The sequence below is a fragment of the Colletes gigas genome, unplaced genomic scaffold (genome assembly GCF_013123115.1).
Source record: "Colletes gigas isolate AHSC1104 unplaced genomic scaffold, ASM1312311v1 Colletes_gigas_Sc00037, whole genome shotgun sequence".
Classification (NCBI taxonomy): domain Eukaryota; kingdom Metazoa; phylum Arthropoda; class Insecta; order Hymenoptera; family Colletidae; genus Colletes; species Colletes gigas.
Window position 1 is genome coordinate 186,686 of NW_025106666.1, and position 119,205 is coordinate 305,890.

Genomic DNA, 119,205 nt, shown 5'->3' on the forward strand with positions numbered 1-119,205 from the left:
AAATAATTAAGTTTAGAAAAGAATTTCAAATTACAATTTTAAAAGGTGCGTTTTGACACCTTTAATAGAAATAGTGTTAAGCTGGACAATCTATAATGACGTTTCGATGTAGCATGGTTACTGTAGATGTACTATACAGTGATGACTTGATGGCTAGGCACGCCGATTGGCCGTAGCGTAATAGCGATGCCTGTTCTCACACGCATTGCCATTATTGGCTGAGTCGTTCACAACTACAATTTCATCGAGTGTCAAAGGACGCGAACGAAACGTATGGGGACAGAGTAGGATAGAACAAGACTGAGAGGCATTGACGTAACCGTATGCTCAAAATACTAGCCATGAATAGAATAAAAGTGTATCTCTCGTGGTTATGGAGACCCTACTACTATGTAGCGTGACGTCAGAGCGGGCCTCTATGGTGGGAATTAGGCGGCGCGTAGACCTTCTCTCCTTGCCCTTGCCCCGTTTAGTTTCTTGGTGCCTAGCCAACAAGTCATCTCTGGATAGTACTTAGTTACTGTACGTTGCTGAGAATATGTTAGTCGAAAGGAATGCGTTTCAGATTTCGCGACAATTTTTATTTCCCGAGAAACGTAGAATTCAAATTTAATTTCTCGGGGATTCGTTTGCTGGTTGAAAATTAATTTTGTACTATTTAACAATATCTCGGAAAAAGAGAAATAAGATTTGCGAACAAATAGCCTCTTATTGAGAAGAAATATTGAACCCGACCGAGTCGAAACGGAAAATGCAAATGCGTGTAAAATATTTGTAAAATATGCCCTCATTGTTTTTGCGATCCCGTTCTGTTACGTAAAATAGTCTTTAGAAACGCCCACCCGGTATTGTATGGAGATCGTTTTGTATATACCTTGTATATTTGTATGGTAATATTTAATTCATTAAATATATGTGTACGTGGCAACAGGTGGATCCCAATTAATCTCTTATAGCTGTGGAATAATAAAGAAGAGTGTGTTAATAGGTCAGAAAATTAGATTTTTCTACAAAAGAAGAAGCAGGTAATCATTTTAATAACGAACGTACTATTTTTGAGGTCACCAAAACTCGTTTTTGGTCCTCAAAATTTTGTGTCCTAAATGCTACTATTGCAAAGTTGTAAAAAAAGATGGCAAAAAATTGTGCCAATTATTATGAAAGTGATCAAAGTTAGATGTATATTTTAGATGCGTATGTTAAATTAGCTTTTGCCCGCGGCTTCGCTCGCACAGGAAACCGTTTAGTTCTCTCGGAAATAGATATTGTTTCTCCATTAAACCTTTTAAGCTCCCATTCACCTCTATGTATAGAGTTTTAATTTTATGTTATGTCGCCATCTTACATTTTAAAATTGATACCATTTTCGTAATTAACGTCCCAAAAGACCTTCATAACGACACCCATACTGATATTTAGGCGTATTTACACCATTGCAACGGTTTAGTGATAAGATAATAATTACGTACTCACATGTCAAATTTGAAGTTTTTAGATCCATTTACGGAAATAAGGCAACTTTAATGCGAAATAAGTGTATCAATGAGCATTCAGACCAAGTATCAGGTAAATCCGGTCACGAACAAAATATGTCCCATACAAACATTGCAACCCCTTCAGAGGTTGAATTTTTTAAAATGCCGAAATAGGTGTTTCATTAATTATATCAAAGAGCATTAAGACCAAGTTTGAAGTAAATTCTATCACAAATAAAGTATTCCTCAAACAAACGTTACAACCCCTTTTCACCCCTTCAGAGGTTGAATTTAAAAAAAAAACCGGAATAAGTGTTTGATTAATTATATTAAAGAGTATTAAGACCAAGTATGAAGCAAATCCGACAACGAACAAAATATGTCCCATACAAACGTTGCAACCCCCTTTCACCCCTCTAGGGGTAGAATTTTTTAAAATGCCGAAACAGGTGTTTGGTTAATTATGTCAAAGAGCATTAAGACGAAGTTTCAAGTAAATCCGACCCCAAATAAAATATTCCTTATACAAACGTTGCAATCCCTTTCCACCCCCTTAGGGGTTGAATTTCGGAATATTTCTTGTATACATCATAAAGGAAACCTCTGTGCAAAACTTCAGCTTTTTATGTCCGAGGGCTTAGCCTGGGCGTTGATGAGTCAGTGAGTCAGGCCTTTTATTTTATATACAAATATATAATATATAAATATATATACATATATACATATATAGAAGATAATATTTTTTCTATCAAGTTGCAATGCAATGGACTTAAATAATACATCAAACGAAAAAGTTACTTACTTATTTACATGCCAAACAGTTTTCAAGTGATTTATTTTTGTTTCCATCCTTTTATCAAACGTTTTATCAACTTTTTAAAAATTTTATTGACGATAGGCTACGAAAGTTAGGTTTTCATTGACCACGTATCGGTGCAAATGTATCTATCGAAATTTTTGTTCGGTTTACATGTAATAAATGCAAAAACAGTATACTGCAAAACTTTTTTTTAATAAAAAATAATACAATCTACTTGTTGCGTGCAAAAAACTTAGAATAACATAAATTTTATGCATAGTATTTATAATATAACGACCTGCTGTCTCAACCTGGCCAGTTATTATTGGTACATTTACCTTAGTAAATTGTTGCATATATTATGTATCATACAAATTATTATAATTCTGTTACATTGAAGGTTCGATACGTTGATCGAAAATGGATTGCGCTCGTTCGAATTGAATCGGTTATAATAATCGCTTCTTCTTAAAGTAAAAAGTATTCGTCGTAAAAGTAACGAATCTCGATCGGCCTTCGGCGTAGTTAATTATTTTCAGTTAACTAGAATCGCGTTCAATGGCGATCGTAAAACTTCCTCACGCATCCAACGGACTATAATTATTACGTATTACGTGTACAGAGTATCGGTATTCGTTGTTTTTTCCCGACAGACACGAGCTCGAAACATTAATCGACACGAGCTCGATGGAGCAGAGATTACGTGCACGCCCTTCGATAGCCCCTAATCGTCGCTTAATTATCTAATTAAATTGTACACTGCATTTTATTACGCTCGCGTTGACTAGCAATACACGGTTTGGCATCGTTAATCGTATCTCTAATTACGTTCATCAGTGATGTAGAAACGGATCGGTGATAAAAAAGACTTAGAGGTAGCTGTTCGTTGCGCAACGACACTATGAGCGATAGAATGCTTTCGATTCGATAAAAAAAACGCATTAATTGTTGCTGCAACGGATGTTGCAATTGTTCGGTTCACGTCAGTGACAGGCAAAACTTTTTTTGAACAAGCAACAACAATTATTCGTGGATTATATCCGATCGAACGATTCGAGTTTCATTTATTCGTTGTCGATCATTTTGTTCTACAGGGTAGATTTAAATGACCAGAGTCGAGGCACGAATATAGAACTATAAAACAATTATAAGTTATATATTTGTAAATATTATGACTTGAATATATCAGATATTATAATTTTATTAGAATATAAATAATTTTAAAAAGATGTTTTTGTACAATATGTTTTTATTATATTCATTTCAAATTAATAATAATTAATATTTTTAAATTTGCAATTTAAAATATTCCTTAAAATATAAAAATGATTAATGTTAAAGAAACTTTAGTCTTTAGAAACAAAACAATTTATTCTTTTTTAAAATATTTATGAGATCTTGTAATTAAATGACTCCGTTTAGGATATATTGTTTTCTAAAGTTATAAGATTTAAAAGCGGTTGATATCGAAATATCTCTGTTTTCGTACGTATTGTTAGTTTAGAAGCTTATTAATATGTTTATTAATTTGCACTGTAAACGGAGCACCAAAAACAAATTTAATAATGATAACATTCTTCTTCAGCATTAAATTGAGTATAAGTTTGATTATGAAAACAGAAATATTTCGAATTTATTCGTTCCCAAGTCTTGTAATTAGAAGACAATAAATTTTAAATACTTCCAAATGAAAAATTTTGCTTGTTTCATGGTTTTTCGTACCTCAAGCCTGGCCATTCAAATCTGAAACACCCTGTATATCTGAAAATTTTTATTTTAATTTAACCAGCAACGAATTAACGTTCATTTGCATAAAAATGTTGTCTGTCTCTAATTACACTCTACGCCAGAGACGAATAACATACATTTGATTAACTTTTTGCTTTCGTCGTTCATAAATCGTGTGTAGAGCAGCAACAATTCGAATATTTTATAAGTATTTTAATATCATTATTCGAATACCGTGGTCCCTCGATTGTCCGACCTAATGTGTGATTTTAGATTATCTTAGAACAACAAATAAGTAAATAAATAAATTGTAATACTTGTTTAAACGATAATAATAATATTGCTGAGTAAATGTATATAACATATCGTAATAACGTTTCTAGGGCAATATACATAGATTATGTAATACAAGCTTAGATAAAAGATCTCGTGACATAATAAGTTCATTGATACTTTAAAGACATCAGGTCGCATAATCGAGGATTATTATTTAGATGGGGAAATATTTATATACCTGAGACTAGAGTTCGACAAATTTTATTCGTGAATAAAGAATAGATCAGATTCATTTCTGAATTAACAACTGTTTATGTCCCATTTTTAAATCTATTCGTAAATTAGAATTCATTAGGGGATTTTATAAACCATTATCTTTGCAAATATCGAATTTAAAATTTATATTTGTTATTCATGAATAAAATTTGCCTAATTCTGGCTGGGATATTTACTCTATAGTTCACATTACACTGTTTAAATATTATGAATATTCGGATAGTCAATCAGTCCACAATATATTAGATTATAAAATTGTTTAAAATTTTCAATATTTTCAAGACTTTCAAGAAATTCTGATTTGAATATTTCTACCAAATGTGTCATGAGATATCTTTTAAAATGTTAAGTTGAAATTATTTTCTAAGTTTACTCATTTTTGCTGCATTGACCTTTTGACTTTATAAAAATATTTCTTTTAATAATTATTTCCAGAGTTATTTACACCCAAAGGCAATAGGTATTCGTAACAGCGATTCTGGACACATCATTAACTTTAAAAAAGTAAGATGGCGTCATTAATGACCTCAATAATTTCGCAATGCCTTCTAAACCGACTGTGAAATCATTGTTGAAGGTTAATTCATTGTTATAATTATTCGATTAATAATTATTACAATGTATTTAATTAATATATGTTTGTTCTACCTGGAACTTATATTATTAACATTTATATGGCGCTATATTACCCTTCTTGCGAAATATAAACACCCTATCGCCTTACGGTTAATTCCAAGTGGGTATCTCTATTTCGTTCAATTTGTCACTATGATTCAATAATACGCAATATCTATTGAATCGATCGTAGATACTAATTGAATGTTTATGGTCACATGCACCTTCTTAGGTTATGAGTGACGTTTCCAATCTTTTTCTCTGATTAAGACGCAATTACCATCGTGAATTGAAAGTTTCTTTACTTCTTCAGAGGCCTTTCCTCGGAGACTATCGCACGAGAAATACTTTGGTACCATTTAGCCTTGCGTTTCGATTTTCTTCCGCTGCTGCGTGCCAGAACAAACAATCTAATTTAAGAAGACATATTTCCGTCATTGTCTTTCGATAGAAATTTCCTAGCACGGCGTCAATAGTGACTCGAACTTACAATAGTAATTAATACCATTGGTAATTAAATAGTCGAGTCTGACCTAACGTGTTTCCGTCGTTCTCTTTCACAGCGGTGAATAGTTAAATATAAAATAATAGTGAATACCGCTGGGTAATTAAATAATCAATGTTCCTACGTCACTGTACAAATAAGACATTCTGTTAGCTTTGGTAAAGAAAAATTGCATGAATTGTTGATCGTTGAGATCAGTGACTCGCGTAGATGAGGTCGCTGCCGCGAAAGATTGCCTCGATCATCGACTTCCGGTTGAACTTTCCGCCCCTGGTCTCGACGATCGCCACCAGTTGCTGATATCGTTTCCAAGCGGTCACCGAGGCCGCTTCCCCTTCCGGCGTGTTCTTAATCTTCTGATACATGTCCGTACTCCTGACCGCAGCTTCCGAAGTCTGACAAACGCTTTCCGTGTCTGGTATCATCTGTAATTTTACGCGATACATTTTTACAAACAAGTTAAAAATTTCATATACACTGTCCTAGACTGCGGATGTTTATGCATTTATGGGGACCATAGATATCCACTTAACACTAGATTTACGAATTCAGTCCATTTGACTCATAAAATGATTTAATAGTTAATTGTATTAAACACATAAAATGTATGATTTACATGAAGAAAATTTTTATCAGAATTCTAAAAACACCTAATGCGTAAACAGTCATGTTTAATCTCGTCAATTTATTAGTTATCTGAGGTAAAAAACAGGCCTTTCATAATTCCGACTTATACATCGCGCGTAAACAGACCATTTGTAGTGAAATAATATAATTTTATAAAATCAATTTTTTGTCAAATAATTTGGTCCACCAAGGTAATTTTGATATTTATTTGTAAAAGGTATTTCAATTGATATTTATTTTACATTTAATTGCATAGGGTTGCCATCGTTGGAAAAAATTTCTTTTGCTAAATGTAATTTAAAAACAGAGTGTATATGTAAAAAATGTTTTCAATGAAATGTTTAATAATAAATCTTTCATTTAAATTGATTTGAAACTATTTTTTTGCAAACAACTTGAATTTTGTTGTATGTGTCAAATTAGCTCACTTCAGTAAAAATAGGTATATAATCAACATCCGTAAATCTAGTGTTAATATGTAAAAATATAAGAAATACTTAAATAATAATAATCTAATAATTACGAATTATTACATTTAAAGGTTGAGACAACCCTCTACAAAGCTCCCATTTCATTAATTCTATTAATAAAATAGCCATAACTATCTTAAAATTTTCCGTCTTTATATATTTTTGTTAAAATTTAAAGAAACGAAATATGCCATATTTGAGATCACGTTGGGAATCTATGTTTCCTGAAAAATTGTTGAATAACGTTTATCCCAAGCCAATTAACTGCAGAAAATTGATTCGTTACTGTTTGGTAATTATAGAACCAAGCGTTCAAATATTGTTTCCTGTCGATATTTCGTCAATTTTGTTTTGTTTAATATGTCAAAAGTATGGTAGTATTAATTCAATTAATAATGCCAAGTGGAAGTAAAATAACTTAAATATGTGAGGAAGAAAGGGCCAAATTTTAGTCTTCGTAAACTCGTAACACAATTTCCAGCGATTTTTCTGCTACAAGTTTGACTTATGTATATTAAAGATTTCTTTACCATTTTCTTTAAGAGTAAATGAATTTTTCATAAGTTTTACAAATCTCTTACTGATAGACAACAATATACAGGGTGTCTGGCCACCCCTGGGGAAAATTTTAATGGCAGATTCTAGAGGTCAAAATAAGACAAAAATCGAGAATATCAATTTGTTGATTGAGGTCAAAAATTATTATTATATAAATTATAATTACATTATAATATAAACCGAAAAATTATTTTCGATTGCGGGGGTCAATTGCCATCATTATTGGTGAGTAGACATACCCTCGAAATCCAAACCAGTTTCGAGAAAAAAATTCGAGAAGGTGTGCAATTTTCAACAAAATTAAAAAATTTCAAATCGTTCTAAAAAAATTATTTTCAGTTGCAGGGGTCAATTACAATCATTTTTAGTGAATACACATACCACCGAATTCCAACGCACTTTCGAGAAAAAAATTCGTGTAGGTGCGAAATTTTTCAAGAAAGTTAAAAAATTTGAAATTGTTCTTAAAAAAATTATTTTTAATTGTAGAAGTCAATTACAACTATTTTTCGTGAATACACAAATCACAAAGTACACAACCCCCGAAATGCTACGTACTTTCGGGAAAAAAATTCTTTGCCGAAAATCTACTGTGTGGCCGGAAATGTTTCTATAACTTTTTAATGAAGCTTCCATTAACATATTAGTATCCTTGATTTTTGTCTTATTTTGGCCTCTAGAATCTTCCATAAAAAATTTTACCAGGGCCCAATTTGTGGCCGAACACACTGTATAAAAAAAAATGAAGGAGGATGTTAAGAAAGTGCTAAATACCTCGCCAGGCACCTAAAATAACTACAATGCATCATTCTACAGATTCAGGACTTCGAATTGTGTATAATTGTTTATAGCAAATGTGATGGGAAAGTCGTGAAAAATGTGGTTGAAGTTGACGATACTACGAAAGACGAATCATAACTTTCTGACTTCAAATGACTATAACTTTGAAGTGAATGCATAGAACGTAACAATTCCGACGCTATTTTGTAAAAAAAAAGTCAATATTTCTATAATATGCAAGGAAATGTTGCCCAGATTGTTGGTTAGTAACAATAAAACGCAACAGATTAAGATAATGTATTAGGATGCAAATATTCCTCAAAATATGTTTAATGATATACTGTAACTCTTTCCTAGAATGGAATTAAATGCATTCAATATGAAAAACGGTTATTATATTTCATCCCCTTCTTCTTTGGATCATAATTTTTTAATGAATTTAACATGATGACGTTCACAACGTATACGATATTGGTTGCTATCGTGCGCACTTTTTTAACATCCTCTTTTAACTCCCTAACGTACTTCGACCCACTTGCCAATGACTGTACACAACAAGAATTCTATATAGAATGATTCTTACTTTTGTAATTCTCAACGATAAATTTGTTTGAAAGAACTTCAACCTTTCCAAAGCAGAATAACTGTTACTGTTTAACTAGAACCTTTTCCCATTTTCGAAAAAATAAAAATCTTTTGCCTATGTGTATCTACATATATAAAATATAAGTTTCAGTGGATATGAAACAAGTTTTTTAAAACTGTAAAGTTAAAAGTGAAAAAATAATTATTATATCGGAAATAATTGAAAATTTTAACAGTTCCATTCGAGCCCTGCTGCAGAGTAATTCTACTAACTGGACTTGATTATAGACTTGTTTTAATAAGAAAAGATAGAATAAAATTGTAAAGAAAAATTTTGTATGATGTAATTGACTGTTTTAGTGGGATTAAAAAAAAATCATAGTCTCATTAGTTTCTAAGTTCAACAGTTATAATTTACTGAAGAAAAGTTGGCACTATGTTTCAAATACCTATAAAATCAACAATTGTTAACATTTTAAAAGGCTTTTGAGATACGTTTAAACATCACTAAAGGCTACAAAATATCCATGTTTCGTTTTCGAAATGGTATTTGAAAAAGTGTCCAATTTCACGCGATATAACTAGTTCGCTAAACCCCACGAGTGCAAGCTCTTACATAAGCTCTCTAGTCACGCATCGTCGAATCGAAAAGAGAATCTAAATCGCCCCAACTGCTTTCTGTAGCCCCGAGTTCCATTAAAATTCACTTTCACACCAAGTTTTCAAGACGATATTTGCTCTTGGTCAATTACATAAAACGTAAACAATTCTAGCATGTAATGTATCACAATAGAGCTCGTTTCCTAATTAAATCGATCGAAGAGAAGACAATTCCTCTCGTAAAAGTAGGTTAAAAATGCATTCTTCAATTGTTCAATGCTTTTTTTTAAACACGTATCATTTTCCAAATCTTTGATTTTTAATTTGATTTTTATAAGTTATATTTAGTACTATAGTAGTAGCTGCACTTTTAAAATGCAAACTGATTTGTTTACAATATTAACAATTTGTCCAAATTTTTTATGTTAAATGTTTATCAACTTTGAATTGAGTTTAAAAAAAATATATCTCCCTGATTTTCTGAATATTAATTTAGGGTACATTGAACTTCAATTTAACGCCAATTTAAAAAACATTGTTTTTTTAATATATTCAAGAGGTAGGGAATTGTTTTTTTTTTTATATATTTTATAGTTCATTTTTTAAAAATAAAGAAAAAATGTTACCTATACTCAAATCATCCGCTACATTAATAAAAAAACTTTTCGAGCAAAAGTTAGTCGGTAATCAGTTGTCAAAGAATTGTAATAGTTAAAATTAGCAAAAGATTTTTTATTTAATAAAAAGTCAAGGTCACTTCAATTTTTTTGATCGAAAATGTATATACTATATATACTTTTCTATACATCGACATATGTTGTCTTTAAAAAAGTATTAGAGTTTTTAGGTCGAAAATTGATTAGTTTTGAAGTTATGACTTTTATTCCGAATTGCTGAATGAAAGCAACTATTCGCTATCTGCTCAAGTTCAACCAATCTGCCAACTATTGTTATTTCCATTTATCACGGTTGATATTGGTTGAGGCTTTCAGAGTGTAAGTTGTGTCCTTGGAGGAAATTGTTCCACAGATTTGTAAATATTACAGCTTCATTAGGACTCAAATGATAGACTGATATTGACAAATTACAATTAGACAGATCAGGAATCAAATGACATTCTGATAATGATCAATTGCAGTTGGATTCATTAGGAATAAAATGGTGTACTGATGTTCATGAATCGTTTCAATACTTAGATTGATTCTTAATGAAGTTAGCAATAATTGATCACTATCAGTGTGTCATTTGATTCCTGGTCCATCTAGCTGCAATTGATTAACATCAGTATGTAATTTGATTCCTGATTTATCTAGTTGCAATTGATCAATATCAGTGTGTCATTTGATACCGGATGAAGATAGCTGCAATTAATCAATCATATATCAGTGTGTGATTTGATTCTTGATGAAATTAGTTGCAATTTATCTAACGTTTCGTTAACTTTATTAGAAATTAAGTGACACACTAATATGCTAATTGATCAATATTAGTGCCATCATTTAATCCCTGATAAAATTAGCTACAATGTTATCATATAATTCCTAGCATTCTACAATCGAAATACAACAAAATTGTAAAATTCTTAAAACAAATAAAATTGAATTTACAATTGAATATCCTATATGCATATAGGGTGTTCGGCCACCCCTGAGAAAAATTTAAAGGGAGATTCTAGAGGCCAAAATAAGACGAAAATCAAGAATACCAATTTGTTGATGCAGGCTTCCTAAAAAAGTTATTAACGTTGGAAGTTCCGTCGGTACTGAATTTTTTTCTCGAAAATACGTAGGATTTCGGGGGTATGTCTATTGCCCAAAAATGATTGTAATTGACCCCAGCAATCGAAAATAATTTTTCCAGAACGATTTAATATTTTTATATTTCGTCGAAAAATTTCAGTACAATAACTTGGTCAGACATTATATTTTCAGTAATGAATTTTTTTCTCGAAACTGTGTAGGATTTCAGGGGTGTGTCTATTGACCAACAATGATTGTAATTGATCCCCGCAACCAAAAATAATTTTTTCAGAATGATTTGAAATTTTTTAATTTAATTTTTTAATAACTTTTTAACGAAGCCTCAGTCAAGAAAATGATATTCTTGATTTTCGTCTTATTTTGGCCTTTAGAATCTCCCATTAAAATTTTTCCCAGGGGTGGCCGAACACCCTGCATAGCATGTACTATGTAGGGATCAAAAGATATCAAGTACTGTCCGTTGAATTCACCTAATCTTTTCTAGAAAGCCTCCTTTAAATTCACGCTATTGTAAGTGTGATCGACTTAGCCATTAATGACAATTTTTGTGATTTTAGTGGCCCAATTAAGTTTATTCATTGGTAATTTGCAATTTCTATATTTGTTTGTACCTTAAACAAAATAATTGAAGGCAGAGTTAGAGAAATTTTATGATTAACGAATGAAAATAATAGATTTATTTGTACAGTAGCTTTTCTCCTAAACTATTTTGTATTCGTTATATGTACATAAATAAAATGTGCCCAACATTGTTACTTAAAATACCTAAGCAAGACCATGAGTTAGTCAAAGTAATTTAGAAACATACATAATATAAAATATTATATCAATTAGAAGGTTTATTAATGTTTCACAACACAATTTCAATATTACAGTTGATAGTTCTAGTATTTTATGTTTCAATCACTATGATGTGTAACCTTCTTTAGGTTCATGTTGTTTATATATCATATTTCAAATTCACGTTAATCATGTACACTGTAAAGAAAACGTCGGTTCGTGGAAAACACTTACAAAGTTTTAAAGAGAAAACAGATTATTATAGATTTTCATTTTAACATATGGTTAATCAGCGATGTCAGGTTCAAACAGTACCGCTTCAGCCATTTCAAAACATTCATTTTCAGCCCGTTTATCTAGTATTGAATTACTTTTTGTCTTTATTATGATTCCACCGCGTCGTTCGATGCCGTATAATCTGCGCTTGTTACGATATTGAGCCTAATTATACGTTTCCTAGCCAATCGCTAGGTACACGACCATGTTTATTTATAAAGTTGACTCAAATCTTCGTCGAACATGTGAGAAGCCGAAAACGTTACAATTTCAATTATTCCAGAGCCATAAAGCGTACCTTTCAACCCTTTAAAAGTGTACCAATCGTATATTTGTACACACATAATAATTATAAACAGCCGTCATAGTTAATAGAATTGAAATTAAACACCTAAATCCATTTTATAAGATATTCTCCAATTTTCAAGAATAAACTGTATTGAATCGTTAATTTATAAATTCGAAGAGACGTTTTACTTCCTAATTACGATAACTTCTTCAAAGAAGAAGAAACGAGGATGTCATTCTATTAAATACAATTGAAATTCAACCACCGAACATAATGTAATAGAAATTCTTAATTATCACGAACAAACTGTATTGAACCACAGTTTATAAAATAAATGAATCTGCAAGTTTTACTTTCTGAATACAATAACTTCTTCAGAGAAGAAGAAACGAGGATGTCGTTCTATTAAATAAAATTGAAATTCAATCTCCAGACACATTTTATAAGAAATTCTCCAATTTATATAAATATAGTTTGGCCTCTAGAATCTCCCATTAAAATTTTTCCCAGGTGTGGCCGAACACCTTGTATACATATGTAACTTCATTCTTCGGAAAACACTTGTATTATTCTGTAAAATTCTTCGAGCAGATCATACTATTTTAGGTCTTGTTCCACATTGATTATAATTAAAGATTGGATTAAAGATAGATTATATTTATAATTAAAGATTGGATTAAAAGTAGATTGTAATGGATTAAAATTTAGCATGTATACAACGATATTATTCGAAAGTACTTTTATCATTCTACGAAACAAAGTGCGAAGGAATTGTAAAATTCTTCAAAGTGTCCTGTTTCACTTGGATTATATTTGAACGTAGATTGTAATGGATTAAAATTGAACATGGTATTCTACCTTCGAAGTACACGAAAATTGTAAAATTCTCAAACCTTGTCCTACTCGATGCGAAAGTATAGTTAATTACAGAACAAATCACAACGAGCCTTTCTAATTTTTTCACTTATCCGACTAATTGGTAAGCAATCCCTCGCGCGACTGTAATTTGCTCGACATGATGGAGACGCCCGTGGTTTAATCACGGGCCTCGATCTCGAAACGTTTGCTCAGGTTGACCGATGTTTGTAGGACGGCATGTATACACATGTAACACAAGCCTAAAGCCAGTCCCCGAAATCAATACTCGGCATTACACTGTTAGTAAGGATTCCCATCCCTCGTTCGCCAGATTCAACCCCTGTGCCAGCCGCGGTCTCGAGGGTTCAATGGCCAAAATACGGCCTTTGCGTTATACTTTGACGAAACTAACGCCAACACCACTTACTATTACCTTCAGTCGCTAACCAAATACCACATCAATACTGCGAATATCAGATAAGAAAGAACCAAGTACGACTTTAGATCGAATCGTTCGATACACGCAGGCCTGAGCAAACTTTCTTTGAAATGAAAATAAAAAATAATCGGTGGGTTCGTTATTTGAAGTAGAACAAGTTGTTTTGTCTTATTATTTGGTAAAGGGACTTTTAAAATACATTTTTAAATAATAGGTATTTTGTATACTGATACTGCTTTATTTTCTATTTCGAACATCAATCAAAAGATTAGGAATCGTTTGAATCGAATGTTCCCCATAGTTAGAGATATAGATTCTAATATGTAAAAGTGTTATGGTAATATGAATAGAAATGTATGATAAGATTGTGAAGATAGTAAAATGCTTAAGTGTATGTATTGCTAAGGAAATTGAAACATCTCGTAAATTGTTTACTTTACAATGATACTTAAGAAAACTAATATAAATTAATTGCATTAATAATTTTTTCTATTTCTGATAATTTTAAATATATAGCTCTGTTTATTTGTATATTAAATAAAGCTATGTTAAATATTTTCAGTTGCTCGTATATCAATTTCAATCTACTGTTTTGATTGTCACATTTTACAGACAGAAATCGATCGATTAAATTCTTTACAAATAAAAATATAATAGGTACAAATAGGAGTTTCATTGATCTATAGAATAATTCTGATTTATCTTCAAATCATACTGATATTATTATATTAAAACTCTATTATAAAATAAATAAAATTGAATTCTGTCCTCCCTTCAAATTATACTGATTTATAAAAAAAATTGTTAATTAAATCTTCATATTAAAATAAATAAAATTATTCTTGCACCGTAAAGTGAACGATTTCAAAAGACATTCATTTTATTTGAGAAAGAAAATAGAGAATCAATGCAGAAGTATTTTCGGTCGAATCGATTCCAAAACTTTATACTCGAAGATTGTATTTATCAAATGGACGTGTCGTAATTACTTGGAAAAAAGCTAAGTTAAAAGGATGGCAGTTTGGAAGAATTGTATTTCATGGGGAAAGTTTCTTAGATGAATTTTATGTCCTCTGGAATTGCCTGTTTTACACTGGAAATATTGACCGAGTTTCTTTTCGTCGTTCGAGGGAACAATGATTCTGACGATCTCGTACTTTTATGGCTGGAAAAAAGTTCCAGTTACCGTCTTCTATTTATGTTAGGGAAGTTTGAGCACCGGCTGAAAGTTTGAAAGACTCGGGAAGCACTTTAACTTTTTCCGTTTCCGTTCCGTACCGCGATAAACATTTATCTTCTTCGAAAATTCGCGGACACGGACGCGTTAGATTGGCCGGATCAAAAACTTGTATTCGAGAAGTTTAGATGGTTCGAAATATCGCGTAAAAATGGAAATGGAACATCAATTTCATCGGTCTTTCGCTTCCTATACGAACTTATTATACTTCGAGCAACTTTTTTCTTATTTCTTTTTCATTGCACATCGATCACAGAATATTGAAGAGAAAAACAAGGTCGTTTAAAGGTGGTTCTCAAATGATTCTACGAATATCTAGAATTTCATCATAAGTTTCGAAGGTAATCAGGATGGCTAAGTACCTAATCGAATGGTTAAGGAAACGTGAAATGTTATTATTCTTTTCTGTCATTTTGCACGACATTTCATTTATGCATCCAATTTTAAAAGAAAATTAACATAAAAGAGAAATGAGTTTGGTTAGAAAATATTGGAGATGCCGCAATAATCGGACGCAAACAAAAAACTTCAAAATAATTATCTATTTTCTCGTTATAGCCTAACAAATAAATAAAGTTATTGAATGGTAATTAAAAAAGTCAATATTACTTGGTTTTTAGTTTAAATTGTCCCCTTAAAGATGAGAAATCTATTATCATTTTTCATAGAAGCATAGTAAAAAGAGTTAAATGTTGTAACAAAAGTTGTATAAACACAAATTTAATGAGATACATGATGCTGCGAAACTATGTCAATTGTTTCTATCGAATCAACAAGTGTATTTTTCAACAAAGTCCTTCGATTAACATATTTTTTCAATACACTAATAATTCATTATTTCCTGATGAGTGTGTAAATAATTATGCAAATTTTGATAAAACTAATGTTTGAAGAATCAAATGTTTTAGTGCTTTATGTTAGAAGAACTTAATAATAATAAATTACTACACCAAATATTTTTCTTATTCCATCATAGTATGCTTTTTTTTACCAACACATTCGTGGACCTCCAGGAGTCTGCAGACTCCAGTTTGAGAACCACTGAGTTAGAGAATGGTTATTATATAATACACCATATGTCTCATAAACTCCTCCGCAGCCTCCACAGATCAATTTCATTAACATGCATGGGAAGAACTAAAATAATCGCATAATTTTCACTTGTTTACTGTAAAATATTTCGATCTATAATTTAAATAATAATTTTTACTCGACGAACAAATAAGAATTCATTCTCCTCCTATTCGTTATTCGAAATTTTTATGTAGATAAGTATTTTGTCCATCAAAGAATTTAGTTATTATCTTAGACGATTCCAAATCATTATAAATAATATAGGATGTCCGACAAATTATTAATTTTTATTAATGTCGTACATTTATTTGGTAAAAGATTCTATAGAAGTGTTTTCTTCTTATCGATTCTTGTACTTACCCAGAATGTCTGTTTATATATCCTAATGAATAATTAAATCTTTATTAAAGTATGTATCATAGGAAAGTTTGATGTATTGATTGATTGATTGATTTATGAAGACTTGATGTATTCCATTAATAACTTAATATTTCGTATACATATTGGAGTTATTTTATTTTATATAATAGTATATTTTATGAAAGAGTTCGCACAGAAAATAATATTTCAGGACTTTTCCTTCAATCGTTCTTCCTATAATGGCATGTATAGAAGTATAATGCATTGTACATAGTCGCACGCGACATTTGGCTTTTATCTGCTAAAACCGGAAAACTATCGCTAGATCGCACTACGAAGGCACAATCAATCGTAAGCAACATTATTTACAATTCTGCTTTACATAAAGAAATATATGCATATATTTTGATATTCCTCAAAACAGAGTTGGACGAATTTTATTCACGAATAAAGAATGAGAATATCTGATTAATTTATAAACTAGTATCCCTTTATGTCCCGTTAAAGGACTTTTTTAAACCAATATCTTTGAAAAAACTTTTAAGAATCGTTATTCGTGAATAAAACCGAACTCTATCTCGGAAGCTTCACTCCTCTATTATATTATATTTTAATAATCTAGTCTCCACACTTTTAAAAAGATTTCACCTTTCTCGAGCGGCGGAAGTTAGCAAAAGGTTCAGTTTTCTGTTCTATCATATTGTTAATAATTTAATCGCCACACCTTTACAAAGAGTGACCTATCTGTTTAGTGATTAAAAATCGTAACGCGTATGGTCTCCGTCGCTGTAAAAGATATTGTGGGAGCAGAGAACTCACCTTTGCGATCGGCAGCGTCCTCTTCTCCCTCTTCTTACCTCCTTCTTATCGTTCCACGGTCCTGATCCAATTAACCAACGGGTTAAGGCCGTTTCTCACGGTGGTTTGCCGAGGAACGTATCGGGGAAATCGGAGCTGGATCGATGGAACGCCGCGAAAGCGGATTCGAAGCACAGCACGGTCCAAGAGTAACTGAAGAAGGCCAACAAACGCCGACCATCAGCTGGTTTCCCCGATTACACCGCCCCCCAGCCCCCTTCCCTTCCTCTAGGCCAGGAACCCACATGTGTCGACCATATGGGGGGGAAAAACGTTAGTGGAGGGCTCGGTAGACAACCAGGGAACCCACCTCTTTCGTTCCGTACTCTCGTAACCCCCGGGAGACTCCCTCGAACCGAGGGTTCGCTTCCGGCCACTGATCGCGTGCCAACAATTTTTAAAGCTCCAACGACTAACGATTCGCTTCCCTCGCGTGTTACACGACCCCCACGCGCACGTGCTAGATTCGTTTCGCACTGTTTACTCGCAAACGACAATTTCTATTAAAATTTTGATTAGGGGTTGAATTTCAATTTTATTTAATAACTCGACATCCTCGATTTTTCTTCTTTGGCAAAGTTATTCTAATTAGAAAGTAAAACTTACGGATCATTACATTTTATAAATTGTAATACTGTATAATTTAATGGTGTAAATTGAAGAATTTCTTGTAAAATGTGTTTGGTAGTTGAATTTCGATTTTATGTAGTAAATCAATGTCCTTGTTTCTTCTTCGTTGGAGAAATTATCAATACTAGAAAGTAAAAATGTATACATTATTTAATTTTATAAATTGTATTATTGTACAGTATATTGATATAAATTGGAGAATTTCTTATAAAATGTGTTCAGGGGTTGAATTTCAATTTTATTTAATAGAACGACATCCTCGTTTCTTCTTCTTTGAAGAAGTTATGGTAATTAGGAAATAAAACGTCTCTTCCAATTTATAAATTAACAATTCAATAGAGTTTGTTCTTGAACATAGGAGAATATCTTATAAAAAGGATTTAGGTGCTTAATTTCAATTCTATTAACTATGACGGCTGTTTATAATTATTATGTGTGTACAAATATACGATTGGTACACTTTTAAAGGGTTGAAAGGTACGCTTTATGGCTCTGGAATAATTGAAATTGTAACGTTTTCGGCTTCTCACATGTTCGACGAAGATTTGAGTCAACTTTATAAATAAACATGGTCGTGTACCTAGCAATTGGCTAGGAAACGTATAATTAGGCTCAATATAGTAACAAGCGCAGATTATACGGCATCGAACGACGCGGTGGTATCATAATAAAGACAAAAAGTAATTCAATACTAGAGAAATGGGCTGAAAATGAATGTTTTGAAATGGCTGAAGCGGTACTGTTTGAACCTGACATCGCTGATTAACCATATGTTAAAATGAAAATCTATAATAATCTGTTTTCTCTTTAAAACTTTGTAAGTGTTTTCCTCGAACCGACGTTTTCTTTACAGTGTACATGATTAACGTGAAATTGAAATATGATATATAAACAACATGAACCTAAAGAAGGTTACACATCATAGTGATTGAAACATAAAATACTAGAACTATCAACTGTAATATTGAAATTGTGTTGTGAAACATTAATAAACTTTCTAATTGATATAATACTTTATATTATGTATGTTTCTAAATTACCTTGACTAACTCATGGTCTTGCTTAGGTATTTTAAGCAACAATGTTGGGCACATTTTATTTATGTACATATAACGAATACAAAATAGTTTGCGGCAAAAGCTACTGTACAAATAAATCTATTATTTTCATTCGTTAATCATAAAATTTCTCTAACTCTGCCTTCAATTATTTTGTTTAAGGCACAAACAAATATAGAAATTGCAAATTACCAATGAATAAAATTAGTTGGACCACTATAATCACAAAAATTGTCATTAATGGTTAAGTCGATCACAATTACAATAGCGTGAATTTAAAAGAGACTTTCTAGAAAAGATTAGGTGAATTCAACGAACAGTACTTGACATCTTTTGATCCCTACATAGTACATGCTATATGTATAATTGTCTTATATCGTTGCGATAAAGAAATTTTGTGCTTGAATTTTTTTAAAAACAACTGAGTCAATTAACACTGATTCTACCAAGGATGTCAGAAACCACCTTTTCAAATTTTAACTTGAAATTATTTTCTATTTTTTAACATAAATAATCATGGATTCTAAAACTCAAGTTCTGAGTTATAGTAGGTGATTTTGTAACATTACCTATTGAAATAAAACTGTAACAGAACATAGTTTCGTCTAACTACTTAGTTATAAGAATAATACTATATTACGAATAATAAGTAAGGTATTAAAGCAGATAATTTAATTATAATTTTTATATAAATTTTACGAGTAGATGTAAATTTTTATAAATGTGAATCCTCAAATTTACTGCTGGCTTAGTGTTCTTTAAACTTGAGCATCGAATAAAATGTTCTAAGTGGCCTACTTCTGCAAAATTGCATTCCGTAAAGTCTCTTTGAACTTACTCGTTTTCTTATTATCTTATATCTATCAATCATTGTTTATATATGCGCTGTCGTATTCAGGTGAATTAGAATCATGCTAAGAAACATTTAAAGGCCGTAACGTGACAACGAAACATTAGCGTACATTTTTGTATCGCAACAATCAGTACAATATAATACTCTTAAAGTTGGACGAGACCTCAGAAACACCCTGCAATGCTTGTTATGTGCTTGATAATTATACAGCGAGTCCGCTTGCGAATGTAATAGTATACATTAACATGTACACGTTAAGCTTATGGAAATAGGATTATGGAAATTTAAGGTATGGAGTTCGTTAGTTGCTTGTTTAATACATGTCATATTTCTTGCGAGTACATAAAAATAATCGTCGCGAATAATGGTTATAAACGATTTCGACCTTTTGGGTTGAATTTTTAATACGCTAACAAATAATTAGTCTAGAATTCATAAATATACTGTTAAGAAACATTGATATTTATTTCTAGGATAATACTTGCACAGTTCCTAAATTTAGGGTATAATGTATAATAAAAGAGTCGTTAATGTAAATAATATTTTCTTTAGTCTCGATGCAAATAAAAGTGAATTGTTTTCAAAATTAAATTTAATTCATAATAAATGTTCTTAGACAGATAGTTCAATTTTCAATGTGTTTATAATTCATATAGATTACAGAATTTTATATTATTATTTGTTAGCAAGATGACTCAAATTAGAACCGAAAATTTTATATTTAACCTAATTTTATGATCAATTTATGTTTGCTTGTGTTAAAATTAAAGAAAATAATCAAATTGTTTCCCATACTAAATATTTTATAAAGAGTTAGAAAAAGTACCAGACAAATGTATTTCTTAATTCTAGGAAATACGAAGCATTTTTATTTTCGAAAAATATTTCTTGAATTGCACTATAAAAATTCTCTTTCGTGTATTATCTATACCTTTAGCGAGTAACGTGTTGTTAGAAAAAGAATGGAAATCTGAAATATCTGCGAGGAATTATGAGAATTTCTGTTCCCGTTTCCAATCTAGGTTGGTCTGTTTATCTATGGTCTTGATAACGGTACGCGAGCCTGGATCGATGCTTTTCTGGATTCGCTTCTCGCTCAGGTATCTCTAATTTAAATAGAGGACACTTTAGTTAGTATGCCGTACTGAATATCGAAGACTTTAATTAAAGTGTCTGTAGACCTCGTTGTCTCTTCGTCTGCATTGTAGTTGCACGTGAATGCAGTTATGCAACCGAGTTATCGACAAATCGACGTTAATTGCCATCTGGTTTAACCCAGTGACAAGGCGAGAAATACTTGTACGCGATCGCCTAACGTCCTCCTTTCGGTTTTCGAGTATCAAAATACGCTTGCTAATCTTTTAAAAAACAAAACATATTAAATCTCGTTGCCTCGACTATTGAAAAGTCTCGATAAGTGACGTTTGTAAATCTTAACTTCTGCTTTCTTATCATTTCATCTTAACGTTTAAACGCCATAATTCGAGACATTAATTTCGGGATTTGTTATTGTGTCGGAAGCAATATCGATAAATGGCGTAGACCATTAGTTTAGTAGGTATAGAATGAAGATGGCAAATAAAAACTCATTTATTAAAAGAATTTCATTAAAAGGAAAAACATCGATTTCTTTTACGTTAGGGAATTTTGGATCTCAACTCTGTTTTAATAAAGTACTTCTGTCAACATTTGAAATTTAGCTAAGAAACTTTGTAATTTCTCTGTGCAAGACACAATAGTGAGTTCCGAATATTGAATGGAAATTTTTTTTTTACCAATATTGTAATGTCAAAGCTTCGAAAAGATACAGTTGATACTTTTTAAGTATAACGTATCCAATGAAAATAAATATTAAACACTTCGCAAGTTCGCGAACGACAGGTTAAGAACCACTGCTATGGATGATACTGAACACCTTTAACAAGATGCAAGCAACTCATGAGACACGAAAGTTTGAAGGGAACTTGACTATTTCTCTGTACGAAGATCCATCGACTCCGTTTATCTAACCCTAGAAGAAAAGAGGGGCAATTAATTTCCACGATAATCCATGGGTGCAGCTGCAATTCCGGAAGATCCGGGCGTATTGTGCATAGAAATAGCCATGCTGTTCGAACTATCCCATGCTGTAATTCGAGTGATTCTATCTCGCGTCTGCATCGACGTGCCACAATTCTCGGACGTGGCAATTCAGCCAATTTACTCGATTCCTTCGACGCTCCACAATGTGTTGCCAGGAAACCTCACGACGGCGTCGAGGAATGCAGACAATTTCTAGCACGTTTTCGTCCAATGTTCAGACCAATGGTGTCAAACTCGCATACAGTAGCGATCGCTTACTTACGTACAAGTGAGACTTTAATTTATAATACTATATAATATATTATTATACAGCATGAATCTTCTATTACCTATTAAATTATGTATAAATGAAAAATTCAATAAAAGAGTATAATTAATAGTTTAAATATAGACGACTTTGCCAATACTTGCAAATATTGCATTTAAAATCCTTTGCCTAAATTGCAAATAATTTACCCAAAGTATAAAAGAAGTAATTAAATTCTTAGAATAAATAGAACTATTTCTGAAAGTATGTAATATTATTATACAGTATGAATCTTCTATTGCCTATCAAACTATGTACAATTGAAAAATTCAATAAAAGAGCATTATTAATAGCTTAAATATAGACAACGTTGCCAATACTTGCAAATATTGCATTTAAAATCCTTTGCCTAAATTGCAAATAATTTACCCAAAGTATATAAAAATTAATTAAATTCTTGGAATAAATAGAACTATTTCTTAATGTAACATTATTATACAGGGTGTTCGGCCACCCCTGAGAAGAATTTTATTGGGAGATTCTAGAGGGCAAAATAAGACGAAAATTAAGAATATCAATTTGTTGATTGAGGCTTCATAGAAAAGTTATTTAAAAATTAAATTAAAAAGTTTTAAATCCTTCAAGCAAAAATTATTTCCGGTTGCGAGGGTCAATTACAATTATATTTGGTGAATCCATATACCCCTGAAAACCTATCCACTTCCGAGAAAAAATTTCGAGTAGGTACTGACATTTTTAGACGAAATTAAAAAATTTTAAATCATACTTACAAAATTATATTTAGTTACACGGGTCAATTACAAGCATTTTTGGTGAATAGACATACTCCGAAATCCGATACACTTCCGAAAAAAAAATTCTTTACTGAAAATCTAATGTGAGGCCAGAAATGCTTCCCTGAAATTTCATGTGAATCTTTAAAATATCATAACTCCTGAACGGATTGGAGGATTTTAATTTTTCAAAATGCAAACAACGCGTATTTTAGTGGAGAATATGCAGAAATTCTAACAATATTGAAAAAGGTGTTCCTTGATACCGTAATGTGAGAAAAACCCTCTAAAACTGGTCCAATTTTCAAACAGCCATAGCTCCTACAATAGTAAAGGTGTCTCATTGAAATTTTTTTCTGGAGCAGAGCTCGTGGGTATTTTCAAAAAAGTATTAGACAACTTTTCTGTACAGCGTTAAACAAATTTATTAAAAATAAAAAACTAATTTTTAAGACGAATCAACCCTTAAAATTGAAAAATTGAAAATCCCTCTAGAAAAATTATTTTCCGTTACGGGGGCCAATTACAATAATTTTTTGTGAATAGACCTACCCCCAAAATCCTACCCACTTTCTAGAAAAAAATTCAGTATGGTCGGAACTTTAAACGTTAATAACTTTTTAACGAAGCCTCCATTAACAAATTAGTATTCTTGATTTTCGTCTTATTTTGACCTCTAGAATCTCCCATTAAAATTTTTCACAGGGTTGGCCGAACACCCTGTATAGTATGAATCTTCTATTACCTACCAAATAATGTACAAATGAAAAATTCAATTAACGAACATTATTAATAGCTTAAATATAGACGATTTTGCCAACACTTGCAAATATTGCATATACTGCTTTGCCTACATTATAAATATTTTATGCAAAGTATAAAAAAATTAATTAAATCCTTGGAATGAATGGAGAGATTTTGTTAGGCAATAGGAGAACGTAAGTAAAAGATTCAATGATTAAAAACTCTATTTTTTCTTAACCATCCGATTATTTAAACAGTTACCCTATTCCCTCGCAAGTTTTCGTGGTTATTTTACCATACAAATGAAAAATACTATTATATTCTTTCTCCAATTGCTTTTTAGACACAATATTTTCATGTATTGGGAAAATCGTCTTAGGTATTAATAATGCTCTTTTATTGAATTTTTCATTATTCTCTACATAAATGAAAATGTTTCGATCTTTCATTATAGTAAAATTGTGTATTTTGCGTTTTTCTACGTAAAATACCATTCATCATTAAATATATAGTCACTTACCTATGCATTATTATTGTCACATCACAAACTTGTTCTGTTTGATGTTGTTCGGTGATTTCTTTGTGTACGCGTCCGTGGAAAGCTCGGATCGGGAGAAAAGTCCCGTTTTCCTCGCGGTTCGAGGAATAGAGGAAAGTTCGTTGTAGCAAAAACGTTGGGACACAAAGTGCTACGTGTATGTCGACAATAAAAGTTCTCGTGGCCATAACTACGAAAGTGAAAAGTTTCGTGCTGCCGACAGATGGTTCCAACATGTGCAGCGAGTTGCAAGATATTAAAAAGAATTTCGATGTTCCCATTGCCACGATAAAAACAGCACAAATTATTCTGCTGCTGGTGAATACGAATTTCGTACGAATTTTTCAACGATTAATATTTTTATGATCATTTTTCTGGTGCTTTAATTTTCTTGGTAATACATAGAATTACGTAAAAATTCGGTGAATGATATTGCTTTGTATATTTAAATTTTAACGATAATTTTTGTTGAAGTGAGAAACTTATTTTGTTTGAAGTTACAATTCTACGTCTATACATAATTTTGTTAACACTATACTAGGAAACTATACGTTGACCATGAAGATAAATAAAAGTAATGTTTTAAATGGTTAGAAATCATTTTTTTAACACGGAATTATTATCAACTAAATAACACAGGTTTCTACGTTGCAGTCTATTAACGATCAGGGCATAAACGCTGATTATGGGAGTTGGAATTGGTGACAAAAATAAGTAGGAAATACTCTATTATACTATTTCAAGATAGAAACATAGTTTTTATCACTCAAAACGCAAATATATAAATTTGGACAAATTGTATAGAAACTGAATAAAGGGTGAAGTAAAGGTTCAACAATAAGACTGATCTCCGAACGATTGCAGTAAGTACTTATCAAATAAAATAATCAAAACTATTGGATTGAAAACGTTATATAATAAATGTTCCACGATTTGACAAACTATGTTTCAGTTTGTTTTAATATTGCATACCTGTCGAAATACATTCGGTTAACGTGGGATTGTTTTAGAATCATCTGGAGTTAATTGGTTGAGGATGAAAAATTATTTAACATCGTGATTCTGGGCGAAAGAACAGTAAACGATATCGATCGACTAGGTCAGAAAATTGATTTCGCTGGAAATTATCGAATCTCCAGCTGCGCCTATTCTTTAATGGCCAATCGGCGCGTGCAGCATAAAGGCACACGACACCACTCTCACAGCTGCCGGAAGTATACATCTGCCAGCTCCTGCTAACCGCGCCGTGGAGTATGGCCCACCTTTCCTCCACTACAATAGGAATTTATCAGAATTATAGTACAATTAAGCCTGACCACATAAAATTTCTTGTAATTTAAAATAATTAAATGTTCCATTCTCTTTCCGTAAAACAAGACTCACAATGAAGGGGATATTTTAGAAAAATCGTTAAAAACATCAGCTTTATCTGTTATGAGTGGAATTTCTTAGAATTATAACTCGATCAAATGAAATTTGTTGTAATTTCAATCACAGTCGACAATTAAGGAGATGTTGTGAAGTAAACCTTCGAAAAAAACATTTTCATTTTTGTTATATTTTGGTGGAAAATGAATGTCCAAGATCCCTTTATCATTTCCGTATTTTTAGTCTACGAAAATGATAGAAAAACTTTAAATATATTTTTGTTAGAATTATATTGTTCCAGCTTCGACGATATGTATTTTAAAACCGATTGGTACAAAATTTGGCATACTCGTTCAGTATATGTATAATCGATACATTATCCTTTTCATACTTCTTTAGTCCGTGAAAAGGTTGAAAAAAATAATTAGATTTTCAAGCATTCATTTTTTAAATTATCGAGTTTTTCCTCACATTTTAGTACTTTTTATTTTTAATTTTTTGTTTCAAATGTACAGAATGGTTGAAACTATGCAGAATAGCGAATTATTAATACTTTACTTTGAAACAGTTTTTAGATATTTCACGAACATCAATAAATATGCGAGAGAAATTCCAACAAAAATAGGTTGTATAGTTTTTTGTCAAATGATTATTTAAGAAGACCTAAAAATACGCGCATTACAGTAGAATACCTTCTCGAGACAAAGAAAAATATCCGATTTTTTTAGTATAACAATTTATAAAGATAATTCATAAATAAAATGGGATATTTTAACTTTTTATTTCTAATATGTATTTTAAATATTAATATTGAAAATAAGTATTAAGGAAACCGATTAATCAAACAAAATTAATCGCTTTGATCATTTGGTTTCATTTCACGAGGGAAGGGAAAACGGAATGCTGGAAGAAAACTGGTATTGGGATGTCACAAAAAAGAAAAGCAGTCTTCGTTTCGGAAAATCAGAAACATCTGCCAGGAAATACTGATCCTTGATTAGGGACAGGCTCGTGCTGAACACCTTGGCTTCCCAGTCGTCGGACCTTGAAGTGGATCCAAATTTCGAATAAAGAAACGATTTCATCGACGCTTCATATTCTAGAAACAATTTCTTTCAAAGCAGAGAATAGAAAATTAAGCTATACAAACGAAATTTCTTCGTTCTTTTAAACTCCATAATATGTTTTAAAAATAATTTTCAGAATAAAAGTTCTTCAGAACTGTTCCAAGAATTAAAACCCATATTGTAACAGTTTTCAAACTCTGGAATAATTGTCTTTCAGCAAAGGGTATTTCGAACAAAGAACGAAAAGTAGCAAGAAAGTTGGCGGTTGCATCATCGAAACTAACGAACCAGAAAGTCTACTATGAATTCTCGAAGATTTATGAATAATTCGATTAGTCTCTCCTCGAACTGCTCCATTTTCTCAAGCCGTATAAATAGTCCCAATTGATCTTCGCAAACGTATCGGTATTTGCAGCCAATTCTCGATTTAAATCAGCACATTAGGACCGTTTCTCTGGATCGGATGTGAATTTTTCGATTTTACGTTTTTCAACCGCGACCGAACAAAGATTTATTATCTTCGATCGACGACAGGCGTCTTCGTGTTCCGTTGTTTCGCGCTAACCAAGCTTTCATCACCCTTCGGACCAAAGAACCAAGACTTTCGAAGACGAAGAAACCCTTTGAAAGCAGTCGACTGTCTGCAGAAGTTTGTCACAAAGAAACAGGTTCCGCGTCGCACGAATAATCTTCCGAGGAACTGAAAGCTAAATGTCCTTCCAGGTTTAATAGAAAAGGAAGCGAACTGGTCTTTCTCGCCAATTCGCGAAAATCGGGATTCCCCTCTAATGTAAGCTTCGACCCAATGGAAATTCGTTTCTCTTAACAGGAAGACAGAATTTAAATTTTAAGAAGCAAACTGGAATATTTGCTGTTGATTGGTCTGGATAATTGGATTTGAAACGAAAATTATAAATAACTATTCGAAATAATTATTTCAGTTGTTTATTTCTTGTAAATGCAAGGGGCATTGGAATTAATTTTTTAAATAATGGAAATTTCCAATACTGAAACTGTTTTTTAATTTTTTATTTCAAACACCAATGGAAAAATACAGAACCGTTTGAATCGAATTTATTCCTCAGTTAGAATACATATAACGAATTGCATTTAAGCGTTAAGTTTTCTACAAAAATTAATAGAAAAAACGTATATATAATTAATTACTAATATTTTCTTTTTATTTATTTGTCGACTATATTCATGGAATGAAAATAAAAAAGAAGAATGTATAAGAACAGTATTAAACAAGGTGGAAGGCCAATATTCAGTAAATAAGGTTGTTTTATACCTTAAATTGAACACAAAATGAATTTCAAAATTAAGGCAAGAATGTAGTACTATGAAAAATATATAAATAATAGTTGATTGGTTGGAAAATAATAGTAAGTACATGGGAAAAGAAAGCTTGAAAGTTGGTAGTATGGAGAAGAAATGGCTTATCTAAGGGATGCACAGAAACAATTTCAACCCTTCGTGTTACAAACATCCATGTTTTAATCATTGAAATTGGTTTATTCGTAACTAGATAAGAATAATCACAGGCAAGAATAATTCATCGTGTTTACATTAGGTCGTAAGTTCTTTACATTTATGGCGCGCCATTTAAGTGAAAGATCTTTAATTTATTTCCATCTTTGTGTTCTTACGAATAAAATCCTTTGGAGGATTCCACTGGAGTCAGAAAATTAGTTTTCATAATTTGGTTCAATACTTTTCAGTTCATTTCAAATAATTACTTCAAGAACTTTTATTAATCCTTATTAATTTCAATTCTCATTAATCCAATAACTCATATATCAAATTATTTGTTGTTTTATTTGAACGAAGTAATGATAATGAAAAATGATTTGAAAATAATTTATTTAAACTCACTACAAAATAGAAATAGAAATAGCGAAGTATTCGATATCTTAGTTCGTATATAAATATCAATTTTTCTATTAATTTTTCGTTGCACCACCATCGTTGCTAAATTAAATAGGAGAATCTGATCGTCGCTAATTAACTTCGCGAGGCCAATGAATTCGAGAACCGCGCGTTCCGCTTCCTTCGAGCTAAAACTTCATATTTTCGTGTGTGAGACCGTCGTCCAATTTGCACTGGTGGATTCTGGGAACGTATTAAAAAAGCAACGGCGGAATCTTGGTCCCAGGAATATTCATGTCTCGATTTTTTCGATTGACCTGGCTTGGGGAATTCGACCGTCGAAATCGCCTCAACCCTTTTTTCGTATTCTCACCCCCGCAGCTGACGAGCATCGGGATACCACCTGACGGTTGGCCAGGAACAGCTGTTCCCTCCCCTCCCAGCCATCCCCCCTCCTCAATGGCCGAGCCGCGGCCAGCAACGGTGCCCCTCCAAAAAAATCGAAACGATTTCGGGTCGAAAAAGAGGCAGTGAAACGTCCGTGCACCCGGCAGGATGTGCTGGGGATGATTAGAGATCGTCGGAGGAGTTAACACTTTGATGGCTGCACATTTCATGCAATAACTATCGCGTATCGCTGGAAATTTTCACGAAACGCAAGTTCAAACACTGCGAATTATAAAATTATACCAGATCGCATTTAACACATTCACTGCCAGATAAAAACAATATTCTGCAAAACTAAAATTTTCATTTTAGACCATTGTAAACTACATAACCTAAAATTTGTTTCGGTACCTATTTTTGTAACCTTGCCAACATTCATAAATCTTATCCAAATTTATTTCTTTTAACATCTCAACTTGGGTATCAATTTTTCTAGTTCCATAATGGAAAACCAAAAATGTTAATGCGAAGAAAAATTCAGTTAACGTGAAATTCACAAGTTATTTTGACTCGTTCTGACAACAATGATTTAGAAGAAAATGTTTTAGGAGAAATGAAAGATATGGGAAGACCTCGTGGGCTCAAGAACCTACAAAATAACAATATTGAGGAACTTCTCGGTTAACACACGGAATAGTTTGACGATGACATTTTACATCTTAATGAACAATATGCATGTGAAGAATGTGATGATAATAATACAACCGATGAAGAAGAAAAGTTCATACTCAACGAATTGGACGACATATTAGGTTTACAAAAAAGTCCTGGTCATTTAATATAGACTTAAATTATGGGCATGGGAAAGTATCTTATGAAAAATATTCTTTTTTTGCCATCGAGATGGAAAATAGTTGTATTAATGATTGATGATGATAGTGAGAGCTATATTAGTTTTAATAGTTTCCAAAGTGGTCTTTCCATTGGACCTGATATTTTAAGTTGTAGCGGTTCTAAAACAACAAATTACACATGCTGATTCGAGTATGGATTGAAGCATGCAAGTTAACAAAGACTTGGATAAAATACTACATATTTATCATTACTAGACTGCGGATCTTTATGTAAAATATATACAAAATATATGTAAAACATATGCAAAATAATTAAACCGATTATACAATATTTTTATTTTGTTTGTTGTAATTTTTATTCCTGTTTTAAGTATACGTATTTCATTAAATTATTAAGGTATAAACATGTTTATTATTTTTTAAAGTATTTTAACAGTGTCGCTTGTATTTTCTTCTTTTTCTTCGTATATGTAATGATTAGACTACGGACCTTTATGCAAATGTATATTTTTATAGAAAAAAGATACAGTTTTGAAACTTGGACTTAAATGTATTTTATCATAAGAAGATTCTAAAAATATAATTTTTTATTGCATGCTTTGCATATTGCATATTTTTGGTATATTTTGCGTATAATTCTACAGTAGACAACAAATTCATCAGGTCCTACATTTCTTTAGAATATTTAAAAAAACTGCTTTGACTTCTTGCAATAAAATCGTGAATTTGCAACTTTGGTAATCGGATTTCTAATTCATCTACAAACTGTGTTGCTGTTAAAAATGTACATTTGCAATTCAGCTCAACAGAAAAATATAAGAAACATTCGGAATTCTTGCTGGAAAGGCGTGGACTGGCTACAACAATCTGTGGAACACGCAATTTTCACTTATTTACACCAACTAAAGAAGTAACGCATTTAACTGCCCGAATTTATTCAGACAGTGAAAAATCAACAGTTGTAGCTGTTATGAGGTAAGTAATTTTATAACAAACAATTTAATCCGGTAGATGATCATTGGTACAATCCAACCATTATTTCTTAACCAGAACCTAATCCCATCACATCCCATCATATCCTATCCCACTAGAACATTGAACATCCTATCCCATTGAATATTGACAACTTAAATGTGTATAATGCTAAGTGTCATTGGCAAAGAGTGAGTGTCCAATAACTGTTACATTTTCCAGCAGTCCAACACCCTATGTATAACAATAGCAGGTATAGCCGCTTGGCGATTGCAGGCAATTTTTATAAGGCCAATTTTAAAGTGTCCGTATTTTTAAAACTTGGTCCGTGAAGGGGACAAACAGGACTATATGCCCATTTTTTTTCAGATTTTTAAATATTTCCCCGCTATAAAAAAATGACATTTGTTGTAAACAACTGCAAAATAAATAGTTAAAAAAATTTTTTTTTTAATTGAAATAATTTTTATTTGATACTCCCATGGGTCTGTTACAAGTACCTAAAATTTCATTTTTATAACTTCCTTACTTTAGCAGCTATTATTTATTGAAAAAAAGTGAGCTCTATATTTCAAACAGATGTAAAACCAACAATTTTTAAAATTTTTTAAAATCCTTCGAGATACGTTTATATATCACTAAAGACTACAACATATTCAAAGTAGAACAAAATCCGACATGGTACTCCGAAAAGTGTCCGACTTCGCATGGAATGACCCTATCAGATATCCATTACAGCTTTCTATCGCAAACATTAGAACGAAACTGCTTGTGCTACAAGGCACTGTGTTATGATATTGAAACTTCAAATCAGTGTTTACACATCTCAAGGACAATTAACTGCTGTTTTAAGTCACACGATAATGAAATGCTCTTCACAGTTGTAATGTATGTGTTATAATACTGTAGAATTATACGCAAAATATACCAAAAATATGCAATATGCAAAACATGCAATAAAAAATTATATTTTTAGAATCTTCTTATGATAAAATACATTTAAGTCCAAGTTTCAAAACTGTATCTTTTTTCTATAAAAATATACATTTGCATAAAGGTCCGTAGTCTAATCATTACATATACGAAGAAGAAGAAGAAAATACAAGCGACACTGTTAAAATACTTTAAAAAATAATAAACATGTTTATACCTTAATAATTTAATGAAATACGTATACTTAAAACAGGAATGTTCAGAATTGTTTATTGTATACATATTTCTTTTAAATTTGGAAAAATCCCCGTATTTGAGGTATTTGAATAATACGATCAATTTTGGGGATCTATTATTTGCACTAATCGACTCATAATAATTCTATATAATTTTATCATTAAATAAACGTGCAAATGCCAATTTCATTAAAGGGGATTCCCGTGTAATGGCTTTAAAAGTATCTCTTATTTTTACATTTTTTTTTTTTTGAAAAACTATTGTCAATTTGAACTCAACTTTTTTTGAGGATATAAGGAGATATCTTCAAATTACAGAAAATAGTTTTGTTATGTTGATTCTTTTATTATTTATTAATTAAAATCAAATTTTGTTAATCTCTTCGATGATGCAACCCTTGTTTGTGTTTTTTGCAGAAATTAACACACTCATTGGACAGTAAAAGGTAAACAATTTTCTTAAATTTAAACGGTTTACGCTGGTATCGAACCTGTTTTCAAGGCAAGAAAATAGAAAATTAAAAGGTGTATAGCATGTGAAAGAACAATTACCTTTCTTCGTTTGATAAGTTAACTTTATATCGATGAATGCAGTTAGATGTTTCCACTGTATCTTCCCTATTTTAGCAGCACACAATACTGTCATGGTTCATTATCTTCCGAGAACACCTAGCAACAAAGATAGAAATGAGCCAGAAAAAAGGAATCAATTTCGAGATACTATAGTCGTAAGACCTTTGCTTTATCTATTAAGGAATTGTACAATTTGATTGCAACTAAAGAGGCAACTATGAATTTTTTGTAATAATACTATACGCACAATCATAAGAAATTTTTTGCTATCAATGAAACACATAATAAGCTTCAAAATAAAATTGTTTGCATTAGACACGTACAAACATAATGACTTTATGGTCTTCTGGCAACTTTAATTCCGGCACTAACAGTGTCTGAAAATCCAAATTTAAGTAATATTATTATTTCTAAATTTATTCTCGCAAGACTTAATAATTTTTCAAATTATAGAAATTGTAGTATTTCAAAAAAACAAAAGTTAATATATTTTTTTATACTCCGGAAACTGCACTTAAAAATCACTGATCATTTTAAGCGTCATATTTTCCTCGTTAACACGATTATTCGATATAAACAAATTCTATTGGAAATTTTTTCGTAGTTAGTTGCCTCTAAATTAGAGTTTGAATGAAATTGATAGAATTTTCAATTTATAACTATTTAATAAGTCATTTTTTTAATTTTTACTGTTCTGTCCTAAGAAATTTTATATTCCAAATATATATTTACAGAAAACTTTTATTTTTTCGGAAGTGGGAAAATTCCAGTTGCATACAAACATTGACAAGTGAGACCGAGTACGTTGGGAGTTGGTTCATTTAACGAAGGAAATGAAAATAATTCCGAATTGCAAACAGCTTTATGTGAAAGTAAAACATACAATCCTAAAAAAGTCGATTTGAATGTAAACATACTAGAATATTGGATTAAGCGGATATTTAAAAAATCATTTCTCTAAAAGTCAACTAGCAATTCATAATATTCTCTGTTCGCATCTTTGATTCCCGGTGTTCTTAGGACTAGTATCAATGAAAATACTTTAGAAAACATGTTACTTCTAAAACTAAACACTGAATACTGTTAAAGTAAGAGTATAATGAAATAATTACTCATTTATATTTGCTCTGTTTTTAATTCTTTAAATAATGTTAAGTAAAAAATGCTTTAAAGTTTTATATTTTAAAATATCTGTTAAGAAATGAATGTTCCTTCGTAACTTTTATTGATCAAATACAAAATGACTGCTAGAAATGAATTTTTATATCAGAATAAAAATATTAATATAAAAGTTGACTTAAAACAGAAAAGAATTTACAAGTTAGCCTCCTTGACTTATGATTTAATTCCAAATAATTTTTCAAACGTATACTGTTTAATTTTGTTTTTGTTCGTACATGGAATGGGCACGAACAAAATAGATATGTTTTACGAAAACCTCGTGAATGTAAAGATTTGTCGATTTTAATTTATAAGGCTCGATGACGAGTGAGTGGCCTCATAATTGTGAAACTTGACATCAAGAACTTGTCACGAGTCAGACACGTCATTATATGGCAAGGGGTTAAAGGTACATATACTAGATTACTTCTATTCATGAAAGTTTACAGTTTCGTTCGGGCCCTGTACTGTCATGGTTCATTGTTTTTACAGAACACCTAGCCAGTGTCAAATCGACCATCGAAGATTCATCGTTCTCTCGTGAAGAATCCTCCTTGTACGCGATAGGATCTACCTCCTCCGTCCATCCGGAAATATATGTAGATCGATCACTGGCAAAATGTTTCCAACTTGCTGGAGTTTCGTTCGATTCAGTGAGCACTCGGTCCCGAAGAAGAACCGTAGATACAAGGTCGATTAGAATCGTCCCGGTTGTCGTGACGCCGACAAAGTTACCCGATCGCTAATTACGCGGACCGATCAGGCTAGATCTACGCGAGAGATCGTCGTGTATGATCCAGTGGCGGTAAGAAAGCGCATAGATCTCCTTGGTAACAGCGGCCTCGACTTATTTTCGCCGGACGAACGTCGAAGACAACAAAAGTAAGTACCTCGACGGAGCAGATGCATGGCATGTGCTACGAGCCGACACCAGATGCCCCATTGGCGTAGAGATCCCCGAGGCAAGCTGCCGCGATAAAGCTGCCCATGGGATCCTTTTCAAGCCGGTCGCGTGCCAGATAGAGCCTTCCTATGGGCTCTCGTCGGGATTCTTTCCAGATTCTATCCCTCGGATCCCCATCGGATCTCTAACGACAGATCTTGGCTCGATGCGTGCAGTCCAGGACAATAAATACGCTGGAAAATCTTTCTACCGAGGATCAGGACCCAAACAATTTGTTCAGGAGGAATTCGCTAACAAAATGTTTGGAACGACGATTAAACTTTAATGGAATTCAAAGTTGCAAGGTATTCTAATATGTAGGACTGCATTACGATCTTGATTTTAAGTACCATTTTCTTTGAGCGAAGTCAGGTCCAATGTTTCTTTACGCCAATGTTTTCCAAAGTCGCTTGCACGATACCTAAAAGAAAATTGATTATGTAAATAGATGTGATTAACTCGGGAGGGTATTCTAATCTGGGACCTTGGAGAAATCGATTTTTTTAAATTTCATTTTCTGGCGGTACACTTCCTCGAAAATATTTCTATCGATACTTATTGTTGGGTTTATGAAATTAACAAAGTTATAGGTGTGTGTCCACAACATGCAGCTTATTTTTGCAATGGCTGCCAGGATATCTCTAATTCTAGTGGATTTATTGCCTGAATTGCAATTTTCCAAATTTGATATTTTTTATTATTTTTTTTAGCACATTATAGACAAAACTAAAACATAGAAAATAGATTCTTTGAATGTAAACTGTTACCAAATATCTGCCTTGTAACATTTTATTATTATTTTAGTTCTGGCTATAACGACGTCCATATTGAATAACACATCTTTTATCTTTTTTTTTGCATTCTTAATGAGCGGAACGACTGCCTTTTTTGGACCTTTACTAAAAAATATTGAATATTTTTGTATGGAAGAAATTGTAGTATTCTTTAAATTGTTACTTCAGTGATAAAGATTGCTTTGATATTTTTTAATACTTTTCTTTTCTTAAAAAAGTTAAAGTTGCATATTACTGTAATAACGTATAATATTAACATTATAATTAAAACGAAATGAATAATACAAATATACTACAATTTCAAATAATATTGTTACATCAGCATGAATATTAATATTATGTGTTTCATTTATCACATCTGTGAATTCAAATAAATTCAATTTGCTTTTATCATCGCATAAAATTATACGTGCATCCGTAAAATTTCAGACAAATATTAACACCGGAACAGTGTAAATTAAAATAAAAAAAATTTACAAAATTTTCTGAAATACTCAATATCAAGATTAAAAAAGGAACTGTTGAGGATCTTGAGGAATCGGGATTTTCAATGACGAACAAGAGACTTAATTAACTTAGCGCTTGTTTATTTACTGGTCATTGTTATCTACAATGATTTATTGTAAAAGTAACAATAGTCGTGTATAAGTTAAAACGATATATCATACATATGTACAAGGGGTAAATCGATCTCGACGATTCGCGTGGCTGGACGTTTGCCGATCGAACGATCGAAAGAACGCTCTACCTCGAGCATGCAGAGACTCGATTTTGCTCAAAGAGAAGCAAACGCCAGACCAAGTCGATGATCGTGCTGAAAAGTTTCCCTTTCTTTGATTCTTACGGCGAGTGATTCACGATCGAAGTCGATCGTCGATCCAGAGTCACTCGCGACGATCTATTCTCCTCGCTACGATTCCTCGATCGATCCAATGTCGACGCTGAACGCATCTCGTATACCAGGAACGATAGTTCGCGTTGCTTTACAGATCTAAAATCATCTCGTATGCCTACCTAATCGACCAACTATTACTTCGGATTCAACTAACTTATATTTCGCGCCTTTAGAGGCTAAAATAATTGTCGCGTCGTTCTGTCGGCGACACTGGATCTTGTTTTTCGTATACAATTTGCCAGTCGATTGTTCGTTAAACAGTTGCATCGTATTAAAAAGTTCGTCGAATAGAAATAGAAATAGTGTCAATTAAATTTTAGGTATCTGTAAACCAGGAAATTGTTTCGTCTTTAATTATTTGCACTCCACTAGCGACCCTATAATTTGATTGAAGTTTTATTTGTAGGAATATAAATTAACCCTCTATAATTCAACGTGACTCTGAAGTCTACATTCTTCAATTCTGATTTAATTCTACCGTCAAAATGTATTAATTTTAAAGCAATAATATGGTTTAAAAATTGTCAGTGTACAATATCTCACACTAGAGTGGGTTCAGATAGAAACTTGTATTTATTGAACCTTTCAATTTATATTTTACTATTAATGTTTATTAATGATCATATTGCATAATTTTTTCAAAAGCAAAACATAATTTGAGTTATACAGGATTAAATTGTTTCAGTATTTATGAAAGTGGTGCGAGTAAAAAATTTGAAAAACTTGAATTTATTGCTTATTCTGTGCCTGTGCCAAAATATTATAGATTATTGACCGAGACTAGTTTCATAATCACCGGTACGATTAACGAAATAAATGAATAAAATTGGAATCATGAACATTTAATAACTGTAATAAAATTGCTAATCAATTTGGAGACTCGATTATCGTCAGAAAAAAATTTAGGTAAGCAATTAGTGTCTGGCTCTTAAGCTTTCCTGGAATTATTATAAAATTTATAAATTCCAACTTTGTCTATTAACGGCAAATAAATATTTCTTTCATCACCGTTTGATAGCGTTTTCATTTTAAGCTAATGAAAAGACTGAAATTTAATTCGAATAAAACAGTAATTAATTTGATATTGATATTTTATATTTTTTTAACCCTTTGGTGTATAAAAGTATAATTTTACTTATTTTAACCTACAGGGTGTAGAAATAATGTGTCACAGAAACGATCAAATGAAAAATCACTGACAGAAACTATACTTTTAAATTATTTTTTTTAACTAAACTCATTTCTCGGCGAAAGCCTTATTGATGAGTCCGCTAGCAGGCTCGGACTAAATGCGCCCCCTCCTTTTCTTTTCTGTCCTACGATTTTCACGAGTTTATAACCGCAGCAAAGCAGCGCCACAAATTTATAATACTTCTTGCAATGTTTATATTTGCATTTAATAAAAAAATATAACAAGTTCATTCTTTTTCTTTGTACGACGCAAATGAATTAGATCTCATTGCTTAAAAACAGACATGAAATAAATCTGTATCTAATTTATAATAACAGCATTTTCATGTCGTTATGAGTTTGTTTTGAATAAATTTCACAAAACAGTTCCTTTTTATTTTCTCGATCTTCTGATTTATAGAAATTTATGATTTATAACAAAAATAAGAGTTAAATATAAATGTCAAGCCAGACGCTAGATCTTTAACCCTTTACTAGCACCATTATATGTATTTTACAATTTTGAGTTGTAACTGCGTAAAATGAAGATAATTACAGAAACAAGTCCCCAATAAATAGGAGCGTTGAAACGCCCCTGATACTGATTTCATGAATAAAAAATATTAATTAGAGATTAACGCGATGCAACGTTCGAACAGTCGAGGCATTCTTTTTAATTCCAAACTCTTGCACGCTTATGATAAAATAATCTACGAATTTCTCCTAGGGTTAAGTAATTCTGATTTCAGCGTCTCTCTCCAAGGCTCCGGCGCCTTTCAACCCTCTGACTAACTACAAATCGAATGAACACGTCTTTTAGAATGAATTCGAGTTTTCCGGTCGCTCGGAAACGCGTCCAAAACGGTTCGATCGCTTCCGACGGGGACACACGGTCTATAATTACCCTTTTCCGAGCAGAACGACTCGATCAGAGAGTCGAAACACTGGAAATCGAACGATAAAAATCCGCGAGTCTCTCCCTTATTTATCGGGGATGAAAAAACTGATCGCTACGACGCGACGTGAACATCTCGACGCCAATTATGGGATTCATTTACGCGTTTCCGTTCATATCGATCCAGCGTATGAACCTTTCGCATTGACATCGTTTTATTGACATTTCGTTTTCCCGCGGAGGTGAATCTAACGTCCAATGGATCGAAAGCGTCGCGTGAATCTTCGCGAGTCCCTTAGCCTAAACACGATAAGAATAAAATAAATAACGATAATAAGAACGATAATGCTAATGAGAGTAGCGACGACGATTATAATAGCACTAACGACGATACATAAAGGTGATACAAAATTGCGCTACAAATAGGAAAAATAAAAACATCGAGAAGAAGGGCTCGTTTTCGCGAACCAATGAAACGTGTGTGCTGAATCCGTACCCGCCATTGGAAGTTAAGTTCAGTCTGCGTTTACATTTCGCTGCGGCCATTTTCGCGCACGATCCTGAACAATCATGGTTCCGTGAAGCTTTCATAGTCGACAAAACGTCGATGAATAAATTTTTGAGAATGTAAAAATGATCGAGTAGAAAATGAGGGATTATTTCTCGTCACTGGAACCTCGATCGAGGGTGAATTTCAACCCTTCGATCGCTTGAGTATTTCGTGGCTTTTACCCAAGTCCTCAACTCTTATTTCACTCGTTTATCTCTGTAGAAATAATTGACTTCTCTAACAGTAAACGACTTATTTAGAAATTAGTAACTGTGCAATTTGTCGCATCTCATTATTTATTTGTATTTTATTTCATTTCAGACTAGTCCAGACCTTTTAATGATACATTTTTTTAGCGTACCGGAAGTGCTTTCTTAGAAGTAAAATAATAGTGAAATTTTATCCAAGTCGATTGATAGGACTTTTAATTGACGTTGATTGTAAAGTTTTAACCCTCTATTAAATAATATGGTTCAGAACTTACTCGAATGGAAAGCATCAATTAATATATAAATGACGAAGAAATAATTTATTTTTCGAAAGATAAAATGAAATTTATCTAATAAAGACAGATTATAACGTTTCGAGAATCAAATCAGAAAATATAATTAAAAAATTAGCACGGTAGATGATCGTATTAGTATAGAATGAAATAAATAATGCATGTAGATGAAGAGAAGACTCAAATATTAAAAATAATTAAATGGTCGAGCGTTATAAAAATCTCATGTGACAATTAATAAATCTGTGAACTCCAGTAGAGCCAAGCATACGAAGTAACGATCAGGTATTTTTACTATTTTAAATTAACCTACAATACTAGCACAGCTCGAATTTCGTCTCAAATGTGTGAAATCGAGGACCTTGAGAAAGGCAAGTGTACGAAGTAATTATCAAGTACCTTTTCCTATTTTTAATTAACCTATAGTACTAGCGCAGTTTGGATTTTTCTTCGCAAATTTGTGAAACCGAGGATTTCAGCAGTACGAAACAATTAATAGAGATTTTTGTCTATTTTGAACCAGAGTCGAACAGATTTTATTCGATTTTAATCAGTAAAAATGATAGATTCGTTCGTGAACAAACTTCCGTCTATGTTTCTATTCGCAAAGGCATAAACGAACTTTTCAAGACGGTATTTCCATTTGAGGGTGTCGATTTCAGGTGATTTTTAAAAATAAAAAATTATTATACAATTATAAAGCAAAGATTCTTAAATTGTTCTACTGTATTTAGTCATTTTTCAAGATAGCACAGTATAATTTTCATGGAATAATCTTTATTATTACTCGAGTTATTGTATATTTCCAGCTTATTGTTTTTGTGGCACGCATATGGTCACACGATGGCGCTTTACGTTGGAGTACTGGTCAACCGTAGGGGAACCCCCAAGTGAAGCTCGCCACGCGGTCGCGGGAAATTCTCGTGCTTGTATTACTATTCGAAACAATGTTATAAAACATCTCTTCTTCACTATCTCTGTAATTTCGCGCTATGGCGTATTAGACCTGAATAAATTACATTTTATATTCTATGGGACCACAATTTTGAATGGCTACCATGATGAAAAACGATGAATTTTCTTCAAATCTTACATACATTTTAAATAGATCTATCGTATGAATTAATATCATGCATCTACAATAGTTTCTTTTTATCACTTGAAAGAATTAAAAATTGTATAAGTTTCGATTTTATACGACTTTTATTTCGTCAAGAAAATTTGTTGGCTTCATTTTGGGTCAGATTATAGCAACCGGTATATAAATTAAAATTGCCATCGAATTTTTTATATCAGACGAACAAAACACAAATTGTGGCAGCCATTTAAAACACCACACCGCTGGCTACAGGTAATTATTTAAGTATTAAAAAAGATAGTATACTTTAATAGCGTTATTTAAAAACATGACCAAATATGTATGCAAAGTTTCAGTACTATATTAACTCATAATAAACTACATACTTTGTAACAAATATCGCTCTAAAAATGACGACTTCGAATGGGACTGGCATAGCGAAGCTAGTTTAGAACAGATCTAAGATTTTTTCCTTAATCGTGAATAAAATTTCCCCGACTCTGTTTCGAACGAATCTAAATTCCGCATTGCCCGATTCGAAGATGCAGTAGAAACGATCGAAGGGTCGACATTTACTTTCGATCTCCAAGTTCGAAGAAAATCACGACATCGTCGTGATAATTGCCCGGTCAAGCGAAGCTCGTCCTCAAAATGTCGCCTGGAACGAAGCACAGCCACGTCCTTCAGAAAACGAAGAATTTCGAGTTCGCTTCGCGTGAGCACGGTCTCTCACGGCCGGGCGCATGAAAGCGCGACGTTTGCTTTACAAACACACGGTGAATGCATTTTAATCTGAATGAAAAGGGATGCCTCTTTATCGCGACAGGAACTTCAGCTCGCGCGGACGATCACGGTGGTTCACTCAAGATGATTGAAGCGCGAATATGGGACATTCAAGTACCAAGGCATCAGAGATTGATAATCTCCCTCCTCCAGAATCAGAGTATACAGAAGAAACGAGGAAGCCCTTCGACACTGAATTCCAATTTCTTTTTAAAACAGTCAGCGTTCCGTCGACTCTTTTAGGTTGAAAAGTTTATACGAATCTGTAGAATTCAGAGCTCAGAGATAAATATTATTAAACATGATTCTGTTTGCGAAAGTAGCTCAACAATTATATTAAACGTTCCCGAGTAAATTTAACCCCTTGACGTACGATTCGATTAAAAGTTATTTTTCAAATGTACGCTACTTCGTTTTGTTTAAATTTGTTTCGCAAAAAATGAAAGTGTATTGATTTTTATATATTGAACTTTGTTGTACTGCAAGGGGTTAGTAACGTCAAGTTTTGCACTCAAAATTCAACTTTTGCAAATCAAATTTATCCTTTTGTTTCCTAGTACGTGATCGAGACAATGATCACTCTATTTTTTCTACCATATTCTGCAAGGACGTATCTTATTCAGAGTTGGGCAAATATTGTTCACGAATGCAGAGTTTAGATTGATTCGTAAACCAAATTCTACAAACATTTCATTCATAAATTCAGTTGCAAATAAAGTATCTATTAATGAATTTAATGCGTGTTTTCTTTGAAACAAAAATGTGATTCATACTCAGAAATTGTTACACTTATATCAATTGCCATCAGCTGCACAGTTTTCATATTATACATATTCGTACAAAATTATGATCTGGTAATTGCTATTAACCCTCATAACCCAACGAGATTCTACAGTTACATACCCATTGTCTACATTTTTTAAGTCTGATTTAATTCTATTGTCAGTATGTATAAATTAAAGTATTAAAGAGATGGTACAGTATTCTCACATTAGGGTGAGTATATACATTGCTATTAGTAGACTGCAGACGTTTATACATTTATGGGAAATTTCAAATCTCAAAAAACTACAGAATACACTTAATGTGCAAAAATAGAAGAAATAGAAAGATATGAATTATTATATTTAGGGGTTGAGATAACCCTCTACAAAGCTTCCATTTCATGAATTTTATTAATAAAAATATGAATTTACATAAAGATCCGCAGTCTAGTTATTTGTATTTATCAATGGTCATATTATATAATTTTTTTCGAAAACCAAACACAATTTGGGCTACAGAGGGTTATAGATATAAGCGTACAGTACAATTTGGAATATATAAAATTTCCAGTTTAATTCTGTTTCTATTACGAAAGCATAAAAGAACACATTTCTAGAAGAACTTGAATTGCAAAACGTTGAATTTGGTAGTTAAAACAGTGAAAATGGTTGAATCTTAGCTGAAAAAGCAGAGATTTTGGCACCTCTTTAAATCGTCGATCCGTGTTCGCTCCTCGACCTCGACCAGGAAACACCGTCCAATCGATATCGATCGCCCTCGCTGAAAGCATCCTAGGGGAAGCCAGCCAGCCAGGCTTCCTTAAAAAAATACCATCGCGGCCGATAAAATCTGGATTTGTTTACGCGGTATACTGAGCAAAGGTCCGTTCCCTCTGCGTTTCCAGATGGTCCTTCATGGCCAGGACCGTGGGATGATGTGGCGGGAGTCCTTCGTCCTCCACGAGATATCGCAGCGCTTCCGCTGCGCAGGCATCCCAACCGGCGCCCCAGGACATTGGGACTTGTTCCTGGCGACCACCGACGTCCTCCGGCTCCGAGTCCATTCTGAGACGATGGTCTAGACACTCGTAAAACTCCGTGAAGCCATGTTCCTTGGTGAACGAACGGGACGAGTCCTGTCTCTGACATCTTTCTGGGACCGTCTCTTGATAACGGCTCCCCTTCACCTCTTGATCCTGAAGGCAACCATGTTCCGTGTAGCTGGTGTCAGCCAGGTCCATGCGATCCCTATCGAACGAACTCCTCGCCAGAAGTCTGATCGGATTCTGCTTTTGTTGGGACTGCTTCAATTCCTCCGCTAGCGAGGCAGCCAGCTGGTGCAGCAGTCTGGTATTCTCCAACTCCTCTTCTTCCTCGTCCAGCTCGTCAGCGTCCAGGTCCACGCCTTCGTCCTCCGAAGAGGACAACAGGTCCTCGTTCTCGTCCTCCATGCCCAACAACGTTAGCAGTCTCTCCGCCGCTTCTGCGCAAATGGACAAATCGTCTTTCGTGTACATTAATCGTAGCAGATTCAGGGAGAGATGGTCTGGGTTAGAGATTTTTTTACAAAACAAGCAAAAGTTTCTTAATTTCAACGTCTTGCATACATATTCATTTACGTTTTATGGATGTTCACGATTTTTTTCAAGCGAAAATAATCGAAACGGACTGAATTACATGTCATCGAACAAGGTTCCTTTAAAAAAAAAAAGTGTCCTACTGACTGACACGATTTCGATCATTCTATTGTACCTATCTAATATGAAACAATTAAAGGATTCTTGACTGGTATGAAGCAAAATTAACAAAAAGTAATGAAAATTTAAAAAATGGCAGTATTTTAAATTTTGAATACCGATTTTCTTGACTTTTTTTTATGTTTTGTAAGCTAAAATAACAATAAGGAAAATTATTTTTTTTATAATTTTGGTTTAGACCATAATCACAATCATACTAATCAAGAATCCTTTTTTCGAAGTTCGGATAAGCAGAATGATTCGAATCGTGTCAGCCAGTAGGACACTTTTTTTTAAAAGAACTTTGTTCAACGACGTATAATTTAATCAGTTTTGATTATTTTCGCTTGAAAGAAATTGTGAACATTCATAAAACGGAAATAAATATACATATATGCAAAATGTAGAAACCCATACTTAACCTCTTTTTAACTGATTTTGGAAGAATAGACTCATAGCCAAGAAAAGTCTTTACAATTAAAGTAGAGACGTTCAAACACTTGAAAATACAAACTGAGACGAGCTTATCTTTCATTATTTAAATCAAATGAAACATTTGATTGTTTAAGAAGTCTTGATTATCCAAGCATACTTGATCATCCAAACAAACTTGATCATGTATTCTCATTTAATTATATTATTATATTTGAATGACAACGTTTGCTTGGATAAGATTTGAGTTTAGAGAATGATTATTTTGGAACAAGGATAAAAACCTTAATAAGTAATACAAGTATAATTCTTATAATTGAGATTCAAGTTTTTAACTTACTATATTATAGTTCTTCTCACATTTTGTATGAACAATCAAGTTGTTCAAACAATTTGAACAGATTGAATTTTCTGGAGTTTGATCAAATATTCAAGCTACTTAGATAACCAAATACTTAATTTGGCTTAAAAAAATGAGTTTTGTCTTGATTTGAATTTCAAGTACTTCGACAGTTTTAAATCAAAGACAGGTTGAGTCAATAAAAACTACAGTCGAAGTCTACTCTACGTAAAAGTGCTGTGATTTATTTACTTTTTGTAATTAACTTCTTAGTTTTTACTTCTCATCATAGTTTAAATTACAAATTTTGTTAACAGTTTTAGAGAATAATATGGTTTATGTCAACTAGAGATCATTACTAATTAAAGTTCAACGAAACCAAGTGGACAAAATTGAATGGATATTGCTTACCGCTCAAAATCAAGACCATAACTGCTTCTCTACATAAATCATTCTATGCAGAATGAATATCCTCGTGTACTCATAACAACGTATTTTTTTAATTTTTTCGATTAAACTAAAATATGATGAATCGCAGTGAATTCCAAAAATGAATTATTTTCGATCATAGAGAGGGCTTCTGTTATGGAAATGTTGCAAAAAAAATGCAGTATTTTTAAGAGCGCCGTTGCTTAATATTGCAAAAAATACATAAAATTCAATATTAAAGGCATTAGGAATAAACAGCTGTATGCTTTCTTGGCTATCTAGTTTTTCATCAGATAGAGATTAAATAGTTAAATTCAATAATAATTACTCAAGAGAAATTAATGTTACATCTGGTGTTCAACAAGCTTCACATTTGGGACCTTTTCTATTTATAATATAGAGTGTTTGGCCACTCCTGGGAAAAATTGTAACTGGAGATTCTAGAGGCCAAAATAAGACGAAAATCAAGAATACCAAATTGTTGATAGAGGCTTCGTTAAAAAGTTATTAACATTTAAAGTTCCGCCCGTATTGAATTTTTTTCTCGATAATGCGCAGGATTTCGGGGGTATATCTATTCACCAAAAATGATTGTAATTGATCCCCGCAGTCGAAAACAACTTTCCCAGAACGATTTGAAATTTTTTTTTCGTCGAAAAATTTAGGCACGTTGATTTGTCTTAAAAATTCGTTTTTCATTTTTAATCAATTTGGTTGGCGCTGTACAGAAAAGTTGTTTAATACTTTTTTATAGGTATCCGTGAGCTTTAGTTCTCTACTACATTTCAATGAGATACGTTCACTATTGTAAGAGTTATGACTATTTGAATATTGGACCATTTTTATGAGGTTTTTTTCATTTTGCGGAGTCAAGGAATAACTTTACGAAAAATTTTGGAATTCCCACATATTCTTCACCAAAATACGCGTTGTTTGCATTTTGGAACATTAAAATCCTTCGATCCGTTTAGAAGTTATGACGTTTTAAAGATATGCATGACATTTGGGGAGACATTTCCGGCCTCATATTAGATTTTCGGTAAAGAATTTTTTTCTCGAAAATGCGTAGGATTTCGGAGGTATGTGTAATGACAAAAAATGATTGTAATCGATCCCTGTAACCGAATATAATTTTTTCATTCAATTTTTTCACTAAATTTTTATTATATGCCGATAATCTTAAGATATAAATGTATAAATGAGTATAATCAGCAAAATGCTCAATCAATACAAAATGACCTTTACAGGTTTCAGAATTGGTGCTCATTAAATAAATTGTCCCTCAATCTAGATAAGTACTATATTGTTAAGTTTAGTAATAAGAAAAATAATATTGTTTATGATTATACTCTAAACGGTATCGTACTAACCTTGCTTAATCATGTTAAAGATCTTGGTATAACTTTCTCTTCTAACTTATCTTTCAAAGTTCATTATGAAAAAATTATTTCGCATAGTCTTTACTCTCTGGGACTTATTCATAGAGTTTCCAGATACTTTAGTAAAACGAACGCACTCAACACATCACGTTGACAAGACCTATTCTAGAATTTGGCAGCATAATTTGGTCTCCTTATTACAAAACATATATCGACAACATTGAGAGAGTTCAACACACATTTCTTCGTCTTAATCACATAAGTATGACGACTTACTTATTAACACTAATCTTCAAACATTGCATAACAGAAGAAAAATCACAGATATTATGTTTGTACGTAAGCTAATCAAAGGTCATATTTCGTGTTCAACGATTACTCAATTGTTTCCTTTGTACGTACCATCAAGATATTTAAGAAATCACTTTCTATTTTGTTCTGAAAGTTACCGCACAACGTTTGGATCTCAGAATTGTGTAAATAGAATGATTAGTCATGCAAATTTTGTACACACTAAAACTGATTTAATTGAACAATCATTAGAAGGTCTAAAATTATCCTTACAACGTATTGTAAGTTAATTTATTTTAAAATTTTATAAGCGATAATGTTTGACTATATCCACATCTGTAGCTTCTTACATATTACATCTTTGTACTATAGGGTTTATTTCCGTTAATAAATGAATAATAATATTGTGGCGAATATTGAACGGACGAGATCGTTTTTCGAAAATTCACTTATGCAAGACTGTGATCGACATTTTAACTCTCTGGGGCACGCTGGGATTAACAGTGTCCCACCCTTTTGATGCACCGTAATGCATGGTGGGACATTTTTAGTTTATATTTCGTCTTATTTACGTGAAGCAGTTGGTAATATCTTCAACAAATGTTACAAATGTATTCACTTATGTCGGCAACATTCAACATGTCAATACAGGTTCATCAATTGTTGCAAGCGGAAGATTTATTGCGACAACTATTACTATTTGTTGGAAATCCTATAAATACAATACAAAACTGAAACGAGTAATGTAAAATGGAATGTGAAATGAAATATTTCAGAATCTAGATACGTATATGTTTAAAACAATAGACAGCGTCCTAATAACCGCTACAGCGAGGCGCGATCGCTAATGAATGTTTGTCGTTATGAGAATGTCGCTCTGAAAATATCCCATAATATCCAATACTATTTTTACATTATGTGATACCTTTATTAATAAAAATATACCAATTTTGTTTAATTTAAAACGCAACAAAAATTTCTATGCAACATGGGTCTATTTTGTTATCTGAAATCCTGTGCCGCAAAGAGTTAAAGAAGCTCAAAGATATTCTAAAGAACCGTCGAACGAGTATTCTGATGGATGGAAAGAACATGAAAGGAGCCTGAGAAGTCGGGAGAACTCGATTTAGTCGTCGCGACGAGCCCAGTAGCCGCCGATAAAGTAATGCCACGAATCAAAGAGGATCGCCGCGAGGACCGGAATTCGGGTTCGACTCGGTGCCCTGGTTTTGCTCTCTCCTGTGGGAATCCTGTACCATGAGCCTCCCATGGGAACTACCTGTCGCTACCCACCCCATCATCCGTCCTGCGAATCATCGAATTTCGCACGAGCCTCTCTCTCGTCTCGGTATCGTAGCGCGGAACCACGATCTACGGCGTCCACGCGCCCCTTCTGAGAACCCTTGGCTATGGGGTCGTCAGGTAGGGCCAGTCGGGGCTTACCTGTTCCTGGGAACGATGTGGATACCATCTACGCAGGGGGTGTTCAATTAACCCTCGTACGACCAACGGCAGGATCACTTTGACCCGTGAAGGATAACACGGTTCGACACAGACGCGCTCGAAAATTTCAAATAGTAATTTAAAAATAATCGTTTCGAACAATGTGTAAGCAGCCTCTAGCACGAAGTATGCATTTAAAAGTTATTCATTTAGTTAGTCGCTTGTCAATAATAATTTCATTAATTGCGTTCGAGTTAGCCTTCCGTACGAACTATTGTATTCAAATATTAAAGGAAAAATATCTTACAAATGTTGATTGGCGTTTCATAAACGAGACGATTATTACAAGATCTAAGTAACGAAACCAAAAAAATCGGGATTCTAATTTAGTAGGGTAGATCGACGGCGGTTGTAACACTTGAATTATAGAATATGATTACATAAAAACTATTGCACTTACACAACAATGCTTTGTACAAACGTGTTACCTACTTATCTGGGATTATTGAATTACAGATATTTTGTTATATGTTGACGAATATCTGAGTTATTAAATAAAAATGGGGCAGTTGTAACGCACCATAGAGACGATAGTAATGCAAATCTAATTTTAGAAAATTAAGACATTTACGAGAAGAAATTATAGTGAAAAAAGACAAAATTAATGTTTTGATATGTAGAAAGGTGAAATTTTTATTAGGTGTCACAAATGTGACAAATAATTCATTTTGATAAAATTCTGACAATTACAACATTGAACCCATTTTTCATTAGATTTGCTTGTGCTACAGGATTCCTTACACACAATGCAATAATATTTTTTATTTTCTTCCTTATTTCTTATTGATATCTTGACATTTTTATACTCCAACTGCACTTATAAACTTTAATTATAAATTTTCATTAATGATACTCTTATGGATGCTCTGTAACGATCAGCATTTCTTTAGAAGACACCAAATTGAAGATTTAAAATAAGAAAGAAGGATTAAATTTGTTAAAAGAGCATTTAATTACAATTTTAAATTAGTAAGAAAAGTTAACTTTCGAGTGTCGAAAAGTTATTTCCTTCATTATACAATTGTTGAATATCATGCTATCTAAGCATGATAGATGAGCGTGTTCTAAATGTTATTATATACCTGAAACTTGTACTAATATTTATTATATATTTTGAGATATTTACAATCTTACAATCACCCCCGTGTTACAATCGTCATCGATCTACCCTATTATGTCTTATCAACTATATTTCATTTTTATGAAAGAACTTTTGTCAAGTTGACATGAGATAACCAATAAAATGATGTTGTTTTCATTATTATCTCATGTATCTTTATGTTTATTTAGATAATGGCGTAAGTCATTTTTTCCTCCGATGCGTAGCGAGAGAAGAAGTAAAATTGTCATAAAAATATAATTATCTCTACGTAACCGAAGAATACTATAAATTAATGAAGAAATGCTATAAGATAGTATAAATTGTATGATACAATAAATTTTTTTATAGAACTTCAATGGATTTTAAGGATGAATTTCATGCTTTAGATCATTTTCCAAGAAGGAGGAGACCAAAATTATTTTATAACCTACAATTAACACAAATAACACAAATTTAATGGATTTGTTATTTTACGTTCTTCCTATTCATCACAAATATTTTAAAGCTATTCAAGTGTGCAATTCAGAAAATCTTGTAGTTGAAGCAAAAAGTACATAAATATCCATTGAAATAATAATTATTGAGTTGCAATCATAAAATAAAAAATACAATTTTTAAAATAAATTTTTGGTATTATCGTAGGTCAATAACTAGGATATACTATTAATTTTGGAAGTGACATATGCCAAAAATACACATTTTCATACAGTTATTCGTGAAGTTGAATGATCTTAAATAAATCTCACATTAACAAAATATTTAATTTGTTATACAATTTATGTTTAATTACAACATTTAAATATCTCAAAACGGGAAATATATGACTTAAGCCACTTTCATAATAACTGGCACAAATAATGTGTTTTAATTGATCTTGGGTCCTCCGTTCGTTAAATTGAAATATTATTTATTTGAGAAAATAACATTCATTTCTTAAATGAAAAATTTTGTTCCCCAAACGAAATTTAAAAAATACACTGAATAATATATAAGAATAATAATTGTAAGTGTACAATAGTATTACTAACATTAATGTTCTTTACATTAATATGTTAATATCTAAGTGCAATAACACACACATAAGTAAAGAATATAATAAATATACATTATACATATACAATCAGTGATATTCACAGACTTCAATATTATTTATCGAAGGAAATATTTGTTTTAATTTGTAATAGACGTCCACCAAGAAACAACTTCTATTCGTCAAAACCAAGTACAGGTAACCCTCCCATAACACGGTAGATAGGTTCCTAGAAAATGCCGTGTTGTGTGAAACCGTGTTATATGCGACCCAGAGCTAGTACAAAAAGGGGAGTTACGTTCCGAAAATGTATTAAAAACAAATTTTTTTTTCAATTCTACATAAGCAACTTAATTTTTATGAAAAATATAAATGTTTGTATAAAACAAAAAATATTATTTTAATTTAATGCAACCTTAATTTAATAAATTATAATTTGTTTATACTTTTTCATGTAAAACCACTGTAGTTCATTATTCCGTCGTGTCATTATTTTAAGGTAATTTCGTTTTTAAATATGTTAAGCAAAAATCATGTTATCCAGTGCTGTAGAAGTACAGCGTTGTACAAATTTTTTCGTAATTTTCTTATCGTGTTAAAGCGAAACCGTGTTATAAGATGCCGTGTTGTAGGAGGGTTCTCGCAATTTATGAATCGTGTTATAACAAAACCGTGTTATAGGAGGGCTAACTGTATTAAATAAATGATTTATTTCGTGAAGCGACAAATAAATCATTCGGTTGGAAATACATTGATTCATTTTTCATGTAAAATACTTCGTGAAATAATGGTGTTATTTTGAAATAGATTTCTTAAATAATTCTGAAAATTAATTTTAAAACAATATACTTCGAAAACTTTTCAAAACACCCAGGTTTGTATATTACGGAGTGCAGTAGAACTAAAATGAATAAAAAATGTAACAAAGGTTATGGTTCAAGGTCATAATCATTAACATATTATGAAAGGAACCGAATATTAAATCGATTGAAATCCTGCAAAAAATTCTGTACAAATAGTGACGAAAAAAATGGATAAGATTTTTGTATCTTGTAAAGACTCCCTAAAAAAATTAGTATGTAAGAATTATTGCTGGTCTGACGCACCGTGATACTGCAAGGCATGCTATCAGATTAAAGTGAAACATTCTAGTTCAATAACACCAAGTGTCAACATTGAAGAAAACATTGAACGAAACTCTATTATTTGCCGAGGAAGTTTTTGCAGTTTTTAAAATATTTAAAACGTAACATACAGGGTGTTCGGCCACCCCTGGAAAAAACTTTAATGGGGGATTCTAGAGTCCAAAATAAGACGAAAATAAAGAATACCAATTTGTTGATGGAGCTTCGTTAAAAAATTATTAACAATTAAATCCAAAAATTTCAAATCGTTCTGGAAAAATTATTTTCGGTTGCGGGGGGGCAATTACAATCATTTTTGGTGAATACACATACCTCCGAAATTCTATCCATTTTCGAGAAAAAAATTCGAGAAGGTACTGAAATTTTTAGACGAAATTAAAAAATTTCAAATCATACTTAAAAAATTATATTTAGTTACAGTGGTCAATTACAAGCATTTTTGGTGAATAGACATACACCGAAATCCTATACACTTTCGAGAAAAAAATTCTCTTCCGAAAATATAATGTGAGGTTAGAAATGTTGTCCTGCATGTGTATGTTTAAAACATCATAACTTCTAAACGAATTGGAGGATTTTAATGTTTCAAAATGCAAACAACGCGTATTTTAGTGGAGAATATGCAGAAATTCTAACAATGTTGAAAAAGGTATTCTTTGACACCGTATAGTGAGAAAAACCCCCTAAAACTGGTCCAATTTTCAAACGGCCAGAACTCCTACAATAGTAAAGGTATCTCATTGAAATTTTTTTCTGAAGCAGAGCCCATGGATATCTACAAAAAAGTATTAGACAACTTTTCTGACGATTTTTTAAGACAAATCAACATGGGATAGGTGCCTAAATTTTTCGACAAAATTGAAAAATTTCAAACACTCCGGAAAAATTATTTTCCGTTGAGGGGGCCAATTACAATAATTTTTGGTGAGTAGACCTGCCCCCGAAATCCTACCCTCTTTCTAGAAAAAAATTCAGTACGGGCGGAACTTTAAACGTTAATAACTTTTTAACGAAGCCCTCATCAACAAATTGGTATTCTTGATTTTCGTCGTATTTTGGCCTCTAGAATCTCTCATTAAAATTTTTCCCAAGGGTGGCCGAACACCCTGTATAAGTAATTTCGACCATCGTCGTCGTCATCATTTTTCAAGAATAAAAGAAATTCGAATAAGGAGTTGAACTTTTCAAATTAAATAAAATTGCTATCTTTATACTTTATAGTTCGGTAATTGGAGAATCGACGTTCGGACAAGCAGTCGAGATTGAGTAAGAAATTAAGAAGAGGCCAGGGGGAATCTTAAGAAAAGTTTCGGCAAGCTGTTATTTTTTTAGGGTCGAGGTAGAGCCAGGGGGATCGAACAAGGAAAACTGTTCTCGTTATGAATTATGTAACAACGCGATGTTGTTGGGAATATAGTTGGGAAACAGAATTTGCGTCCGCTTATGGAAATAGTGTTTGCACAGATACATCGTATTTACCCGCTGAATATCTCGGATACAGCTTTTGATAAATGAAGGGATGAAGCACGTATCCTCGGAGAAGTTGAATCTTCCATTTGCTCGCGCAATGGTTGCTGTACCATTTCGAATAACACGACATTCTGCTTGAAATATGCACCCGATCCTAACAAACAACACCGATTAAAGTAAAATATTCTTATCGTTCTGAATCCTTTATTGAATGAATTGTGTTTTACCTTTAAAAATTTTTAGAATTTTTTGAAAAATGCGAGTCAATATTAGATAGTTTAAAATTTATTCGTAATTCATAATACTGCAATATAGTCATTTTTAAAACATGAAAAGACATAGAAAAACTATTTAGACAAAAATATTCTGTTCTACCCCACCAGACATGGTTAATTTTTAATTGAAGGTGCTATAGGTATCTGAAGAATTTTATTTTTATTTTCTAGAATGTTCAATTTTTTATGTTAAAGTTCGTTGGAATTTTGAGAAATAAAGTATCAGTACACATCTATCTTAAAACTAATTAGTTTCGAGATATTCAGCTGCTAAGGTATTAAGGCTCCGTTAAATTATGTAATTCTAAATTGGATATTTTATTGAAGAAAATGAAAATGTGTTCTCTCCTTTCTTAAAATGATATATTATATATTGGACCAAACAATTTTTGTACGCTTGATAAATAATTCAATTAATATTTATATATTTTTCTGTGAGTTGAAACATTCTTTTTAGTACTTTCACTCTACAATTATAAAATGAAACTATTTTTTGGTCGCTCATGCATCCATGAATTAATATTCAAACTATAGTACATTACTGTACCTTCAGAAATATCGTGAGAGCTTACTTTATAGAAATTATTTATTTACAAACTTATGAAGGAAAATATTGAAGTCGAGAAAAATATCGATAAATTTTGTTACAGAAAAATATATTTCAACACCCATTGATTACATATTGGCTATTAAAAAAAAGTTTTTTTCCTGATGGGATTTTAATGAAAGTTTATATTTAAGTTTTACATTTTCATCTTAAGATCCAACTAAAATTTCTACAAAATCGGTACATGAATCATAGTAAATCTTCTGACACATATTTCTGATTTGTGAAAATACTAAAAAATGTTTGAAAAAGAATTAAATCTTCTCTATTTTCTCCAAAAGGGACAACTTAAACTAAATCGTTCGTTGCATTCTTAAATCACATTAATAACGTATACCACGAATTTTGTGATTAATATATTTATCAAAATATTAAAATTAATATCTTGAATTTAAGTAGTATTAAAGCGATGTGTCGTAATCTGATCAGTCGAATTTTGCAATAGATGATTAATGTTTGAAGAGAACTAGAAATTCGAATAAATAATTCGTAAAAGTCTTGAAAAATGAATAGTGAATATCTTAATCTTTGTCTTTGACGTTTGATCGGAGACAATCTTTCTGCCAATGGGAGAAACGGGTCTCGATTAAGATCTGAACTGGCATAACTTTGGCGGGAAACCAAGGAACGACGTACCTCTCACGAACCAGACGATTTTTTTCTGGCACAGGGCATTTTTTGAGAAGCAGCACATGCATTAGCGACTCTTTTTTTTCTTTACCCCATCGACACCAAAGGAGAGTGTAGACCAGTCAGAAACGAGTTCATTGTTTTTTTCCCCCCAGAGGACAACCCCCCAGGACGTGGATGCCGGACGTTCCCACAGGGATACCCAGATTTAAATGTCTCCTTTCTATGGTCTCCGAGACGAGCCCAGGCCGGATTGAGTTAGGTTAGTCAACGATTTAAAGAGCTTGAAGGGCATCAAACGCATCCGCGAGTAATTCATCCCACGGCCAGGATCTGGAAACATATTTCCGTGGCGACGGAAACTTTTTCGAAGATCTCAAAAAATAAACGAGAAAAAGTAACGACTTTGCCATTTTCCCGGGTATTGTTCAATATATGTATAGTAATAAAAAACAGTTTAATGCCAACACTTGATGACATGATTCGTATTAACAATTATTTTCACGGTTATTTATATCCAAATTCTGTCAAAAAGACACCTTTTTGTCGAAATAACTATATATAAAATCGCATTAGAGATAGTGGTAATGGAGAAACGATTGTCATATAAGTGTTGCATGTGCGCAAGGTAGGTATACTTACCGGGTGAATACGTGTATTATTGCCAAAATTTTAATTTATATTGCATTTAAAATCTCAGTATATCGAGTCCTGATTCATACACTTAATATGATTCAGTCAAAACGTTCGTATCGATCCTACAATTGGAATCGTGCAGTATCAGACGGTGAATAATCTTCTGCGCACCTACCTTGCGCACATGCGGCGCTAGTGTTCCGAAACCTTGCGACAACTTCGATGATTGTCTACGTTTTAACATAATTATGTGTTAACGATTAAATGGATTTAAATGAAAATTAATATTTAAATTATATATTCTTCTTTATAGTTCTGATTAAATTCTGAACGATATCCGTCCATGAATAATGATGGTTACGTCTTCTGGCTATTCGACTTCTGATAACTTGATAGTTTTAAAAACTCGAATAGAGAGCAGATTATAGAGAATTAAATAATCATTTTCTCTACCTTGTCTGTTAGCGAAATTTTATTACGTACTGAAATCACATTAATATATTCTTTTTAATTAAAATAGTATCGAAGCGCTGTTTTTGATTTTCAGGAACAAGGATATCCGTGAAACGAAATTGAAACAATAATTATTAGGTGTAGAAATGAATAATCCAAATTATCTTAAACAGTTATAAAATCAAGTTTAAAGTCAATAGATTTTTCCGCTCTTTTGCGATCATATAGTGTTGACATATAGCTAGTTAAAACAAAAGATAGTTTAGCGAAAGGCCCAACATAATCTTCAAAAGTATTCAATTCAGTAGAGTCGAAAATGGCAACAGATAAGGTGCATATCCGACACTACATTCTTTACGAATTCCAACAAAGGAAAAATGCTGCAAGAGCATGTGAATCGATTTGTTCCTTTCTCGGTGAAGGTGTTGTATCGTATGATGTGTGCGCATTTTGGCTTAAGCGGTTTAAAAGCGGTGATTTGAGTCTAAACGGAAAACAACGCCCTGGAGGCCCTCGGAAGTGCGACAACGATGATTTGGAACAACTGCTTGCTGAGAATGCAGCACAAACGCAAAAAGAACTTGCAGAACAATTAGGAGTAACCCAGCAAACGATTTTCAAACGCTTAGGTGAAATCTTATGGAAAGATCCAGAAAGAAGGAAAGTGGGTTCCGCATGAACTTACTGCAACCAACAAAAATCACCGAGTGGCAGCGTGTCTTTCTCTTCTCAATAAGCAGCGTCGGAAGTCTTTCTTGTGGAAAATCGTTACGGGCGATGAGAAGTGGATACTCTATGACAATCTGAAATGCAGAAAGTCATGGGTAAATCCCGGCGAAGCATCAACATCGGTTGCAAAACCCAATCGCTTCGGAAAGAAGGTTCTTCTCTGCATTTGATGGGATATCAAGGGCGTGGTTTATTAGGAGTTGTTGGAACCGGATGAAAAAGTTACTGCGGACTATTACCAACGTCAATTAATCTGCTTGAGTCAAGCATTGGAACGAAAACGTCCGTATACTGGCAAAGAAGAACGTCCAGTGAAATAGTTGCATGCCAACGCCAGGCTACATATTGCTTCCTATACAAAAGACACCATAATGAGTCTTGGCTGCGACGTCTTGCAGCACCCGGCGTATTCACCAGACATTGCTCCCTCTGATTATCACCTTGTGCGGTCGATGCAACATGCCTTATCCGATATGCACTTCCAATCAGTGGATGAGATCCGAAAATGGCTTGACGACTTTATCGGGTCCAAAAACGTAAAATTTTCCCGAGATGGAATCCATCAGCTACCTGAAAGATGGCTTGAAGTTATAGAAAGTAACGGCGAATACTTTGATTGAACAATTCAACTTACTTTCTTTTAAAATAAACATTGAATGTGACTGAAAAAATTGGATTATTCATTTGTACACCTAATATGATCTGTGATATTTGTCTCGAAGTTAAGGAAATCGTTTAATTAATATTTTTCAAGGTATAGTTAGCAACGAAAGTCTATCATTCTTAGCGCGCTACGGATGAAATTCTGTTCCACTGTACCGTGCCGCAATTTCCAGCAGAAGATTGAAATTTCTACGATTATAAGCGTAGAAGCGCCACGAATCGGCCGCTATTAGCATATAAAATTCATATTTCAAAAAGGGGCCAGTGTATCCGAACGACCGTAAACGGAAAGTTATTCTCCCCGGTGGACTGGTGAGACGCCAGTGTCGCGGCGCTTTGTGATTAATGATAACGACCTACAAAACTTTTAATGAATCTTATAAATGGGTTTTGGAACGCTCGCGACCGAGAGAGTCGTTATCTCTTGTCTCAATGCAGGATCGCCTTAATTTTCAACCGCGAGCTTTTAACAAGTTCGTAGAAATCCAATCGGCTCCACTGGAGATTTATTTGTTTGCTTGTTTAGGGATAATTAATGAACCACCATGTGTTAAGTTAATGTATTAATATTGGCAACGTTCCATCAATCAAAATTTACGACCAGCCAATCCAATTTCTACGATACAATTTAAACAGTTTTAATCTAATTATCACAGAGCAAATTTTATTCTAGAATAACGAATAAAAGTTTTAGATTCAGTCGTAAACTAGCTTCTGCCAACAATTTCAAGAGTCTAATTGTAAGTGGTAATTTGAAGATTGGATTCTAATTTCCTAATTTACGAATAAAATGTAAACAGAAGTTAGTTTACGAACGAATCTAACATTTTCATTCGTTATTCGTTATTCGTCAAGTAGTAAATTTCCTGTTTTAACCCTAATTGTGAAAATAAAAGTCAATTGAAAATATTAGTTTTTCTGATACAGGGACTAGTTGCATTTAGTTTAATTAACTTTATATAACTTTTGACATCCATGAAATGGAAACTGGACGTTCCGGTCGCAAGTTCTGAATAGTTTTGACTCCCATTGAAACTGCTGAGACCTGGAAACCAATCGAGTGACGGTGATCGACATTTCGATCGATAAACAGTTGATACATTGAGAGGAATAGAGTAGCTTAATTCACAACAAACCAAGCGTTGAATATTTTTTATCTAACGACTTTATGCACCGAGCAAGCACGAACAAAGAAAATATACTAAACAGGATGAAAAGACAAAGTTTAACGAAGAAAACTGTTGCACAATCTACCTTAAATTAGGATTATCAATCTTAACGGAGGAAAATGTTAACAGCTATAAAAGACTTTATCTTTTTCAATCAATGGAATTTTCAACGAGGAAGATTACTTCGAAAATTGCGTCCACAGAAAGAAACTCGATATCTCGAAAAGAGTTTAACTTAATTTTCGATGGCGCAAGCGAGAAGGAAACTCAAACAGCACTCTTCTTGCAAGCGCCCGACTATTCGGACTTTTATTGAAGCACGGAGAGAGTCTGAAATGAAACTTTTACGCGACTTCCGGTGGGAATTGTTGAGAGAGATTACGTCGCTTTTTGACAAGTTAGAGATAACATTTCTACAAGCTTCTCTTTGAAATTCTCCAATTGCTTTACCTTCGAGAGTATGAGTCTGAAGAGTCTGTCTGGAATTTCATTTCCGAGGAATTGAAATTTCACTGACCGTTACTCCAACTTTTACTTTTCTCTTCCTTCTTCTCCTTCAGAAATCTACAGAAATTGTTTGTAATAGTGTATATTCCTGTAAAAAATGTAATCTATCGATTTGCCAGAAACCTTTGTTTCATCATATAATGTAAACATTAATGTAAATTCGCGGAATAATCTCCATTGGAGGTTGAAACTGCGTTAAAAAAAAAAGTATATACTTTTCAATTTATATTTCGAACCTGACACGAGTCCTTTTCAAAATATAAAAGATTAAATTGCATTTATTAGAACAGATGACTTAATAATAGGAATACATTCCACTCGACATATTATTATTTATATGTTTGTATAGATACGACTAAAAATTATACGATGTATACAGGGTGTTCGGCTATCTCTGGGAAAAATTTTAATGCAAGATTCTAGAGGACAAAATAAGACGACAATCAAGAATATCAATTTCTTGATTGACGCTTCGTTAAAAAGTTATTAAAAAATAAAATTCAAAAATTACAACTCATTCTACAAAAATTATCTTTGGTTGCAAGGGTCAATTACAATCATTTTTGGTGTATAAACATACGCCAGAAATCCTAATCACTTTTTAGAAAAAAATTGGAGAAGGTGTGAAATTGTTCGATAAAATTAAAAAATTTCAAATCGTTCTGGAAAAATTATTTTCGTTAGCGGGGGTCAATTACAATCATTTTTGGTCAATAGACATACCCCCAAAATCCTACGTATTTTCGAGAAAAAAATTCAGTACCGACGGAACTTTCAACGTTAATAACTTTTTAAGGAAGCCTGCATCAACAAATTGGTATTTTTGATTTTCGTCTTATTTTGGCCTTTAGAATCTCCCTTTAAATTTTTTCCAGGGGTGGCCGAACACCCTATATGCATATATAGGATATTTAATTGTAAATTCAATTTTATTTGTTTTAAGAATTTTACAATTCTGTTATATTTCGATTGTAGAATGCTAGGAATTATATGATAACATTGTAGCTAATTTTATCAGGGATTAAATGATGCACTAATATTGATCAATTAGCATATTAGTGTGTCACTTAATTTCTAATAAAGTTAACGAAACGTTAGATAAATTGCAACTAATTTCATCAGGAATCAAATCACACACTGATATATGATTGATTAATTGCAGCTATCTTCATCCGGTATCTAATGACACACTGATATTGATCAATTGCAACTAGATAAATCAGGAATCAAATTACATACTGATGTTAATCAATTGCATAAAAAAAATTATACGAAACGTTACCTAATCGAATGAACAAGGTGATACAAAGTAACGACGAGTCTAGCTAATATTAACATTATAAAAAGTGATAATATTGTTTAACCTCTTGCCGTACAATAACGAGTCTGACTCGTTATAAGTTCTTGATGCCAGATTTCATGATCATAAGGCTACTCACTCGTCATCGAGTCTTATATGCTAAAATCAACACATATTTACATTTACGAAGTACTCATAAAACAAATCTATTCTTTTTCGTGGTCATTCCTTATACGAACAAATTTAAACAGAATTAAATAGTATGAGTTTGACAAATTATTTGAAATTACATCGTACGTCAAGGGGTTAATGATAGGTATACATTTTATTAATTTTCAAAAATAGTGTCTTATAATTTTGTTATAATAAGTTTAAATGGCAAATTTGTTGTAATATTCATTTAATTTACGAAGATATTATTTAACAATAATTGGTCTTGTTTTACGTGTGACATTGTTTGATATAAATACTCAAATTAAGCCCCTATTCGAGAAATTCTGAGGATATTCTACAATTTTGTTCGCTATATTATCCGTACGTTAAAATAGGATACAACCTGCGCAGAGCTCGGATAACAGAAAGCTTCTATCGACCGAAGAAAATGTTTAGTCGGAAGAATTTGCACGTTAAAAAGTTCTCGCGTTGATTTAATCTTATCGCCGTTGAAAACAGCTATCAAAGGAAACGAGGTAGCAGTCTCGTTGATGAGACCTTCATTTGAAATGCAGGAAAAATTAGGTCGTTCCCATTTAGAAATCCGAGAGGAACGATCATTGAAATTCCCAGGTACCGCAGAACGATGAAACACAGGGAGAGGAGGGGGGAAGGCTGGTCGCAGAAAAGGCACGACCCTTCCAAGCTGTCAACTAAAATTTTCCCGAGATTTCTGCGCATCCAACGGCAGGGCAGGTACGCAGGCAAGAAGGGATCGTGGAAATGTTTCCGTTTCGTCCGTGAACACAGCAAAATTTCCCCATATTCCCAAAGCAGACTCGATTACCCCTGTTTCGTCTGACAAAGGATCGCGTTTAACCGAACGTTTCAGCCATGAACAGCGCACGGTCGCGTTATTTATGCGCCGGAAATAAAAGCCGAGACAACGAAGTTCGAGGCGGTGTTTACAGCTTGCCAGAACCGAGAATTGTATAAATAAGTTTTATTACTACGGCTGGAGGGGAGAAGGTTACTAATAATTATTGCGGCTTGTTGGAAATAAATCGCTCCGCGATAGAACTCGTACGGATATACAAAGTATTCGGGCATCCCTGGGAAAAATTTCAATAAGAGATTATAGAGGCCAAAATAAAACGAAAATCAAGAATACCAATTTGTTGATTGAGGCTTCGTTAAAAAATTATTAACGTTTAAAGTTCCATCCGCGAGACGGCAATCTGCGAACAGCTGCGTGGAAGCGATAGTAGTTCTCACCACAGACGAGGTATACGATTATAGAGCTCCATTAATACACATTTCTTGAATTTTGAATCATTAAATCCCCTAATCCGTCCAGAAGTTATGATTTTTTAAATATACGCATGAAATTTCGCGGAAACATTTCTGGTCACACAGTATATTTTCGATTAGGAATTTTTTTCTCGAAAGTACGTAGGATTTCGAGGATATGCGTATTGACTAAAAATGATTGTAATTGACCCCTGCAACTAAAAATAATTTTTTCAGAATAATTTGAAATTTTTTAATTTTGTCGAAAAAATCCACCTACTCGAAGTATTTCTCAAAAGTGCGTAGGATTTCAGGGGTATGTCTATCCACCAAAAATGATTGTAATTGATCTCCACGGCCAAAAATAATTTTTTCAGAATGATTTGTAATTTTTTAATTTAATTTTTTAATAACTTTTTAACGAAACCTCGATCAAGAAATTGATATTCTTAAGTTTCGTTTTATTTAGGCCTCTAGAATCTTCCATTAAAATTTTTGTCAAGGGTGGCCGACCACCCTGTATACGCTATCGTCCATCAGTCACCGGACATTTTTGCTCGTCCATCTTGGAAAATGCAAATGAAGGTACAGATACATCTTTCCGAAGCGACTTTATTATCTTACACTTAGTTAGTCATTTTAAGTTACTACCTTACTAGAAATTTTATAACGCTCGTATGAAATTAATATAAATGTGTAATAAGTAATATTGCTTGAGGGAGCAAATTCTTAAGATAAACATGTTTATAATCGACGAAGGCCTCGTGGATAATATTACAGAAAGGTTGGAATGATATTAATAATAAAAATACTAAAAAAACAATTATTGATAAAATTCTACCATTAATTTCAAAGATCGTTGTCAAACGAGGTTGATACATGCATTTTATTTACATGCGAATATTTTTAATCGTTCGCTGACATTTTGGTAAAATCTATGACATACACTATGAGTTACGTTTCCTTTATAATGAAATAAATAAATAAGTGTTATTTCTATAATTTTGTATAATTAGTTTTTTAATTAATTTGCATCGTTTCATTTGTCAAGTGTACAATGACTTATGGATGAGAGTGTAGATAGTATACCCTTATTTAAAAGTCATAGGATAGCTAAATTCCATAAAGACCTACAAAAATAATATTGGAATCGTTGAAATATTTAAGGGGAAGCGACCTTTTATCATATTTCACATAATTTTTTATGCATACAATAGAAAATGTATCAAATAATTTACACAGAATTTTACTAAAATCGTTAATAATATTCCGTTATGAAGAACAAGTTCTCTCGAGTTTTCAAGGAATTCTACAGAAATAAATAAAACCGTAAAATTTTTTACCGGACCAAAACTTTTATTTCAGAGAATAGCAAACTACATAACTTAAAGTTTGTCTTATTACTTATTTTTGTAACCTCGCTAAAAATGAATCCTATTTAAATTGACTTTCTTTAACATTTCAACTCGAGAATTCATTGTTTTAGTTCCATAAGTGACACAAGCGGATCAAATCGTCAGAAAATAATATTTTCTCAAATTGGGAGAAACGAGAATCGATGATACACTGATTGTTTATAAAATGTCGCGTCCAACGTATCGCTCGACAACTCGAGATGTCATCAAGGCGCAAACTAACTAAGAACTCTAAGAACAACTATACCGAGTCCAGATCAATTGCCAGTAATAACTACTATTAACGCTGTCCGGCGTCGAAGCAGACCAAGATTCAAAGTAATCACCGCCCGAGCCAATTAAATACACTTAGGAGCTTCAATCTCGATCCCATTCAGACCAACGAATTATCGATCGGGGAAGATCGATCCGGGCTGCGTGCAATGGCAATTAAACGCGATTCCAGGTGACTTGGAGGAACCTAAAAGAAGCACGAAGATCGAATGCTACTCATTGGCCAAATTGAACTCGATAGGACACCGTGATCGATACTACCGATCGTTCTTGATCGCGAGACCAAAAATTTGCCATCGTCGTAAAAGAGTTATCGTTCCAAGGGGAAAGACAACCACCGAGCAGAAGGACCGGGTAATTAGGAGCGATTACGGGACGAGTTTAAGCGATCAGTGCGAGCAGCGTAAGAGGAACTGATTATAAAGTGGTAAACCCTGGGTATACATATATACATATATGTGTACTTTGTCATGGAGTCGTCGCGCGATTACCAAGGACGTAATTACTCGAATCCTGGACGATCACTCCTGATGGGTGAGATAACAAAATTCCGAACCCTTTTTAAATATCATTCACTGAATATGAGTAGCAAATCCCTTTTACGTGATTGAAATTCAATTTTCAAATTTTACTACTTAAATAAAATTTTCTTCCCAATGCTTTGACAGCGCTCCAAAGGCTTAACACTAAACCTACCAATACTTCATGTATATCTATTTCCACCATGACTTGTCAAATGACCAGTCTTCCTTTTTCTCTTTTACGAGGCAAGGTACTTCCAACTTTTACATTATATGTATAGAAATTTATGATTTAAGGTTTTTATATCGTAAATTATTTCTTACAGCATACATTTTAAAAATCTGTACAAAAATATTCAATACTTTTACTCTAAATGTGCATACTTAGCACTTTAACTTGATACAGAAAATTTACAAACTATGTCAAAATTTTTTAATTTTCATCGGATAGAAGATTAAACGCCCTTGAAAACAAATTTCTTTCAAGTCGATACCGTAGTTAATTCCAGTGAAAACAATTATTTACGAAAAAATGCTGGCATAGTAATTATGCAAACATCATGTATATAAATTTAAATTCATTTTCAATTAACTAAACAATTTATAATCCAGTTTCATCGCACACCAGTCATATAATCAATAGGAATTGATGAAACTTCGTTAGGTGTATAGCATCAAAGTAAATATCAAAATAAATATAGAAGATAGAATAAATTATAACAGTAGTTATAATCATGTGATAGAGGATAGAGAACCCTTTAAAATGAAACTTGTTTCGAGTCGATAGCGTAATTAGTTCCGGAGATATAAGGTTCGAACCGTTTGTTTAGTTTTCAATGTTTACGTCGGCGCTGGGTCAATGACCTCGCGTGTAAATTCTTGAAAATACTACGTCACTCGGTCACGATTGTTACGACACACATGCAAAAGAGAGAGGTCCGACGCGTTAGACGAAGACAGACATAGTTAAATTTAAAAAATGTCCCCCTCATTTAAATTACGATATTTCCAAAACGCAAAGTCAAATCGATGTAAACCAAAACAATTCTAAAGGGAAGGCCTTGCCACTTCTAACAGTGGCTCAATGAAGGAGAAAACACCAGTAGATCCAGAACTGTACGTGTATAAAGTTTAACTATTTTTAATACGCGTTGTTCTAAGACAGTGGAAATTGAAGATTCTCTCTTTTCAGCTTTGCTATATGTATATGTATGTCTTATTTACATCGAAAGCTAACCAGAATTTGGTACCAAACTTTCATCCGCTCAGATGATTGGTTGTAGTAGGCAAGACAGACTACATATTTTTCACAGAAAATAAACAATAAAAGTAGAAGTGAATGTTGAAAAATTCAATGTACGAGTACTATAAGAAAAGTCAAGATGTTAAATGGCGCTAAAATAACATTGCATGTTAGAAATTCTAAATGAAATTTTTAAAACGGTCATTTAACCGGTCGTGGTAAGTTTAGTATTAAACTTCAAAACATTAGTTCATTCGGACAATTTTGTAATAACATATAGCGTTATGAATACAAAATAGTCAAGATTTACAGGGTGTTCGATCACCCTTGGGAAAAATTTTAATGGGAGATTCTAAGGCCAAAATAAGACGACAATCAAGAATATCAATTTGTTGATTGTGGCTTCGTTAAAAAATTATAGAAACATTTCCGGCCACACAGAATATTTTCGGTACAGAATTTTTTTCTCGAAAGTACGTAGGATTTCGGGGGTATGTAAATTCCCCAAAAACGATTGTAATTGATTCCCCACAACCGAAAATAATTTTTCCAGAATGGTTTCAAACTTTTTAATTTCGTTGAAAAATTTGGGCACCTACCCCTTGTCGATTTTTCTAAAAAATTCGTTTTTCATGTTTAATAAATTTGTTTGACGCTGTACGGAAATGTTGTCTAATACCTTTTTGTAGGCACCCATAAGCACTACCTTAGAAAAAATTTCATTAAAATATATTCACTATTGTAGGAGTTATGGCGGTTTGAAAATTGGACCATTTTTATGGGGGTTCTCTCATTTTACGAAGTTTCCGAACATTAGCTTGGAATTTCTATATATTCTACACCAAAATACGCGTTGTTTGCATTTTGAAACATTAAAATCCTCCAATCCGTTTCAAAGTTATGATATTTTAAACATACGCATGAAATTTCAGGGCAACATTTCTGGTCTCACGTTAGATTTTCGGTAAAGAATTTTTTTCTCGAAAGTGCGTAGGATTTGGGGGGTATGTCTATTAACAAAAAATGATTGTAATTGATCCTCATAGCTGAATATAATTTTTTTAGAATGATTTGAAATTTTTGAATAACTTTTTAACGAATCAACAAATTGATATTCTTAATTTTCGTCTTAATTTGGCCTCTAGAATCTCCCGTTAAAATTTTTCCCAGGGGTGACCGAACATCCTGTATATGTAGATGGCAGGATGTTCCATTATGGAACTAGAAAAATTAATTCTCAAGTTGAAATATTGAAAGCAATAAATTTGAACAGGACTTGTAAATGTTTGCAAGGTTACACAAATAAGTACTGAAACAAATTTTACTACAATGGTCTAAAAATTTTAGTTTTGCGGAATATTGTAAGGTTTTCACCTGACAGTGAACGTGTTAAATTACTTAACTTATATAGATGGTATAAAAATGTAGGTGTGTATTGTATTATTATATAGGTAAGTGAGTATATTTTAGGTATTTATATGAATAGTGCAATGTTTATATAAATTTAAACTTTAGAAAGATAAAAAAATAGACATCGAACATTTTCTATATGGAAATTTATTAAATTGTTATTAAGAGCTCGTAAATTCAATGCAAATTAAATGTTAATTATATGCCCATTCTTGACAAAACTATTTTGTCATCAGGTTATTCGTTAGCAAATGCAGTGATTTCCGAAAACAAATGGTATAATCATACACAGTTTCATGCTCGGAAAATAATGTAAAATGTTAGTTTAAAGAAAAAAAGTCCACAATCATTTCTTTACGTCTAAAAACATGTAATACCTAATAGATGGATTTTGTACATTAGTCTCGAATCTTTTATTACGTTCCAATTTTTAAATTTGATCTACAGCCGTGGTCGAGCTTAGTGCTATATATTTATAAAGAAAAACGAAAGAAAATCTAGAAAAAAAAAGGCAAACGCAATCGCCAGTTCTTCGAACGTTCAAAAAAGACTGTATTTCGTGAGCGTCGCATTCTCCCCTATTTTTGGCCAAACAAGGGTGACCTGTTCGGCATTCAGTCAGTGCCGTTTCTCGGACATAATCCAGGGAGCCAAGTCTCGGGACGCAACATTTTAACGACACGTTTATAATGCACCTTGCGAGCAATTTCTCTATTGCAAGAAAACGCAAAGTGAAAGTCCTCGACAAAGAATTTTCCTGCACCTGTAAATAATTATTCCATCTCGGTGATATTAGGGAGAAAACATTCCCCTTTGTGTCGGGACTAATTGCATTCCTGTCAATTTCCATTCGGCCCCCCGCCGCTGAACGTTTATTTACCTTAACAATTTCTGAGAGTCGTCAGCCCCTCTCTATCCTTGTATTACGAACGCCCCTATCTAGACAACGTTATTCCATCTCGTTACACGCGGACATTTTCTTAATTATCGGTCCCCTCTGACGATCTAATTAACGAGTGAATAAAACGTGCGAATACACTGATTTCGTATAAAACGGGGCGCGAAACAGGTGGATAGTTTGAGAGGAAATGGAATCGAGAATACCGCAAGAAGCACTTATGTCGCAAAGAACTTGTTCAACGATTTTATGAGACGCTTGGAAGATAAGACTTAGAGTTAATTAGTTCTTCCGCGAAGAATGTAAAGACACTTTAAAGACATCTCATCAACGTGTTGCAGACCTCTCGGATTGGATGAATAAATTGATTTTAGGAAAAATAATTTTATTCAAGCTGGTTTATTTCACGTACACGTTTCAGTATATGAAGTGGGATAATTTATACCTAGAAACATACAATTAATTAGGTTGTTCAAGAAGAATATATATGTATATAAATGTCAAAATAAGTATACTAACAATTTGTAATGAATTATATTATTTCTCGATACAGTGAAAAATGTTAACAATGAAAATCTATAAAAAATATATTTACTAAAGCCGTAACTTCTTTGTTTCAGTTATTTAGATATTTACACATTGGCCACTAAAATAGTAAATAGAATTAGAAGATAGAATGCAAAGAAATCTTTAGAATAAAAAAAAACATTAAATTGACCTTCACTGAAATAAATTCTGGAATGAACATTTCTGCACCTGCTTGTTTCAATATTTTCTTCTTTATTTAACAATTAACATCCTAACATTTATATAGTTTACTAGCTTTTGCCCGCGATTTCGCTCGCACAGGAAACCGGTTAGTTCCCTCGGAAATAGATATTATTTCTCCATAAAACCTTTTGAGCCCCCATTCACTTCTATAGAGTTTTAATTTTATGTCATGTCGCCATCTTACATTTTAAAATTGATACCATTTTCGTAATTAACGTCACAAAAGACCTTCATAACGACACCCATACCGATATTTAGGCGTATTTACACCATTGCAACGGTTTAGTGATAAGATAATAATTACGTACTTACATGTTAAATTTCAAGTTTCTAGATCCATTTACGGAAATAAGGCAACTTTAATGCGAAATAAGTGTATCAATGAGCATTCAGACCAAGTATCAGGTAAATCCGACCACGAACAAAATATGTCCCATACAAACATTGCAACCCCTTCAGAGGTTGAATTTTTTAAAATGCCGAAATAGATGTTTGATTAATTATGTCAAAGAGCATTAAGACAAAGTTTGAAGCAAATCCGACCACAAATAAAATATCCCTCAAACAAATGTTACAACCCCTTTTCACCCCTTCAGAGGTTGAATTTAAAAAAAACCGGAATAAGTGTTTGATTAATTATATTAGAGTATTAAGACCAAGTATGAAACAAATCCGACAACGAACAAAATCTGTCCCATACAAATGTTGCAACCCTCTTTCACCCCAAGGGTAGAATTTTTTTAAATGCCGAAACAGGTGTTTGATTAATTATGTCAAAGAGCATTAAGACGAAGTTTCAAGTAAATCCGACCACAAATAAAATATATCTCATACAAATGTTACAACCCCTTTCCACCGCCTTAGGGGTTGAATTTCGGAATATTTCTTGTATACATCATAAAGGAAACCGCTGTGCAAAACTTCGGCTTTTTATGTCCAAGGGTTTAGCCAGGGCGTTGATGAATCAGTGAGTCAGGCCTTTCATTTCATATACATATATGTATAGATACATAGATAGAAGATTAGTTTAATGATATAGTAGTTTATTAATATTTTTGAATTTCCAAAGCGTAATAACAATTATTGTTAATCATCAAACTTAAAGCAATAATTACTTTATATCTGTTTAAATTTATATCGTAGTAAACTCTAAAGGTCGATTATTGGACTAGCGATAATCGCAGTAAAATGGTAATTGAACGATATTTGCAGACAACTGATTTGTTTTTGCAACAATGTCTTTTTGTGTCCATAATATATTGGTAATAATCCTCTTTTGTAATTTGTGCTTTGCACTGATTCTCGTAATATAAAATTCATCAGAAATTATGATATGATTCGATTTCTGGGATTGCCATTTTATTTTAATTTAAAATTGCGACAAAATCGAGTTAACATCGATTTTGTCGCGTTGGATCTCAGAATTGCGTAAATAGAATGATTAGTCATGCAAATTTTGTACACACTAAAACTGATTTAATTGAGCAATCATTAAAAAATCTAAAATTATTCTTGCAACGTATTCTAAATTAATTTATATTGTTAAAATTTTATAAGCGATAATGTTTGACTATGTAAAATCCACATTTGTTGTTCCTTACATATGACATCTTTTGTATTAAAGGGTTTAATCCCGTTAATAAATGAATAATAATAACATTGACAAATATAGAAATTTTTAGGAAATTAATAGGAATTTTTTGCAGACTTTAAACAGCATCCAAAAAGATACTCAACAAGCTTAAAATGGCAATTACTGGGATATCTACTCTAATCAATTTTGTACAAACTTAAAACGACTTCTTCGTTTAAAAGAAGAGTCTGTGATTTGAATCTGATTGGAGTTTCAAGAATGACTCGTCACTAAGGGATCAAGAAGAATGGGAAGATTAATTACCTCGAATTGTCGGGGATGAATCCGCAACGACGGTCGCCAGATCAACGAGGTCCTCCAACCCTCCTCCGTCACCCCCGCAGTCCATCATCGTGTCCTGAAATTAAAAAGTCGTTCGATACAATGTTATCGAATTTAGATATCCCAAATGAAACTGTATAACTGAGTCAATAGTGTTCCTGAACAGCTATTACAAACAATCAAAAATAAAGTAACATCCACTAAATACCGAGTGAAGAGTAATTACAAATAGTAACGAGTTTATACTTTTGTTTTTACAACCTAAAATAATAGGTAACGGTAGTTTTGTTTTGGAACATTATCAATTCTGTTAGTTATTTATATGCAAATAAAAAAAGTTTCAGTTAAATATACAGGGTGGTCCACGCAACACGTGCAGCTCTATACCTTCCAAGATATGCGTTGCACGAAACGATTTCGTATATCAAAATTGCATGGTTTAAAGGGCTACATTACGTAGTGCATTTACTTTTTTTATAGGTGGAAGCATTTCTGAGATTTGAAGGTCAACATTGTTTTTTTAAATAGAATACTATATTCTATGTATAAAAATATGGAAGAATATCGAATTCTGAGTAAAAAAGTATTGACCTTTATTAACCCTAAATCTAATAGCTAACGAATAATTTCACTTCATTTCTTGACAATTTTCTTCACGTAATATCAAATTGGAAACTCAACCGTATCACAGATTTCTGAAGAATAGTGAAAATTATCAAGAAATAAAGTGAAATTACTCGTTAGCTATTAGGTTTAGGGGTAATAAAGGTCAATATTTTTTTACTCAGAATTCAATATTTTGATATAAAAAATATAGCATTCTATTTAAAATAACAAAATTGACCTTCAAATCACCGAAACGTTTCCAGACATAAAAAAAATAAATATACTAAATAATGTATTCCTTTAAAACATGCAACTTTTGTACATAAAATTTGTTCGTGTAACACATACTTTGGAAACTACAAAGGTGCACAAGTTGCGTGGACCACCCTGTATATTAATTCAAAACAAAAAATATCTTTATTCATTACATGCCTTTTAAAATAACTGTATACGAATAAATACGTCGGTCTTACAGAAAGTTTTAATTTGTTAAGAAATATTTATTAAATAGCATTGGTGGTATTGTAGCTCACAAAAAATCCCATATAAGGTAGCCATATCACTATGAAGACGAAACAGAAAATATTTCTAAAGATATCAGAGAATAAATTATATTCTAAGAGTATACAGAGGCGAATTATTAGGAAACATATGATAACAGACATTGAGAACAATTAAAAGGTAACCAAGATCACATCCAAGCTTGCAAGAAATATTTGTGAGTGTCAAGAATGTTTTCAATCCATTTTTAGTATTCTTGTGCTTGCACAGAAAAGCACGTTTTAAATATAATTTTAATAAAACAAATTTTTCGAAAAAAACTCAAATAAAAACAAATAATAAAATAACTTTACCAACTCTTAAAAAAATTTTAATGAGAGATTCTAGAGGCCAAAATAAGACGAAAATCAAGAATATCCATTTTTTGATTGAGGCTTCGTTAAAACGTTATTAAAAAATTAAATTAAACAATTTCAAATCATTCACAGAAAAATTATTATCGGTTGCAGGAGTCAATTACAATTATTTTTGGGGAATTTACATACCCCCGAAATCCTACGTACTTTCGAGAAAAAAATTCTTTACCGATAATATGCTGTGTGGCCGGAAATGTTTCTATAACTTTTTAACGAAGCCTCAATCAACAAATTCGTATCCTTGATTTTCGTCTTATTTTGGACTCTAGAATTTCCCATTAAAATTTTTCCCAGGGTTGGCCGGACACCCCGTATACACGAATTAACCAATATTTCTTAAACAGGCCAAATTGGGTACACATTTAAATTGCAAATAAAAATCTGTTGATTTGAATAGTTCTAACTTATTCTGTATGAAGCTCGAATAGTTTTTGTTTACTTCGGGGCAAATTAAATGCAAAAATTAATTAAAAAAAAATTATTATATTTCAATCGATGGCGATTTAATTTTTACTAGGCCATATTAAGTACCTTGACCTTATAATTATTCGTGGCATAGTACACTTCGAAGCAACTGTAGCCACCTCAAATGGCGCACGTTCGAAACCAATTTCGGTGGCCTAACACGAAACCAAAAGTAATACATTGAAGGATGTAGTAGCAGTTTGCATTAACGAGTCTCGGTGAAGGTAAACGACACGCAGGAGGACCGTTTAATATAGTTATAAACTGAGAAAACGCGACGGCGATCATGAGGGACTGCAACAAGAATCCCAAGAAAGTTGCATGCGTGCGAATGCCAAACACGAGTCCCCCAGAAAAGGAGAAAAATATCCATCAAAAGGGTTAACGAGATTCCACGAGGCTGTCAGCGCTTCCTGGCGTCGTCGGTACGATCGTTTCCAAAATTGAAACGTATAAAAACCAGGCGCTGGCATTAACCGGGCCCTCGGCCGCCATAATGCGGCACTTTGTAATCCGCGAATGTTCGTTACGAGTTTCTCCCGGAATAACGCTTGTTTGTAACAAAATTGCACGGTGCATTGACTCGAGCTGCCGACAAATATTTAATTACCACCAATTTTCCATAAAACTCCGCGCTCCACCGAACGCTAATTCCAGCCGTTCGTTAACCAGCGAATTAAACGATGCTCGTGAATCCTCGACGAACCGTTCCTCGAAGAGCTGCAACCACGCTGAAAAATATGAAAGAAAGATTCGAGAAAAAGAAAGAATATGAAAAACGATTGCGAAGAACCGTTCCGCAATGTAGACATTAATATTTTTGACTGCAAATCTGCCTGGCGAAGGACGTACTTTTTGCATGAAACACTTTTTCACCTGTTGAGCGTACACAGGATGGTCGAATTATTTTTATTATTATTATTATTATTATAATTATTAAACGTCTTTATTACACACATTATATACAGAAAGTCTATAAAGGTCGGGACCAAATTTATACAATAAAAACCAAGTTAAAAAAATATTAAAAGCCCGTCATGTTCATTATTTTAATTATCTCCTACGACTTTAGTATATATAGATTTTTTCTGAAAATAAAAATACAATAATGTCGCGTGACTATATCTGCTCTATTCTAAAACGAAAGCAAAAAGTAGATTGAGTTTCGAACTATTGCATGTTGATTAAATATTAAGTAATATTTTGTTTTGACGTTTAGGGGAATATATTGAGGCTCCCCGTTTACCAACAAATTTATTATCCGAATTTTAATCGCTTCAAGCGTTTATTCATTTTGTTTCCTTGAATAATCATTGAAACTTTCATATTTCTATTTTTATTTATAATTCATGGGGTAAGTAAATCTCTTTCCTAACTTTCTTGCGTAAAAATTTGTCTTCTCCGACGGGAAACAGAGTCGACCATTTTCGAGCGTTCCTATCTCAAAATCAATAAAACTACAAGAGGAGAAGATCCATAAATATCCCGTTTACAGTTTTCTCCGACTGGATTGTTAAGATCGACCACTGCAGCGCGGGTCTCGACGATTTCGAAACGCAAAATTCGACCCGACTTTTCCAGCGGAATTCATCTCTTTGCTACCGAGTGGTCGGTTTACGACTGCCCTTGGTCGTTCGTAAATTCGGGAAATTTATTGCAACCACCGGAGGTGCGTTTGTGTGGAAATAGGTGCACCCAGTGACCCAGAGACACCGGCAATAAACGGTTGAAAGCTACGGTGGTTGGGTTATTTTGCCCTCTCGGTAGCTTCCAGCGATTTTCTCCGTTTAGTGACAGTTTGGGTCCAATTCCACAGTTTTTGGATCCGGTAGGATCGACCTTAAAGTTCTTCAATTCATAGAGTATACGCAAGGCAAACGGACAGACACTTTCTAATGTTTTATCATGTTACAAGATCCTGACCATGAAAATTAAGGGGGTATTCCGGTTTAAAAGGTCAATTTGTTTGAAAAAAAACCATTAGCCTTTCTTCTATGATTTTTAGAACACGTATTCACTATCATTTTATACATATACATTATTTTTTTCAACTGAAAATATCCTAAATAAAATACCTCCGCAATATCTTAGTAAAGAAGACATATATGTATAAATTTGTTAACCATACATTTACCCATGTCTCGAAATTCCGATCCTCAAAAATAATCATAAGTCACGTCCGCATCGTAAACCCCCTAATGTTAAAGTTCGTTAAGAATCCTTAACATAGGATGAACGAACATTAGGAGAGTTTTTGTATTATCTCTTGTTTCACGTCTAAATAACATTAAAATAGCTCTCAATACCTCTTGGTTATAATATTAAATACATTGTTTAGAAATAAAGAATAATACAATCATTTACAAGAAAAATGTTAAACAGAACGTTTTCCAACGTATTTACTTGCTTTTCCATATCGTACAATTTGCATATTAGAATTTTCTACTCTTTTGTCCGGCTGATGATAACGAAGGGTCGAAACGTTCATGTTTTTAATTAAATTTAATTTCACAATTACTTTTTGTAAACACTAAAAAGTCCAAATTTTTGTTTACCATGAACATTATGTCGAATTTTAGATACCAAATTTGGCATAATTTATGTTACCACAAATATTATAACAGAGGATCAAAGACAGTAATATTTAAATAAATACGTAAACAATTTTCGTAGAAATTATAGATGAGTACAAATGAGGAATTAACTGGTCCCATTAAATTATTAAATTAATAGTTACGATGACGCGCAACAATACAAATTTGATAGCAGAGTTAGCATTAATGAAATGGCGATAACGTAATAATGTCGCGAGCATAGAGAGTGGCATATATTTTCAATAAATTTCTTGCAAAGGCGAATAAATTTTATTACGAACATTACATGTAGTAAATTCTCGACAAACAAGATCAATTTGCATATAAAGTAGTCACACCGATTATAGCTTGAACCTGTTTCTTATTCGCTGACATTTCTACGCTCATTTGAAACGCTTCTATGTTACATTCCGTAATTTATTTCCATTACAGTGGAATGTGTAAAAGGGAACACCGAATGTCTCTCGAACTTAATAGCAGAAAAGAAGATACCAATTACGTGGATCGCGTTGGTAGTTTACGAGGATGAAAAACGACATAGAAATTTCAATGATCTTCCACGATGTCGAGGTATTTCTCGAGCTAACACAAAAATGTATTAAAACATGCCGATCGTTCCGCGTACGCAAACATCAGAGAGGTCTTGAAGCGAATGTGCTTTAATCGGTCAAAAAAACTCAATTCTAGGCGATTGCCTTGCAAAGTAAGCTCGGAATATGTAAATTTACGTATGCAAATTTTTAGTTCTCAAATTACTTAGTCCGTCGAAGCGGGAGTATGGAGACTAAGAAAGTGAACATTTCGATTTAAAATGAGATCGTTTAAAAATTAAATATTTCTAGATTATTCTTTATCGAATTATCTATCTTATAAAATTCTCTTCTTTAACTCATGGACGTAGGTTTCAAACTACATGTGGTCCAAATAAAACGTTAGAAACTGTTTTCTTTTAGTGATTAATGAGGATATCAACTTAATTTTTCTTTTAAAAATTATAGCCCAGGGAGACCCAATCCTTTTAAATAGAAAATGATACATAATATTCTTTTGATATTTGGATAGAAATGAGAAAACTGAATAACATTTTTTTGTTGTGCGGAAAGAATCGATGAATCGATCGAATTACGATTGCAATTAATTACTAATTATCCCCTGAAGTGTTATTTTAATTTTGATTAATTGGACATAATTTTTACTGCTCATCTTCGATATAAATATATTTAATTTTTCAAGCTTTACGACTAAGAACTAAAATTGAAATACAAAAATGAAAAAGATTTCGAAAACCTTTCTTGAGGAGACAGTTTCTTCTACAAAAATTAGTAACATTTTATCTAACTTTCTTATTCAATAGTCAATTCGAATTAAATGTCTTCTTAGTTATAATCATCCATTTTTCCTAGTATTATGTATGTGATAATAAAATGTAAATATAAAAATGGACTTTTCGAGATCAGTTTTACAATTTGTTCTCTGGTCTCGATAACGATTGCAATTCCTTACGAATGATTCAAACTTCTCGTGTCTGACGTAAAATGTTCAAGAACGGCCATCAACCATAAAACGTTAATTTGCATCAAGAGTGCTCCAAAATGTAAGCATTTCGGCAAACCAGGAATCGTGGATTCGAGCAGTAACCCTACAAAGTAGCTCGTAGTATGGAAATCGAGGGACTCGGAGGTTTTTTCTAGAGGATCGCGGGGTCGTAATTAAAGAGGATTGCTCAATTTATGCACGATTAAATGTCGCCGGAAATCGGATCGATCGAACGGTGTCCAAACGCGAGAGTCACTTCATTGTAATTCCAAAAAAGGACTCTTCGCGCGAGGAAAAATAAAAAGAATGCGTTCGCGACGAGATACAAGCAACTGTGAGAACATTTTCATTTCGCGAATCTCTCCTGAGCAGAGAGTAATGGAGATTGTTCACGGAACGAGGGTAATAAACGCCGATAAAATAAGCTGGGAATAAAATGCAAAGGAGGCAAGTTAAGTCCCGTAACTAAGAAATGAAAACTTTTGCTCCGAGTTAGTAATATTTACGTCCTTAATAACAATATCTCTTTAATTACGTTCGGAACTCATCAAGAGTACAAAAAGCGATTATACACATTATATCAGAAAAATAACGGAACTTTTTAAATTAAAAGAACAAAGTTAGTTATTTTGCCAAAATTATTTTTTTTTATTCAAAATACATCACTTCTGCATCGATACACCGCTGGCCACGTTCGACTAGTGTCAGCATAGATTTTTTTATATCATTTTGCAGAATCGCCTCAATGACTCTTGTCACCGCGCCTTGGACTTGTGTAACACTGTCATAAAACGTTCCTTTCATGGCCAGTTTGAGTTTTGAAAATAGGAAATAATCACATGGAGATAAGTCTGGCGAATACGGAGGATGTTGGAGCACACAGACCTGTTTTTTCACCAAAAATTCACGAACAGCGACAGTCCTGTGCGATGGTGCATTATCGTGCAACAAAAACCAACTTCCCGGCGCTCGATATTTGGGCCTCACTCGAACGATTTTTTTCCACAAACGCTCCATAACACCCAAATAATATTCATGTTAAAATTTCGTGAATCATGTCTTTAGTCGTATTTAATACCTCTGCCATCCATCTCACACTTGAAGTCGCATCGTAGGTAATCATTTCACGCACTTTTTCCACCAACTCATCGTGATTTTTCTTTTTCGGCCGGCCTGGGTTTCGGTCATCTTCCAAAGCATCACGACCATCCTGAAATCGTTTATACCATTCGAACGTACGTGTACGGGATAAACAATCATCACCATAAACTTTTTTCATCAATTCAAATGTTTCTGTAAAAGTTTTCACGAGCTTGAAACAAAATTTAATATTTGCTCTTTGTTCCATTGTGTTTCTGCGACGAAGTGACAAAAGGTGCTGCCTATTTAACCGTTATAACTTGACAATCCGTTAGTCGATTCCAATAATGATGCTTTTGTTTTGTAGAGGAAATATACAGCTTTCAGATTACATATTGTTGTAGTTTGCATTAAATTTAAAAAGTTCCGTTATTTTTCCGCCATACTGTGTATTTTAAATCAACTTTAACTTCAAGTACAATTGAGTAATAAATTTCTGAGCTTGGAGTTTGATTAACTTTCCAATCAACAGTTCTAAATTTTCGTTTTTAAATTATAATTAAAATTAGTGTTTTGAAAATCTTTCAAATTCGAAGGAACCAAACAAATGTGACAAACGCAATGATAATGAAAATAAATAGTAAAAAAACATCTATAATACACAATATACAGTGACAAGTCGTAACATAATGATTAAATTTTTTAAGTAGAATTTGATGAATTTTCCATGGCTGATAGCATCAAATCTTCCATACTAAACTATATTTAAAGTCATAGCATATCAATTATATTTGAAATTTATGTAAGTCGAATAAGTGTAACAAGTACAATAATAACAATAATAGACCAAATTTAACGCTCCATATCAGTGAAAAGTCCCATAATAATCAACTTTTTGCTGAAAATTACAAATGGTCGTCCTGAATTTTACAAATATAAAACATAAACACAAACTATAACAGTGAATCGGTTTTAAGAAGTGAAAAATAAATCACACAATTGGAAATACATTAATAGTTGATTAAATAGATTATTTTCCGAACAACTTGGAAAATTAATTTTGAAATAATGCATTTCGAAAATTTTTCAAAACGCCTGTGTTTGCTTTGACCCAAGTCCTGCCTCTATTCGAACGAATAATGGAGGTTCTATTATATTATGTTACATTGATTCCATTGCTAGTTGAGGCAAAAGCTTGGCGAAGAAATAAACGCGAAATTGACTTTCTATTGTTACGGCCGGGACGGAAATTTGTTTCTCCATCTGATTCAGCTTTTTTACTCCGGCGTGCTCGTATTTTATTCCGCCTTTTATACTTTTAAATTACTTTCCGCGGAAGGCTCTCTCCCTGCCTTTTAATTCCGCGAACGCGAACATTTATGGAAGCAATTTTTCCAGCCCCGTTTAAATTTGTAATTTTTCCAGTAAATAAGGGGCTTGTTTCGCGATTATAACGCGTCTACGGGCAACGATTAACACGGCACACCCGTGATATTGATTCAAAAAGCAAATAAAATCGCTTCTGCAAATTGACCCGATTCCCACTTCGGAATCGGCGTTAACGAAGGCCTTGACACGGAACAAGGACACAGCCATCGAGAATTACAATTTAACAAGTACAGAGAGACGGTTCCAAGTTCCGTGTTTCAGCATTTCTGCTTAAAGGGCCATTCTACCTTGTAGGCACGAAAAATACATGTTTCTTTGTGATTTTTTTTTTGCGGGCTATTAAAGAGCGATTAATTCCGGGTTTTGTAGATACATTTATTATATGTTTAGCTATATTTACGAATTTTTGCAACGCATAATATCTATTGATTACGCGGTTTTTGTTGATCAACAAACAACAGTTTTTACGAAGGCCGCTCGACTGCGTATGTGATATCTTGCGAAGAAGTTATCCGAAATCCAAAAACCAACGATATTTTTAATATAGATGAGTGTGGTTATACCATGAACTAGGATCTTTAAAAAAAAAACAAAAAATGGCAAAATGGCAGCTATTTTACGAAAAAACACTGAATATTTTCATATATTCAGGCCTAAATATCATTCAGTTCTAAAGATACTGTATAAATTTCATGTTGACATCTTGAATAGTTTTTTTGTTATTACATACGCAGTGACGAAAAATGTAGTTTCAAGAAAAACAGCTTTAAAGTTTCACGTCCAGTTGTTATACCTGCGCGTGGTACATTTCAGCAGGCTATAACTTCGTTAGTTTTTCAAATTTCAATTTAATATTCGGTAGGTATATTTTCGAGACTACATACTAAAAGAAAATCAAAAAAAAAAATTCAATTTTTTAAATCCCACAAAGTAGAAAGGCCCCTTAACGTTGAATCCATTTAACGCATTGGTTCGTATCTGCCTTTTGAGGACACGAATTTGTTGGATCGGGATGGAAAATAGTTCTCTCTGTAGCGTACCACGTACTGAATAATAGAAATATCTTTAATTGTAATTATAAAACTGTACATCAACTCTCTCTCGCGTATACACACGCTTCATTCGCTTGTCCCGCTAGCACGCCCCCAACGCGCAGCTCCGCTCGCGCATCACCGCTTCCCGTTCTCTTCTTTTCTCACACACACACACAGAATTTGCATGTGCTTTCTCGAACAAAGGAGCAATTTTAACTCCTTGCCATACAATGACGAGTCTGACTCGTGGCAAGTTCTTGATGTCAAGTTTCACAATCATGAGTCAAGTCACAATCAAGTCTTATATATGAAAATCAACAAATTTTTACATTTACAAGATATTCATAAAACAAATTTATTCTTTTCCGAGGCCATTCCTTGTACAAACAAATTTAAACAAAATTAAATAATTACGTTTCAAAAATTATTTGGAATTAAATAGTACGTCAAGGGATTAAATACTTTGCAACATGAAATACAATTATTGACTAGAGAGCTTTAGGGTCGTTAACACTCTGCCCGCAATGGTGGGCCGATTTTGACCCATACATTATTTTTGTCATCGGTATTGAGTTAAATAGTATTTAATAAATACGTGCGCGAAAAACACCAATAGTCGTTAGTCCTTCAGTATTTTTATCATTTTATAGCGTCACCAATGACATGTTTTAAACTTGAAAACTTTTTCATTCTGTAAATATATCGCAAATATGTATCATTTATTGTAAAAATAATTAAATTTCCTATATTTTATTTTACGTCGAAAGTGACGTTAATACCTCTTCTTGGTCACTAAATACTTTCATTGACTTTTTATTCGTTGTACAGTAAGAAATAAAACAGACTTCATTCTTTTACCTATATTATTTCTCCACTTTATTATGCAGCAAAATTAAATGAATAAAAAGAAACATTTTTCCTAGATTCTTGTTGAACGAACGAAATGTTATATCTATTTATATATTTATTGTAAATTGATGGTTCGCGTTACGCGTAATTATCCGGTTGTTCGCCAACGATCGCGAGGCAAATAAACTGAAATCATGGTCGAGCAAACTGGAAGATTGTCGATAATGGGCGCGCGTGAACGGAGATCCTGCAAGTTTGTTCTCTTCGAATACGATGGTAGATTTCACGCGATAAATCGTCACGCGAAAATGAGAGACAAGAGGGAAGCGTGGCAGCCCGTTGCACGTTAAATAAAAGTCCGTAACGAGGTGGAAAATGAACGAGCGAGAAGATTGATTAGCTTGTACGTAAAGTACAAATTAGCCGGCCCGGGTTAAGCACTTTTCGGCCCTCTCGCTCTGCAAATGATTAAACCAACAATTTGAACGTGCACGTTTGTTCTTTGCAAGCCAAACTTAACAAATAATTCATATAATATTAAAGAATATATATTTACGTTTCTTCGATCGATGCTATGAAAACGTTTTAAGGAAAACGATTCTAGAGGCAAAAATAAGACGAAAATCAGGAATACTAATTTGTTGATTAAGGCTTCGTTAAAAAGTTATTAAAGTTTGAAGTTCCGCCTGTAGAATGGCAATCTGCGAACAGCTGCGTACGCGCGATACACGCGGAACTTTAAACGTTAATAACTTTTTAACGAAGCCTCGATCAACAAATTGGTATTCTTGATTTTCCTCTTATTTTGGCCTCTAGAATATCCCATTAAAATTTTTCCCAGGGTTGGCCGAACACCCTGTATAGATACGCATTTTCTTTATTTACGTGCCACTTAAATGAATAGTGAAACAAAATTAACTTTTTTTAAATTATAGGAACATATTGGTATTACGAATTACAATAATTCTATTCCGATAAAAAGATGTTAGGTCTATTTATATAAAAAAAAATTATTTTAATTAAGTTTTAGAGACAGACATTTTAATTTCCTTTAACTGTTCAATTATGGAAAAAATATTCTTCGTCTGACTTTCACAGTAAAGAGGTTAACCAATTATATACTACTGAAAGACTTATTATATTATAAAATCAATATAAATATACAAAGTGTCGCAGAAGTAATGCGGCAGCAGTAAAGAAAAAACGGTTATCCTTAAATTCCGTCATCTTGGCTTTAAAACAAGAGCGAGCACGTACGAAGAGTGTTTTTAAAGATGATCCAGAAACGAGATAGCGAATGTCTGTGTTTTAAGCACAGAATTGATAACAAAAACGTATACTGTATAATAACCATAAAATAAACGAAAACAGAAAAAGTAAAAATCGTCTGCATAAAAATGTCCACCACAACGATCATTATCATTTTAATTGCCGTTCTCAGAAACGGAACTCCTCAATTACTTCCATTCCAGTCTTCCAAACGTTCGATCTTCATTTCCACTCCGCGTTATCCCCCGGCAGCTCCACTAATTTACCAGTAAAACGTTAATCGCAACTCAGCCTCGTTATGCTCAGCAACCCCTCATCAGGCTTATCAATTTTAAACGCACATAAATGCCCGATGAACGCAACGAATTTGTCCATAAAACCCTCGCGCGAAATTAGTTCCGGTGTTCCCTCGGCCGGTTCCATCGATCTAAATTGCAAATTCGTAGGAATTTTAATAACGTGCCGGTCATTCACCCGCCGGGCCTTAACATAAATTGGATTAATTAGTTGCGTTTTAATGCGAGAACGATCGAGACGATCCAATAAATCTACCAGCTTTTCATTTTTTTTATTTCCATTATTACCCCTAAAATAATTGAGCAAACCCGAAATCGGACGATCCGAATATATAAATTAGCCTCCGTTGATATATTGTCCGGTTCAGACACAATTTATATCGCACATACATTTTTTATCGACGACTTTTAATTAGACGTCACACTGTTTGTAGGTATAATAAAAATTCTGAAACAAGGAAATGAGTAACTTTTAATGTAATTCACTCTCCGCTTTTCTTGTTTTTAATAGTAGAAATATTAATTAAAATTCAATAGCACCGTACACAGGATATCCTTAGTAATCGTGGTACAACCAGGAAAAGGCGTTTCAACGCAAAGAAGAGAACCGAATATGTAAAATAATATTTGTTGCGACTGGATACGGACTTGCTTCGCGCGTCTGACCATTATTTACTATTTCTACTTACGCTGTTCGAGTCACACTATTACACGCATGCCCGATTCATTTTCAAAATCAATTTTCTTAAAAAGGAACAAACATTCCAAATTTTTTACGTATTTCTTCATAATTTTTAAATTAATTGTCAAGCATTCTCTTAGAGAGATAATGATTACAAATTACAATTCAAAAGTGCATGACAGAAAGTAAACACTAAAAACATGAAATAGTTTTAAAATTCGATTCAAAATTAATAGTCCTGGAAGTGGTTATTCTACGTAAAAAAATAAAGCGAAAATGTAGAATAAAATTTTGTCGTCAAATACTTTGTTTTCGAGATAATTGAATTGAAAAATTTGTGGGGCACGCATGCAACTGGGTACGAATTTACCTGGGGCGTCTGACCAATCTTTACCATTTCTACTTTATTGCATGCGTGCTGCATATTGTAAAGTGAATTTTCTCAAAAACAAAGCCTCGGACAAACCAATTTTATTCCACACTTTCGACTTATTTTTTCACATAGGCCACTATCGTACCACGATTACTGGGACACGTTCCATAATATTTTGGTAAAAAGCTCACAGTAGAGACAAACAAACTCGGAAGAAAATATTTTATTTTTGCTTCTTCCAAGACGTTAATGGCATCGATCGTTAATGAACCTTCGGGTGAACGCACTGCTTTTTATTTTTGTTCGTGTGTTCGTTTAATTCTCGTTGCTAACAATGTAGCCGGGTCGGTGCACTATCTGATATCGAAAACCGATATTTTTACCGTGAAGGTAGCGGAACGGTGGGCCGGAAAAGAGGCAGTGAAATATTAACTGGATACAATGAACGCGCCCATCGACGGCCACTGAATTTCCGCCTGTCGAATTATCGAATTTAAATGTATCCGTGCTCTCGACCGTCCACGGTTATTTAAGAGACAAGACGGAACAAATGCTCGCGATAATAACGCGATCGGGGAAATAAAAATCCACGATGAATCGCGCAGTTTAAACGGTTCTTTCTGCGAAAATGTCGAAGAAAAACGAAACACGTGATAACACTCACGTTTTAAATTTAATAGTCAATTAAACGACGGGGAATAAAAATTGGTGGTTACATGTCAATAACGATATTTTAAAAGTCGGACACTTATGTACACATTTCTTCTTTTGTCTATTTTCACCTATAACAGGTGAAAACATAACAACGCAAAAACAAAAATATTTAACACTAAACCTACCACGACCGGTCAAGTGATCGTTTCTAAAATGTCGTTTAGAATTTTTAACATAAAATGTTGTTTTAGCGCCATTTAACTTCACAACTTTTCTTATAGTATACATACAATGAAGTTTACAATATTCACTTCTATTCTTATTGATTGTTTTCTGAGAAAAATATGTAGTCTGTCTTGCCTACCACGACCGGTTATCTGACCGGTTGAATGATTTAAATTTTTTTGTAAAAAACTGGACAGAATTCGGTACCAAATTTTAGTTAGCTTCCAATGTAAATAACAAATATACAGGGTGTTCGGCCACCTCTAGCAAAAATTTTAATGAGCGATAGTAGAGGCCAAAATAAGACAAAAATCAAGAATACTAATTTGTTGATGGAAGCTTCGTTAAAAAGTTATTAACGTTTAAAGTGCCGCTCTATACTGAATTTTTTTCTCGAAAATGCGCAAGATTTCGGGGGTATGTCTATTCACCAAAAATGACTGTAATTGAACCCTACAACCGAAAATAATTTTTCCACAACGATTTGCAATTTTTTAATTTTCTCGAATAATTTCACACCTTCTCTATTTTTTTTCTCGAAAGTGGGCAGGATTTCGTGGGTATGTCTAATGACAAAAACTGATTGTAATTGACCCTCGCAACCGAAAATAATTTTTCCACAACGATTTGCAATTTTTTTTCTCCGTTGAAAAATTTAGGCACTTAATTGGATTTTCAGTAAGGAATTTTTTTCTCGAAAGTGCGTACGATTTCGGAGGTATGTGTAATGATAAAAAATGATTGTAATTGATCCCCGCAACCGAAAATAATTTTTTTAAAACGATTTGAAAAATTTTTTTTCGCCGAAAAATTTCAGCACCTACTCGATTTTTTTTCTCGAAAGTAGATAGGATTTCGGAGGTATGTGTACTCACCAAAAATGATTGTAGTTGACCCCTGCAACCGAAAATAATTTTTCCAGAATGATTTGAAATTTTTGAATTTAATTGTTAATAACTTTTTAACGAAGCTTCCATCAACAAATGAGTATTCTTGATTTTCGTCTTATTTTGGCCTCTACTATCGCTCATTAAAATTTTTGCTAGAGGTGGCCGAACACCCTGTATAGCAAAGATGAAAAGAGAGAATCTTCAGTTTCCATTCTCTTAGAACAGTCTAACTATTAGTATTTTCTCCCTCATTGAGCCACTTTTAGAAGTAGCAAGGCCTCCCCTTTAAAATGGTTTTGGTTTATATCGATTTGACTTTCCGTTTTGAAAATATCGTAATTTAAATTAGAGGGTCATTTTTAAAATTTAACTATCTCTGTCTCCGTCTAGCGCGTCGGACCTCTCTCTTTCGCATGTGTGTCGTGACAATCGTGACCGAGTGACGTAGTATTTTCAAGAATTTACTACGTACTGTTTACTATTAACACGAGAGGTCATTGACCCAGCGCCGACGTAAACATTGAAAACTAAACAAACGGTTCGAACCTTATATCTCCGGAACTAATTAAGCTATCGACTCGAAACAAGTTTCATTTTAAAGGGTTCCCTATCCTCTATCACATGAATATAACTACTGTTATAATTTATTCTGTCTTCTATATTTATTTTGATATTTACTTTGATGGTATACACCTAAAGAAGTTTCAGCAATTCCTATTGATTATACAACTGGTATGCGATGAAACTGCAATATAAATTGTTTAGTTAATTGCGTTTTTGCGTAAATAATTGTTTTCTCCGGAATTAACTACGGTATCGACTTGAAAGAAATTCGTTTTCAAGGGCGTTTAATCTTCTATCCGATGAAAATTAAAAAATTTTTACGTAGTTTGTAAATTTTCTGTATCAAGTTACGGTACTAAGTATGCATATTTAAAGTAAAATTATTGAATATTTTGTACAGATTTTTAAAATGCATACTGTACAAAAAAATATGCGATATAAAAACTTCAAAACACAGCTTTCTGTACATATAATGGAAAAGTTATAAGTACCTTGCCTCGTAAAAGAGAAAAAGGAAGACTGGTCATTTGGTCAGTCATGGTAGAAATAAATATACATGAAGTATTGGTAGGTTTAGTGTTAAAAACTGAACGCCAGTGTCGAATAATATGAGGTGAATTTTTAATACTGATTACTGAGATAAAAATGTAGCAAGCAGTAGTCTTATACAGGCTGTTCGGTTACCCCTGGGAAAAATTTTAATGGAAGATTGTAGAGGCCAAAATAAGACGAAAATCAAGAATAGCAATTTGTTGATTGAGGCTTCTTTAAACAGTTATTAAAGTTTAAAGTTCCGCCTGTAGAACGGCAACTTGAAAACGGCTGCGTACGATAGTGGCTCTCACTCAGAAAACTGTAAGGCTGTCGATACGTCAGTGAGTAGAGTTTCTCATGCTGAATGAAAACCACTGTCACGCGCACGTAGCTGTTCACAGGTTGCCGTTCTACAGGTGGACCTTCAAACGTTAAAAACTTCTTAAAGAAGCCTCAACCAAGAAATTGGTATTCTTGATTTTCGTCTTATTTTGGCCTCTAGAATCTCCCATTAAAATTTTTCCCAGGAGTGGCCGAACACCCTGTATGTATAATTCATTGGTGAAAAAGATAATATTTTACAAATAATGGGTAGTATTGCAATAGTTTAATTTTTTATATTTTTATGAACGCGTAATGTGAACCTTTTGTTCCCCGTACAGAGAATCAATCAAATTCTTTAATAGATTCTTTACGAATGAAAAAATATGGTAATTTAAGATTATTTAAGCTTCTAGCCTTCTTCGAATCTCGATTAAATATAGTTTGTGAGAATCCTTACTTGTACTTAAGAAAAGCAGTTATTTATAAACTATTGCATCAGAAAAGAGTGGCTCTTTTCGTAACACTGATAAAATTGTCTTATAATTATTACTGAATATTTTAATAACAATCAAACTGCTATTGTAATGAAATATTTCAAGAAATCTTCGTTCTCGAATGGTATCGTATGAAAATTGTTAAACAAATATTATGTAAAAATATCGTGCTCCTAATTCCGATATTGCAGGTATTATATTTTAAGTTAAATCGAAAAGGTACGCGTTTGGCAAAGTGTTAAACAAAGTGAAAAATGTTAGTCCTGTATAAAGGTTTTGCACGCGTGCACGAAAGGCTGATATAATCGATTAATCGATGGGAATAAGAGAAAGGTATGAACCGCCAGTCGTAATTCGTTTACAATATTTTTATGCACTGCGCGTTTAATTGAAACGCAGTTATCGGCAGGTAGCGATATCGAATATCGATGCATTTACGCCGGTCGGATGCGCAAGGTACCGTAAAAAGGCCAACAAAATGTCGAGTTTGCCTCGTAAACGATATATTGATATATCGTAAATATGATACCGATACGGGGCGTCTGTGTTTTGCATGCTGTAAATCGATTTTACACCGAGAACCGATAAAACGGGGTATTTAACAGAATCCCCACGCTGTACGTCGAATAATGAAATTATTATAACACGTTCTCGATGGTAAGAGAGGAAATAGAGAACGGAAAGGCGAAGGAGACCCATCGGGTAAATAGCAGGTTTATGCAAGTGGATTAAAGAAAACCATCGCGAAACTTTACCGGTGTACTTTGCATCTCACACCCACGGAGAAAAGTTTAATAAATGGGAATTTTCTCCAGGTAAGTTTTAATTCCATTTAATCCCAGTTAAATACAGAGTGATTTAAAAAATACGTCGTAAAATTTAAATGGCGTATTCTGTTTCAAGGCGAGACGCGGAGTTATAATGATTTGAATTTTCTTCTCGATAACTATTAACATTAATTGTACTAGAACGATGAAACAGATGTAAATCCTATGCAATGGCTTATATTATGTAAATTTTTTAATCAATTTCAGCATTCGAGTCTTCTTCGATATTATGGACAAAAAGATCAGTACCAAAAATTATACAAAATTGTAATAGAGACGAACAAATTAGTTTTACTCTGAAGGAACAAAAAATAAATTAAATTTTGAGCTTCGGATAAAATTAATGGTATCAACATTGACTTTGGGTGATGAAAATGAATTAATTAGTAAACGATGAAAAAGGAAACGAATTAAATTTTTGAATGTATTTCAGGCTGGATTAATTTATAACTTTTTAAAGTGAAACAATGTTAACTTACAAAAAATTTTTAATTAACAATAAATATATTAAAAAATTTGTTTAACGTAAAAATAATTTGTGTGTAATAACTTTGTGTAATTTTGATGTGTTAATATTTTTACTCGTAGTATTGAATTAGACTTGAAATACGAATCAAAATGTTTAAATTGATCTCACAAATTTGTCTTTGCAAGACTGAGCACTATAAAGTTTTAAAAAATGTATCAGAATTGCAACTTTCTGTGACACAATGTCGAATACGTTTAGCTTTATTGAAATACAGAATGCTTCGAAAAATGAATCAAACAGTTTGTATGGAAAACGAAGAAACGAGACTCAATAAATTTGAATTCTCACTGAAAACTTTAAATTTCGTTCGCTTTCATTGGACTATAAAAGCAATTCAAAAGCTATGTTGTACAATTTGTAGGTACACTATAGTATACTATGATGGAATGAAACGAGACCGAGTAAACACAAATCTTTTCTAATAACTTTTACTTCCATATTTCGCCAATGAAATACATATAAAACGTTTCAAAGTATGTCATACAATTTAGAATTTGATTCTGTACCACTGACAGATTCCAATTTTCTCTGACAATTTTTAATTTTTAGTTCGATTTACTTTTACTTACAATACAAAACAATTCACTAGAGCATTAGTTTTTTCCTTTAGGTATTTTTTAAGATAAATATTTAAATAAAAGAGCTTTAAAAACAGCATGCTGCAGCACATGCAGTTGCATTTTATATTTAAAAGGGAGAAAACGAAAATTATTAACTTTTATTACTTCACTCAAATATTTTTTATATCAAATACGAAAAGTGGTTTAAATAAACAGGAACTTCCTCGACATTTTTAATTCCACATAGAGATTAATGATTCCAAACATTCTATATACAGGGTGTTCGGCCACAGGGTAGAGGCCAAAATAAGACGAAAATCAAGAACACCAATTTTTTTATTGTTAATGGGATAGCAATAGGAGATGCACTGTGGTCGAAAGTATAGGCACAGATAACAATAACGAGCAGAAAACTTTATTATAGAAGGTGAAATACATAATCATCTGCTACGTTATGTCTGGACGCGAACTCGCGACGATCTGAAGAACGCACGGCACGGTGCTCGTCTTAAGAACGGTTCGATTAACAATCGACGATCGCCCTAACCGAAAAGGGCGATTGCACGCCGTGTGCAAACCACGCTGAACCGTTAACGGATTCCGTCTCGTGATATACCACGAACGGTTTCCTGTGACAACATTTTTGATTGAGGCTTCCTTAAAAACTTATTAACGTTTAAAGTTCCATACCGACCAGAAATTTTTTCGACGAAATTAAAAAATTTCTAATCGTTCTAAAAAAATTAATTTCGGTTACAGGGGCAAATTACAATCATTTTTTATGAATAGACATACCCCCGAAATCCTACGCAGTTTCGAGAAAAAAATTCGAGTAAGTACTACAAATTTTCGGTGAAAAAAAAGAATTTCGAATCGTTCTAAAAAAATTATTTTTAGTTGCAGAGGTCAATTATAAGCATTTTTGGTAAATAGACACACCCCCACAATTCTATGTGTTTGTGAGAAAAAAATTCGTGTAGGTAAACAAATTTTATTAATAATTCTGTTAATAACTTTTTAACGAAGCCTCAATCAACAAAATGGTATTCTTGATTTTCGTCTTATTTTGGCCTCTAGAATCGTTCATTAAAATTTTTCCTAGGGTTGGCTGAACACCCTATATATTACAAAATGAAGAAACAAGTTCCAATTCTTTCAATACTTCCACCGAATACACGATTATTTATAAAATATAAAGGGTTACAAACTATACTCTTTATCGAGTACATGCTATCAGAGGTTATGAAATATTACAAAGGTAATCAAATTAGAACAACTATATTAAACTTGTACACAATACATTTCGCATTTAACGCAATTAACTAATACTACACATATATATCAAAGAAGAGAAAGATAAATGGACATTATGGAAAGAATACACGTGGACGCCTCACGGCCAGGAAACATAAGCCCGCTCTCGAACGGGGAAATCCCATTCGACCTCGCTACCATCGGCTACAGGTCCGCCAACAATGCCGACATTGGCCGCATTTCCAACACATGCAAATACTCTTTTTTAGTTGATATAATAACATAATCTTACTTTTCACTTATCGAAACCAACAAGTACTCTTTTAAAAACGACAAAATAAAAAACCAGATTTACTTTACATAATGTATTAGTTTATATTACAGATTACGTTAAAGAATTCTTAGTCCCTTTCGTGTATATTTATCGCAAAAGCACTGGCAAACTACACAGTGCCAGGGATTAACATTTTTTTATTTTATCGCGTACCTTTACGCGTGTAAAGATATTGTGATCCCTTCCTCCGACCACATTTTCTTCAGAAGAGTAATTTCTGTACTCTTTTCTTGCATCTCAACGTCGATAAAAAAGTTCGTTCTTTACTTTTGGTCTACGCATTTTTCGACGCTACGTTCGAATCAGTCAGTGTCTAAGCGAGAATAAGTGGAATGAAATGTTACCAAAGGGGAATCGTAGTCTCGCGTCGGATTGAATTCACGGAACAATTCCGCGACGGAAAGAGGAATAAAGTTCAAAGGGAGCCTGGCTGCGCGAAAAGAAGTAGAAAGTTTTCGGTTGCGAAATAAGATTCCATTTAAAATTTAGATTCCGCGTCGGCGGAATGCGAACCAAGGAAACTGATAAGGATTTCAAAGAGAGTGGAATATCGGGGAAAAGTTGCATGAACTTTTCCAAAGTACAAGTTCGAACGATTCGCGCAATCGATTGCAACTTCCAATTCCGGGGACATTTTGGTCGCAAAAGAAATCTTGGAAAAATCACCGAAAACAGAGTACATCGAAGTTTAGAAAATTTTCAACCGATATATTTCGTTTACAATAAAAATAAAACGGTCTTATTATCCCTCAGCCATTTAATCTTTGTGGATACTGCATGAATTCAACGAGAGCAATGTATAGCAATTTATTTGCGACCTTTATCGAACAGTGAAACAGTGATTCGTTCGTTGTAAAATATTTCACTTCACGATCGAAACTTTTGGTTTTATTCGACGAGTAACGGATAATACACCGTGTAGTTTCCAAAGTAAATAGAATATCTCACATTTCTGCAAGAAACACTGTTCCGCGAAGTTTGGTTATTACGTCCAATAATTTCCGCAAGTATCTAGTTGCCATTGTTTCTCAAACTTGCAAATTAGTTTTAGAACTTTGGAAACAGTTTCTACGCTTTAACGAAGCCACTGAAATATCTCTTATCGCGCGGGGATTATTCAGACTTCGCGAACGTTAAAACACATAGTCGTCTAACAACAACAATTTGTTATTCGTGATTGTGGCTAACGCTTTAAAAATCCCACGGAGACTTTCCGCTATTTATCAGGAATCTTTTGCAAGTTTGTTAACTTGGACGCTTTTGTGAAATCATCGGTGTCGACGTTGAGTTACGAATGGAAAGATTCATTCTGATTAACATGTGTAAGTAAAGTTTAGAGAATGTTGAACGTGGAACGCAATCGGATGGAGCATAACTGTCGACGTGGAAAAGTAAGCGAAGCTTTCAGCGAAATCAATTTCCACGGCAGCTGCATTTCCGTCGCGACAGGGAAAAATATCGCCGTCGGTACAGTTCCACGAGCTCGTGAATAAACATTATTGCCATACGTGAGCACATTTAGACAGTTTCGTCGCCGAGAGAACCGTGTATAAAAGGGACAAAGTGAGGGGCGTGGGTGGGGGAGTGGCATTGGCGCAAAATTCGAATCGATCTCCATGAGAAAGCATTGTAACTCCGATTAAAGTTTCAAGTACGTGGAAAACCGCAATCTAACTGGGGATCGACTCTCTCGTGCATACAGGGTGGACCATTTATATGGACATGCCCAAATATCTACCCCTCTTATGTATGAGAGTTGGACAAATTTTATTCGCGAACGACAAATAAAAATTTTCAATTTGTTTCTAAATTAGAATCCACTAAACGATTTTTTAAATCAACGTCCAAACAAGAGAAACTCAATTTACGAACAAATCTAACGTTTTTATTCGTTATTCGCGAATAAACATTATCTACGAAAAAACTATTCAGGATAATATTAAAAGCAGAGACGAGCAACTGTTTATTTGAATAATATATGTAAACTAATGAATCCAACGAAAACATAACTAGATTTGAACGTTTTTATTCGCTATTCGCAAATAAACATTGTCTACGAAAAACTATTCAGGATAATATTAAAAGCACAGACGAGCAACTACTTATTTGAATAACATATGTAAACCAACGAAGACTTAATAAGTTTTTAAAAGGTCGTTGAAGAATTAAGATCTACCATCCTTGGCATCCTCCTCTTGTCTTATCAAGAATCTAATTCATTTTAATTTAAAAAAATAATGTAATATCGAAAAAGTAGCCGTGTACACAAGAGAATAAAAATATGTAGGAGACTAAAAGAAGATTCAATTAGGGATCAGAAAAGCTTGAGAAAGTTCGACAAGCTTAGAATAAATGATGTCGGCGAAAATTCATTTCCCATCTAAAATAAATTCCTACCGAGACTTGTAAGGACAAGGGATACCCAGGTGTTAGCGTTTACGTGGTCCCACCCTGTATATTTAGTCTGAAGGGAGAAGTTCAAAGAGGAGAATACGCCGTGGAAAGTAATATCTGGCGGGAGAAACTTATGCGGCAGCCGGCGTGTAATCGCACTTTGTATTTTATCAAGATCCTGATGCGACGGTGAATTATGTAATTGCAACTCGTCCCGCGGGCCTGCGGAACGCTGAAAACCACCAGCCCCGGGTTGAAAATGCTTTTCCTCCCCCTTTGACGCGACTCGATAGGGGAAAATTGCGAACGAAAAGCTCCCACTTGGAAATTGCCGAACGGAGAAACAACGAACACGAGGATGGAGAAAGAATATCATCGCGTTATTATATCGTTCGCAAATGGTCCTCAAGAAGATTAAATACCGTGAGTTCTCGTTGAAACGAAACTCCAACGAGCTAATTTGGCAATTTCAGATCCAAAAATTTTACGCCCATTACAATATCTCTACAGTTATTATTCCTTATAATAATATTCCTAGCATTCTCGTGTGATTCAACGTAGTTTATAATTAATTAATATTTATTGAATAATTTGATAATTAAACAAGTTGGTGAAAGTTTCTAAGGATGAGGAAATATATTTCTGACATTTACGATGACACCATCGAGCTATGTAAATTAACAAAGTTGATTATATATTTGGTGCTAATATTTAAATATTTATCGAAATTTACAAATGTTGGTTCGAAAAAAATTCTATATATTGATTTCCTACTTTCTATTATTTCTTAGCGTTTATTTAATATTATTATTAAAATTCTTGCCATTTTAATTTAAAATAAATTTGTTGGATGATTAATAGATATTCGTGCAATCGAGTCTCGAATTACTTATCCACCGAAATCATTACGCGAGAAACAGACGTAGAGAATAGAATAATTCCGCAGAGACCCCTCGTTGGAAACAGAAGCGCGATGACGACGTTATGCAAAACTCTGCTTTCTGTTACGAATTCACGTCAACGACTCACGTTTTTCCGAGGATCGACGAAATCATAGAACGCCCCGCGGCACGCTAATTGAATTGCTAATTGAGCCGGTGAAACAGCGTTTTCGAAGTTTATCATCGGGGAAGCACTTGCATAATTCCCTTAGGTCGTTACGTCAAGGAACAGTGTTTCTTCGGTAATAATTGCCAATGTTTAACAGAGTTACAGTAGAAATAACAGAAGCTGGGAATCGCGGTTTCCCTTCTACGTTAATGGAACACTTCGATTCGAAGATTTATTTAACTCCTATTTTCACGTTCCACGAGTTTTGCTGGATCGCCATTTATCAAGATTGGTATCTCCTTCCTCGGAGTCTCTGTAACGATTGAATTCGTATATGGAGCGACGTAGGATTTTTATTAACAGAAACACGCGCGTCTGAATCGGAGTTTAATTCTTTACGAAATCATATATTCTCGATAGAGTATCGGTGAACGTGATTTATCGTTAAAACTGCTACTGAAATGCTTTGAAATCGTTTCTGGACAATTTTTATATTGATTATAATAATTTTTTCAACGGTGAAACCTATACTGCCACCGCACAATAATAAAAAATACAGTGCAATTTGTATCGTCTATTTTAGAGAATTTTGTTTGATATGCTTATTTATATATTCTATAATTACAAGATTATGCATATCTGTCTAAATTAAAAATTAACCCAAATCGCTTATTTTAAAATCTTTGGATTATGTATTAATAAATTGCTAATTGCTGTGCTTCTTCATACTAATGATGCATAAAGTAGTATAAGTCTAATTAATATTTTATCACTAATTTTGTATTATTGCAAATTGATTTTAAATTTTGCATCATAATTATTCCCTTTACGTATATCCTATATGTTAGCTTCGAGTTCATTACTACACCTAAATGTTTTACTGGTCGTTTTATTTCTACATTATTATTGTATATTTTGATTGGTTGTAATACTTGTATACCCATACATTTTCCTGGAAAAACTATTGCTTCAGTTTCGCTAATGTTAATTGAAATGTTCCACTATTCGTAGAACGATTCCAACATATTTGCATATATTTGCACCAGCTTTGCTGCTAAAGTTGCTATAAACGAGTGTGCATAAATAGTCGTATCATCTGCATACATTGCTATTACAGTTTTAGAGTTTTTGTATATTGTTGAACTAAATATTCAATAGTATCGGACGAAAAATGAATCCTTGTGATACACCTGCCGCTACTTGCTTTAATGTTGACTTTTTAATGTTTATTGTTACCATGAATTTTTATTTTTCGTGTACCAGTAAATGAGTTTAATAATTGAACATGGATATTGCTACTGAATTAATTTGTATATTTAGTCGTAAATCCAAACCTTATCGAAGGCCTTTTCTATGTCTAATAAAAACATTACAGTCATTTTATCATTACGGATTATGTTTTTCCCTGAAAATTGTTCATCTATTGTTAATGCATTATGTTTTTTTATTCCGATTACTGGTCTTCTATCATTTTTGCCACTACACCATAGTATTTTGTACTACAACTTAAAGCAATATTTTAAACATATATTGGAATTTTAGGAAAAACAGTAAACCTCTTCTCGTTCGACAAATCCCTCCTCTTCGTTTGGCAAAGCCATTGTATCGTCGCTACAAAGCTTCTTTGATTTTTTATCGAAATGTAGTTCAACGTTTTTCATTATAACATTGACATTTTCAAATTGTTTACCCACTAATAAGCCTGAAAATTGTTGTATTTTATTCCTTATAAGGTTCGGTTTTATTATATGCTAACAAAAATATTCATTCAATCAGGCTCAAGTACAATCAAGAAAAATTTCAAACTTTGCAACAATATCTATTTGTTTCGAATTTGTACGAATTGTTGATATTAGTATGTTTAAAATTTCAAAAATCCCCTGAATTGACAAATTTTCTTTGTTTTCTATTAAATTACAAATTTCATCTACGTCAATTTCAGAATATCGAAATTATGGGACGACCTAATATTACTAGATTTTTCAAATTTCGATTATGTTTATTGTACGTCTAAATCTAAAAGCCTATAAAATATTTAAAATTGGTGAGGATCAGGTGTGAAATTCTCCTTGAAAGAGTAGTAGAAGGCCTTCGGGAGAATGGAAAACAGCCGAATGGAGGAAAGTGCCCGAGAGAATCTTTTTCCGGATTGGGATGGAAAAGTTAGAAGAAAAAGGCGTTCGCCGGCCGATAAAAATCCGTGTTGGCTGAAACGTTAATTGGATTTCTCGGAGTCTCCATTCGGTAAACCTTGGGGTACTTTGGGATCGTGGTTCTCGGTTGTGCTGCGCGTCAAGGGAACAAAATGTGTTTGTTATGTCTATAAATAGAATGTTGCCGTTTAGCGGGTAATGCTGGAGCATCGATCGCGGCTCAGAGGAAATGTCGGCCGACGTATCAAGCTTGCTTGCCACTAATTAAAACGTTAATGGTACCCGGCGCGTACCAATTAAAGACGATGCGTTCCCGTCGAGTGTATTAACAGTAATTTCGTGCGTTTAATAATCGCTGCGCAGCACAGTGGTCCGGATGGCGTGTCAAAACGCCAACTAAATTCATAACGCTGTTATTTATACGTTATTCGTTACGAGAGGAGTGATTTTAAGGGTAATTCGGGTCGTCGAATCTAATTTTTTCATTAACAATTGCCACGGTGGCCACCGGTGACCGACGTTTTAACTTACAAAGTGTTTCAATATTATTTTCAATAGAAGTACCCTAATACTTGTAAAATTGTAAATAACGCTACTTTAACTTAGACTACTGTAAAATAACAAATTTACCATTGAATTATCGAATATTTCCATGTTTCACGCTACAATTTGAATCACTGTTGAAGACATTTTTAGACATCTAACTTTCTTTTCCACATCTTCTTCGATTTTGAACGCATTTATCTTGAAAATTTGCTTCCTCGAACAATTTTACTCATTGCACATTTATTTTATTTTCATACGTGAGTTATAAAATTTGTAGTAAAGTTAAAATGACTAAATACAAGACAATAAAGTCATTTGTATCGTATGTACACTCTCGTCCACAAATTTTTGGACGCTTGACGAACGTAGGATAAATATAAATTAACACTCTGAAGCGATGGAAATTATAGAATGAAACTAACACTTAAACGATCGTCCAAATTAATGGTAGAATTTCATCAATAATCATTTTTTAGTATTTTTTTCATTAACACGATAATTGCCACGATGGTCACCGGTGACCGACGCTTTGAACTTACAAAGTGTTTCAATATTATTTTCAATAGAAGAGCCCTAATACTTGTAAAATTGTAAATAACGCTACTTTAATTTAGAATACTGTAAAATAACAAATTTACCATTGAATTATCGAATATTTCTATGTTTCACGCTATAATTTGAACCAATGTTGAGGATATCTTGAGACATCTAACTGTCTTGCAATATTATCCACATCTTCTTCGATTTTGAACGCATTTATCTTGAAAATTTGCTTCCTCGAACAATTTTACTCATTGCACATTTACTTTCATTTCTAACGTGAGTTATGGAATTTGTAATAAAGTTAAAATAACTGAATGCGAGACAATAAAGTCGCTCTGAAAAATTGTATGCGTACATTAATTTACATTTTTCAAGATAGACGAGTAAAATGTCCGGTGACTAATGAACGATAAGTGACATAGATGTCCAATATGCTTCAACCGTAAGATCCGGAAGAAAAAGAAGAGAAAGATGTTATATACGCTAAATATGAGAATGAAAACGTGAGCTGCACGATGAACGTAATTGTAAAATATATTTTTATAAATTATTGCTTTATTCGAATTAAATATATTACTGTAATTTGGGTTTCCATTACTGCAATAAGAAAATACCTTCTCTTCCCTCTTCACCGATTTCAACGAAATTTCGCAGGTTTATGAGTTCGTATATACAACAATCATAACCGGACTTATAACCGTAGATAGCAGGTCAGTTATAAAAAAAATAACTGTAAAATTTATACACAAAACATCTGCAAATTGTATATGCGTGGTATCCCAATACAAAGCAATTTACAGGTTTCTTTTCAGAAAATCACAAAAGAAATATAAAAATTAATGGTATTAACCCCTATGCTAATAACTAAAATATTACTGAATTAACAATATGCGTTTTACAGTAGAATGCTCCCTTAAGTAAGAATACATAATCAAGTTTACGTAAGTAATTAATTTCACTTGAACATTGAAGTACAAGATTGAAACCAAGCTTAGCTCTGATTGTATTTTTAAGCTACTTAGACGCCTCCGCCGCGGAGACTCTCCTTTTGAGTAATAGGTATTCCTGGAAATAATTTGCTTGAAATTCACTGGATGCTTCAATGCAGCGTACTCGAGACTTTCTATAAGGAAAAGTGCACTTTCATTTCGCGGAGTATTTAGTGGAAAAGACAGCAGAAGCTGCACCTGTACAAGTCACTCGTGACAAATTGCAGAGTTTGAATTTGACTCGGTGGCGATTGTCAGTTGATCGTGTTATTTTGGATTCGATGCACTTTCGCGTTGCACGGGGTATTAAATTTTACATGTATGCACCGGTTCATGAATCTAGACCTATTATCGGTTCTGTTCTTCCGTGTCTACGTACATTTGCATTCGTTTTACGCTCAGCCACGCTCGGTCCGTTTCTACAGCTTCCTTTATGCACGCATTTTATTGGACTCTTCTGCACCGACTTTCCGCCCAATGGAATACATTTTCGATCTCGATTTTCTTTGATTACTTTGCGGATGACAGAAGTAATTGTTACGGAGTTTCTCTCTTCGGATAGTAATGAAAATGGTTATGAATTCCTTTAATGCCTCTTAATTCTTTTAATGGCTCGATTGTAAATATTAAACCTTTCAGTAGCTTTTCCTACATATTCAACATTTTTTATGTTCCTACTGAAATATCGTCAAATCAATTTGAATCACCACTCTTTGTCTTTTACGTTTAGTTGCGTTTTCGAAGTAAGACTTTACAGAGAAACATTTAAGTACAAGAACTTTAAACATATTTATATGGTTGTTCAATCATATAAGATTCAGTAATTGGAGTCCCTGTTAAAAATCGAAATTCGTCTGAACCGCTCTTAATAGAAATGTACTCAATGTTACTTTTCACGTGTAGAAATTTTTTTAAATCTGAATAATTTTCTTTATGAATACCATATGATTCAAATGCAAGACGTTTATTTTAAATCTTGAATTAAATCTTGGAATTGTTGATATAACATATAAAAATCTTGAACGAAACTGTTTATTTGCTTTTATTGGAGGGCAATTCTTATATTTTATAAATTACTTTCATCATCGTCATATATATCACACGATCCTACTACTTTCGTTTTTCCATTTAAATCCCATCATTGTAGAAGACATTTACTATCGTGACTGGTCTGTTTAGTGTACTTTCCTTCAGCATACTATTATTACTGATATACAGGGTGTTCGGCCACCCCAGGGAAAAATTTTAATGGGCGACTCTAGAGGCAAAAATAAGACGAAAATCAAGAATACCAATTTGTTGATGGAGGCTTCGTTAAGTTATTAACGTCTAAAGTTCCGCCCGTACTGAATTTTTTTCTAGAAAGTGGGTAGAATTTCGGGGGTAGGTCTATTCACCAAAAATTATTGTATTTGACCCCCGTAACCGGAAATAATTTTTTAAGAACGATTTGAAATTTTTTCTTCGCCCAAAAATTTAGACAACGATTTTTCTTAAAAATTTGTTTTTCATTTTTAATAAAATTGTTTAACACTCTACAAAAAAGTTGTCTAATGCTTTTTTGTAGGTGCCCATGGGCTCTGCTTCAAAAAAAATTCCACTGAGATAGCTTTACTATTGTAGAAGTTATGGCCGTTTAAAAATTGGACCAGTTTTAGGGGGGTTTTCTCACTTTGCGGGGTTAAGGAACAACTTTTTGGAATTTCTTAGAAGTTCTACATATTCTACACCAAAATACGCGTTGTTTGCGTTTTGAAAAAATAAAATCCTCCAATCCGTTCAGGAGTTATGACATTTTTAAGATTCGCATGAAATTTCAGAGAAGCATTTCTGGTCTCAGATTAGATTTTCAGTACAGAATTTTTTTTTCGAAAGTGCGTAGAAATTCGGGGTATGTCTATTGACCAAAAATGCTTGTAATTGACCCTTGTAACTAAATACTATTTTTTTAGTATGATTTGAAACTTTTTAATTTAATTAATTAATAACTTTTCAATGAAGCCTCAGTCAAGAAATTGATATTCTTGATTTTCGTCTTATTTTGGCCTGTAGAATCTCCCATTAAAATTTTCCCCAGGTGTGGCCGAACACCCTGTATATTAACACTAGAACTATTCGCGCTCAAAATATTTTGTTTCTGAAAATAACAAGTATCACGACACAACATTGCGTTTCCTCTATAAGCATTTGATGCAGACTAAATTTTAAATATTTTTAAGGTGCAATAATCCAAACGAATAAAACTTTGGCTTACAACTAAAAAATATTCTCTATTAATAAAATGAAAAATAAAACGCTTATTTTTCTCACATAGACTCGTTTTAAATCGCTATCACATTTGTACATTATTATCCTTCATTATTTCTCATAAGAATTCAATTGGTGATTCATTACTCTTATGTCATCTGGAAAATGAAAAGTAGCTTTTTCAACCTGTATTTTTATTAGTATAGATGTCGAATATCTAAATAATGATTACATCACGATAATACGGAAGCAAATACCGCTATAATGTTTGCCTAAACCCCAAATATTTCGGTTTTTATTCTCTGATATTAACATTTTAAATAGAAACTGTACGTGTGAATCACATTGATATACTGACTGTCACATCACCCATATACGGGGGACATAACTTTTCATTAAGAAGCTAACAAAAAGTCATTCTGAAGATTAGATGTTAAAGAAAATAAATCTACATAGGATTCTTGAATGTTAACGAAGTTGTAAAAATAAGTTCTATAACAAATTCTAGGTGTGCTAGTATCCAATTGTCTAAAAACAAAGTATCATCTTCAACGTCGGATTATATCATAATTGTAAGTATTTACTTGTTAAAATCTTTGAAAATTATACGTGGTGCAACGCAGGAGATTGGGGAAGAATTTATAGAAAGCATGGAAGCAAAATCATTAATTTATATTTGACTTTTTCGAACAAAAAGCTTTGGGTATCTAGGTATCCCTTTTATTGAACAATCATAAATAAATAATTTTTGTAAATAAATAAAAAAAGCATCTCGAAAAAATCCGGAAGAATCGTTTAGAGCTCACGAAGGACATAGAGCGAGGCAACGCGTATATCCACGACGGGACCTCCGTAAACCGGTAGCGATGAGCTGTTCGAATCTCAGCTTTGAAACGGTTCCAAATTTTTAAGTCTACCAAAACTCGAATTGTTTTGAATATAACTCGAAGGTTGAAACTCTCGAAATTCTCGAGTTTTGATAACTAAATTGGGAAAATTTTATTCGCAAACAAAGAATAAAATTTTCAGATTCATTCGTGAACTAAGTTTTGTTTATATTACATCTGTTTTATTTGTGAATTATAATCCATCAACAGCTTTTGCAAAAACTGTAACTTCGTTCAACGAGAACAGGCAACGTTTATTCATCGACTGTGAATATTATTTGTGAATAAAATTTGTATTCGTTATTTGTAAATCAAATTTGCCCAAAAGTCTTGATAATTGCATAATAGAATCGGTTCAAACATAGAGTAGTGAGTACAAATGAAAGAGATGCGATCGTGTCAAGCTGAATATTTTTTCATATTTGGCCAATTTGTACTTTACTATTAATTGAAGTCAGTAATATATATATAGTAGATTCGAATAACAGGAAAATTAAATAGTGTAAAAATGAAATTTTTGAAAAAATTAATTGATTACTTTAATATATTATTTATCACAGAAACAAAAATTTGTACTTTAATTTATTACAACATTGTGTCTATAATGTGTAATATAGTAATATACATACATTATAGCTACGCAATGTAATATGTACTACTTGTATCATTTATTTAAATATTGAACTTGACACAGTATCAGGTTCGACAGCGAAATGAGATAATACTGTAACACTTCATTTGAATCTCTTTCTCTTTTACTCGCTACCCTTTTTTATGTTTGAACCGATTCTATCATACTATGCACACTAACACTCGGAAATCTATCAAGCCTTCCAAGACTCAAGACACTCAGGATATTCAAGACATTAAAGACTTTAGAGAGTACATATTAAGCTTCGAGTGATATTTGAATTGATGCTCCAAATTCCATCGCTAGCCACCGGCTGCACGGTGTGTTTCTAAACTGCGGAACAGAGTAGTCACTCTAGTGCAAGTGTCCACATAATCTTGTGACTCTTGCACAAGCAGGTCGTTCGGTGCTCGACGGAGTTTCGGAGTGTTATTTGCAATTGAGAAAACAAGTCTCTTCGTATAGTATCGCGGAGCAGCCAAACGATCCTGTCTGCGTGCGGTAAACGAGTCTGGAGGCGATCGGAAGACCGGCAGCCAAGAGCACGAGGTTAACGAAACGGGGCCGATTTATCAGCTATTACATACCTCGGACAGGGCGTCCTCCATCATATTGCTGGTATCTCTCATGACTCTGAATGGAAACTAGCACCGACAACAATCACTCAACGCCCACGTTTTATCCGTTTCCTTCTCCCGGCGTGGTGTTCGGCGTATCTTTCACTGTGTTCTTTCGTCCTCTCCTCCGCGGCCCCCTCCCCACCGACGAGAACTCCACGAGGCCGTGAAGACCGAAGTGACTTCCTTGGCGGAGAACTCCGAGGATCGTCACCGACTCCCGGGTAACGTGGTGTTCCCTGTCACGAGCACATTGTTCACAGGGGATCGGTTTCGAGGAGGCTGTTCGTTTGAAGGCGCGTAACTTCGCCGTTGGATCGATCGTATCGCAACGTGTCACTTCCCTCCCTCTCCGTCTGTGCGACTGGTTCGGCCGTTTCCCTACGGAGAGCCGTTCTCCCGCGACACAGGGTCGCCGACGTCCCGCGATCCTTCGCGGATCAGCACGAGCTGCGGTACGCTAACGAAAAGGGGATGACGTGGTGGCATCCGAGCGTGGGGAGCTCAACGGGCTCACGAGACGATCGCGGGGCGATCCATCGATGTACGCGGCTTTGGAAATACTGGCGAGCGCTGTCAGGTAAGCCAGAGAGCAGGTCGAGTCGTGGTCGACAGACAGCCAGCAGGCCAGACCTGCCACCATGACACTGCTCCCGTCCTCTTCTACCCTCTCGCGATCTCTCCCTTGCACCGACTGCTTGCAGCTGCCTTTCCTCCCCGCCCTGCTTGCCCGACTTCCCCTCCGACTCCCACTATCCCGCTGTTTCCACTCTCTATCTCCGTCTGCTTTCCTCTTCAACTGGAACATCCGACCTTCCTCGTCGCTCCTACCACCGCGACTGGTCTCCCCTCCCTTTCCATTCCAGTGATCGCCGTCGCTTCTCCTTCTCTAGCCTGCGTTTTCCTCCCGATTCCCCTCCCGTGGCAAGACATTCTCACTCCTTCTTCCTTCCCTGACGCCCCTCCACGCTGGAGTTTCCCGCAGCTTCGGCCACGAACGCTTCTTCCACGCACGGTTCAACCGGAGACGTCGTCGATCAGAAGACCGCGGAGTTTAAATCGCCGCACGGTAGGGGAATTAAAGGGGTATTCCAGCCCGAACTGCGCTTTTTGAAACTTTCTTGGGGAATTTTTTGCAAATAAACTATCAAATCAAAATGAGAAATAATTAAGATTTTATGAGTTACAATAAAATTTATTTTAAAATAAATGAATTTTAATTATAAAAATATCCTTAATTAAATTTAACCCATTCGCTGCTAAGGACGAGTATATTCGTCTTTGGCAGGGTGTTATGCGTTGTCAAAACGAGTACACTCGTCCTACTTTCAATATGTTATAACATACAGGCTTTTGAATAAGCAAATTTTTTGTGCCCACAAACATAAATATACAAATGTAAAAAACTTGAAAAAAATACTATGAATAAAATTTATTACAAAAATTATACATCAATTATTATTTAATGAGAATAATCTTTTACAGATTTAAATTAAGCAAAAATCAACTTCATCGTGTATTTATAACAAAATTTTATAGCAACTTAATCACATATTATTAATTATCTTTATGATAGGATCGAACAGTAATATCTAGTCTCCTTGCGAATGTTTTTCGTTGCAAAAACTCTACATTTGCAAGTTGGATTTTTATTTTTTGGTGTAAGAGGAATAGCATCAAGATAATGAAGGGAATTTTGTTCCTGGGGTATGATTGACGTAGATGGCTGCGATTGAATGATTGCATCTTGGCATTCGTTTAGCAAATATTGTATAACATCTTCTCTAGATTTAAGAGATGTTTTATTTTCTGCGTTCGATTGCTGAGAATAAAATTTGTATGCATTATGCACAGCCATTTCCATTATGTGTACGGCTATTTTTTTATACCAACGAAGAGTTTTTCTCATAGCACTATAGTAGGACAGCATTAATATGTGCTTTTACCAAGAAATAACACAACTTTGGTAAACAATACCACTCAAAATATAAATGGCAATGGCAATAGCTTCATATAATAAAGGCTTGGCAGCGAATGTGTTAAATGATTACGAAAAATCAAAAATTAATTTTATAAACCATTTGAACACCTGTTGTAATCAAATTTACAAGGCATATTCGTACATGTTTCAGTAACATTTTAACATTTTTTGGACGAAAGAAAGTTAAAATTGTTGGCTCTGCATACTCTCAAACATAGTTACTTTAAAAAAAGCTCCATGATTCCGGCCGTTCTGTTTGTTTGAAATGAGAAAACGTAAAAGACACTTAATTAATATTAGTTTGACTATATGAATAATTAAAAAAATGACAACACTTTTAAGTTTGATTATCGATTTCTAAACTGTTAAGCCAATTGGTCAAGTAGATTTTGAGGTATCATGGACACCGTTCTAATAAACATAGTTTCGAGAAAAATGCTTTCAGTTTATATCCCTATCGTCCTTTAAACACCCATAACTTCGTTTATTTTAGAAGTTCAAGCATAAGGTATTGCATATATTTTTAAAATTATATTCTTTAAGAGAATATCAAAAAAAGGAAATTGACTTTTTCAAAGGTTTACACTAGAATACCCCATTACAGTCAAAAAATGGAAAAAAACTCTTGCCATAGAGTGGATGAAGTTTGTATAAGAGTACCATAATTTACTACTAAAAATTTATTGATTTAATAAATATATGTTTATTTGACTTATTTTTTAAAAAAACAAATATTGTGACAGAAAACTGTATTTATTTTTTAGGTATTTGCTTCAAACTAAACCAGACATATTTTTTGAGATGCAATAGTAGTACAAACAAAAACATATCGACAAATACGAGAGTCATATATTTTTATGGAAACCACAAAAGAAGTATACGTATACAACAACTGAAAAAACATAACGCACATGTTTGTTTTGATAATGTTTATACAATCTGTGAATTTTGAAATATATTTAGTTTCCTAAAAAAAGTATTTTCAACTGTACGGAAATTTTGTGAGAAACTTCTGAAATTCTAATGAAATAAAAAAGTTTACCAAAATTCTATAAGAAATCGAAGTAACTCGTCTAAGTATGTCTAAATATATTACGTATAAATTTTGCACAAGAAATAAGAAGAAAGAAAGAACACTTTAGGGAATAATTTTACGTAAAAAAATAAGACTAGAATGTGATATACAATTTTTTCATCCGTGGTTTCTTTTTCGAGAAAATCGAATTTAAAGTTTACTCAACAACACAATACGATTTATTTATCGCGTATTCTATGACAGGATACTGTAAGACATACCCAGATAGTTCAATGACTGACAGAAATTACCAGATTACGTAATAATTTATTTTGTTTCGTTTGTTGCAAATTATCAAGTCATAGCAAGGTATTCAAATCGAGAATATGTTGACATGTTACTCGTGTTGGGAAGTGGTGGTGCTTCTGCTGCAAGTAGATATTAAGCTTATCTTTAATTCATCGAGCACAATTACGTATGCAGCAACGAGGAGAATATTTCCAACAGTATTTGTCAAGTTATAAACTGAAATAAAAGTAATAAACTTCAAATTCGATTTTCTCGAAAACAAAGCCTCGGACGACAAAATTGAATACGAAATATTTTCCTTATTTTTTTATGTAGCATTACTCCCTGACCAGTTGTACTTCTATTTTCTACCCACTCTGTATATACTTTATAAATCAAGATGTACTGAAAATAGGTAATCATTATAACTGGACTCCGGATGTTTATGCAGAATACATATGTGAAGAACATATGCTATTTATACCCGAAATATATGCTAATATGCAGAGAAAATATACAAAATTAACGATACATTTTACAATTATTATGACATATTGTAATTTGTGTTTCCTGATAAACTAAATTAATTCGTTCAAGAAAATATTCGACATGAGCACGAAATATATAAAAAAGCATGCCATAACATATTGTATATGTTTTTAAACATAAAACATAAAAACATATGCATTATGCAAAAAATACAAAATAAAAAATATATTTTTAGAATTTTCTATGCATAAAACATATTTCAAGTCCTATTGCTATATCTGTTTTCTATAAAAATATGCATTTGTATAAACATCCGAAATCTAATTACAACAAATAACAAAACAAGTCATTTTGATCCTCTTAGTAGGTCTAATATTAATTTAACTTTTATCTTACAATTTGTAATTAGAGTAATAACAGCGAAGTAACGAAAATTTTGTAATCAACGATGAAGAAACATTATACTCTTCTTCAAATTTAATTTTGAAGTATGTCCAGACATTTTTTATTATTTCAAATCGTAGGTTTGAGCAAACCATTATAAAATTTAAGATGGTTGAACGTACAACCGATTCTTCACACTTCATATAGTGTTTCGTGTTGTTATCATGTTGGAATATATCTCATTCGAGTACTGGCATATTTTTAATTGTTCCTATAACTTTTTCCCCCGAAAATGTCTTTATACGCATATTGATTCGTAAAATCGTCGATTCGGTGAAGTGAACTTACATCATACGGTGTAATGCGCCATCACATGTTAATTGGAATTGTTAACGAATTTAACTGTGTATTTATACTCAAACACCATGAGTCCAGTTTTTATACTGTTTTTTCAATTCTCTTCGAACTCTCCATTTGCAAATTCTTTTTTCAATATCTTTTCATAATAATTTTGTTGTCATTGATGCCGTCGTTGTTTCTACTGTAATAATTACACTACGAAACTTTATGCAAATTCATATTTCTATTAAGAGAATTAACGAATTTGGAGCTTTGTAGAGGGTTGTCTTAACCTCTAAATATCATAATTCATATCATACTTTAAGTACTTATATTTTTGCAAATTAAGTTCATTCTATAGTTTCCTGAAAATTGAAATTTTTCATAAATGCATAAACATCTTCATTCTTGTAATAATACATGTACCTTGTCAATTTTCTTTTCTTCTGGAAAACAGCCGTTATATTATAAAAGAGAGGTTTTGATCTTTTTTATGGTACTTTTAGTTGCGTAAAAGATCTTCATATTTTCACTCGTGTTCCAGTCTGAAACAATTCAACTTAGGAACATGAAAGTAGATGGTCCAACCTATAAAAAGACCCCAGGAAGATTGTTCTAAGACTTCTTTTCACAAAATTATAATAGATCAAATATTGACCACGTCTCGGCCAAGTGTCCTAATACTTACGACCGATAGTGTACATAGAAGTTCAAAAATACGATGACCCTCGAAAATAAAGGTATATTGGTCTACGTATTGACAAACGTCAACCGTGCTGATTCGCACTACAGTTCTTGAATTTGTCCAATAGAGTTTCACAACCTTCTTCCCCGTGTGCTTTATTAATTTTCATAATACAGGTTGTCTGCGCATCAAAAGGATCAAACCGAAGACCTAACCAAACACAGGATACCTTTTGCCAAAATATTTACGTGCGAAGTTCGACTGTTGTCAATTCCCATTAGGCAGCTGTCCGCGATTTCCCACTTCTTTCTTCGAGCACGAGTCTTCGTTCTGTCAAGCCGAACTGTTCAATTTCTAGACATCCAGAACGATACATGTCTCCGATCAGTTTCCCATGTTCTTCTCGAACGATCGAGAAAAATAACAAAGCCTCTTATACATCACCGAAAGTGGTGGAATCGCGATAACGGGTTTCCCGGGAAAGATGAAAACGACGTCGCGGCAAAAAGGATTCTCCAACGCGAATTTTGGCTGAAAGAGGAGCGTTCTCGCGGCACTACAAAGCGGTTCACGCGTCCTGGCGAAGGGCAACGATGCAGACGAACAGCTGCTATTTCACCTGTTCGATATATTATTTAAATGCTTCACCTGCCGCGATGTCAAGATATCGCGAGATAACAGGCCAGCGTTTCCTGCTTTCTTAACGATATCTCGCGAGACTTTCGGCGCCGTTCCGTTCTCGAGATATTTCTTACGAATTGCTGCACAGTGGGAATTCGCGAAAGTGATCGCAAAGATCACGAAACGCGAGCAATTCTCTGTTGTCGGATGGCGGTACCTGATACAGTAAAATTCCGATTATCCGGTATGCTCGGGACTGGGGCTATGCCGGGAAATCAAATATGCCGGATAATTGAACTGTACCTACATATGAAGTGATAAAAACGAGGAATATAATAATAGACGAGATATACGAGTAGAGCTTACATCCAATGTATTTTTTCGGCCCATTTTTCTGAGGCTCTAGAGCCGCATTACCATTTTCGTGTCACTCGCAACATTACCAACAGGTTACACAAATGTATATGAGGAAGTGAGACAGAAAATGAAATTACAAAAACATTTCTGGCCTGAAATTATATTTTTGGTAAAGAATTTTGTTCTCAAAAGTGCGTAGGAATTCAGTAGTGTGTGTATTCACCAAAAGTAATTGCAATTGACCCCCGCAACCAAAAATAATTTTTTCAGAATGATTTGAAACTTTTCAATTTCTCCGAAAAAGGCACCTACCTTTTGTTGATTTTTCTTAAAAATTCGTTATTGATTTTTAGTAATTTCGTTTGGCGACCCATAGAAAAGTTATCTAATACTTTTTTGTTGGTACCCATGAGCTCTACTTCAGAAAAATGTTTTATTGAAATATATTCACTATTGTAGAAGTTATGGCTGTTTGAAAATTGGACCATTTTTATGGGGGTTTTCTCACTTTACGGAGTCAAGGAACAACTTATTCAATATTGTTAAAATTTCTACGTATTCTTCACTAAACTACGCGTTGTTTGCATTTTGAAGCTTTAGAATTCTTCAATCCGTTCAGAAGTTATGATATTTTAAAGATACGCATGAAATTTTGGAGTGACATTTCTGGTCTGAAATTATATTTTCGGTAAGGAATTTTTGTCTCGGGAATGGTTAGGATTTCGAGGGTATATTTTTCACCAAAAATGATTATAATTGACCCCCACAACCGCAAATAATTTTTCCATAACGATTTGAAATTTTTTTTTCGCCGAAAAATGTAAGCACCTACCCCCTGTCGATTTTTCTTAAAAATTCGTTTTTCATTTTTAATAAATTTGTTTGACACTGTACGGAAATTTTGTTTAGTACTTTTTTGTAGGTATTCATGAGTTCTACTTCCATACTAAATTTCATTGAGATACGTTCACTATTGTAGATGTTATAGACGTTTGAATATTGTACCATTTTTATGCGGCTTTTTTTACTTTGCAAGGTTACGGAACAACTTTTGCAATAGTCTTGGAGTTTCTGCATATTCTTCACCAAAATACGCATTGTTTGCAGTTTAAAACATTAAAATCCCCCAATCCGTTCAGAAGTTATGATATTTGAAACATTTCCATAAAATTTCGAGAAAGTATTTCTGGTCAGAAATTATATTTTCGGTAAAGAATTTTTTCTCAAAAAATGATTGTAATTAACCCACGCAGCCAAAAATAATTTTTTCAGAATAATTTGAAATTTTTTAATTTCACCAAGAAATTTCTGCACCTGCCTCCTGGCGATTTTTCTTAAGAATTCGTTTTTGATTTTTAATACACACAAGCATGACTAATGTAGTAATAAAATTTATTGATACAAAATAAAATATATAAAATTTCTACGTTTTAGTCTTCAGCTGTTTAGTATCGACGTCACTGCTGGATGAATGCAGCTGTGACTTCTTCGTTTGTGTTAAATATAATCCATAAGATTCACCGAAGAATAGTCAGGGTAAATATACCAGCTATTCGGACATTCCGATTCTTTTTATCGAGTAAAAAAATTTTTTCGAAATTTTTATTATTGCACCTTGTTCAACTCAAAGTACTCATTTATTTTTATTTTAAACATTGTTTCGTCAGATTAGTAAATGCCTCAAAAATCGGTGCGATCGTTAATATAAACAGCCAGTATATGTACCTAACATATTTAAACAATTTTAATATGTAATAAAATATAAACTAAGTGCTGTGTACAATTGTATGTGTAATAATGCAGTAATCCACCTATTGAGGGGAGAACCTGAGGGGGGAATTTTGTCTCCACAGAAAATTTTAGGATCCTACTAATATAAGTGGTTGTAAAGAGCTTTTAAAAAGCTGTTTACTCGAATGAGACTAAAAACGTAAATTTGAAAAAATGGAGTATGGTGAGAATGAATTTTGAAAAAATTTTGTTAGAAAATTAAATAAATGATTGAAAGTCTGCAATACTTTTTAGCACTTTAATTCATTAACAGTTTCGTGTAAAAGGCAATGTAAGTTTAGGCATACATTATTAAATGTAAAATATGAAAGCTCTACGTTCCTGAATTCATCGATACGTGTTAGGGAAGAATAAATGAAAGTCTGTAATATTTATCAAACGTTTAAAAACATTAACATTAGTTTCTTATATTGCACGATATTGAAATCGTTCTGGGCTTTAACCCACTAGAGAATATTTCCAACAATAAAATAATGTTCTACAAATATTTCGATCAGTCTTTTGTTCAATTTACAAGACATTAATTAGATTACAATAAAATGAGTATAATATTTTTACTTTCTTCTATAATTACTTGTTTGTAGTAACTGTATCGCTTAAAGGAAGTTTAAAACAGGTGTGAAACATAAAAATGTCACAAAATTACAGTGCCAAATAATAAATAAGTTAGGATTATATAATTCTTAATTGAACTATATTTTATTCCCATTCATGAATATCACTCGGCGATCTAGACCGACTATAATCGGGCTCATTTTCTTCATATATTTTGCCAATTGTTCTGCATCCGCTTCTCCGACGTTGTGATTGATGCCGCAGGTTGTAAAAGGGTGATATCCATCGCCAGCGCGAACCAAGAAGGATGGAACCACTATTCTGTACCAAATGTCGAGCTTCAACGGCTCAAATTTTGGCACTTCGCACGCGCGACACCTGAAAAAACAAATCTTGCGACCATTTCTGAAGAATCAAAATCGACAAAATTACCTTATTTGGACGTCCATCGCGGTTCTGATGTTGTTGGTCTCGTTGTAGGTCACTTTCAGTCCCGACCATACTAAAATTCCGTTCAACTCCAGAATCTGGAACGTCGAATCGCTTTGTATAACTTTAATAGCAGGCAACGATCATTTAACCTTTAACATAAACGCTACCACCGTTCAATTGAAAGACCGTCCGCCACAGATCACGCTATATTTGTCGTAATCTTATTCGGTGTAGTGCATACTTCCAATTATATACAAATTATGTAAATGTAGTAAATAGTCCAACGAAGTATTTTCAATATGGTAACCCACATAATGTGACAATGGTCGATAGTTCAGCTTTCATTTCATTATACAGATATAAAATAGACTCTTATTCTCTTTATTTCTATTCTTTCTTTAACTATTAATAAATAGTTCCTACGTTTGTAAAAAGGAAATTCCACCTGTATTAAGTGAGAGGTGTAGTTAAAACTCTCAGAGGCAATTGCAGAACGTTAAACGAGACGAAATGGTGCATTCAAGACCGCAACAGTTACTACACGTCGGTAAGAACGACAGTCTTCAACAGGAGACTATCAAACAGAATATAAAAATTCCACGAGAAATCGCAGAATGATTTTAAATAATTCCAAGTGCAATAATTACATGTTGATAACGCTAAATATTTAATAAAAATTTTACCTTTACAGTGTTTTGTAACTTTAGTTATTCAATTAATTCTCTTGAATCTAATATTTAATCTTTTGATATCAAATAGTTTAACTATTTGAAACACTGTAATCTAACGAGAGAAAGATTGTACAAAGAAATTATAGTAGTTTGTACCTGCATGATGCAACTGCCGTTTAATTCGAGGATGTCCCACGTGTTCTCAAAGGGCTGGGACATCATCAAATCACCAAAAGTGATGTCCTGATTAACTGATTCGATAGGAGCACGTATTCCTCCGGGATTCATACACGCGACAGCAGCATACGTCCAGAAAGTCTGATTTTCAGCCCGCTCCACGTACTACGATTATTCAAGGCAAAATTAATTAGAAAATTCGTGAATAATAAAGCTTATTTCGCCACGATTGTAGAACAAAGTAATTCGATGAAACTTCAAACCAAATTCGGTATGTCGATTATTGAAGAATGATTACAGAAATATTTCTGAAACGTTTATAAACTTAATTCAATTAACCAACTATATACGACAACTGTGACTCAGAATATTTATATTTAAAAAACTTTAGCTTATATTTAAATAATAAATAAATAAAATAATAAGAGTTATTGTATTTAAATAACTTTTATAGTTAAACCTTAAATCTGCATTTTGGATAGAATTTATATTAGACAGAATCAATTTTAACGCGATCGAGATAAAAATTGTTAAATGAAAACATGTCTGTTATTTCCAAGTATTCGCAAATTCAGTTTCTTGAAGAAATTGTCAGAGTATTTTAGATCTCCACTCCGTCCTAGGAAATACTTTTGTCAGCATTTAAAACTTTGCAAAAAGTTTTTATCTTTTCAAAGAAAGGAATAGAAATATTAAAATTGTAATAATTGTTCAACATTTGCCAACGAATAAAGAAATCGGAATAAGGAAATACTTCTGTCAGAATTTAAAATTTTGCAAAAAGTTTTTATCTTTTCAGAGAAAAAAATAGAAATATTAAAATTGTAATGATTGTTCAACATTTGCCAACGAATAAAGAAATCGCACGAAGCAATTACAATTTAAATAACAGGTTTGTTAGGATTCGAATCTCTTTTGTCTGACACTTGCTTTTTTTAATATAGTAAAAAATGAAAGGATGATCTAAAAAGTGATATCCGTTTTAATGAATCTTACAATATCGTTTGGAAATTTTCTAATATGTGCAATTTTTAATTTCTTTCCATATAACAAAGTAACACTTCTTTTCAAGAAATAATTTCTCTACGTACAGCATCCACCATTGCATCTGTGATTAAATTCCCCAAATTGCATTCGCTTCTGCGGCATTTATTGTCCAAGTAAACTTTCGATCGACCAACTTTTGACGACTCCTTTTCATCCACAGGTGCTCTCCAGGGTTCCAAAGCTTGCAGCATCGCTGGATCTGCAAGAAATTTGAATTTGAAAGTAATACATGTCAATCGTTTCACAACGAACAATGTAAAATAAACAATTTTCTGTCTCGCCTTTCTATTCATTTCTGTATGAAACATTTTTCAAATTCTAATTAATTGATACGAAAATAAAAATTGTCACTAATCCTGATTATTACTAATTAGTAACACTATTCATTTCTTACTTAATTATTGTGTCGCAAGATAGTTTTAACATTAACTTTTACGTATTATTTGTCTTAAAATAAAAAATATTAACAAATCTGTATCTTTGTTAAAATATGTTCATATATAATTTTACTCCAATCTTAAAAAGTTTATTTGATGATTTCAATGCAATATGCCATCTACTCAATTTTCATTTCATGTTATTCATTGGTGCCTTTAATTTCGTTAGAATTAGTTTATTTCTCATATTTTTAAAAATATTTCTCTTCTGCAGTACTGGGAATGATTTTCTTAACTGAAACATTTTTGCTTGTGCAAGTTCGCAAACCATTTTTTGTTTTCTTTTTGCCATAAGTCTTACATTATACATCGCGTCTGTATTTATAATTGTTTTTCGTAATGCAGTACAATCTCGAACTAGGCACCTTTAAAATAAAATTAACTAAAGTGCTACTTCAAATAAAGTTTTACCTCATTTCGTAATTCTTTTAAATTTCAAATACATTTTCGTTATCCTATGTTACGAAATAGCTTTGAGAATAATTATTCTGTATTTAAAATAAGAAAATAATGTAATGCATTAAATATATCGAAAATATAATCCATTCAAAAACTTTTGATAGAAGAAATTATAAAATTCATTGAGTTGATATAAAAATGTATCATTAAAATTCTTTATGTAAACAATAATACTCATTGTTTCAACGCTTGGTTGATATAAATACTTGCCATTTCAATCTTAAACTTAAGCACATATTATTTATAATCGATATTTTAGTTGTTTTGAGATACTGAAATACATATATTTATTTTAAATAGAATTATTTTAGGCCTAGCAGGACTTAATCATCGGATCTTCTATTTTTTTTTTTTGCAAAGAAATATTTATTCGATTGTATTGTGGAGCAGTTTGCGTTCTGTAAATACATCGAAAAACCAGCTAGCTCGGAAACATTTATACGATACTGTACATTTAAAAACTCACCCTCTTCGACGGAGGAATCAAGAAGAATTGGATTTCCGGTCCAATCAGCCACTTCGCCCTCCTCGTCAAACCAGACCGTTAAGTTCCCCAAATACCTGACGCAAACAGGGACTTCGTCACTTTCGAGAAGAAAAACACGGAGTTTAAAGTAACAGGGGAGATCGGTCGAGAAGGAATTACGAACTTGGTGTACGCTGCCGCCTGAACAATCAGGACTGTTCTCTTGGTGTTTTCTTGAACCACCACCACCGGGTACTTGTCTGCGGGGGTGTCGATGAATGGAGGCTTACCTAAAGACGTAAAAATAATTTTGTGATGAAATCAAATCTCAAGATTCCCCGAGAAAAATGCTAATTTTAACATTTTCTCGTACAATTCTGTGTATGCTTTTCGTCATTGGTTATTTTTTACTGTTTATTTTATAAATACTTGTTCGTGTAAAGAAATATGTGTCAGCGATACATAATGATACAACTCACAATTCTCCCAACAACTCAAAGTGCTATTTTTATTAGATTATCATGAAGTTTTATTCAACTTTTCAACTTTCTAATTCTATTCTAACTATTCGAGTGTTATTTCTGTGAATACTTGCCAGTGTAAAGGAACGTGTGCGAATGTCCACCAACAATCACGTCGACCAAAGGACACTGGGCGGCCATTTTTCTATCCACGTCCAATCCAGAGTGGCTCAAAACAATGATAATGTCGACCCCCTGAGATTTCAGTCTCAACGCCTCGTCGTTCACCGATTTTACCTCGTCCAAAAACTTTAACTTCCCGGTGACGGATATCGTCTGGTAATTTATGATGAGTACCAATTAAGGAACGCAAAGTCATTCTTTCGTTTAAATCTCCGGTCTCTCTAATCGTCTCTCTTTGTTAACTTCGCGCGACTATTCGCAGCTTCTTAGAATCTGCTCGATTCAATCGACGACAGAAACGTGACTCGACAAAAAGAATAGTTAACGACGTTCGCTATTTAACTCGCAGCTACTACGAAACCGTCTTAGTTACTTTGAAACTTGTTTGAGCGTGACCTTGGTGTCGCCATTATTAGAAAGTGAAAAAAAGAGAGGTTTTGCAAGATTAAAAGTGATGTTAATTAAGATTTCACGGAGATACGGTTCAACAAGATGTATATTTTAAGCTTTGATTCGATTTCAATGACGAAGATTTCAACAGTCGAATGATAGTTTTTGAGAATAATTATGTCGGTCGAGAGAAAGTTTAGAATGAATTGATACGAACGTTTGTGGTGGATAAAATGACACCAATGACTCCGATTTTGATACCATTTCTTAGAAGAATTGTACTGTTTTTATAGAGACCCTGAAAACGAGCAAGAAATTTTAAGTAAAAGAATCGATCGAAATTTCAATCATGCAACTAACCTGCATCGATGGCTCCTCGCTGGCATCTATATTGGCCACCACAACTGGTGCCTTTAACCTTTTCAAAAAGGGAACGACACCCTTGATATCATCGTCGAATTCGTGGTTTCCGATTGTCTGGAATTAGAGTTGGGCAAAATGTAGTCTGATTACATTTGTCACGATACGATTACATGTAATCACGCGGTAATTATTGACCACTTACGCTATTATCACAACCGTAAGTCTTTAAAACGTGTAATAACTATTTAATTACCGCGTGGTTACAGTGCGATTACATTATGATAACACGTAATCAGTTTACATTTTGTTCAATTCTATCTGGAATAAATAGGCGATAATTACAATATGTTCAGAATATTTTTATCTGTGACTTAACTTCGAATGTGAATAATCTTTCTCCTCTCTCACGAACAAATTTCATATCTAGTTAAAAATGTCTAATAACGAATGCGAATAACGCTATGAATTATAAAATAAAATTATATTTCACATTTAATGAGTAAAAGCTTATTTTAATAACTGTTTGATCGTGCAAACGTAACTAATAAATCGATACATGGTGTTTTAAATAACATTTATCGTTTCCTTGACTATTCAAAGGTTGCAATATGGCGAATTGCATTTAAAAACGTATGTTTCAAAGCGAATTGCAAAATTGTGTTATTGTAACTTTTGTTACTATTCCGAGAAGGTCTTCAAGTAGCATGAATATGAAAAATATTCCAATTCCAAAATATCCTTTTAAAAATATATTTTTATCCTGGAAATAAGGATACCGTCTTAAATAATTGATTGTATATAAAATGATACAAAAACGAGCAGGAGAAACACATAACATACCGATAAAAGTTATAAATTTGTGTGCACTTGGAGTCTGTTAATGATATATCAGAAAATTTTATCTTAAAAATCGTATGAAAATGATGAAAATGAATCCAAATAGAATCTTATTCGATATATTTTTAATTACACACACTGGGAAGTTTAGCGGAAGTAAGGAATTAAAAGTTGTAAAATTGATGTCCTCTTTTTTATATTTTAGTAATTAGAATGTTTTTTGGTGGGAAACACAATTAAAACTCGCGGAAATCGCTTTACAAAACGAGGATACATTTCTTACATGGAATATCAAAATCCACCAAAACTATTTAAGTTAAATTTCAATTGTAACAAATTTTTCTCAGATCAACAAGTTCATCCTTGACCATCTCTACATCTTCGATAAAATTTATGTTAGACAAGAAAGAATTGCGATTCCTCAATTTGAACGATATCGAGATAACAAATTTATTTTGCTCTAATTTTCCAATATACAGGGTGTTCGGCCACCCCTGGAAAAAATTTTAATGGGAGATTCCAGAGGCCAAAATAAGACGAAAATCAAGGGTACTAATTTGTTGATTGAGGCTTCATTAAAAAGTTATACATAGAAACATTTCCGGCTACACAGTATATTTTCGGTAACGAATTTTTTTCTTGAAAGTACGTAGGATTTCAGGGGTATGTGTATTCACCAAAAATGATTGTAATTGAGCCCCGCAACCAAAAATAATTTTTCCAGAACGATTTGAAATTTTTTAATTTTGTCGAAGAATTTGTCCACATTCCTGAATTTTTTTCTCGAAAGTGCGAATGATTTCGGAGATATGTTTATTCACCAAAAATGATTGCAATTAACCCCTTCAACCGAAAATAATTTTTTCAGAACGATTTAGAATTTTTTTTCGTCAAAAAATTTAGGCACCACTTCGATTTTTTTTCTCGAAAATGCGTAGATTTTCGGAGGTGTGTCTATTCATAAAAAATGATTGTAATTGAGCCCCGTAACCGAAAATAATTTTCCCAGAACGATTTGAAACTTCTAAATGTAATTTTGTAATAACTTTTTAACGAAGCCTCAATCAACAAATTGATATTATTGATTTTCGACTTATTTTGGCCTCTAGAATCTCCCGTTAAAATTTTTTCTTGTATACTAAACTTCTTAACATTTGCATAATTGTTTTAAAACATCCGTACTTATTTCGTTTCTTTTACCTTTATTACTTAATATCTCAAACTGTGTATTTACCAGTATACTATCCATGTCATTATATTAGTCAACATATTTACTAGAAATTCCCCAATGGAATTGATTGTAAATTTAATGGTGTGATAATAAAAAAAAAACTTATTCCGTTTTCATCGATTGGACAATCGTTGCGAATGGTACGCGGTTTCCTGGATTTTTATAATTATACGTGTATCGTTCGTCGAAATTCGGGGCCGATTCGTTCGATTTTATCGTTTGGACGCGGAATCTCGTTAACTAACGGAACGAGCACCGTATTCGAATAATCGATCGTTAAACTCTTTGACCCAATTAAACAGGTTACGAACAGCCGAAAGAATCCGTCCCGTGTTTCGTTTTCGTCGTCTTTTCTTTTTCACGGACTCGTTTCCCATCGTTTTACCATAACGTCGTGCGGCAGCATGTTCATGAACACAGCAGTCACGTTCCATCGATGAACATTGTACCAGAGCGTCCCCTGGAAATTGTCGCCGGCGTTCAGGAAAATTGGATTCGGTCTCTCCGCGATTAATCGTTTAACCGCCGTGGAAACCCTCGCGATTCCGCCGACGCAATCCTTTTCGTTTTCCTTGTGACACGTGCCGGAATGCGGTCCCGTTTGCACGAACCTGTACAGATTTTTCGTCGCATTTAATGCTGGAAACTCCATAGATACGACACTCGATTAAAACGAATAATGTTTTATACCCCAAGAGAAAAGGCATAGACGAATAAACATGTCTAAAGTGCCACCAAATTCAATTTTGGATATATCGATAGATCGGCCCCACAAAGAAAACTTTTTATTAACTCATTATTATTCACACTAGAATGAGCATAACTTAAAATAGGCGTTTACTGAAATTTATCTTCCAATTTATACAGGGTGTTCGGTAACCCCTGGGAAAAATTTTAATGGGGGATTCTAGAGGTCAAAATAAGACGAAAATCAAAAATACCAATTTGTCGATGGAGGCTTCGTTAAAAAGTTATTAACGTTTAAAATTCCGCCCGTGTTGAATTTTTTTTTTCATTTGGGGGTATGTCTATTCACCAAAAATAATTGTAATTGACCCCCGCAACTGGAAATAATTTTTACAAAACGATTTGAAATTTTTGAATTTAATTGTTAATAACTTTTTAACAAAGCCTCCATCAAGAAATTGGTATTCTTGATTTTCGTCTTATTTTGGCCTCTAGAATCATGTAAATTTTTCCCAGGGGTGGTCGAACACCCTGTATATCGCTATTAGTAGACTGTGGATATTCATGCATTTATGGGAAATTTTAATTTTCAAAAAGATACAAAGTGCATTTCATATACAAAAATATGAGAAATATTTGAAGTAAGATACGAATTATTATATTTAGGGGTTGAGACAATCAACTACAAAATCCCCACTTCATTAATTCGATTAATAAAAACATGAATTTGCATAATGATTTGCAGTCTACTTATCCTTACTATTGGGGTAGCCAGGGGACAAAACATAATTTACTGTTTAAGATTCGTTTCTTTTATTGTATGGAATACAAAATTATGAAAAA

General features: G+C 33.2%; 2 protein-coding genes across 2 annotated transcripts in view; both read right to left on the reverse strand.

Moving 5' to 3' along the window:
- Window positions 1–42,479: 42,479 nt before the first annotated feature.
- On the reverse strand, window positions 42,480–102,592 carry LOC122402541. The gene is made up of 3 exons (XM_043405412.1): window positions 101,987–102,592; window positions 69,663–69,756; window positions 42,480–43,448 (listed from the first exon to the last, which is right to left on the reverse strand). Exons 1-3 carry the CDS (start codon window positions 102,026–102,028, stop codon window positions 42,826–42,828), a joined length of 759 nt encoding a protein of 252 aa, XP_043261347.1. The 5' UTR covers window positions 102,029–102,592; the 3' UTR covers window positions 42,480–42,825.
- Window positions 102,593–110,649: 8,057 nt separating this feature from the next.
- LOC122402484 (apyrase-like) overlaps window positions 110,650–119,205 on the reverse strand; it is an 11,902-nt gene continuing 3,346 nt past the window's right edge. Inside the window, exons 3-12 of the mRNA XM_043405306.1 lie at window positions 118,061–118,286; window positions 115,605–115,721; window positions 115,462–115,542; window positions 114,806–115,007; window positions 114,395–114,500; window positions 114,211–114,305; window positions 112,893–113,047; window positions 111,781–111,966; window positions 110,954–111,048; window positions 110,650–110,899 (exon numbers count right to left, since the gene is read on the reverse strand). Of these exons, the coding sequence (XP_043261241.1) occupies window positions 110,659–110,899; window positions 110,954–111,048; window positions 111,781–111,966; window positions 112,893–113,047; window positions 114,211–114,305; window positions 114,395–114,500; window positions 114,806–115,007; window positions 115,462–115,542; window positions 115,605–115,721; window positions 118,061–118,286 (1,504 nt within the window). The 3' untranslated portion in view covers window positions 110,650–110,658. The remainder of the gene's footprint in view (window positions 110,900–110,953; window positions 111,049–111,780; window positions 111,967–112,892; window positions 113,048–114,210; window positions 114,306–114,394; window positions 114,501–114,805; window positions 115,008–115,461; window positions 115,543–115,604; window positions 115,722–118,060; window positions 118,287–119,205) is intronic.

Excerpts from the sequence above, each read along its gene's own strand:
- LOC122402541 (XM_043405412.1), bottom strand. The coding sequence starts at position 102,028 with ATGAGAGATACCAGCAATATGATGGAGGACGCCCTGTCCGAG. Across the intron at positions 69,757-101,986 it reads TGGAGGACGCCCTGTCCGAG|GACACGATGATGGACTGCGG; the intron begins GTATGTAATAGC and ends TTTTAATTTCAG. Across the intron at positions 43,449-69,662 it reads TTCATCCCCGACAATTCGAG|AAGCGGCGGAGAGACTGCTA; the intron begins GTAATTAATCTT and ends CCATTTGCGCAG.